At 30.8% G+C, this 144179-nt stretch overlaps 11 protein-coding genes, 1 long non-coding RNA gene and 1 pseudogene across 22 annotated transcripts in view; 6 read left to right on the top strand and 7 right to left on the bottom strand.

The window, feature by feature from the left end:
* LOC137821963 (protein disulfide-isomerase) overlaps window positions 1-541 on the bottom strand; it is a 4076-nt gene extending 3535 nt beyond the window's left edge. The window contains exon 1 of the mRNA XM_068626788.2: window positions 316-541. Coding sequence (XP_068482889.1) covers window positions 316-497 — 182 coding nt within the window. The 5' untranslated portion in view covers window positions 498-541. The remainder of the gene's footprint in view (window positions 1-315) is intronic.
* An 8127-nt stretch (window positions 542-8668) lies between these two features.
* On the bottom strand, window positions 8669-15502 carry LOC137821962 (protein disulfide-isomerase). Of its 5 annotated transcripts, none has more exons than XR_016515809.1 (10): window positions 15123-15427; window positions 12572-12602; window positions 12197-12484; window positions 11932-12120; window positions 11713-11838; window positions 10841-10978; window positions 10556-10694; window positions 10303-10420; window positions 9301-9413; window positions 8669-9112 (listed from the first exon to the last, which is right to left on the bottom strand). XR_016515809.1 is itself a non-coding variant. In XM_068626785.1 (10 exons), the coding sequence occupies exons 1-10, from the start codon at window positions 15302-15304 to the stop codon at window positions 8903-8905; spliced, it is 1515 nt and encodes a 504-aa protein (XP_068482886.1). In that variant the 5' UTR covers window positions 15305-15502; the 3' UTR covers window positions 8669-8902. The 5 variants fall into 5 exon arrangements, 3 of the variants coding, with proteins under 3 accessions (XP_068482886.1, XP_090151948.1, XP_068482887.1); XR_016515810.1 differs by lacking the exon at window positions 15123-15427 and adding an exon at window positions 13177-13363; XM_068626785.1 differs by having other exon boundaries at window positions 10575-10694; window positions 15123-15502.
* A 3057-nt stretch (window positions 15503-18559) lies between these two features.
* On the bottom strand, window positions 18560-24963 carry LOC137821330 (protein ALTERED PHOSPHATE STARVATION RESPONSE 1). 4 transcript variants are annotated; one of them, XM_090295753.1, is made up of 5 exons: window positions 23085-24963; window positions 21439-21644; window positions 20822-21045; window positions 20294-20433; window positions 19872-20009 (listed from the first exon to the last, which is right to left on the bottom strand). In XM_090295753.1, exons 1-4 carry the CDS (start codon window positions 24379-24381, stop codon window positions 20307-20309), a joined length of 1854 nt encoding a protein of 617 aa, XP_090151879.1. In that variant the 5' UTR covers window positions 24382-24963; the 3' UTR covers window positions 19872-20009; window positions 20294-20306. The 4 variants fall into 4 exon arrangements, with proteins under 4 accessions (XP_068481979.1, XP_090151880.1, XP_090151878.1 ...); XM_068625878.2 differs by lacking the exon at window positions 20294-20433 and having other exon boundaries at window positions 18560-20009; XM_090295752.1 differs by having other exon boundaries at window positions 19869-20433.
* A 25181-nt stretch (window positions 24964-50144) lies between these two features.
* On the bottom strand, window positions 50145-57134 carry LOC137820301 (putative L-ascorbate peroxidase 6, chloroplastic/mitochondrial). Of its 2 annotated transcripts, none has more exons than XM_068624296.2 (12): window positions 56651-57134; window positions 56412-56555; window positions 53236-53356; window positions 53061-53161; window positions 52891-52978; window positions 52593-52660; window positions 52415-52501; window positions 51331-51405; window positions 51131-51208; window positions 50936-51040; window positions 50702-50773; window positions 50145-50558 (listed from the first exon to the last, which is right to left on the bottom strand). In XM_068624296.2, the coding sequence occupies exons 1-12, from the start codon at window positions 56867-56869 to the stop codon at window positions 50553-50555; spliced, it is 1164 nt and encodes a 387-aa protein (XP_068480397.1). In that variant the 5' UTR covers window positions 56870-57134; the 3' UTR covers window positions 50145-50552. The 2 variants fall into 2 exon arrangements, with proteins under 2 accessions (XP_068480397.1, XP_068480396.1); XM_068624295.2 differs by having other exon boundaries at window positions 50145-50401; window positions 56651-57092.
* A 9154-nt stretch (window positions 57135-66288) lies between these two features.
* LOC137821443 (aldehyde dehydrogenase family 3 member H1) lies at window positions 66289-70745 on the top strand. The gene is made up of 10 exons (XM_068626038.1): window positions 66289-66824; window positions 67821-67889; window positions 67986-68082; window positions 68195-68401; window positions 68619-68734; window positions 68824-68928; window positions 69021-69193; window positions 69309-69399; window positions 69808-69957; window positions 70214-70745. Exons 1-10 carry the CDS (start codon window positions 66594-66596, stop codon window positions 70445-70447), a joined length of 1473 nt encoding a protein of 490 aa, XP_068482139.1. The 5' UTR covers window positions 66289-66593; the 3' UTR covers window positions 70448-70745.
* A 2256-nt stretch (window positions 70746-73001) lies between these two features.
* Window positions 73002-77429, bottom strand: LOC137822498 (uncharacterized). The gene is given in 5 exon segments (XM_068627393.2): window positions 73002-73527; window positions 73976-74433; window positions 74735-74842; window positions 74845-74908; window positions 77389-77429. Coding segments are annotated over 5 exon segments (1113 nt in total). The 3' UTR covers window positions 73002-73085.
* Window positions 77400-80380, top strand: LOC137821578 (aspartic proteinase Asp1). The gene is made up of 8 exons (XM_068626234.2): window positions 77400-77768; window positions 78404-78521; window positions 78631-78851; window positions 79055-79288; window positions 79369-79507; window positions 79608-79802; window positions 79900-79972; window positions 80075-80380. The coding sequence occupies exons 1-8, from the start codon at window positions 77593-77595 to the stop codon at window positions 80167-80169; spliced, it is 1251 nt and encodes a 416-aa protein (XP_068482335.1). The 5' UTR covers window positions 77400-77592; the 3' UTR covers window positions 80170-80380.
* Window positions 80381-83958: 3578 nt separating this feature from the next.
* Window positions 83959-89222, bottom strand: LOC137821347 (Pentatricopeptide repeat (PPR-like) superfamily protein). 2 transcript variants are annotated; one of them, XM_068625897.2, is made up of 4 exons: window positions 87526-89222; window positions 87324-87412; window positions 84671-84700; window positions 83959-84570 (listed from the first exon to the last, which is right to left on the bottom strand). In XM_068625897.2, exon 1 carries the CDS (start codon window positions 89190-89192, stop codon window positions 87696-87698), a length of 1497 nt encoding a protein of 498 aa, XP_068481998.1. In that variant the 5' UTR covers window positions 89193-89222; the 3' UTR covers window positions 83959-84570; window positions 84671-84700; window positions 87324-87412; window positions 87526-87695. The 2 variants fall into 2 exon arrangements, with proteins under 2 accessions (XP_068481998.1, XP_068481997.1); XM_068625896.2 differs by having other exon boundaries at window positions 84671-86258; window positions 87526-89214.
* On the top strand, window positions 84055-84878 carry LOC150025211 (uncharacterized; annotated as a pseudogene). The gene is made up of 2 exons (XR_016515764.1): window positions 84055-84418; window positions 84614-84878. The product of XR_016515764.1 is annotated as an uncharacterized LOC150025211 (transcript).
* Window positions 89223-92425: 3203 nt separating the features above from the next.
* On the top strand, window positions 92426-97918 carry LOC137821826 (replication factor C subunit 3). Its single transcript, XM_068626591.1, has 9 exons — window positions 92426-92685; window positions 93081-93297; window positions 94059-94138; window positions 94219-94378; window positions 95644-95725; window positions 96097-96226; window positions 96312-96375; window positions 96457-96525; window positions 97539-97918. The coding sequence occupies exons 1-9, from the start codon at window positions 92508-92510 to the stop codon at window positions 97636-97638; spliced, it is 1080 nt and encodes a 359-aa protein (XP_068482692.1). The 5' UTR covers window positions 92426-92507; the 3' UTR covers window positions 97639-97918.
* Window positions 97919-104990: 7072 nt separating this feature from the next.
* On the bottom strand, window positions 104991-107109 carry LOC137823141 (NAC domain-containing protein 2). The gene is made up of 3 exons (XM_068628284.1): window positions 106714-107109; window positions 106333-106607; window positions 104991-105839 (listed from the first exon to the last, which is right to left on the bottom strand). Exons 1-3 carry the CDS (start codon window positions 106871-106873, stop codon window positions 105411-105413), a joined length of 864 nt encoding a protein of 287 aa, XP_068484385.1. The 5' UTR covers window positions 106874-107109; the 3' UTR covers window positions 104991-105410.
* On the top strand, window positions 105722-108002 carry LOC137823142 (uncharacterized). Its single transcript, XR_011083071.2, has 2 exons — window positions 105722-105855; window positions 107529-108002. It is a non-coding gene; the product is annotated as an uncharacterized LOC137823142 (long non-coding RNA).
* A 24007-nt stretch (window positions 108003-132009) lies between these two features.
* Window positions 132010-133863, top strand: LOC137822757 (pectate lyase). The gene has a single exon (XM_068627747.2). The coding sequence runs from the start codon at window positions 132197-132199 to the stop codon at window positions 133514-133516; it is 1320 nt and encodes a 439-aa protein (XP_068483848.1). The 5' UTR covers window positions 132010-132196; the 3' UTR covers window positions 133517-133863.
* Window positions 133864-144179: the final 10316 nt, after the last annotated feature.

The raw sequence follows: 144179 nt of genomic DNA, 5'->3' as shown, positions 1-144179 counted from the left end.
GAAAAAAAAAAATATCACGTAAAAACCGCAATGCACTAATAACATAACAATCGATGTGAGTGAATCCGATTCAGAACAATAGATTCAACATGCAAATCAAACACTGTCAATTCAAATCAAAACACGGAATTAAATCCAAAACACACAAAAATAAATCAGAGTAAATTGTGGACATCAGTATAGATACAGAATCACAACAGGAAGTTAACAAAAGCGAGATGTAGAACAAAGTCAAAGCAAATGTAACAGATCAGAAGGAGTAAACATCAAGCAGAAGATAAAAATAAACAAAAATACAACAGAATCGGAACATACCATGGAGCGTAGAACTCGATAACAATGAAATCGTGCTTGCTGACAGTGTCGTGAAAGTTGGTGTGATCCAGTGTGAGCACGAATTCCTTAGTCTCAGAGGACTCCTCAGCAGAGATCTGAGACGCGATAAGAGAAAGTGCAAACACGAAGAAGAAGGAACTAATCGAAACCCTACGCGCCATTGTTCCTCTGAAAAAGAAAAAGAAGCTGTGAAAGCAATTGGGATTAAGAGACGGTCACGGGAGGGGCTTTTGTAGGAGTTAGAAATCAGACCCAGAAAAAAAAAACAGCGCATGACACGTGCGCTATGTTTCTCAGATATTTTGAACTGTGGGTACTGCTAACGAATCTCATATCCCCACGTAAGCACTCTGAATGACGTGGCAAAATCTTATTCGACAATTCTTGTCACACAACATTTGTTTTAATTTTGGTAATAGGTTTTGGTGTTTTTATTGGTATGTTCTTTTCTTTTCCTCAGTATCTCTAGTGAAACGGATTGCTCTAAAGGGCTTTAATTAAGGGATAAATGATTCTGAGGGTGCTCATAATCCCCTGTGGGTGAGGTGTATATTAAACATTTTTGGCTTAATAAATCTGATGGATTTGAATCATTCCATAGACATTTCGCTGAAAGATTGATTAATGATTAAGGAAAATAGTTTATTCTTGACTAGTGGAAACACATGGATTATAAAGAAAATATTATTAAATTTATAAAAAATATGTTCATAATATGTAATTAGAAAATAAATAAATAATTTTTATAATTAGTAATTTATTTTACTGTAAGTACTTAATTGATTTTAAAAAAATTAAAAAATTTAATAAATAAAATATATTAATAAAGATAAAATCAATAATAAATTATATACATTAAAACAAAGATTACAAAACTGTTATAAGTCATCTATACTAATAGTTATAAATAACATCATTTCCGGACTCTTTTTTTTTAGAGAAATATTACTCTATAATTACATGCATATAAACTTTACTATAACTTTATAAGCAAAACTATGTAAATATATGTATACATAAAGTCTCCATAAGAATTTACATTATTAAAAGTCATATAAAAAAATAATTATTAAATTTATAAAAAAAAATATGTTCATAATATGTAATTATAAAATAAATAAATAATTTTTATAATTAATATTTTTTTTACTGTAAGTACTTAATTGATTTAAAAAATTATAAAATTTAATAAATAAAATTAATAAAGATAAAATCAATAATAAATTATATGCATTAAAATAACGATTACAAAACTGTTATAAATCATCTATATTAATAGTTATAAATAACATTTGATTCTTCCCCATTTTTTTATAAGACAAATATTACTCTATAAATTACATGCATATAAACTTTACTATAACTTATAAGCAAAACTATGTAAACATGTATACATAAACAAGTCTCCATGAGAATTTACATTATTAAAAGTCATATCCTATAGCTCCTATAGTTATCACATTAGTTGAAAGTCTACCAACTTTCACTACTCCAAACAAACAAAACAACTCAGGTAAGTTAATATAAATAAATCATCACACCATATTTACATGTATATAAGTCAATCCAATTAGTATCCATCACCCACAAATGACCACCCAAAAAAGGACACATGTATATTAGGCATACATCATAATCATAAAAATGCATCTTAACATTAATACACCTCAGGTAAATCATTAAATAATAACTAAATTTAGAGACAAAATTATTAAATAACAATTAAATTTAGAGGCAAAAAATAATTAGTTACTATATTAACTAAATTAAATACTAATTTAGAGAATAAAAAATTATTAATATCTAGAATAGTTTCTATTATTAATAAAAATTTATAAAATAGTTTCTAAATTATTATCTAACCCTTGACTACCTAGATTTTAATTACTAATATTTTAGATATAAAGACTAATTTAGAATATAAAGTAGTAGGTAGTTAAAACCTTGCTAGCTAAGGGTTATATACAAATTTAGAAACTATTTTATAAATTTTTATTAATAAGAAAAACTACTTTAGATACCAATTAAACTTTTAATTTATAAAATGGTCTCTAATTTAGTCAAATAGTAACTATTTTTTTTTTCAAATTATTTCTATTTAATATTTTTCTTGTAGTGATGATGTACCTTATATAAATTGAACACATTTATAAAAACATCTAACATCGCACATTCCAATATATTTTCGTTTGATTGAACTCATCTTGCTTAAGGAGCTTTTTATAGTAAACAAGGGCATTAATCATCTCACTTAAGTAATATTCTTGCCACTAGAGTGAAATACAACCTAAGAGTAACATCCCCTCTAAGTTTTCTTCTCTCCAACTATTGTTGAGTTCTATGCACATATACAAGACTTTGACATCACATTCAACCCAAAAGCTTAAGACAGTGACTTTGTGTGTCTTCTTCATTATATGTTGCTCTGTTTTACTCAATGTAAGACTCAAATTCATACTTTGACTCCTAATAATCTTTCCCTCAAGTGGTGTGTCCCTTTCACATCGGTACACTCTCCCTCGAGCAGGAGAATTTTTAACAAGTTATTATAAGGTGACCCTTGCTTATCGTTGCCATAATCAGACACACGTTTGTTCGAAACTCTTGTTAAGAAGACTTTCGATACAAGGAATCAACAACATTAGATGCTTCAACCACAATGTTAGAACCATCATCTTTAATACAACCGTTGGATTCTTTCGAGAGAGTTACACCTATAAAAAAACTATGACACCACCTTTAACCTAAAATCTTAAGGTCGTGAGTTTCTAGGTCTTCTTCTTCATATGATGCTTAACTTTCTCATTTTTACTCAATGTTCGTCTCAAACTCAAACTTGGATCCTAACAATTTTTTACCAAGAGAAAATTATGAATAGAGATGTCACTTAACCCAAGTCCAATTAGGTTAAATAAGAGAGTAAGACATTGAGAAAGGAAGAGAAGAAACCCTAGGAGGTTGTCGTCAAGGAGGCTCTCGATCTTCTTCTTTTACTTTCAATCATCTTTTGGTGCATGTAATGACTACCATGTGTGACTAATTCATTTCCTTTGGAATTGGATGTGATTGTTTCAAACTCCTATGTATTGAATTGATATTTATCTATAACATTGTACTCTTATTTGATATTGTTAATTTTATTTTATGCTTAAAGCTTAAAAATTTTATTCTTAATTTAGATCTTTAGAATTGACTGAGAAGTATTTCTGATGATCTGACTTAAATGAAAATATAATCCTAGGAATAAAATTATTATATATCTAAAGCTTTATAACATATTTTCTTAATCATAAGAACTTTTGCTAAATAGTTGAGGAATCAATGTTTAGGAGATGATTATTTCATATGTGAATAATCAATATGAATGACTATTTTTGTTGCATCAATATCAATTAAATAAGAATGGTGTATGTTTTTATTTACCAAAATACAAACGAACCAGAAAGATTAATTTCAATCACAATTCAACAATCAACTTTTCATACTCATTTACTTTGTTTTTATTGCTTATGACTCGGTACACTTGTGAAATTAAATCAACAAATACTCACTAGAAAACAAAATATCCTCCTATTATCAAAAATATCACATTAAAAAAAAAGTTACTCGAGAAACTTCAAGACTTTCAAATTCCATACCATCACTCCTAACATCATTCACCTTTTCGTTTGAGCCTCCATTGTTTTAAGTGTTCTTGCCAACATTTGAGCGGCAACCACTTGCTAAAAGTATTTAAACACCTTTTCCGTTGACATGCGTTACGCATTGTCTTTAAGACACTCGTACATAGTCTTCACCACTTTTAAGAGAAAAAAAGAAACAAACTAAAACTCAGGCATAATGAAACATACTAAAAGAATCTAGACTTTTTTTGGTTTAAAACAATCAATACTCTTCTTAACATTTAAATTTGGAAAAATTTATATGATCATTTTTTTTTATCCCAAAGAGAATATAGAGACAAGGTTTTCAAATGAGAAAATATTTAAAATAAAATAAAAAGAAAACATCTAACTTTTATTTTTAGATTTTTATTCTTTATTAATTTAAAATCGATTATTAAATAATATTGGAGTATTGGTTCAAATACATGTTTACTATTTTTTTTATATGTATTCTTCAATTAGTTCAAAGTTTTCTTTCTCAATCATCTTTAATTATCTATATTTTTAAATTTTTATATGGATATCTAAAAAACATTTATCCTGTTAAGCTATATTTTTTTGTTATAATAAATTTAATATTTTTCTAACTTATAAATATAAGTTAATATTTTAATTTACTTATTAAAATTTAAGATAACTTTATGCGACATTATTAATTATTTGTTAACATAGTATTTTATATTTAAATACAATTATTATGAATTGAATTATAATATATTTTTGGAATTGAATATATTTTGAATGTAGTTTTTTTAACTATATAAAAATATTTATTTATATATTATATAAAATGTACAAATTAGAATACTAACTAGATTTTAAATTAATATTGAAAATCCTTTAAATATTGTTGGTTATTACTTTATGTGATGAATAATTTATTCCAACAGAGTGATTAAAGAAATTAATTTTAAATATTTTTTTATTTTATGTAATATGATAACCTTTACATAATATAAATCATTTATCATAACTAATTTGAAAGGCAGAATTCTTAAATCAAAATACGAGTTTATAATGAATTAAGCAGTTTTATTCTACTATACTTGGATTATATTTCTTATTGTTGGTACAGGTTCTTTATACTACTTCTTTAACAAATATTTTTCGCGAAAAAAATGTGTGTGCTGACAAGTTGGCTAATTTAATATTTATTTATAGAGAATCATTTCCTTGGGTATAATAGACTTCCATCTAGTATGCTTTTAAATTTTTTTATGAATAGGTATAGTCTACCTATGTATCACTTTTGTTAACATATGAGTTTTGATATAGTTTCCCCATATTTTTGTATTTTCTTTCTTTTTTTTAATTACTTTTTTCATGTGATGGCAAATGTTGTTACTTGAGGTGTCAGTCTAACTCAGGTGTCAAGTTGCATAATGATGCCTAACATGAAAGTTTTTATATAAAAAAAACAGTTAAAAACATTTATTTTATTTTGAATTTTGACTACATTATAATATAATTTATACTTTCAAAAATATTTATTATTTTTTTTATAAAAACATAATAATTTATCTTAAAACTAACAGTAACAGAGGAGTTAACATCGTATGGACAACATTAAAGAAAATTATTAGATACAACCAATTAATTTTTGTAGCATATTAAAAAAAAGGATAAAAAAATTTAAAATTGAGTTTTAGTTTCTTTAGAAAAAGTTACTTGCTTTGAGTCTATGCAATTTTATTCTACACCGTTTTTATGTTAATAGTTCATATAATGTGTTATAGAATGATAAAGAATAATTTAAATTGCGTATAAAAGGTAAAGAGTAGTATTTTAAAATTAAAATAATAGAATAAAAATAGGTAAAAATTTGAAAGGTTAAAATGAAACCTTAAATTTTTTATTGGACAAAAATATAGTTGAATCCGTATCAAAACAATGTAATAATAAATCAAAATAAAAACTAACAAAGTAAAACTTATTTTGATCCTTCGAAGTTCTTAAAATCATGCGAGAGATTGGTCACCTCTAAATTTTAGACTTCTCAATTTTTCTTGCTTCTAATCATAGGAAGACTTTTTTATTTATTTATTTTAATTGAACATCCTTTTAATATTTGTGTCCACACCAGATTTATCTAACATAAGCTTCTTCTATTTTTGGGTCCATGGGAATTTAAAATACAGAATGACTTTACATCTTTTTAAAGTATAAAATCATATTTATATATTATAAATTAAGACATATAACTTAAAGAATAGAAGTTATTTTATTCTCAGGTGCAAATTATATTTTTATACAAAAAATAGTTTTTAAGCCATTAACAAAACTAAAGTGGATATTACATAAAAAAAATTATAATAAATAATAAACATGCCTATTAATCTCAATTGCAAACTTTGTATTTGAACATATCATAAATCCAAATTACAAAATCCAATTCATAATTATCCAAATCCATACTAATTTTGATCCATTTAAATGGATTTATCTCAAATCCAAATTGGATTTTAAATCCAAGTCGAATTGAGTCGGTATAGACCAAAGTCAAGCCAAGTTATTTTGAGCCAAAGTCGAGCCAAGTCAACCCTGGGCAGAGTCGAGCTGAGTGGCCGATATTGAGTCGACCCGAGTCGGCCGAGATCGATATTGACCGAGCTGGCCCATGCCAATGTCTAGTCGAGTCAGTCCAGGCTCATGTCGAGTTGAGTCTTTCAGGTCCGATATCGAGTTGAGCATGCCCGGGCCAGAGCTAATGTCGAGTCGAGCGGGCCCAGGCTGATGTCGAGCCGAGCAGGTCCGACTATAGGTTGATGTCGGCCTGAGCGGGCCAAAGTCGATATTAAGTCGAGTGGGCTCGGGCCCATGTCAAGCCGAGCAGGCTCGGGCAAAAGTCAGGCCAAGCAAGATCGAGACGATGTTGAGTCGTCCGGGCCCAGGCAAATGTTGAGTCGCTCGGGCCGATATCGAATCGAGCGAGCCCGAGCTGATGTCGAGTCGAGCGGGCTCGGGCCGATGTTGAGCTGAGCGGGCCCAGGCCGATGTCGAGTCAGGGGCTCGGGCCGATGTCGAGTCAGGGGCTCGGGCCGATGTCGAGTCAGGGGCTCGGGCCGATGTCGAGTGGGCTCGAGTCGATGTCGAGTCAAGCAGGCTCGGGTAGGGATGGCAAAGCGGGGCGGGTCGTGCGGGCCGGCCCGCAGGTAAAAAATGCGGGGCGGGATGACCTTTTCAACCCGCTAACCCGCATTAGCCCGCCCCGCATTAGCCCGCAACCCGCGCGGACCAGTTGCGGGGCGGGGCGGGCTGGCCCGCAAACCCGCAAGAAAAAAATATTGACACTTAGTAGCAGCAGGGCAACCTAAACTGGGTTTAGAAGTTATCCATGACCAAACCATCAATTGAGCCAAAAGTTATCTTATTTTTATTGTATTATTTTTATGAAAAATTAATTAATTAATTGTCATTGTTTTAATATATGCAGATGACGGGGAAGATTATAATTATGAAATGTTATTGAAATGGAAGAATGCCAATAATGTTTATGTTTAATGTTTTTGAATTAATGTTTATGTTTAATGTTTTTGAATTAATGTTTTGGAAATGGAAGAATAGTGATATTTGATATTTATCTTAATGTTTTGATGTTTGACTATATTTGAAAAGGAATGAAAAAAATTAGGTTTGATAATAACAAATATATAGGTTTAATTTGACAATTTTTTAATAACAAAATGTAAAAAAATAAATATTTAATTTTTAAAAAAAAAAGAACGTGGGCTGGCCCGCAAACCTGCGGTGCGGGGCGGGTTGGGAATTCTAGCCCGCAATAACTTTGCGGGGCGGGCCAACCCGTCCCGCATTTTTGCGGGCCAAGCGCGGGGCGGGCTGGCCCGCTTTGCCATCCCTAGGCTCGGGCAAAAGTCAGGCCAAGCAAGACCGGGACGATGTCGAGTCGTCCAGGCTCAGGCCAATGTTGAGTCGCTCAGGCCGATGTCGAGTCGAGTGGGCCCGGGCCTCGACCTGGGCCAATGTCGGGCGAACTCAGACCGATGTCGAGTCGAGCGAACCCGAACCTATGTCAAGCCTAGCGGGCCCAAACCGATGTCGAGCCTAGCAGGCCCGAACCGATGTCAAGCCTAGCAGGCCCGAACCGATGTCGAGCCTAGCAGGCCCGAACCGATGTCGAGCCTAGCAGGCCCGAACCGATGTTGAGCCGAGCGAGTCCGGACCGATGTCGAGCCTAGCGGGCCCAAGCCGATGTAGAGTCGTTCGGGTCAGGACCGATGTCGAGTTGTTCGGGCTCGAGCTGATGTCAAGTCATCCGGGCCCAAGCCGATGTTGAGTTGTCTGAGTCTGGACGGATGCAGAGACGAGTTGGTCTGCGGCCAGGTTGAGTTGGCTTAGGTCTAGTTTAAACCAAGTTAGATTTAATGTAATTGACAAAGTGAATAATTAACAAAGTGAATTTAATCTAAATTTAATCCACTTTAAATGGATTTTAAAAAAATTTAAATATATTTGATCTAGTTAAATCTTTATTTGGATATGAATTGGATCTGGATTTTTCCATGCCTACCCCTATTTTTTTTATAGATAAAGAAACCTATTTTAATCTGTATTTTAAAAAAGATCAAGAATAAGAATTATACGATATTTAGATACTAGAAGAGATATTTGACTCGTGCCTCAGCAACAACTTGTAGAACAACACTAAATTCAAATCCACCAAACAAAGACTCCCATTTTCTTTTGTTAAACATACATACTTTGTTTATAAGTGAAACCGAAAACATTAAAGGCTAGCAAAGGAAGATAGAGTGGTGTCTGTTTTTATCTCCCAAGATGAACAATCCCCTTGCAGCAAAATATGCATAGCAAAGTTTTGAAGAGTTTTTTATAGCATTCCAGAAGAGTAAATGGACAACTGATGCTCTCCATATTCTTACCTTTCAAAGCTCATCTTTTAATTTTTCTTTCTCACCCTTTGCTTGTTCTTGATGAGCAGGTTTATCCCGATTCTTTTCGATGAATTCTATGATGTCTTCCTTGGTCCTATTGCCACCGTATTTTGATATCTTTCCACTTGATGACCTGAAGTACACAGTTGGATAACGTTTGGCTTCAAAGGAATCACTTGAGATATCGTTGGCAATTCCATCCTGGAAAATGACAAACAATATGCAGAATAAAACTTTAAAAAAGAGCATAAGATGATAATCTTTCATAAAAATGTATCTTAAAGTCCAGTAATACACTCCCAGCTTCAGTGACAAAGCTAACTCTAGCATAGATTGAAACAAATGTAATATCATAATAATCAAAGCTGGAAACAAGATACATTTCTTACCAGTTTTGCAATAATAACACCAGCATCACTTTGATATGAGACGGCAACTTCCTCCAATATTGGAGCCAACTGTGTGCAATAAATACACCAGGGAGAATAAAACTCCAGCAGAACTGCAAGAAGTTTGTATTAACAGTTACATTATTCTAACTCGGAATGGTAAAGGAAAAGTGATTTTATGAGAGATTCTACTTTGTGTGTAAATACTGCCATATAGAATCACAAATACATAATGTTATCAGAAGGGCATGTTACTTTGCATGTACAATTAATGCTGCTATATACGTAATCCCAGATACATAACACTATCAGAATGATTGTTTCCTGAAGAAAATAGAGGTTTAGTTATATGACCATCAGCAGTCTAATTTAGTATACAAACATCAATACAGTACACAACTTTCTCAGCGATTTAACACATCAGAAAAGATCTTTAATAGATAATGGATGCCAAGATGTAGACATTCACAAAATACTACATCACTAAGCAGTAAATGTGGCTGGCCTGGCCACAATCAACCAGCTACTTACTTACCGCCAAGAGAAATTCAATTCCAAAAAATTAGTATGATCACAAGTTGAGAGAGCATTGGCTACTTTGATGCCACATTCTATATTGCTAACATAAAATCTTTAGTCTTTTTATGAAATTAATTTCATCATTTTTTGTTAAGCTTTCTTTTAATTTCATCAAGGAAGAGAGGTTCCTTTGATTAAAAAAATCGTCTTTTCCTTTATAATTTCCTACCAATGATAATAGTAACAGGTTCACATTACACATTTATAAAGAGAACATTATTAGGTCCTAGAAATGTGGTAAAATCATATCTATCAGCTTCATGTGAAGGTTGATATTAAAAAAAAACGAGATACATTATCCAATCATCCAAATTGGACTGGAATATAATGCTTTTTCACACGCAAAGAACATTAGAAACGTGATATAAAACCTATCTCATAATCTGTGTTATAAAACCAAATAGAAACGGTAATAAAGTATACCATTCTTCCCAGAGTTCAAAACTATGTCCGAGAAACTGTCCCCAACAACCACTTTAACAGGTTCGTTGTTAGCTTCAGGAATAGGTTCAGACTTAAAATATGGTGCAATATTTCCATCCTGAAATGTTAAAAAAATGATAAAATTTTCAATTTTCAATACAAATGACAGCCTCAATGAGATAATTTCAAATTAAATAGTCCACTACAACTACAAATAAGATGACAGATTAAATCAGGCAAAAGCAAAAACTACCTAGAGAAATAAGAATAACCTTGTATGCCTTGAACCAAGTTGAAATGTGCTCAGGTTCCAAATTGGGTTTAAGAAATTTCTTCCCATCATTACGTTGTACTAAAATTAGAGGTACTTGGTCTTCCCTCACCCCAAAATACTGTGAAGACAATCCATATAAAATGTCAAATATTGATATTAAACAGAGAACAACTACAGAACGTTGCACCTTGAGTATTTTGATTTAAGATACCTTGATTTAATGCACACAAAACTGCAGAACGTTTAACATGTTTTGATACAAACCTGGAAAGAACCTTTAGTAGACTTGACATCTCCCACCAGAAAGCTTACACCTGATTGTCTATATTGCTCAGCAATTTCTCGGTATTTTGATTTGAAAGTTTCAGCACCTTCAGCAGTGAAGTTGATTAACAACATTACCTACCAATATTATAAATTTAATTGAGGTTTCTTGAACACACATCATATGATGGGGAGAAAACCAAAACAAAGGAAATAATAAACATTTTGGAACATAAAATGAGTGAAAGCAAGCACATTTAGGAAAATTGTATCACGTTCAGAATGATAGACTAATTGGGAGGACACTAACGGAAAGTGGGGCTCTCATAGAGATGCATAGAAGCCAGCAGAAAAAACCATTAGCAGAAAGCGGAATGGCTACTATTTTAATTATTACATATTATATATAATACAAACTAAGTAATTTATACCATATATAAAAATACTCAAAACAAAGAAAAAACGATATTATAGAAATTCATGATAAACAGAAGGTAAAATATTGTGAAATGGTCAAGGAAAAAAATAGCCTTATTGTGTTACTGCAAACAAATGCATTAGAGAATGAGGGAGAAATCACAATTTCATCCAAAATAAACCTAGACACCGTTCCAGTTGTAAAAATTATTTAAAAGTCTTATGTTCTAACAGCACAAAAAAGCTGCTATAGAGGTTGCAATTACAGCTATCGAAATCACTCTACTATTTGAATCCATTGCGGCCAGACCACTCAGCTCCGCTATAGTGCATTATTGGCAACATGGTGGGACTTGACAAATAGAAATACGTCTACAAATAGTATGATTATTGATTAATAACGAATTCTCTGGCTCAATATTGAAAGAACAAAATTGACTTCGATAGATACTTACCTTCGTATTGGGACTGCTGAAGAATTTAGCAATAAAAGGATGATTTCTCAGATCACTATCAAAGACAGTCACAACAGGCACACTTGATTCTTCAACGAATTTCTCTAGAGCTTCCACATGAAAATCCTGCAAGAATGAGATAGATGCTCAAGAAAAAATGAGATAGATGCTCAAGGCCAAAATAAGATTGAACAATCAATCCACAAAAATCAACACTACCTGAAAGTCAACAAAAAGTTCGTCAAATGGTTTGAATAACCTTATTACGGGCCCAGCAACTGATGATTCTCCTCTTGGAAGGTGTTTGGCATTCATAGTGTGACCAAAGTCATAGTCACCACGCAACTTTTCTGCTAACACAGTGAAGTTATCAAACTCCTCCCCAGAAAATTTCGGAAACACTCCAACCTGAACACATAGGAAATATGATTACAGACCAACTGATTTAAAATAAAGCAAAAACATGAAATGATTGGTCACTTACAATAACAACTTTGTTTTCACCAATAAATGCAGTAGCATCATCAACAGATTTAATTTCAGCAGAAGCAGGACCACTTTGTTTCTTCAAATACTCAGCAATGCCATCTGCTTCACGGGGACCTTTGTATTCTTGAACATTCTTTCCCCCATTTCTCAGTATCCGAATTGTTGGGTAAGTCCTAGCTTCAAATTCGGTTGCAAGGTCTTTGTTCTTCTCACCATCCGCATCAATTTTAGCCAAAACAACCGGAGGATCATGACTACTCAGGATAGAAGCGGCTTTTTCATACTGCAGAAACAAATATACTAGAAAATCAGCATATGCATAATCTTTACCATCAAAGGAAACCCCAAAATTAAATGTATACAAAATTACCTCCGGAGCAAGCTTCTTACTGCGCTCACACCTAGAAATAAAAAATAGAATCATATAAAAACCGAATCCATTTCTATGTAATCGATTTTGACCTAAACAAAATACAACAAAACTTCCCGCTGAAACACAACTTTTATCCAAATGATGTAACAAGAAAAACAAGAAGCAAGATACAAAAAAAAGATCAAATATACGCAGCAGATGTCTTAAAAAGAAAGTTCTAATACTATCTTAGATTTGTTGCTGCAACTGCCACTCCATTGAAATGTATTGGTATACATATCTGTTGCGATAAAGAAAACAGCACCTGACTAAACTGCAGCCTCTGATGGAGAGAAAACACACGCAAGCAAGAAGAAGAAGCAGGGAGAAGGAGAAAGGAAACAGAAGAGATATCTTTTATTAAACTGAGTGAATATGAAAGATTACACACACAAGCCTGAAAGACAAGGCTTTATATATACTGTGTAGACACGCAAACAGCCGTGCAACAAGCTATTGTTCTTGCTTGTGACACTGCAGATACACTGTATAGACAATGGTTTCTTGATCCGCCGTGTGAACAAATCTTTGAGGATCAGAAAATGTACGTATCAGTTCAATACCATGTAAGATAGGAAAACCTGCTGTTTCCACACAAGGAAATTCTCTTCATTGAGAGTTTAAGAGAGATGGCTGTGGTGAAGTGATGCAGTTGTGGTGAAGTGATGCAGTGAAAGAGCCATGTGTTGGGAAAGATCAGAGGAAGAAGAAGCAGGGAAAGCGGAAGTGGTCATGTGAGAAGAAGATTGATATCTGAGTTTATGATACAAGCAGTGCTCTGTATATATATGAAGAGATAGGCCGTATGTACATGGAGACCCTTACACATAACTGCCTGATTTTGTAGTTTTTGTTGTAACATCAACAAGATTACTTTCATCAAGTTACTAGGACTTATTTCAATGAATATTCATATTTCTATATGAATATTTAAACAAATAATGATGTTTTCTATATTTATTTATAAAGATGACAAATGAAGAAAAAATAATCATCTGTCTAAAGGTAAACCAACCTTTATGAGAAGAAAAGAAATAAAAAGAAAGATATTAAAAGTTAAATTGTTTAGATAAAGAGATATTAGTGAAAAGTTGAGAAGTGGTTTGATTTATGCGATGCAATAAATCCGGTTATATAATTAATAATATATTTAAAAATTTATAAAATAAAATCTTAAAAATAATTTAATGTAAAAAATAAATTTTAAATTAAAATGAAAAGTTATTACAAAACTTTAATGAAAAAAATTATATTTCAAACTTAAAATAGATTATTTATACATGTCAAAATTTAAATTAATTAATTTTTTTATTAATTATTTTTAATTACTTATTTGTTTTATAAAGCACATATTAACAAAATATTCATTTTATCATAATATTAATTAATATTAATTAATATTAATAATATAATTATTATTAAAATATTATCATTACAAAGGTAATTTGATTATGTAAACGTAAAATTTACAACCTAATGGATTATACATTTTAGTAAAACGTATAATCCCATTATAACATAACACAATCGAAAAATAAGATTTAATGTTACAATTTTTTGTTCATTTTTTTCGTATTTTTAATGTTTGAATGGATTAATATCAACAATTGATAATAATGATAGAACTAAAACATCTTATTAGAAGGATCAAAATACAAAAAAAAATTATAAATATAAATTATTGTTTTAAAATATGTAAGAAAATTAATATGGAAAAAAAATGATGTGATGAGTTTTGTATTGATTTATCCGAATCAGGTAAAATTAATAGAAGCGAGTTTTAAAATATGAATTAATCTCTTATAATCTCAAACTTTTCTAATCCTCTCTACGAATTAGAACAAAATAGAATGTTATGTGTATCTTTTTTTTCATGTATATGTAAATATTTACGGGAACAATTAAACTATAACATAAGTAAATGAATAAAAAATGGATATATTTTTTTTGAATTTATTAAAAATATGTTATTTACTTTTATATATGGAGGCAGGGGAAGGGAGAGATCATTTAACTTTTAAATTTTTATTTTTTTCGTCAAAATAAGTAACTTGCTTTAAAGAATGTTGGAGTGAAAACTTCCTTTTAAAAGAGAAGGCGAAAAAGTATGTCAAACACAATCCAATTTATGGAAGGCCTAGAATCAGGGAAATATGTGTTAATGCCGATCTAAGGTCTCAACTAGTTCAAAACACACACTGCATGCACAATTTTTTTTTGCATAAAAAATAACAAAATTATGATAATGCATGCAATAGTTGCAGTAGAAATTTCCTTCAAAAAAATAGCACTACAATTATTTTAGTGTATGGCTTAACTTTGTAAAAAAAACAATTAAAAGTTTATCTGGAAAATATTTAATAAAGTATTATTCTTGGTCCTTTTTTGCGAATGAAATGCAAACTGTGAAAAAGTTTTCAACTTTTTGAACGCATAACATTTTTTGGTTTCAAACACTGACAAGAACAGGTAGAATTGAAGCGCGAAGAAGAGCAGAATCGGGACATACCATGGTGCGTAGAACTGAACGACGATGAGATTATGCTTCTTGACGGTGTCGGAAAAGTTGGAGTGGTCCAATGTCAGAACGAACTCCTTAGCCTCCGATTCTTGAGCAGAGATTTGAGAAGGAAGTGTGAGAAGGAGAGAGGACACGAACACGAACGAACAAATCGTAATTTTACCCGCCATTGTCTTCTCAGAAGCAGAAAATGAAGAAGAGAGAAGATGAAGAAGAAGAAGAAGAATCTTTGAAAATTTGTTGAGCTTCACTGGGTTTTGTAACAAGAAGTCACGTGCAGTGTTGTTTTAAAAAAAAAATCTCATGTAATTTATTGAAACTACTCTCACCAGCTAGAACGCTTTATCGTACGTGGCTCAGTTATTCCTGTTTTGTCAAGTCCACACCATTTTACCTTTTAACTTATTCTTATTTTGATCTTTACCAATTTATTTATTTTTCTTAAACATTTATTTCTTGTAATAAGTTTTTTATATATAAATAAAAAGAAGCTGTGAAATCATTTGGGGTTTAGGTACTGCTAACGAATCTCGTACCCCCACGTAAGCACTCTGGATGACATGGCGAAACCTTATTCGACAATTCTTGTCACACAACATTTCTTTTAATTTTGGCAATAAGTTTTGATGCTTTTATTGGCATGTTCTTTTCTTTTCTTCAGCATCCCTTGTTCTAAAGGACTTTTCACGTGGAGGATGGAATGTCATGGATTAATTAAGGGTAAATGCTTGTGAGGTGCTCATAATCCGCTGTAGTGATGTGTTATATTAAACATTTTTGGCTTAACAAATCTGATAGTTTTGAATAATTGCTTAGCCATTTTCCTGTTAGATTGATTAAAGAAAAGAGTTATTCTTGACTAGTGGAAACACATGGATTATGAGCATGTACATCCAGTTTTTTCTTATATAACAAAAGTTAAATAAATATCTTTTATAGAAAAATATTATTAAATTGATAAAAAAATATATGTTCATGTAATTATAAATAAATAAATATTTTTCATAATTTTATAATTAGTAATTTCTGTACTGTAAGCAGTTAATTGATTTTTAAAAATATATAAAATTTAAAAATTAAAATATATTAATAAGAAAAAGATCAATAATAAACTATATAGATTTTACAGATATAATTCTTTATTAATAGATAAATAACATCATTTGATTCTTCCGGATTTTTTATTTTTATTAATAACACTGTACTAGTCAAAGACTACTCTATAATTACCTCTATAAACTTTACTATAAGCAAAATTATGTAAATATACATATACATGATTTTGGAACTTAGAAGCCTCCATAAGAATATACATTATTAAAACTCTTATGGCTTTCTATAATTATCACATTAGATGAAAGTCATTCAGAAATAACTCAACAAAAATTAATATTGTGTTTGAATTAAATAGGAAATTTGTGGGGGAGAAAAGAAAATGAATTTGTGAAGATTAAAGTTTTGGATAATGAAATATGATATATATTTTTTTCGTATGTATGAGTTAATTAAAAAATTTAAATATATCATATTTATAATTATTTGTATTTTTAATAAAAAAATTTAAATATATCATATTTATAATTATTTGTATTTTTAATAAAAAAATTTAAATATATCATATTTATAATTATTTGTATTTTTAATAAAAAAATTTAAATATATCATATTTATAATTATTTGTATTTTTAATAAAAAAATTAACAATATAATAAAAAATATTAGTGTTAAATTGAAATAAATTTATTAACTATATTAAAATTTGTGAAAATAATATTTATTATTATATACATTTGTTATTTTATATAATTATATATGTTTAGTTAATATTATAATTTTATTTTATTATTTTTATTATTTATAATTATATGTTATTAATAGTATAATTAAATACTTTTAAAATTTAAAATTTATGTAATATTTAATTTTGTATATTGTAATAAAATACCTCCACAATAATATTTTGGTAAAATGCAAGAATCCTACCTGTAATAAGCACAAATCTCTTTATTTGTGTGAATAATGAAAAAAAGTTTTCACCCTTCCTCATCCATTTCTTCACCCTCAAAACCATTTAAATAAACACAAGGAGCACCCCTTCCATATTGCACATATTTGAAAACAAACATAGTATAATTGAACTTTTTTTTCGATGAGGGTGAAAGTAGAAAAAAAAAAAAAAAAGTGAGTGAAAAATGGTGTTTTTTGAATTATTAAAAAAAAAATTATCAAATTATACACAATTATATGTCATTAATTTGATAATGATAAAATCCAGGATGACCACATAATTAGCTTATAATGTGGAGAGAAGGTCTCTATACACTTCATTTACCGTTTTTCTACCTTCTTCTTATATACCATATGGTATCAAAGCACCCATCTTGGTGTTGTGACAACCTCTCTATTTTTATCCGTTAAATAAGATATCATGTCTGGCAAAGAAGGCACAAGTGACGTGTTTAACTCGTCTATTGATTCCGCTTCTACGAAACCATAGATTTTGGATAGCGGAGCAACCGATCACATTGCACATGATTCAAAAAAAATCGCACACACTTCATCATCATTTATTCCAAATGTTAATCTGCCCATAGTCTCAACTGCGATCATCTCATCTACGGACACAATTAAATTCAATGACAATATCACTCTTAAAAATTTAAAGATGATATTTGCATTACTTCTTTTAATTTAAATCAAGATAACAGTTCACTAAATTGGTAAGTCATTCTTTTTCCACATGGTTGCGTAGGACTTGCTTAGGGGGAAAATGATTCGGTAAACAATACGCATACTTATACTACATGTTCCCTCTTCCAAACCAAGCTCGCACATCTCAAATTTCGACCGACCCTGATTTATGACACAAGCACCTCAAACATCATTTCCCGACGCGTCTATGCATCTTCATTACTACATTCATAATAGTGGTAGTATTTGTCCCAAAGTTAAACAGACAAACTACCCTTTCTTTTAAAATACGCAAATGCCCTTAAAAAAAATTACAAATAAAAATTCATTCCAAACCCCTTTTTCTATAATATGTTTTTGAATTTTTTTTTTCAAAATAAATTTTTGGATTGTGGATTTTCTTATCCAAATGGACTTTTGATTTTTATTTCCGAAACACAAAAAGTTCTTCTAGAATGTATTATTTTCAATTATGCACTTTCATTTCTGAAATAAAGGGTATTTTCAGAATTTTAAAATTGTGTTGGGTGCATAATCAAAAATATTGGGTGTAGGAAGAATTTGCATTTTTTAAACACTCCCAAACCATTGCAAGATGCATAATTCTAACTGCTTATTTAACTAACACAACTTGTCATCTCGGCCATATGACAGTAAAATAAGCAGAAATTTCCGGTTTGTTTGACAATAAAAAATGGAAATAAAAATCATTTAAAGCCTAAAAAGTAATAAAATAAAATAAAATATGAAGTCCACAAATTTAAATTTCCTTCCTATCCGATTTTGTTGGCAACCAAATAAGTTAAACTTTTTATTTGCTTACAATTCATCTGCATTGGACTCTATTTCCCTTTCCATATAGGGATTAGGGCAATTCAGTGTTGGCTGGCAATTGGGACTACGAAGTATTTACAACACTTCCCTTCACTGTCAACCCTCCTCTATCATTATTCTCCTCCATTCTATCATATTCCGCACCCAATCAACTCTTTCATCGGAGAAGGAAAGAATCAAAACTACAGAACATTATGTTTTAATTCACCAGATCATTCTTGAAACAACTACAAAATTTCCCTGCTTGCTCCTCATAAAGATCCTACTCCTTCCTAGGCATATGAAACATATACAGTCCACCTTCATGTCACAACCAATCAATCAATAAACGAATTTTTTTTCTATACAATTTTCCCCTAACTGTGTACGCACCCAGACCTTCATTGCTGAAACATGTTTCAAGCAAACGCTTTCCTACAGAATAAGACTAACTATAGCTGCAAAACTGGTGGGTTAGTTCTAAATCTTCCAGTACAACCCCTAAACTCCCCCAATAAATTCACACTAGTAAATGCAATCATGTGATTCAACAGAAAAAAAAAAAATAGTTGGAATCTCTACGAATCCCCAGCAGCATTTTGAAGCCTAACTTGTTCATGAGCTTTCACCACCTCTGAAGTGAAACTCTCTAATGTCTTAAAAATGGGAATCAAACCAGCCTGTAAACTGTTATTAGCTGCATCACGAACAAGTTTGACGGCTTCTTTATGCCTGACCCTCTCTTCATGTAATCTCTTCTTCATAGAATCTAAATCCACCTTTAGATCATCTAGTGGTGAAACACCACTATCAGAAGTGAGCTTCGATAATGCAGTCTTTCCTGAAACGTTACCATGTTCTAGGCCTCCCATTTCTGTGCGCAATGTTCTAAGTTGTTTTTCAAAGTCCTTTCTAAGATACTCAGCTTTGATTCTCTGGCGTTGCGCCTCATCTTGCCTTTCCCATAACTCATGTAGTTTTTGAGCAAATTCATGCATGGCCTCTGCCACCCCCGTTTCTGAAGTTCTAGTCATTGCTTGATGCCAATCATTGCAAATTATAAAAACTGGTGGAGCATGAAGCCGACTTGGAGAGAAAGGGGCAATACCGTCAGATGTTTCTTCAGGTTCGTTAGGAAGGCATCTCATGAGCCACTCATTCAAATTCTTGACATAAGTTTTTTGAGTCTTAACCCAAATGTTGAACTGACTGCACCAATTCAAAAGCTCCTTTTCAAGTTCTACAATGGCCTTCAGAACTTCATCTCCTTGCAGACCAACGTTAATCTTAAGAGACTGGCTTTTACTCTCCATGATAGCTTGAAACTGTTTCTGGTGGCATTTGAGCATGAATTTCCACATTCTAGTGAATCTGCTGACAAATAGGCTATTCATCAAATCAATAGCTCCATAACTTCTAACAAGAAAAATAATTCTACCATGTAAAAAAATAGAATTATCCATTCCAAAACCGAATAGGATAATGTTAATAATGATGACATAAACACGTCTTCAACCACTAACAACTGACAAGAGATAATCACAGAAGCCTATTTCTCATCAATCACTTGAAGATATAATTTGACTCATTGCCATCCCTCTATACGACTTGAGACAAAATTCTCAATGGAATGTCTGATTTGGTACATAAATTACCTTGTACCATCAATTATTGGCCTCTCTTGCATCTAGGGGCATTAATAATGACAGCACGATTTTTAAATTGCAACCTCAAGCATTCCAGAAGGGATTTCTCATTCTTAGGTGAATGAGAGAGTTGCATTGAGCCAATTGAACTGTGGTGAACAAAAACAGTTAATTGAAGCATCTAAGGAGGAGAACAGGGTTTTACTCAATTTATTTGTACATAAAAAGAAACAATTATATCAATTAGATCATTAAATGTCGTCATAATTCACAGAGATATTAAAACATGGCCAAAATTTATGTAAAACTTCACATAGTGGCTCTCGTGTGTTTAAAAACATTAACACCCCATCTTACTTACTTTAGCCCACTCTCTATAAGGGAAGAAGAGAGACCAAACACATTACCCTTTTAAACGATAACAAAACAGCCTTTTGACAGTATTTTCTTGTAAATTTTTTAAATGTTTGTGACCAGAAATTAATAAGAAATGACAGATAAAAATTAGCATAGTGAATGAGTGAAGCAATTTGATACCCATTAATCAATGCTGCAAGTTGAGGCTGCAATTCATTATCCCTCAATTTATGTATTCTTCCCATTATAGTTTCAGCGGTTCTGATGCAAATATTGATTTTTGTTTGCAACTTCCTAATTGATGCTCTAGTAGCATCAATTTTACTAGATTCAGCTCCTAGATTATCCAATGTTTTCAGTCTCTTGAACTGTTTCTCATAAATGACCCGTAACCTCTCTTCATCCTGAGAACAGGGCAAAAATATAAATACATAAGCATAATTTGAAATTAACACAGTATATTATCTACAACCACTTATCAATACAAGTATGTGGCATAATCTACAATTTATTGAATAATACAACAACAATTTATCATTAAAGATGATGCTGAATATGCATGACATTGAAAATACATATCATTGAGTAATGAAGTTTCAAATTATATCCCCTCCGATCCAACAACATGAAAGTATTAATGGGACTATTTCATAAGGGATTTAGAAGCCTTTGCCCTCAACAAGTAGGTCCATATAGCAAATCAGTAAGAAGGATATCAAACTATGAAAAGTTTAAAAAAAATTCTAATTTCATGATTCATTAAAATTGGAGTATTTTGAAACTAATCAAATACATACCTTAACTTCCTTGTACAATTTCTTCTCCCATGCGTAAAGCTTCTCCAATGTAGATGAAAGATTTTCTGGATTTGTCTTGAAGTCTTTCCCAGGTTCCCCACAGTATGTTCGTGCCAATTTCATTTCCCTAGAAGAAAATTGTATAGATGGAGGATCTGAAGGTAACCTGGAAGGTGCTACCATCTGCAAGATTCTGGAAAAGATAACTGCATAAAAACACATAACATAACAAGACATTCAGTTGACCCATGTTTCAAACTCAACATAAAAGAAGGTAAGGAGGATAAAAAACACAGATTTTAATAATAAAGCTCCACACATACGCTCACATGTATGTATGATTGCAGTAGAAAAATCATTTGAATGACTCAGTTTACTTGGACCTTCTAATCAAAATACATATGCATTTTCTTGAGGCACAAGCCTGGGAGGCTCGAGCATGGAAAATAAAACTAAAGGGTTCATAATGAAAAATCTATTCCCTTTATAATTATTCAACTTGGTTGACAGTCGATCACACAATCTGGTACCGCCTGCAGTCTGTCCATGACTTGATTATTTGTTTTAGGAGAGGAGAAAAAAAGGTGAATGGTACAGAAGAAAATGACTAAACGGAAGAAACCACAAAACACGTCTTGTAAATATAATAACACAGCATAAGAAATATTCTGCTTGGAGCTCATGCTTGCCAAATCAACAGAAGCCTGTTGCAGTAAGTTGTACAGAATACTGTTTTACAATAAACGTGCTTCCATTTAATGGAGTATTTAGCTTCTTGCCTTTTTTTCTCAATGCTATCTAATTTTATTGAGATTATGGTTTTTACATAAATACAGAAAGATCTTCACAATCAAACCAGTGTACACGGAATGATCATCAAATTGCATAACTCGTGTTTATTCTAACTAGTTAAAAGCACGCTGCCAGAGCCTAAAGAAAAAACACAATGAAAAAACATAAGACAACTCAAGCTATGTTTGGAAAGTCGGTAAAATATTTTTGCAACTTTCAATGCACAATTGTAAATTCCGATGCAAAATGAAGAAGAAATAATTTGTTGCTTTTAAAATAATAGTAAATTTGAATTCAACTGAAATCCAAACATGCTATACAGGCTGAGGAGTTTCGGACGCTCGTGCCCTACATCCTAGGATGAAAAAACAACCATACAGACAACAGCATTCATGTGGAGTCGCGGAATACTACTAGATGTCGGATTCATCCCAGCTATTTTCTAATAGAAATTATCATTGCTCAAAAGCCACAACAGGCTCCGGGTTTGTAAAGAGGATCTATATTTAGACCAGCAAAGCCAAATTATAATAAAAAAAAGGAACTAAATCTAACAAAACGTAAAGGATAAAGCAAACAAAATTAGCTTATTCTAGCTCTCACTTAATTACAAGATAATCTAAATAAAATAAAAAACCCAATTACAAAACGAAAGCCCCAAAAGGAGCAAATAAGCCAATCTACGTCATGCTTCCTTCCTCTACAGTCTACAGGTTCAGCAAAAGATGTAAAATACGCCAAATACTAACACTCACACATCACAATCTACAAGCTCCACACACAAACAAAAAATGCATGAAATAAAGGTAAGGCATAAATCTAACATTTAACAGAAAAGGATAAAACGTTTATACCTCTGAGTGCAGCAACCCTAGACCGATAAGGCGGTTTGCAAACCTCAAGCAACAATGCAACCTCTTTCCCAAAATTCGATGCCGTCACAAAGTCATCTTTAATCTCCACCACAACCTCACGCAGATCCCTGGTGCCGTGCGCCGACAAAGTGGTTAAACTACTTAGAACGGAAGAGTCACCGTCCACCGCCGTGACCGTCGCTTCATCAATCTCAAAACTCACCCCTTTCTTCGCACCATGCTCTTCGGAAACAACAGTGTCGGGACTGCTCTTAATCTCTTTCTCAACGGTACCGTTATCGCTGCCGTCATGGAACCTCACTGTCTTGGAACTCCCCTCGCTGCTACTCACCTGGTGCAACGGCACCGTTTTAGAGTTCGAAGGCCCTTCCCCGAAATCCCTTGCTCCAGCGAAACCCTTTTCCTCAGCCACCTTTTTATTCACCTTCTCCTTCGCCGGAGCCTCTCTCGGGGCTTCGTGCTGCGTTTCGTCTTCCAAATCGGGAATTCCCTCTCTCTCCCTCACCTCCTTTGAATCGGGACTGCTCGCGCTAGACCCGAACCGAGGGGGATAAACCGGGTACCCGTTCTCGAAGCTCTCGAAAACGTTGAGGAAATCCCAAGTGGAGACGCGAGGAGGAGACGGCGGCGCGGGAGGAGGACGCGGCGGAGATGACGACGGTCCCGGGGGAGGGTAGTGAGGGTAATCCCGACCCGGAAACGCGTAGAAACCATAACCGTAAGAAGGATCGGGCCATTGTCCAATTGTTGCGACGTGTCTCTCTGGTTCTTCATATACCATTGGTTTTCCGTTGGGAACAGACCTCTTCATGTAATGGGCGTATTGGTAATTTTGATAGTACCCGTAGGGAGGTGGGTCGGGTTCTGGGGAACGGAGAATGTGAGGCGGCGAAGAAGAATGAGAGTGCGAGTGAGAATGAGAATGAGGAGGAGAGGGAGAACTCAATTCGGATCCAGAAGAAAGAGGCAAGTGAGAACCCTCGGGGGAATCCGCGTGAGAGATTGAAGCAGAAGAGGATGAGAGTTTGTGATTGTTGATGCTTTTGGTTTCGGAGGGTAATGTAAGAACCGGAGAGGAAGAACCGGTGGTGGAGGTCAGGTCTTGTTCCGCGAATTGACAAAGAGCATCGCCGATTTCCCTGAGCGAATGGAAATACGCCACGTGTGCCGCTGCTAGAGCGTAGCGTTGTTCCGATGCGGCTTTTAAAAACCTCTTCCGCTCTCTGCAGAGAGCCACCGCGGGGAAGTCCTCTACCTTGGAGACGTTGCAGCCCATATCAATGACCGGAGATCGTAGACTGAGTTGCGGATGTCAACGCCGGAGAACATGCTTCAACGGCGCAGTGGTTCATGGAGACGGCGGCGCATGACGAAGAAGGTGGTGTGGTTGATGTAGTTGTGTTGTGTGTATCATTTAATAAGTGAGGGCGTGAGAAAGAGTGAATGGTGAGTGTGTGTGCATGCAAGGGGGTTAATGGGGGAAGGAGAGTAACAGAGAGTGAAGATTCCTGAGAGATTTATAATTATTAATTTTGAAAAATGGAAAAGAAAAGAGGGTGGGGAGGATGTTATGTAATAAAATAATAAGGAGAAATTGTATTGAGATTGGTGATGGTGGGGATCTGGGTTTTGTTGTTGGTGTTTGAATTTAAACAAAAATTGAGTGAGATTTATGGAAGTTTGAGAGTGCAGAAGAAGAGAAGAAGAGAAGAAGAGAAGAAGAGGGAGAAAGAGGAGACCCGCCATTGGCAACGGACCCCTTTCATCATAATACCATCTCATGCTTCTCTTTTTATTTATTTATCTTTATTTTACTATTTAATTTAACTTTAATATTTAATTTGGATGCTTTCACTGTCGCAGTAACTTGGACCAGCCTTCCTTGCACTTCTTCATTACCCATGCAATCCCACCTCAATATTCTGTCACACCCAATTTACATTTTCAATGCTTCCGCGTTATTCAATATACAATCCGCGTTACACCTATCTCTTATTTTATAATTTAAATCATTATTTTATATAAATAAATACCTTTTTTATACACTATTTTTTATAATTTTACCTTCTGAGTAACAAATGTTTCCCATATTAATTAAATATTATGGATCAAATCTGTTTTGTTTACCAACAGGGTCCATTGTTTGATCTGGAATGCCTTGCCTGATATTCATTAAAGGGAGATTAAATTGACTTAATTACAATTTCATGTAGCCACAATATTATTAATTTTTTTCTTTAAATTAATTATCTTATTTCTATTAAATAATATATACTGTATATTTTCGGACTGTCACAAAGTCCTTATATAACCGCGTGATCATTAAATATTGTAAATTATGGAGTTATTTTATCAGAAAAACTAAATATATGGTCGCCTGAATTTCACAAAATTTTATGTAAGAGATGTAAAAAAATAAATAAAAAGATTGAAATAAATTTGATTCAAATAAAATATTTTTATATTAATATATTTTAAAAATAGATTTATAACTATTTTAAAATAATTTATGTAAATAATAAATTTTAATATATGAATTGGAATTAAATAAATTTTAAATTAAAATAAATAATCACTATAAAACGTAATAAGTAAAATATTATATTAAAAAATAATAATATATTAAAATAAATTATTTTAAAATTATTAAAATTTAAATTAATTTAATTAAATTTATTTTTATTTAATAATAAAATATTATTATATATAACCAGTTATAATTTACTCGTGATTATACATATAAATATTTTTATTTTTATTTTTTAATTAAATTTCACTGAAATTTATATAAATTCACAATTGGAGTTTATTAAATAAATGATCAAATTTATAAATTTTATAATTTTAGACCATAATAAAAATTAAATAAAAACATATTACTGATTTTTTATAGTTTAATTTGCAGCTAATTTTCTGCTTGGATGAAGATTGATATATTTTCTTTATAAACCATGCAATTTGTAGTTCAAACTTTTAATATAATTTACTTCTAAAACATCAAAATATCATTTTATAAAAAAATATGTTTAGCTCCTTTAACTTCAAAAACTTACTTTTAAAAAGGTAAATTGTAATTTTTAATTAAAACACTTTAAATGTATTTTAAAAATAATTATGACTTTTATATACATTAATAATATTACTATAAAAATAATTATGTTCAATAAAAATACTTATTATATGAAAGACATAATTTCTTAAACTCAAAACAAAATTCAACCATATTTATTATATGAAAGACATATAATTAATTACCATCTTACATGACAATATTTATGTTAGTGTTTAAAAACACAAACAGAATTATATTATTATATAAAATTTATCAAATTTTTGTTATTATACTAAAAAAGTTAACAATATTTATATTGTATAAAATTCATATTTTACCCTAATAAATTAAAATTAACTTATTTATAAATTAAAATATAAATTTGTAAAGAGTCCAAAAAGCTTTTAAAATAGTTTATAAGTTAATTTCAATGTAAAAAAAAAAACTCATTTTTTTCTTCTCATATAGAATTTTATGAAAAAGTTATTCAAATACGTAATTAATATTTAAAATAATTCAATATTTAATAGGTAAAAAGTGTAAATTAGTAAGTTATTTAATGATATACCATTTTCTTAGTGTTTAATTATTTATAAAAAAATATATAATTTAATGATGATTTTACAAAATTTAATAATGGAGCCTAATTTTTATACTTTTTACAAATTTTAAAATTGAATAATGTTTTTCTTTTCAAAAAACTTAGTTAATAACGGCTTAATTTGAAAAGCATCCTCAAGTTGACGGGAAAAGTTCCAAATGAGGGAAGACTGAGAAGTAATATGTGACTTCTGCCATTAAATATTTGAATCTTTCTTAACGGGAATGAGAAGACCCAATTAGAAAAAAACAAGTTTATATTTTTATTTTGTAAAATTTTTATAAGGACAGATATAGATATTATATTATCTAACTTGTTATATAGATGTGTAATTAGTTCTTTAATGTGAAATAAATTTAAAACAAAATATTATTGTTACACAAATAACTATAACTAATTACATTGTTCTATAATTTCGGAATGTATTAAATATAATTAATTTATGTTATTATTCTTTTTTTTCTTTTTTAATCTCATTTAGCTGAAATAGTAAAAAAATACAATATATTTTTACTATCAAATTAAATAATAATTTAATTTATCTGACATCATATAATTATAACATGCATATATATTGAGACACTACAAGAAAATCATGGAATATAAATAAATTTTATAAACAAAAAATAATTAGTTGCTATAATGATTAAATTAGAGATCATTTTATAAATTAGTTTCTATTTCATGATTTTCTCGTAGTGCTACAATATCTCAGAAATGAAAGCAAATCTTCTGCAAAATACAAGAAGAATTATGGAAACTATTAACAAAATATAAACTACAATATTTTTCCAAGATCCTTAAAGAAGAAAAACTTATAAAAGGACACAAGCATCTAGGAGAAGAAAGAAAGCTTCATAGGATTTTTTTAGTTTCTTTTAATCTTTGTAATTCTTTTGTTTTGCCTCCGCATGGAAGACTAAACCATTTTGGTTGATTCCTTTGTAATTTTCCATTGAGTTCTGAGGTTCCGATCAATAAATTTTTTTATTTTTAATTATCTATAGCAGTTTTAATAGTTTAATATACTGGAAAACTAGTTTTTGTGAGAGGTTGTACTTGAACGCATGATTGAGAGTTTCTATATCTTAAACTTTGGTTTCTTAGTTAGTTCGTATTGTTCTAATTAATTTCTTGGGCGCGTGATTCAAGAGAGAGGAGATAAGCATTCTCATGGAGTATACGCATGGAACAAAGTGTGTATTGATTAAACCAGTAGACGCATGCTTTAATAGTGAGTTTCAGTTGAATCATATTGGCGCATGTTCAATCAGGTTTAGTTCTATTGGAGGATTTATAAATGATTAATCTTTAGAGAATTTGTGAAGAATGCAATGGTGAAAGAACTTGGGATCAACCGCTTTTTATTTGCTATTTTAATATTTTTTATATTTTTTGCACAACTATCAAGATTCGTGGGGAGACAATTTGGGATCATCTTACCACAATTATACTATCATCTCTCTAGTGTTAGACAGGTCTATGCGGGAATCATATTTAATTTGACTGCTAAATGACAACTATAATGCACACATGCAATTGGAACAAAAATATTAAGACATAGAGGAAAATAATAACTTACTGTGATTTAATCACCTGTGACATAAGAGACGCATTCTTATTATGTAGTTTTGCTTGGTGACAACTCAAGAAAGGTAATATGATGGTGCAAATCTTGAAGTTTAATTCAATAAACATATCTTCTAATAATATAATCAAATAAATTTTATGTTGATGCAGTGATTGATAGTTAAAAATCCAAGTATAAGTTGAAAGTTTCTCTTTGATTAAAAATGAGAAATTTAAATAACATTTAAGATGAAATAGACGCACGAGCATATAACCTTAGGCTTTGTTTAGATTGAGGAGGTGATTTGTGAGGAGGGGAGGGAGTGGATTTGTGAGGATTGAAGAGGATGTGTGAGGATATGTGAGATTGTTTGGATTGAGGGATGATAAAGTGAATTTGTGAGGATGGTTTATTGTAAGTTTACAAAATTATCCTTCTTATTAAAAAATATTTAAATAATGAATTATGATTTTTTTTTAGGTTTGAATTAATTAAATATTTTTAATATATAATATCCATAAATATTTATATTTTTAATAAAAAATTAAAAAATATAATATAAAATATTTTAGTGTTAAATTGAAATAAATTTTCTAAATACATTAAAATTTATGAAAATAATATTCATTTGTTAATTTATATAACTATATATATTGTTGATATTATAATTTTATTTTATTATTTTATTATTTATAATTATATGTTTTTATTAATAGTATAATTAAATATTTTTGAAATTATAAATAATAAATAATAAATAAATTTATGTAATATTTAATTTTATATATTAAAATAAAATGCTTGCGCAAGGGTATTTTGGTAAAATGCAATAATCCTACTAAATCCCCACAAATCTCTTCATTTTGTGAAGAAAAAAAAAAACTCTCCATCCTCTCCCCCACTCTCAAACTATGGAAACAAACACAAAAAACACTCCCTCCCTCCTCCCTCCTCCCCCCTCCCTCATGCCACTTGGAAGCAAACACACCCTTAAGATTTTGGGTTACAGGAGATTCTATGTTTTCTTATATGAGTTTACTTGTGGTTCATATGGTATTGAACATATTCCTTTAGACAAAAAAATCAATATCAATGATATGTAATATAGTTAGTCGATTAAGAGTTAGACTCTTGATTAGAATATAGTCTTTTTAATAAGTGAGTTTATATCAAACTTAACATAACAAAACCGATGAAGATTGCACCTCACTTATATATTTATAATTTGACCTTATACTAGTAGATGTGAGATATTCAACAATTTAAATGAATGAATTGAATATATATCAATGTAATTAAATATTTATGAGTGGTCTAACCAGATGTCAATGCTAGTGACACAACAACCCCAATAAACTTGATTAAGATAGACTATAATATTATATTAACAAGTGATTATATGTTTAAATAAACCTCACAAAATTGATTTGTTAGATGAGGATTGCACCTCATATATATAAGATTATATTAATAAGATGTAAATTGGTTCAATAAATTGTGAATATATATATGATTTTGATATATGTGTATATAAGAAATTTTAAATTATTATTTATTATTGTTGTGTAGTTTGTGTTGTGATTCAACTATGATAATCACAAATATATACGAAAATTAATGTTATGATATGTGAAAATTTTTATATGATGGACTGATGTAAGAAAAATATATTTTATATTATAGATTTTTTATTAAATTATGTATATAAATCTTTACGAAAAGAAAATTAAAATTGTTTAGAACATAATATATAATATTTGGGATCTTAGAGAGAGTATTAATATATATATATATATATATATAATATATATATATGGTTAAATATTTTTTTATTATTATAATACGAAATTGATTTTTTTTAATCTAAATCTTATTATTTTTGAATACTTATAGTAAAAGAAACTATTTAAATATTATAAATTATAATATAAATTATGATATTAAGATATTCCAAATTCACTTATCATTAATATAAACAATTTACTTTAAAAATTTATTTATTTTAATGAAAGAGAGAAAAAAAAATTAAATATAATAAACAACTTGATATCTATAATTAAGGTATAAAAACACTTTGTAGTGCCATCAAAATTCTATAACGGACGTAGTTTTCATATTGTCCGTAAAATGTATTCTTTTCTTACCAAAAGAAAAGTATTTAAGCTGACATTTTTACACCGGTTTTAATTTATGCAAAATTTATATAATAACATAAAATGAACATACTTATGTATAATTTTCTAATGCATATATTTCTTTCTCAACAAAAAGTATAATCATCATAGCAAATTTTATTTACATGTAACACATTATTTGTACACACTAATACTTTCGAATTGAAAGAGAGAATTTGAGATGAACGAATTCAATGTAAAAAAACACCTCTAATAGTAATTCTTTATTTAAAATATTAAAAATACTTTTAATAATAAAGAGCTCATATATTTATGGTAAATATTTATATTTTAGATAATTTTTAATGCATGAATTATAAATAATAAAATCTTATGTAGATGTTATTATATATTACATAATCTTTTGAAAGAATTTACAAGTTTTGTTCATGCTCTTATAAAATCTACATTTGTGTTTACATTTTAATGTAAATATAATTTCTATTCTTATAAATTAGGGTTTTATATAAGATCCAAAGATCTAATAGTATTTTATACTTGATCAACATATTCAATGATTTCTTTTGTTTATAATACTATTTATCTATAATATTATATTATAAATAAAATAAGAAATGTTTACGGAAGAGAATAATAACATTAATTATTGCTGCCACAGTGTCATCAACTACGCAACTACCTCTTTTATTTCATGCAATATGTTTAATAGGTTAAAGAATGCGTTAGTAACATTCACACAAGTAAGTACATAATACGTCCCAATTTCATTCTCATTTTAATATATTAGTTATTATATAAATTGCTGATAAAAATAAAATAAAACAAAAACTATATTTACATCTATTACTATTACTGATGTAATTAAGTTCGTTAATAATAAATTGTTGAATATCCCTGTAAATATGATCTTATTTATTTTTCTAGTTTTAAAAAATTATTAACTTTAATTTTTTTACATTCATATAAAAGAAAATTCAAAATTAGTTTCTGTTAAACTAAAATTAATTTATTCATAATATAAAAACTCTCTTGTCTACTTTTTTCTAATTTTTAATTTAATATTTACAATTAGCTTACTATTTAAAGTTTGTGCAATTAGTGGAGAGGGTAAATTTTGTGGCCTAATTTGATAATGGAAATTTTTTATTTCACATTATTTTTAAAAAATTTCTAATCTGACATTGTCTTACACAAATGAAGTTCACGTGGCAAATGATAGTTTTCTAAATGTGATGTAAACATTTATTCAAAATTAAATGATGTTAAATAAGAGTGTATTGATAGAAAGTGTCAACATATAATTTTCTTTATAATCACAAAGTTAAAAGCTAGATGTGAAGTGGTTATTTCGCATGAGAAGAAGGAAAATAACATCTAAATAACTAACTGAATTTTTTTTTTTAAATAAAATTTGTTATTTCAATATATTCAATAATATAACATTGTTTAAGAGTTAAAATCAAAGATAATTTAAATATTTTTTACTTTCTTAATCCATCAAAACGTTTTTTAAAAATAAAATTATGACATAATTTTAAATTACAAAATAAATAATATCTTAAATAAAATTATGACATAATTTTAAATTACAAAATAAATAATATCTCAAATTCAATAATTGATATAACAATATTTTATAAAGTGTCTTGACTTTCTTATATGTTTTTACTCATTTTAGTTTGATGATGCAATTCGTTTTTGTTAATATTAGTATTTTTAATAACTATTTAAAAGGAATTAGATGATTAAATCTTTTTATTTTTTTATAAGAATTGAATTATCTTAAAATTGAAGGAATTAATTTGTATTGCTGATAAAAAAATAAATCATTTTAACTTTAAGTTCGAACCACCTATTTACATTCAAAGTAGTCACATAATAGCAAATGACCTATACTAGAGTTTATGATAGTTGTAGCATTTTGGTTTTTAGGGTTGATGGAGAAAGATAATTTGCTTCAGTAATTGTCTTCAACAAACAAACTATCGTTGGTTCGTTGGTTGGAACTTATACCCTATAATATGAGCCCCACCTGCACGTCATTGTTGACTAGGATGGAAGAGGACCTACAATATTTGTGCAGTAACATAACTTGCTATTAATGTCTCTGTCCTCACCAAAGGTTGTCTCTTTTGGTTAGTTTTAAGAGTACCTGAAATGCATCACAAAACCACACAAGAAAACCATTTTCAACCACTTTTTTAATAAGTCAATTAACAACAATCTTATCACCCTCACCTTCCTGGTTTCTCCCTTTTTTATTTATTGAATTACTTTTTATATAATAAAGATTAAACACAATTTGTTTATTATATACTATGAGCGGATGATACCTAAATATTATATATACCAACTTATCGAATTATTGGCTTACCTAATTACACCTAAAAATAAAATCATATTTCATATTGGACATTTTCTTCCTCTTTTCTTTTATTATTTTTAAAGAGTGTGTGAGATAATCCGTGTGAAGATTGAGCTGCTATTGTAATAAAAAACAGGAACACTTTGTCGGCGTCATTGACATTGATACTAGGGATCCACCAGAGTATATGTAAGATATTATACCCACTTGTATATATATCTATCAGTGTCCAAAACAAATTCAGATATTTCAATGTTATATCCCTGTCTATAACAACTTTCATTTTTATTTATATATTTTTTCAATACTTATATGTATACCTGTATTAATTATGCATGCAGGATCGTGATAAAAAAACAGAGTCTAATTTTTTTTATGCATATAGTTATGACCTTATTTTATTCTATTATTAATATAAAATTTAATAAATTTTGTATCAAATATGTTACATTAAGTATTTCTAACATTTAATAATTAATAGAATATTTTTTACATAATTAAGTCGAAAGTTTCTAACAACCTTTCACACCTTCTGAATCTTGATACGGTATTTACAAATATATCTTGACGTTCAAATTTGTGTGAGATTAGAGTTTTGATTATCTTTTGTCATTAAGGTGTTTACTTATTTATTGTAATCGCGTTAGACTTTGATTAGAGGGTGATTAATATAGAATCAATAAAACTCAATCGTTACTTGATCATAATTTGACGGTGTTTTATCATACATTATTTGTTAAAGATGTTAATCCTTACACAATGTTGATGAGATCTAAACAACATGTGTTGAGATGTCGAGATATCGTTTATATCACGGTATATGATATACATGTCAAGATGTCAAAATGAAAAGGTATCCCGACATTCACTATTTCGGCAGAACACTAATATTAATTAAAAAAATTAATTTAAATAAATTACATTATGCATTAATAATTACAAAAATATTCATTTATATATATATATATATATAAAAGTAGTTAAAATAAATCTTTTTGACATAATTTAATATTTTTAATCGAGTGTAAATTATTTTGGAATTATTTAGATACACTGTCAAATATTTAATAATTTTTTTTCGACAATAAAAAATAAATAAATGTAAAAATATCATACAATAAAATTTATTTATTCTACGAAACCGTTTCATTAATATGATATCTATAAGCTGAATTTCATTAGGTTTATGGAAAGAGTTTTAGCATTTTAATTATAAATATCTTATTTTTTTAATATTATTTGAAATGAATTTAGTTGAAAAAATAAATTAAGAGCTTTAATATCAAGTCATCTCTAATATAGAACTCATAATATTGAATTTTATGTTACTTTTTGCGAGTTTTATTATACCACTTCATTTTAAAGATCTCATGGCTTTTTCTTTTTTCATGCAAATATTTTGTCAAAATCACATTTAATTATATGCTATTTGTTCTTTAATATAAAAATGTTTAATTATTACATTTAATATTATCATAAGTTATTAAGAATGATTATTGTTATGGAATATTAAAACTATGAGTCTTAAATTAGCATACTTTACATTTTAAAAAATTAAGATTTTAAATTTATAATCTTGAATATGATTCCTTCATTATAGATCTTTCTTGTATTATTTAAAATTGTGAGAGAGATACTGTGCTTTTAATATTATACGTGTGAAATGTTTTAATAGGTGTGTTTGTGCATGAATATTGCTATAAATCTGACCTCAATCTATATAAAATCAATTTATAATATATAATAAATAAGTATAAACTTTATCTTAAAAAAAACAGGTTAAAAGATTTTTGTTTAATACTATGGGATCCTTTAAAAAATGAGTAGTAGTACTAACTCTAAAATTAATTAGGCTAACTCTTCATATTTTAGCTTCTCAATTATATATATAATATAGTGATTGTCATATTTTTTGTATTGTACGAGCTAATATACTATTTTTCAATAATATTAAATTCCTCATAAATATTATGTGATAACTTTAAATACGAGGAGGAGTATATCAATAAATGATGTACTCTTTCTTACCATATATTTTTGTTCTACAATGACTATGAAATTTAAAGTTTTTACATATAATAAGAATAATAGTAAATACAACGCTTTTAAAATATATTTTTTTCAGTCTCAATAAATATATTGTTTTGAAGGAGAGAGGAAATAATTAATTAGAAGACAATTTAAGAAAAAAAAAGAGTATTTTACTAGAAATTTAGATTTTTATTAGAACTAAGACAGCAATCATTGTGGATGGAATGAGGTGTTTTACTTAATTTTTAAAAAAATACAAAAAAGACAAAAAAAAGAAAAGAAATGTGTTTCTCGTAATGTTTCCAACAACATGGTTTGAGTGTTCCCAGGAATGTGTGTAGAAAAGCACAACAAGGTCCAAATGAAATCCATAAACATTAACTCGAAGTTCAAGTTCCAACAATTCAAATTTCAAAGTGTGGACCTTTTGAAAATGAAAAGGAAAAGATTCGGAGATAGAATTGAATTTTTCTACGATTTGAGAAAGTTCTTCTTAATTGGTTCCTTAATTTGTCAACAGCAGAATCTAATTCTCGTGCAGTTCATTCAGAAAATGAAGCATCTCAGGGTCCCATCACTGAATATATACATGCAACTTTTTTTAATCAACAAACAAATTTATATATAAGAAACCACACAGCAATTATACAGAGGGTCCCATGCATGCATACATACATTGGACCAATGCATTTCATTATCTTTTTTCCTTTCTCACTTTGCCAGCCGAAATGGTTTTTTTTTCTTTCCTTGGCTACAAATATCTTCGTTTCTCAAACATTTATTGGGGACACATTTTCAGGATTAGGGTTTTATGTGTAACAATAATAACTTCTACCATTAAGAGCAACTTTACAATTCTCTATATTTTTATCATTTAGTTTATTAATCAACCTTTTTAATCGATTAATAAATAAATTTTCAGTTTTTTAACACTTTAACTTGTAATTTGATTTTTCTTAATGAGTTTGTATAATTTTTAAGCAGCAGTACCCTTTTGTGGTATGGTAGCTAATGGAGTTTTATCATGAAGCTTATGAAAGAAAAGAAAGCGAAACAGATAGCAAGAACATGATTGCAGAACATTTAAGAAAAAGAAAACCTTTTTACTAACCTTTTTACTATTCTCTTGTCTGGAGAACATTTAAGAAAAAAAAAACCTTTTTATTATTTTCTTATGTCTTTGGATTGAAGAGGAGATTTGTGAGGAGGGGAGAGAGAGCAGGGAGTGGATTTGTGAAGATATGTGAGATTGCTTGGATTAATGGATGATAAAATTAATTTATGATAATGGTTTATTGTAAGTTTACAAATTTATCCTTGTTATTAAAAAATATTTGAATAATAAATTATGATTTTTTTTTATAGATTTAAACGACATGTGTTAACACAAGAAGTCCAATTAGAATTGTTGAATCCTTTAGAAGGAGAAAATTACCTTTGAGATGGTGAAGCTTTTGTATACTTTGTGAGGAACTTGACGATGATGTACATGTTGAGCCTAATATTAGTTAAATAACTATGTTTACCTATTAGCCTTCTATATTCCTTTTTACCATGTATATCTATGTTATCTTCAAAGACATACTTCATATCTTTTGTTATATGATTAGGAATAGACTTGACCCTCAACATACATTCATCTGCGAGAATGTCTAAAGAATTTTTTTTCTTTAACATATATGAACCCCTTTATGTGATCAAGCAATTTCAAAGACTTCATAAATATTTAAGATGATCGATATCTTTTTTCTAGAAAGCATTATTTATAAATGTTTTAACATCATTGATATCAATTATACAATCTCTTATGTCATCCACCTATATAATATGAGTAATGAAAGAAATATTTGTTTTCTTTGTGAATAAAGAACTATCAAATTTAGATTGAATAAAATTGATAAACAATAGAAAATTAGTGAGTTTTTCAAACCATTGTTGGCTAATTTGTTTTAAGTTATATAAGAACATGGTCAAACAATATATACTTGATTAATCTTGAAAGGAGTCATACCTTGAGGTATGTTCATGTATATTTTTTTATTCAAATTTCCATGTAATTTTTTTTATCCATGTCTAATTGATTAAGATGACAGTTTTTTTTTTTTTATAGTAGTAACGACAATGACAAGACGGACTATAGTGAGCCTTGTAAGAGGATAATATGTATTCATGTAGTCAACCACTTCCAATTGTGTGTAGCCTTTTACTACTAGAAGTGTCTTTATCTCTCAATATCTCCATTGAATTTACACTTTATCTTATACACCTATACACCCATTTATATCCAATGGATGTTTTTCTATAGGTAAAATATTAAAAATCATGTATTACTTATCATGTATTACTTTTCATTAATAAGGAAGAATGAGTAGCTTCATAATAAAATTGTGTAGAAATTAAAAAAAAAAGTATATTTAAGATGATTAGGAGATAACCTTTTTATAGAATAAAACACAAACAATCAACATATTAAACATATAGTCAAATATATTAGAGTAGAAGAAAACACTACAAAAAAAAAAAAGTAATATCTACGAATTTTTATCCACTGATTTGAATCTATAGGTAAATTCAGCATTACCTACGAATATTATCCATGGACAACATTACCTACGTATATTACCCACAAATCTTAATTATCTGCTAACTTTTACCCACGGATCTCTATTACTTACCAATTATCACCTACAAATCTCTATTACCTACTAACTATTATCAAAATAATTATATACATAATATTAAAAATATTATTATAATATGAATAATTATAAAATCATAATTAATATTCATAAATAATAATAATCATAACTAATAAGTATACATATTATTAATATTATAAAATTAATAATATTAATATAATAATATAATTAGTATTATATTAATAATAAGAATAATATTATTAGTAATATTAATAGTATTAATGATATTAATAATATAACAAAATTAATAAAATTAATAATCAAAATATTATTAATAAAATTAATATTATTGATAATATTAATAATATTAACACTATTTATAATATTTAATAGTAATAATATTTAATAATATTAGTGATATTAAATATATGAATAATATTATTAATTTTTATTTTATTAATTATATTAACATTGATAATCATATAAATAAGTATAATAATAATCATAACATGACAACAAAATTTGACTTGTGTAATGGTTAAAATTATAGTGAAAACTTACTTACAAAATTAAACTCATTGACAAAATAATATATAATTCACTCATAATTTAGAAAAAAATACAATCAAATCTTAAAAAATAAATTCAAGAAAATACTCAAATTATAAAATAAATAATTAAATAATTAAGTTTCTAATTTAAATACTTGAAACTTCAACATTTAATATTCATTATTCAAAACTAATTCATTATATAAAAGTCACATTCTCACATCAAAGTTGATATTATTAATTTTTTTATAATATTTATTTATTTGTTTATGTAACCATTAATGTCGTTACAAAATATTATAAAAAAAATTATAATTATTTGTTAAATCATGATCGGATAATAGTATAAAATTTTCATCTCATGGTATATTATGATTAAGAATTTGGAAGATGCACCTCCCATAGATTAAATTATATTAACTTTCTTTGCATAAGGTAACGAAGAAGAAAGCCGAAGTCGAGAAGAGAAGCTTGGTTTGATAATGGTAAACTTTAGGTAAAACAAAACTAAAAATCTAAAATACATGGATGGAGCAAATTTGAACAGAAAGACGAAAAAAGCTTATAAATTGAGAAAGCTATTAGCTTTGTACGAAAAGTCATGAAAGGGAAAAGTAATTTTCCTTTCTTTCATTTTATTCGGCTTTGAAGAAGGTATGAAGAAAATCGTAGGCATCTTCGCTTCTTTTTCGGCTACCAAGATGCCTCTCTCTATTCTCCACCAATAAAACAAATAATCAATTTTTTTAATTTAATTCAATTACACACTAGACCGAACTTATAATTTTGGGTTGATAATGCTTTTAGACTCAAAGATAAAGGAATGGGGTGAACTTAGTGAGTTAGAGGAGTGTAAATAGAAATTGATATTCCTCCTCATTCCCTCTAAAACTTCAAAATCAATCTCTCTTTTCCTTCGTTTTGGTTATTTGTATAAAGGAGGTATATAGAACAACAATTTTGAGTATTGGCTAGGGTATATTCTTCTTCCTTTCTTCTATTTTCCATCTTTTATCTTAAAATATCTCATGCATGACTTATGGGTTGGGGTTGTATGGAAAATAAAGTTTCTAGCTTCACTTTGGAGTGTTTGATGGTTAGAGATTTTAATTTTAGGTAGACAATAAGCTTTTCTGGGGTTTTGCTTCAATTATGCTTTCCAAATTTTAGTTAGTATAAGAGGAAAAGTTTAAGGCAAGAAAAATAAACTCTAATTTATATTCTAATTTTGGTTTTAAACGACATGTTTTCCAAATTTTAGTTAGTATAAGAGGAAAGTTTAAGGCAAGGAAAATAAACTTTAATTTAGATTCTAATTTTGATTTTAAACGATGCATGTAATAAATATGTGGATCAAATTAACATTTTGTCAAGATTTTAAGAAAGTTTTGTTTTAAAATTGGAGTTAAAGCTCAATTTTAGTTCTTGAATTAAGTTTAGATTCTAGTTGGCAAATGATATTCGATGTTGTGAGAATGTTGTACTATTAGGGCATTTGAAATGTTGGAATAAGTGGTTTGATTTAGATATGTTTAAACTCTAATTAATGATGTAGTTAATTATAATTCTTACTTTGAAGTTGATATTGGCAAGTGTAATTATCTTGTGACTTGGATTTCAATGCAAGTTCTTAAACTTCTGATCTCTCTCCATGTAGTAATTAATAGTTGTTTTATTATTATGTTTTTCATGGAATAGTAATTTAAGTTATGATAACATGTGCAAAAAGTTTATGAGCATATTTGGAATTTTTCATGGAGTAGTAATTTTAGTTCTGATGTGCAAAAAGTTTATGAGCATATTTGTAAACATAATTTTAGTTTTAGTTTGAGACAAAGTAACATTCTTAAAATTTAGTTTCTGAAATCGATAACTTGGTAAAAATTTTAGGTTTTTTTAAGTGACACATTTGCATTCTTTGTTTAAATAATGATTTTTTGATTGAGTAAGGAATTTTTTAAGAGAAATTGATTATTTTTAATAAGTTTTCACTCAAAGAGGATCCACTTAAGAGAAATTAGCTTTAGTATATTTATTTTCACTCTTAATTATGTGATAGTCCATTTGGGAGAAATTGTTTAAATCTTATTCTTGTTAAAATTTCAGAAGAATCTTGCTCACGCAACTTTTCATTTGAATGATATCCTAACAAGAGATATTGAGTTTTTTTATAAGGAATGTGATTCAAATGAAGAAATATCACTTAATAATATTACCATGTTATATAAATAATATTTTATCTTGATTTTAGTTAGTTTTAAAAGTGGTGCAAGTTAATTTGATCGTTAAATACACTTTGATAGATATGACAATTTTTAATCATAAATTTTCAAACTTAATATATTATTTTTTAAATCATCAATCTTATGACTATTGACTTTTTTTAATGTTTTCAATATACAATGAATATATATATTACATATTTATTAAATTTGAGTATGTTTTATCATATTTATTATGTTTTAGATTGTATATATATTTTTTTATATAAGTTCACTTATCCATTTATTTGAGATCGTTATTTAACTTTAGTGTTTAAGTTTGATATAAATATATATGAAATTGCAAGTATAGATTCGTACGAAAGGAATAATAACTTTAATAGATTTTGGTTTATAAATGATTTGAATATATATATATATATATATATATAATTATTTGTTTTATGTAATTTAAAGTAATAATAATGAGATTAGTAAAATTTGTTTCCTTGCTATTAACTATGTCTCGAATGTTACAAAAATTACTAATGTGCATAAAATTTAATATAATTTCTTTTTATCTTTTTAATAGACATTAAGAGACGTAAATTTTTTAATTTTAAATTAAAATTTGGAATGAAAAAAAAATAAAAATTTGAAATTTAAACAAAAAATTTAAATTAAAAAAACTAATAATATATAAAGAGAATTCCATATAAAATATATATTAATTAAAAATTATTATAAATTTATAATATAATAATATTTATATAAAAAATATTTAAAAGATACAGATACATGAGAACAATTGTGTTTCTCCTAATATATAAAGAAAGTTGAAAAAAAAAATAAGAATGTAAAATATTAGAAACATAAAAAAAAAGGAAAACTGATTTAAATGAAGATAGAAGACAGAAGATATGTGTGAAAGTTACAAAATTAAGATAATCGATTATATTTTAATGTAATTAATTAATTGTTTGATATAATAGATTATTATTAATATTTTATTAATAATTATATTTTAAACGTAATAATTAGTTAATTAAAATAATTTAAATTTTGATATTTATTTTTCTATTGAGATATAATATTTATTTATGAACATTGTATATTATCTTATTTTTAATTTTTTTTGTTTTTATATTTTAATATATTTTCATTTTTGGAATTTAATTTAATTTATGAAAACTTTATATTTTAATTTAAAATTTATTTTAACTTTAGTTTGTATTTTTAAGAAGTAAATTTTAGATTAAATTATTTTTAAAATAAATTTACAAATTATTTTTTAAATATATTAATATACAGTTAGTATATTACTTCAATCAAATCATCTAAAATATTTCTCTTCCTTTTCTTTCACTTTTCACCTTCCTTCAATCTAAACAACTTCAGTTTGTACTCTCTTTCTCATCCTTTTTATTTTTTTTATTTTTTTTATTTCCACTCTAATTCAAATAAAGTAGTCCAAAACCTTTTTTTACTTTCAATAAAGATTAAAAATACATTTAATACATAAAATTTAGGAAAAAGAGAATAAATATGTCATTGAAGTTACTTTGAATAATATTTTATTAGAAAAACAAAAATAATCATTAAGGACGGAAAAAATAAAAGAACATGACTTGAAAACACAATTTTTTTTTCAAAAAATAAAAAACTTCAAAGTATGATTTTTTTAAAAAAAATAAATAAAAAGATAAAAAACATGGTTGAAAGCTTGATTTTAAAAAATAAAAAAATGTATTAAAGATGTGCTTCGAAAGAAAAAAAAAATAAAAAAATTAAAGTAATGCTTTCATACACTATTTATCCATATTGTAAAAATTTACCAATTTTAATAAAATAAGATAGGAATTACACCATTTTTTATAAAAGAAAAAACTTAATCAATACCCTAATTATTATAGTCAATAAAGCCGCATACAAATTTGGCCCAAGGAGATTGTTGTCATAAGATCTCTTTTCACCATTTTTATTTTTATTCAATTTTAGAGAATATTCTTTTAACATTTTAAGAATAAGATATTTTGTCATCATTTAGGTTTTTCGGTCTAATATTTTATACATTTCTCTTTGTTCCTTTTTGTCGTCGTTTTGAAATAAGAGATTTTGAACATTTAATTATGTTTGTCTTTAGGTTTTGTAATTCGGGAGTGATTTTCAAGGAAAATATTTATTTTTTCTTTTTTAGTGGGAGAATAATAATAAATAGGTGTAAATAAAGTTGTCCACATTTATAAGAAAAAATTGCAATTTATCAATCTTATTTGATCTAGGAGGTAAAATATTTTAAGACTTTTAGAATTTGTGAAAATAATTTATATTTTTTATCCAAAATGTTATCACTACATTTTTGAATTAGTTTTTAAGAAATAATTGTAATACATCAATCACGTATTAATATAATAATAAAATATTATATAATTAAAATTATTATATTTTTTAATATTCATCTTTCTATATAAATTAAAGTAGCTATATATAGATATATTGAGAAGTTTTATTTTCGAAGTACTTTTAAGATTTTTTAATCTTTTATCTCCTTTACTAATTTATCTTCTCTAATTGTAAATTGAGTTTTAATAAAATTTTAAATAAATTAACAGTAGTTAAAAATAATGCCATATTGTTATAGAAATTATAACTATAATTTACAGTTTTAAAAATTTTATGTGTTACAAATTTTAAATATAATACAATTTACACGCTAAAAATATTTTTTATTTTAAATTTTAAAATAGTATAATTTATAAAGTAAACAAATTATTTACTATAAATTTATAAAATAAACCGTTGAAAAAAAATTATAAGTTTTTTTTATCAGCAAATAAAAATAATAAATAAAAGTATTTAGGTTCAATCCTTATAATTTTTTTTACTAAATATTGTTCATAAAAAAACAAATCTCACTACATATATCTTCCATGACCTACATTATCTAAATTTTCACAATTCTAATAAATAAAATAGATTCAATAAAACATAATAAGGGACATAAATACAAACTAAAACTATATAAAAAATGCATCCGTTAAATCAAAGAAAAAAAAAATCTAAAGTCACGTATTGATTAACTATTTAACTATTGATTTACTTAAACATATATTCTCTTCTATCTCACATCCACTATTAACTTTCTGGTCTGCTCTAAAGAAATTAATCTTCCATCATGACTACTATTACAAGTATATTTGATTTCAGAATAATAAGATTTTCTCTTTTTTCATGTCATATTTAGTATTTAATATGTTTTATTTAGTTGACAACTTAAGATTCTTTATATGTTAAAAATTCACCAAAATACATTTCCATAATAAAAAGTTGTTTATTAATTTGTATTAATACTTTTAAATTTTATTCAATCAGTTTTTATTTAGAATAATTATAATTTTTTTCAAACACTTTTTAATAACCCTTTTACAAGAATTTTAAAATTTTAAAATATGAAATGTGCTTATTTATTTAATAATATATTTTTTATAAAATAGATAAAGTTAGTAAAAAAGTGTAATAAGAAAATATAACATTATCGGTTTGCTCTTGTCTCTTTGAATCTTCTATTAGTAGGGCTCGTAATCATGAAAGACTTGAGACTGTTTAAGAAAATTACCACAAGGTAATTTATGAAGATAGTAATAAAACAGCAAATCATGAATTCTTTAACTATTTATTACAATAATATTGTGATTAATCATACCGTGCTTAACTTTTGAGGAGTCTGTTTATTACAGGATAATCTTTGGAACACTTTAATTACTCAATTATTTTTTCTATTGGTATAATTTTCCATTTGTATATATGCTCTGTTTTAATTCCAATAATTTTAGATGGCAGATAAATTAAAAAAAAAGAACATATTAAAACATAAAGACTCTGATAATACAAGAACTAAACGAGTAATGAAACTTTAATATTATATTTAATGTAATATAATGTCTTGTTTTGTTTTGTTATCTCAAACTGATTATACTTTTACAGGCTAAGTCAACATTTCAAATCTCAAAAGATATACTAATGGTGTGTGAAAATTGACATTATAAAGTCATACACAGAAATGAATCAATACCATTAAAAACGACGAATAAATCAACAGAAAGTTGTGTAATTCCTGCACATGCTTGGCAATGTTGTTGAAGTCTATCTTGGACATTTACTACTTTCAAAAGTTTGGTTTTTAAAACTTTGAATCACCTTGGAGAAAAGAAAAACAAATACATGTACAAGTACAACCTTGGACATTGAGACCAGCAAAGCATTACACGCGTTCACAATGGAAAAGAGTGAACAAATTCCCACTTGATTTTAGGGAGAAATGTAAATTTGTTTGGAGTAGTGAGAGGCCATAAAAGAAGAAGAAAAAGAAAATAGAAAAAAAAAATTTCAGCAAGCCACTTTATTTTTTGGTCCAGTGGCCGTGTGACCACTTTGAAGGTTTTGGGAAGTTTTGACGCCACAAAAGTGGGAAAGGATAATGAACTTTACACTTTCATTGATCACTAAAATGGTGAGGGAGATGTGAAAGAGAATCTTCATAATTTACTGGAACAAAAAGCTTACCAAATGTGATTCATCTACGAGAGTGATAATCAACACAAGAACCCACATGTTCCTAATTGGGAAACAGACCCATTTTTCGCAGCTTTTCACTCTGACTATCAAAGCAAGTTGCAAACGACTTCACATCCAACACCAGTCAGCTTTCCTACTTTGACCAACCAGTTTGTTTCACACAGAAAGTGATATTTCATATAAATGTTCATGCTTTCATTTATTTACGCAGTTATTTCATTAGTGATACCATCTCATATAATGCTGGTAAAGAACGTTATCAAAAGTTTTGGTAGACGAGTGGTTCTAAAAGACAAAAAAAATAAAATTATTTGAAATTCAAAATAATAATATTTATTTTATTTTTTAATTTAAAATCTTAATATTATTATTATATTATTAAAGTTGATTGTTAAGTGGGTGCCTTTTTTTATGGTCATGAAAATATTCTTTCTGTTTCGTAAAGAGTTAAAGTTTTTAGAACAGATTATTAAGCTTATCTGTATTACGATTTTGTCACTGTACAATTAAGAAACAGACATTTTTTATCATCTACTCGGATATTAAAAATTTAAATATTGAGTTTGTAAAACGAGACATATTTACTTTATTTTCTTTTTTGGTAATATAGTAATCTCCATACACAAATTATGAGTATAACAAGCTTAATAACATTTTACATTTTTTTTCAAATTTAATTTGTTGCGCTACATAATTTAGTTTCAGTAAAATTAGTTTATTAATATGTAACATTTTTCAAATATAAATTATTATTATTATCATAAACATATTATTAATTTAAATTAAAATAATAAATTGTTTTAAATTGTAATAATTACTATCAATTTTAATTTCAAATATTTTTTGGTAAATATGCCTACTTAACCTAAGCCTCTTCTATTGACACCAACGACAATTTCATCCTCATCTCCATAGTTTTACTTCCTACTTCCTGTACCTCCATAAGTCTTTCAATTCCAAAATTACCTTTGAACAAAAACTAAGATTTGTTTTTTATTTTATTTTAGAATGTTATAATTAATAAATCTTTCTGACTCTAAAATTCCGACTACAAAAATAAATAGCAATACAATTATTCATATTTTACAACTAATCTAGTTGGACCCTTGTAATAAAAATGGGCTACCTACGAGTCATTAACAAACAAGTCAAATTTTTAACTCGCACAACTTGAATTTTATGATTAATCAATGAATTGCATAAAAATTAGTTACGACTGAGTACTTGCGCCACCACCTTGAATTATCTTAAAACAAATATATTTTCCTAAGTGAACTCATTCATTCAAAATGAGACTACACAGAACAAGAAAATAACTAAAAGAATGGTGAAACGTAATTACCTACTCCTTATAAGCTGCAGAATACGAATAAATTTTATAAAAAGAGGAAGGAGATGAGGGAAGGAGTCAAAGTCTGTTCAACCAAAATGAATGTCAAAATTAAAATAATACTAAATTAAAAAAAAAAATTGTCAATGTTGTTAGTGCGTGGCTGCCGAAATCCTTGCGCACCCTCTTTTTCCTGCGTGTTTTGTTTTGCCATACTTGGATGAAGTTGAATTCAAACTAAAGAAAAAGTTATTTCTTTTTCCTGTTCAACTTCCTCATGACTCAAGAAAGTGACTAGTGCTTTAAGATAACAGCTAACTACACCAGGATGAAGTTACACACAACATTTGGAAAATTGGTTCCTGTCAACATTTTTTCCCAGGGATGGTTCAATATTTGAAGCAATGAAATTTTTTTTTATTGATTTCAGATACATTTGAATCGATGAAACAAAATGAACCAGAGGGAAGAGAAAAGAGACTTTCTATGGTAACTCTCAGACACAGAGAACTCTCCCTAAAAGTAACCCTTCATCTTCCTTTTTTTCTCCTTCCAAATATACATTCAAAGATAAAACTAGCAAGACTAAGGAATATCATTTTACATTGAATGTATTAAAAAATTGGCTAAAGCTATGAATAGTTTTATCAACAGCCGTGTCATGACACACCTCAGACGTGGATTGCAGAAGCAACAATTAGTTGCTTTTTACACAATTTGACCAGAACACATTGTCAAACATTGATAACTATTTAAAATCCAAATACGCAGCAAATCTATTTACTAAAAGAAAAATATTGAATACTGTTTGATTTGAAGAATTTAAATGCATTTACTTTTTCATCCAATAGCTTTTTATAAAGTATAGAGAGGAATAATAGAGAAATATTGTAAAAAAATTTAACATTACTTGTTGCAATTTGCAAAAGCCACATCCAGTCCAACCAATTAACTGCACTGTCCTACAACAGATAACAGCTAATACAAAGAGGTCCAGGTACTGGGAAAAGAAAAAAGTGCTAGCAAATTAGTAGTATTCTTTATTTACACTATTATTAGGTGAAACTTAGATCTTACTAAATAATGTCAGTCTATTTCACACTAATTAACATTCAACGGGCTTTGTTTTTTATTTTGCTATTCTTAGATGATTTTCACCTGATAATAATGGTGAAAATGTGTGAAAGAGCATGTATCTAAACATGAAATTGACGAGTGAGTTGCAGAGGATTTTTTCCATGGTCAGAAAATATTACTGGATGGATTTTCAGAGAATTCTACAGAATTTTGGAATGATATACTGAAATTGAAAATGAAAATGTTAGCTAAAAAAGAATTCAAAGAAGAGAATTATTGAAAATTATGAGGTCATGGGCCGAGCCGAATCATGTGACAAAACGGTCTTAATGCCGATTTCTGGAGTTAATGAACAAAATCCAATTTACTTCTCATAGAGAGGAGAGAGTGTTAATTACGGAGATTGAATAAATATGCGGGATTGTAATTAATTTGAAAATATGACTCAAAACAAGACCAAATATAAGAAGAAGGGGAGAGAACACTATTGTATATAAGGGAAAAAAGATGGTCTGATCAAGGTAGAACAACAACTCGGCTGGAAACCACTGTTTCTGGCTAAACTGAATGCTCTAGTTGAAAGACATCCCTCTTGGCTAGAACATTTTGACGCCTACCATAGGGCAGATAAATCTATCCTGTGCCATTTTTAGAAATGTAAGTGATAGGAAGTACGATGACACAAAAGAAAGGGGAGACAATACATCAAATCTTGTACATGCAAACCCTCGTGTTTGAGTTATATACTCTTGTTTCTTATAGATTTTTTATATCTTGTTTTTATAAAGTTTTTAACGTGACAAGATGAAAATAATTATCATGTGTTTATCATATGTGCGGTTGATATTTTCAGTGAAACCATATGGCATTTGTGAAGAAGTAGGAAGGAAAGCATGTCGTTTGGCCGTGGCCAAGTACCAAGAACAGAAAATTTGGCTAATTTTTCAATTTTAGTTTATTAGGCACTATTTTATGTTTGTTGTGTTTCATTGTTTCTTTTTTATTTTATATGTTTTTACTTTTTTAATAGTAGTCCCTCCTGTTTTAAAATAATATCCAATTGGGGATGGTTGACAAATGGAAATTGCAAAAACCAACCAAATAATTTTAATTAATTTAAATTTTCTTAAATTAGGATGTTTATGTTTCTGGTGATAGACCCTATCGGGTTCAAGAAGTTGTTGGAAAAGGAGCATATTGCTTGAAAACTTTAGATGGAGGTCGTATACCGAGAACATGGAATATAACTAACCTTAGTTTTTATTATGGTTGAAATTGTTAATTAGTTTCAAAACTTGTTATTACAGTTTGTTTATAAGTTGTAATCAATGAGTGTTTCCGAAGAATTAAATGAAGAATTACAGTGTATTTTTAATTTCATATGTATTTATTGTGTTAAAGTTATCAATTACATATTAGAAGAAAAACCATGCAAAAGTCTTAACTTGGTATGGTGTTGACCTCGTTCGGTCTAATTTATTGAAGGTCACGTACAGGTTTTAACTTGACATGAAGAAAAAACCATGCACAAGTCTTAACTTGGTATGGTGTTGACCCTGTTCGGTCCAATTTATTGAAGGTCGCGTATAAGTCTTAACTTGACATGAAGAAAAAACCATGCACTAGTCTTAACTTGGTATGTGGTGTCGACCTTGTTCGGTCCAATTTATTGAAGACCACGTACAGGTTGTACCTTGACGTGAAGAAAAACCATGCACAAGTCTTAACTTAGTATGGTACCGATCTCATTCAGTCCAATTTATTGAAGACCACGTACATGTATTAACTTGACGTGAATCTTAACTTGGTATGGTGCCGACCTTGTTCGGTCCAATTTATTAAAGGTCACGTACAAGTTTTAATTTAACGTGAAGAAAAACCATGCACAAGTCTTAACTTGGTATGGTGTCGACCTCGCTTGGTCCAATTTATTGAAGACCATGTACAAGTCTTAACTTGATGTGAAGGAAAACCATGCACAAGTCTTAACTTGGCATGGTGTCGAGCACTTGCTCGGTCCAGTTTATGAGTTTTAAAATTAACATTCATTGCAAGTGAAGGAAATGTCATCATCAGAAAATAAAAACCATGCACAAGTCTTAACTTGGCATGGTGTCGAGCTTTTGCTTCATCCAAACGAGTTTTAAATTAATACATACATTGCAGGTGAGGTCATGGGCCGAGCCCAATCATGTGGTGAAACTATCTTAATGTCGATTTCTACCGTTAATGTTTATGAACTTATTAGTCTCATTGGCTTACGCCTGAGACTAGGGGGCTATGAGGTCATGGACCGAGTCCAATCATGTGGCTAAATAGTCTTAATGTCAATCTCTAGAATTAATGAAAAATATCTCATTTACTTCTCATAAACAGGAGAGAACGTTAATTATAGAGATTGACTAGATATGCGGGATTGTAATTAATTTGGGAGTATAACTCAAAACAAGACTAGATACAAGGACAATGGGGGGGAGAACTCTACTGTATACAAGGGAAAGAAGATGACCTGATCAAGGTAGAACAACAACTCAACTGGAAACCACTGTTTCTGACTAAACTAAATGCTCTAGTTGAAAGACATCCCCTCTTGGTTAGAACAGAAATAAAGAATTTTCCCATTCCAACCCACCTCTCTAATGTTCTGTCAGCAAAAAGGCAGGAAGAGATAAAAAAAATAGGATAATTCATGTGCTGAGCAGAAAGAGATAAAAAAATAGGATAATTCATTTGCTGAGCAGAAAAGAGATAATTTATAAAAACTGACAAGTCATGAGGTACCAAATACCGATATGCTAGATTCTACCACCTCGTTTTACCCACCCAGAAATTTTTTATAACTCCTCCAATCCCAAACCAAGTCATGATTATATGATTTATTGCCGCAATTATATACTGTTTTCAAGTGCTTATTTTTGGTCAATCAAGAAAATACTTGCTACCATTGTTTTAAAAATTAGAACAAGTGTGTAAATACCAATGCAATTATAGCAAAAATCAGTAGAACAAAATCCAACTAGTTTCCGAGAAGTGATGTCAAAAGTGCCAAAACTGCAATAATAATCATGATGTTTAGAAAATAGTTCGACTGTAGAGGCTTATCTGGGCTTCCACCAACGGCCTCATATTCAGCCCGTATCTTCTGCTTCATTGCTTCAGATAGCTCTCTCTGCAATTCAAATAGGAACACTATTGAATTTTATTCCTGTCTTCTTCATTTAAAACTTCCATATTTTACATGTGATATATCACATGATTTGAAAATAGCTTCATCTTGTATTACAAAAAGATACTTGCACAAGAAAACATGACACTTGTTTTTATTCCTGCACCAAACCAGGAAAAGTAAAACAATGAACAATAAGCAAAATATACATCCTATGCAAGTCTTCCATAGAAAGCTATCCAATATATTTTCTCAATATAAACAAAATGAATAGTAAGATTTGATATGTGCAAAGATAAGAACCTTTCCAGTGGAGTATTTGGCTGCTACAAACTTCTCTGCCTTTGGATTTGGAGAATCATCTATCACAATGCCCTGATAAAGAGATACCAAAGAAAACTTCTTACTTGGTAAATAGGTTAACTGTCTCGTTATATTTACTTGAATATACAGACATGAAAGGTAACGAAGTTAAGTCCACAAGAACTGATATCTTAATTTGTAAAGCACAGTAACAGTAATTCAAATTGAACAGACCTCTGGAGGATCAAATTTGGCTCCAAGGTTGCTAAGTTTTGCATGGGCTTCAGCATAATCTTTAAAGAATGCTTCCTGATCTTCAGCATATTTCTCAGCATATACCTGAATATTTCATAAATTATTTGTTGTTTTGGTATGTCACAAATTTTGAATTGAATTGTAATAACCACGAAATAAACCTCCAGAGCTTACCTTGAAGGATGGGTCTTCAAATAGAGCAGCATCAGTTGGCAATACCAATAGATCTTCATCCTTTTTTTCTTTAATGTCCTTGATGTAACCACAGTCACAAAAAACAAAAGGGTAAATTCTCCGTACTCCTCCCTCCTCTAACACTCCCCCTGATAGAGAACCGAACCCCCTCCCTGGAAAAATAAAAATATATTTCTGACCTTGAAGTAAGAGTTGTCAAATTTCAACCATTGCACTGTCCAGGATTGTCCTCCAGGTGCTCCTGGCCCATCTTTCTGTAGAGTGAGAAATACATGTGAATTTCCTGCTGTTTTATTGTGTATAACTGAAAACTAGTTGATTATCATTTATCAGTAATACCACAAAAGCTAAAATTCTAGAGATGTTGCATCAATAACGTCTTCTACTCCAAAACAGAGTGATTGATTTAAAAACCCTTGATATGTACTTGCAATGTGCTTTGAATCCCCTTTCATCAGGGATTCATTTCAAAGCGCAACAGATAAACAAGTAATTGTTCCTATAGCAGGCCAACAAAGACTTAAGCCACAAATTTAGAGCAAGTCCAAAACTTTTATGTGTAAAGTAGGAACCACAATCAATATTTAAATCACAAACTTAAATTGGGTCTGTCTGTCTTTGCGCTAAAAGAAGTAATTGTAAAAAAATAAAAGAAAAAAATATAAGAAAAGTGCTTATTTTGAGAAGCAACAGTAGCTTCTTACGAAAAGCAGTTTTCTGCTTTTGCTTTTTTAAATAAATTTACCCAAACATGTAAAAATTGCCAAAAAGGGATTATTTAAATAAAAAAAATACTTCTTTTTCTAAAAATGGTTTAAACAAACAGACCTACTATTAAAAAAGTCCCAAGGTGAGTCATCTGTGGAACTTGGAATCCTTGCAGAAACACTACTGAATGTTTGGAAATGGGGGAAATCGCATTAAGAAATAAATTCAGTAAATTGACATGAATCTGGAGTATTCAAATTTGCGGCACACATTATCTTTTCATCAATCATGAAAATATTACAGTCAATTAAGTGACTAGAAGCTGTTATATGGGAATTAAGTTATGAAATGAAAGAGAGCAGTCAAATAGTGGCCATCTTCTACGAATCAAAAAGTTTTAACATAAAACATATATCCAATACTTCTGATTATTTCCTTCAGCTTAAGGTGCTCAAGGGATACCAGTATCAAATGTTAAAATTAAAATTTGAAAATATGGTTTCAACTTGCACAAAATCATTCTTATAACTTGTGGGCAGAAGGAAGAGAATATACTGTATATTTACTCTCAGGCTTTCCCCAACCACTACGATCTGGTCTAGACCGCCCCAGTGTGTGTGCACCAGATAATGCAACAATTTCCTGCAAAAACACCAATTTAAAAGTCAAAATCTGACATATGACCGGAATCCAATTTACAACCTTAATCCTTATGGAACAAAAAGAAAATTACCTTGTCATTCAAACCCATTCGGTAGAAAACTTGACGCAAATGATCAGCAGGTGAAGGGGGCCCAGCATCTAAATACATATAATAAATAACCACAGAAAACAATTTACTAAATAACCTCACATTTCTTGCAACTTCAAATGATAAAACAGTTTATTAATAGGCATCTTATAAATGAATAGCTATCAGTTTCTCTCACTTTTTGTTTTCCCAAATTAATAGTAGATTACGTAATCCAGGTCCTACAGCGAACAATGCAAAGAGATAACAATTAAGCTACCACGGGATGTATGGTTATTACCAGGAAGCCTCCCTTCTTCGGGGCATTGTTCAGGTTTAGATACATCCACTCTTCCATATTTCATAGGGAGCTTTGGGCCTCCAGCTTCCTGAAATTAAAAAAAATGAGATAAATGAATATATTCAAATAAGCAATAGTCAGTCTTAAAGCCAAAATAGAACTGAGACAACCTCCACAGCTGTGGCACCAGCCAACTGAAATAAGTCTGCATATGTCACACCAGAGTATTTCTCTTTGATTGGCTGAAGAAGTTTCAATGCATTTACAAGTCCTGATATGGCAGTTCATCAGGCATGTTACCCATAAGCATAATTCGGAAATAATCAATATTCAATTAATCATTACCAGCATTGGCTGCATGTTTCAGCTCAATTTCAAATCTTAAGCTACCATTTGCTCCACCTCTTTGTGGCCATTCCTCAATATTCTTATTATAAGTACCAGCATCATGCCATCCCAAACGAATCTATCACATTGAAGTTTATGTATGTAAATTATTGAAATAAAAAAAAATCTCATCAATGAAACAAACAAAAATTATATGACAAATTCAAGTCCCATCTATGGTACAAACTAAAATTGCATGACAAAGGTCCAAGTTTATACAGCAGATATATATCATCAACCCACAGTATAGTATGGTTCATCAGAGTTCAACATCTTGACTAACATAGTCACTGTAAAGTCTATTCACTATCCTGGACAAGTTTAGTTTAGAAGTCAGAATTGATAAGTTAACAGCCTCTTTACAAATAATTGATATGGTTGGTCCAGCAAAAGTAGAAGACAACAACCTGACCAGATTACAAGCCAGTTTTAAGAGGTTGAGTTAAACTTAAATTCCACTAGTTTAAGATGGTAGAAGAGTCATTCATTCAGAGTCTATCATAGCAAGGTGTTGGGCCTTGTGTCACCCACTATTAGGTTCCCCCAGTCCCATGCTCGAGATGTCCAATTCTCGGTGTGAGGTGTGTTGAAGAGCACACATTGACTAAAGATAAGTCCAAATTATAGCATATAAGTAAGTGCAAACCTCACCTTACAAACTAGCTTTATGAGATTGAGTTAAGCCTACATTCCACTACTTTAAGATAACCCATAGGAAGCCAAAACGTTGCAAAGACTGTTTAATTAGAAACTATAAATCATTTCCTTAAGGATGTTCCAGATCAGCAGTTAGGATTTTATACTTTGAAATATGCAAGGAAGAAAGAGGCAAGGTGTCTTCAGATCATAAGTATAAGGGAAATGCTGTAGTCATCTGTTTTATTATGAATGAAATTGGGAACCAGAAAGGTTAATTAACATCATTTTAAGACTTAATTGTAACTTTTGCTCCAATGCAGGAGTCTTGTAAGACCCCACTTTAACAATATTTTTCTTTAACTTCTTGGAGATGCTTTTAAGATAAAATAAAATAATTATTATTATGACCAAGGGTCTTATTATGACCATTGCTTCAATGGAAGAATCTTATACGATTTAAATTTTAAACTTATGACCTTGCAATGGAGATACCCTAATAGTTGTTAAACAAGATATAAATATATTTTTTAATGATGTTATAAATTTTATAAGTTTGACTTTTCATGTAGGTCAACATGTTTAATAATTAAGAAAAAAATCCGATTTTTAATACATTATAACCAATATAATATAATAAAAACCCTAATAAAATTAGGATTTGTATTTAGTAGTTAGTATCTTACGATTCACGATACATATTGTACGAAACGATACGGTTTCACCCTCCCACGATACGAATCGTGTGAAGAATCTTTTTCGTCCCTGAATCTTAGCTGTATCATGCGATTCACACAAAGAATCGCTGAATCCCGAAACGAAACGATTCTGTATTGTGTGAATCAGTGTGGATTTTAAAACATGAGTAAATAAAAATAGACATAATTTGTTTAATAACATGTATGCACCATAGAGGTTGTTTTGGTGAAATTGTGTGGTATATATATATATATATAATTTATTGTATCTTGCATGTATACATATCTTATATATTTAAGTATATATTAAATTTTTTAATGTTTATGAATCTTACGATTCACGATACGAAACGATTTATAATATCAGCTTTCCGATACACTACTTGTATCTCGATTCTACTACCATTTAATAGACCGATCTACTAGGCCTAAAAAAACTAAAATGACTTGAGGAATGACCTTTTTAACCAAATAAATTTTAATAATATACTACACTTGACCTGCTTTCTGAAACATCTAATCCGGACTTGATGTAGGTTAGGCTATAAGCCCTTGCCAATTAGCCTTACCTATTTCCACCTAGATTTATAGTCAGAATCTTGCATCCACAACTGAATGGGTGCCAATCTAAATGGAAGAGGTTTCGCATCACCAAGTTTGTAGAGCATCATAAACAATTCTGGATCAAGCAACAGAGGACTAGGAGTGCTAATCATATCTTCAAGGTAGCAACTCAAAGCTCAATGATACAAACAAAACTCTAGATCTCGAAATAACAATGTAAGAGCCTATGTGGTTCATCTCTACATTGATAGATGGGAGTGCTTGATGAAAATAACACTTGCAATCATTATGTTTCAAGATGAAAAAAAAATTATAAATGCCTTCACCAAAAAAAGAGAGTATGAAGTCCATGAGCAGAAGTAAACTTGAGAAAAAGTAAAAAACAAAAGAAAAACAAAATAAAATCAGTTGCACTGCAAATTGGTGAATGATTATTTAACGTTACTTGCACAAGTAGAGCATGGCTATCTTGTGGTAAAATACGACTAAAAACACGAACACGGTAACTTCTTGAAGTGTTGTTATAAGCACTGTAACTAAGGATTTATCTGTGATATGCCATGCAACAGAAACCTCTCGTACACGAGACTACAGAACTAGCAAGAGCAGAAAAGAAAATCCAAGATTAATTATAGAAGACCCAAACCTGACCGACGCGTAACAGAAAAAGAGGAGTAACATTATGAAATAGGACAAGTTCGCAAGGCACAGTGGTGATATGGGTGCAAGACAAGGAAAACAAGTATCCCGTTTAAATAAAACTTATGATAAAAACTTGGAAATGCTAGAAGAAATCTGCAGTAGTTTAAACTGAGTCGTGCATACAAAGTCCAAAGGAAGTTCAATCTCATGTCTGAAATCTATTGGCGAGCCTCTAGTTTCCCATTTTGAAGATAGAAGGAATTTGCTGGTTTAGTTCTCATTTCCCACTTTGAAGCTATAAGGAATTTGCTAGCCGAGTGAACTAGACAATGTGGGAATTTTTACTTTTAGAATATAGTACAAAAAACAACAACATATCTAAGAATAACATTCTCATCAAACAAATAGGTATTTGAAAACGCTGCAAAATCCAATGACGATGCAATTCAAGAAAATAAAGCTCACATGCTTCTTTACTTTTAACATTAAAATAAAATGAATTAAGAAACCGCTACTAATTCAAATGCAATACAACAGTCAGCGGATAGGGATCGTTAAAACGAAAAAACAATAAAAGTAAGAATCGAACATTACCAGAATAGGATGACAGAACTTGGACCTGAGAAGCTCCTTGATATCTTCTCTAGCGTTCTTCAACTGATCAGGATCAGACGCGAAGGACTTCGGCGCCGACACCGTTCCGTATCCTCCACTCGAAACGCGAACCTCCGCTCTCCTCTGAAAAAGCAAACATAGCGTGCGGTTCTTAAAGACGATCTCAAATTCAAGAAACAATCAGAAGCGCAGTAATCAAAGAGAGAACGAAGCCAAACCTGATTGAGAAACAGGTGCGAAATGCGAGGAGAGGAGCGCAAGCATTGAAGCGAGGGAGAAGAGGAAGAGAGGGAAAAGAAGGAGCGAGAAGAGGAAGAGAGTGAGACGGAGGGAATGATGCGAGCGGAGGCGGCGCCGCTGAAAAGAGCCATTGTGGTTGGAGTGCGTTGAGATGGTAAAGGCAGTGACGAAGGAGTGAGGAACGCACGCTCTGCCATTCAGTTGGGTCGCGCTTTAATTAATATTTATATTGATTTTTATTTTTTGTTTATTTGGTTGCCTCTCCTCTCGTTTCGGATGATGATGTGCCAGATGCTACCCTTGTGACTGAGTTACGACTATAGTATAGTAACCTGCGATTGGAAAATAATGAATGATGTGCTTCTTTAAGTCCTATATATAACTCGCAATTCCACCTACTGCCCCCATCTAATCCCCAAGAGGCAAATCGGTTTACGTACCCACCTTCCCATCTAAGGTGCTAAAGGCTGAGCAGTGGAAAAGGGATAATTTGTACTGAATAATCAAATTCATTAGTATTCTCTCAACTTTTTCTCTCTTTCCTTTCCAATTAGTCTCTAAACATTAATTAAAAGATTAAATATTTATTACTTATTCGTTAATATAGTTTCGTGTGAAATTAGTTTTTTTTAATCAAAACTTTAAATTTTCTTAAAATTTTAAAAAAAAACTATTGAAATAACTCATTTTTTAAAAAAAATTATAATATTATAAGAAAAATCGCTTTCAAAACTTCATTTATTATGTAAAAAAAAATATTCGTAAAAGTTTATTTTAATAATTTTTTTATTATAAATATTTTTAAATTTTTTAGAATAAAAATAAAACTATAAATAAAAATCATATTTAATCCTTAATTAAATATATTAATATAAAAGTTAAATTGTTAAATATTCAAAAGAAATTGAAATTCCATCATATTGATAATTATTTAAAAGAGTAATATATAAGATACTAAATTGTTAATTTAATGAATGATTTTTGTTGAGTTTTATTTTTATTTTCAGCATGCGCTCAAAAATAGTTTTACATGTATATTCATATGCTTATAAATAATAATAAAGCTTTCTTTTTATTATTATGAAGATATTATAATATTATAAGATAATTCACTTTAAAATTTTATTTGAAACTTTATTTATTATGTAAAAAAAACTATTCATAAGAATTTTCTTATTACAAATATTTTTAAAATTTAGAATAAGAATAAAAATCTATTTCTCTTTAAAATTACAAATAAAAATCATATTTAATCCTTAATTAAATATATTTATATAAAAGTCAAATTGTTGAATATTAAAAAAAAAATTGTAATTCCATCATATTGATGATTATTTAAGAGAGTAATATATAAGATACTAAATTGTTAATTTAAAGCATATTTTTTTAGAGTTTTAATTTTATTTTCATCATGCACTCAAAAATAGTTTTACATATGAATTCATATGCTTATAAATAATAATAAAACCTTTTTACAAACAAAACATTTATAAGAAAACCAATTTGTTTAGTTTTTAAATTTCACTGATTATCAATTAATCTTTTAAATTTTACATTAAAATAAGATTTTTAATTTACAAACACTCATGATTAATGTAGATAAAACTTTACAAATCATTAATCTTCGATGATTAAAAAATTAATAATACCAGTAAAAAATATATTTAAAAAAGCAAATGAAAAATAAAACGTGACAATGATGATTAGATAATAAACAATGAATGTTTTCTGGTGTATTGTATCAATGCATGAGTGATTTGAAAAGATTAAAAACAATATAAATAATAATAGTAATTATAAAAGTAAATTATATATACACTAAACATATATATCATTTTACTAATAGTGATAGAAATCGAAGTTTAGAAAATGGTAAATAAATAACTAATGTTTTAGTCCATCTATGATATAGGATAGATGTTTACTTTATATTTTTAAAATTTAAAATCAGTTTTATTTGATATTTACAGTGAAAATTTGAAATTATTAACAAATCTTTTGGTCCAACTTTTACTAAAACACGAAACAAAACTTACTCGTGTGAAAGGAATCTTATGAAGGCAATTCTGATCTAGGTAGCTGAAAATAAAATATTTGTTTTAGAGCTTTAAGGGAACTTTGTTTTTAACTAAACAACTATAGTGGGATGTGTGTGTAAACATGTACTTTTAGTCAAAGATCCCTAAATCCTTTTCGTTATCTCCAAGAAATGCCAATGTTTAAGTGCACATTAAAATTAAAGAAATGAAAGAAATCCTAAATATTTAATTTACAAAAAAATGAGTATAATTTTATTAAAAGATATAAGAAAGTAATTACTATTTATTAAAAAAATACGATGAAGGTGAGTATGTGTTTAAATTTATAAAGGATGTCATTTAAATTTATGTTATTGAAAATATATAAAATAATTAATATTTAAACTTATATTTTTAGACTTATGATTTATCTTTTTATCAATCAGAATAACTTTTTTTAATATTTGAGAATATTTAGGATGTTTTTTTTTTATTTCTACATTTTTCTCCTCGTACTTAATTATTAAATTATTTTTTGAACCTTTTAAAAACCTTAAGGAAATAGACTACTTTCACAATTTTTCTTTCTTACTTGGTAAGTAGTTGTTTGTGATGTCGTTGGGTTCGAAAAAGAAGTAAGACTGTTTTATTTTTTTGAATGGGCCATAATGGCACGGGAATTCTTTCGGATTGACCATTTCGGAATACCAAATTGGAATAGGTGATCCAGAATTTATCCGAAATATGTTGTTCATAATAAAATCGAATTTACAAATTTGGTATGAGGTTATGTGTAATTTTTGTGTTGACCTAGGTTGTCCAAATAATTGGTTGTGTTGTTTCTTATATGATGATAATGAATAATTAATCAAATGGTTCATCTTTATTCATTTTCAAGAAACAATAAATGTTATTGTTAAAGCATATGATTTTTCCTTTACTGCACAATTTTTGTGTTGTACTAGTGAGAGTCATACGTCTAATGTCACGTCTTAGTTTTCATTACTGGGCCGAACGAGGTAAAAACCCACATTCATAGGGCCGACCGACAGCACAAGTTCAATTACGCTCAATCAAGATCAACGAAGCTAATTCGCGATTAAGAGGTAGGTAATGCAACCCTAGACGCGATCCAACTCCTTAACATGTCCTAATAAGGAAAGCTCATCACAGGTAATATAAATAGTACATATTCAAAAAAAATAAAGTACACCATCATATACCGTGCTCTGAGAACCGAGTACAGAACGTCTTTGCTGACTTGAGCATTTTGCAGATACCCTCCGAGTCTGAATTACAAGAAGACCAATAACCGATGCTAGGAAGGAAGAGTGAGGAGTTTGCAAGGGAGTTGAAGGACAATACGACCGATAGAAGGAGATAAAAGAATTCTCTCAATAGTTCTCTAGGCCTCAACCCCCATACGAGAACATGTTTCAAGCAAAGCAGAGATGTCAAGCCCCAGCATGACCTTCACACTTCCCTCAAGCATCCACAACCTCCATGCAATAGATTTTACCATTACAAACCACCAACAAACTATTTGTTCTTATTTCCATAGTTGATCACGAAACCAATTCAATTTTAATGGCCAAAATTCTAATAACTAAACGAATTTGATTTTTTTTTAAATCTGATTTATTTATTTAATTAAAATGAATTGCAAACATAAGCAAGAAAAACCTCATATGTATACCAGTGTAAAGGGTTTTGCTTGGGAATCATTATATGAAAAAAAAAATATTCACCAATCTGTAAGTCAAAAAATACATTTCGGATAGGTCATTCTTGAATGCTTCTTTAACATAAAATGTTGGCTTACAGATGACCGACCACCCAAGTCCAAAAACTTCAACTTAAATCTCAGAAACGTGATCGCACTATCTCTACTTACATTCTTGCTATCAAACAAGTCTTGGACTCTCTCGTTGCCATTGGTTCTCCCATCTTATCGGAGGACCATATCGATGCCATTCTTGACGGTCTGCCTGAGGAATATGACAGTTTCATCACCTCGCGGCTCGATCCATATACGGTACATGGATGTTGAATCTCTTCTTTTGGCTTAAGAAGATTGTTTTGATAAACATAAGTTTCTTGATTCATCTTCTGCACAAGCCAACATTACCTATACAAATTGGGTTCCTTCGTCAACTTCTAAGCATTCTTCTCGCAGCGAACGTCTCCCATTCCGACTGCCTTACAATTCCAAACGTCAAAACTTCTCTCGTCCTCCTCAACCAAATTCTTGGCGGGCCTCTGTTCCTGTTTCAAATCAGCACCAGTGATCCTCTATGGTACCCGGACACTAGAGCTACCCATCATATCATGCATGACTTTACTGTTTTCAACAAGAAACAAAATTACATTGGCCATGATACTGTTCAACTTGGTAATGGTTCAGATATGCCCATTCATAATGTTGGTTCTACTTCTCTTTTTAATGCTTCTTCTAATAATTTTTTCTCTTAGTAATCTTTTACATGTTCCATCTGTTAATCTTTCCTAATCATTGTTATGTAAAAAATCAGGTTACAAAGCATATTATTCTTCAAGGAAGGATTCGTGATGGTTTTGATGTTTTTCTATCTTTACAACACTTTTTATATCCTTCTCTTAATGCTACTTCCTATAATTCCATTGTAAATAATTATGAACTTTGGCATAAACGTCTTGCTCATGCTTCATCTAGAACAGTGCATCTGGTTATGCGTTTAAACAATGCTAATTGTAATACTGGTGTTTCCTTTTGTGATTCTTGTGCACGGGCTAAGGCTCATCAACTTCCGTTTACATCTTCACACACCACTTATACTGGACATCTACAACTTGTTTTTGTTGATATCTGGGGCCCTACTCGTGTTGCTTCCACTAATGGTTCCATGTACTATGTTGTTTTTGTTGATGCTTTCTCAAAATATACCTGGCTATATCTCGTTTCCCACAAATCTCAAGCCACTTCAGTGTTTTTACAGTTTAAAGTTCTTGCAGAAAACCAAACTGGCTATTCTTTAAAAGCTCTTCAAACTGATAATGCAAAGAAATTTTTATCTTTAACCAAAGTTTTAAACACGTACGGTATCTTTCACAGACTCACTTGCCCTCAAACACACGAGCAAAATGGTTCGAACGCAAACATCGCCACATAGTTGATGTTGGCTTAGCTTTTCTTGTTGTCGCCTCTCTTCCTCTCAAGTTATGGGTGAAGCGTTCTCTTCTGTTGTTTTTATTATAAACATCTTACCCACCGCTATTTTACACAATCTTAGTCCATATGATTTTTTTTTCTCGCAAACCAAATTATGCTTTCTAAAGATTTTTGGATGTGGATGTGGTTGTTACCCTCTGTTTCGCCCATATAATAAACATAAATTTGATTTTCAATCCTCGCTATGCTTGTTTCTTGGTTATGATTCTCATCGCAAAGGCTATCTTTGTTTAACTGAGTCTGGTAAATTTATTGTTTCATGTTATGTTCTTTTTAATGAGTTTATTTTTTCTTATTCTATGCCTAATAATTCTTTTCAGCTTTCTGATAATATACGTGTTGAGCCTCCTACTTCCCCATCCCTTCTTACTGTTGTTTCTCTTCCTCCCACAACAACTCCTCCCGACAATCCTACTGAGTCGTCGCCTCTGTTGTCTACTGCTACTTCATATCTATCTACTGTTACTCCATCTCTGTCTACTGCTACTCCATCTTCGTCTACTACATCTACGTCTTCATCTCCTTCTTCAACACCAGAGGTTGCTCTTGATTTTAATGTTCATCCTATGGTCACACTCGTGCTAAAAATGGTATGTATAAACCCAAAGTGTTTTAGTCTTCTGTTCATGTTGACTCTTTTGAACCCTCCACACACAGACACGCCATGTTTCACCCTCACTGGCTCTAAGCGATGAAAGATGAATATGATGCTCTTATGCAAAAGAGTACTTGGACCTTGACCCCTCTACCTCTTGCTGCTAATGTTGTCGGGTACAAATGGGTTTTCAAAAAGAAGTATAATGCAAATGGTTATTAAACCTACTACTATTTGGTTAATTCTCACCATTGCTTTATCTTCCTCTTGGCCTATTGATCAGATAGATATAAAAAATGATTTTCTTCAAGGTGTTTTGGATTCTCCCGTCTATATGCAACAACCTCCTGGGTTTACAAGTTCTGATACATCACTTGTCTATTGTCTCAACAAGGCAATTTATGGTCTCAAGCAAGCTCCCCGCTCCTAGTTTCAGAAACTCTCCACTCTTGTCCGCATGGGTTTCTCATCATCAAAAAGTGATATCTCTCTGTTTACCCGTTTTACTACTACTGACACTCTGTTTCTTCTAATATATGTTGATGATATTCTTGTCACTGGCAACTCCAAAAATCTAGTGCAGGATTTCATTCAACGTCTTAGTTATGTTTTTGCTTTAAAGGACCTTGGTCCACTTCATTATTTCCTAGGAGTTGAAGTTACGTGGCTTCCTGATAACACTCATCATCTTTCATAGTATAAATACATATGTGATCTCCTCAGGCGTACACACATGCTTGAGTCTAAACCGCAGCCAACTCCAATGGTTTCCTCCCTACGTCTCACCGTCGATGACTCTGTCTCAGTAGCTAATCTCACTCTCTATCGTTTTGTTGTTGGAGCTCTTTAATACGTTACTCTCACCAGACCTGAACTCACCTCTCTATTAACAATGTGTGCCAATACACGCACAATCCAAACTCACACATTGGAAGGTTGTTAAACGTATCCTTCGCTACCTTGCAGGTACTGAAACACAAGGTTTACGTCTTTATTCTTCTTCAAGCTATTTTGTTGTTGGTTTTAGCGATTCGAATTGGGCCACTGATCTGGACGACCGCAAATCCACCTCCAGTTACTGCATATATGTTGGTCGCAATCTCATTTCCTGGTCATCCAAGAAACAGAAGGTGGTCTCCCGTAGTAGCACTGAGGTTGAATATAGAAGTGTTGCAGCAGCTCTTGCTAACATCATCTAGCTCAAGTCTCTCATGCAAGAACTTCGCCTCACCACGACAACATCGCGACTGTACTCTGATAACATGGGCGTTGTTCAACTTACAACAAATCTCATCATACATTCACATTCCAAACATTTTGAGTTGGACCTACATTTTGTTCGGGACCATGTGCAAGATAAACGTTTTTTGCTTCTTCACTTACCAGCCCAGTTTCAAGTAGCATATATACTCACAAAACTTGTTTCTGGCTCTTCATTTCATATTTTCAAACATAAACTTTGGGTTCTTAATTTACCTACACTAAGTTTAAGGGGAATTGTTAACGACTCTCTTACTTAACTCCTTTTATGTTTCCTCTTCTCCATTCTGTTACTACATATCACTATTAATATCTTATATATAATGCATTCAATATGAATATAGTACTTTTCATTCTCGTCCTTATCTTTTCTCTCTCCTCTCATTCTCTTTCCTTACCATTTTAAAGATAAAAACTAAAAACCAGAAACTACTTCAAATGGAAAATTTATCAATATTATAGCTATTTTTCTTCGTCACTTTGTTAAGATTCTTGTAGTAATGTGTGCCCTTTTAGAGGCTATGCAAGTTGTCATACTCTCTTTGCTCATATAACATGCTCAATGCATTTTACTATAAATTTGCTTTGATCCCAATACATGTTTGGTGATGAATGATATTTGAAATTTTGAGATGCTAATCTAATTAAAATATTAAAATTTCATACCAATATCTAACGCAATTTTAACATTTTATTAAATTTGGTTTCTTAATTTCTGTGCATTTAAAGTGGTTTAAAATCGTTCTTCCTTCCCTTCTCCATTTTGCATCATAGTCGCACCCATTTTCATCAACAACAAATAATAACATAAAATAACATCCCAACAACAAACAAACAAAAAATATCATTTTCAAATAAACAAAAAGAAAGCATTTATATTTTTCAGAACAAAACTATTTCTTCAACCAGATAGATTAAACGACATTTTATGCTAAGGTTGCATGTTTAAAGATTTTTTTTTCAGAAGAAAAAGAATAAAGAAAGGGTAACATAGTACAATTTAGTCTTTAATAAAAGGTGATGATATATTAACATCATGGAAGTAAAAACAAACATTTCACATATTAGTAAATTGATTTTTTATATATTTTATATATTTTAATTTTTTTAATTTAAAATATTATCGTATTATTATAAACATGTATGTTTTTCACTGTAGACATAGTTAAATAAAGTTTTCTCTTTAATAAATCTCAAACTGATGTCAAATGGAGTTGTTGATATTTAAGGCACAGTGAATGAGTTTGGTTACGATGTTTCCTTGTGTTGAAAGTCAAATTTCGGAAATAGTCAATTTCATTTCACCGCACAAAACAGGAAGGAAATCAATCTTGCTAGCGTTATAGAAATTGAAGCAACATTTTTTCATTACTTCTCAACAAATAATTTTTTTTTTCACTAAAGAAGTTACCCTTTATTTAAAAATGTGAATAGGTTAAGTCAAAGACAACATAGATTTACTATTTATTCGTTTTAGGAAATGCTACTAATCAACTTTTTGAAAGAAAAAATTATGAGTTGGGGATAAGGTTTGTAAACTTTCTCAGTTTTAGAAAATTAAACAAAGATAAGTCGACGATGTGAATTTGTGGTGTCTCTTCCCACTTCTATAAAGAAAAATAAAATAATAGTGACTCTTCTAAAGAACAAAATATATGGTATGATTAATCAAAAAAATTCTTTCAAGATATCATTATGATTTGAAATATGAAAGAGAAATATGATTTAACCCGATGGGCAAAATCTCCATGCAACTCCATATCTTCTTCTATGCACTTCTAAGTTTTTTAATTCTAACAATCCTTTTTTCTGATAAAAAGTGTGATGTTTTTTTTATTTTATTTTAAATAATGATGGTGATGGTAATTATTTGTAGTAAGATGATGAAGATGAAATAAATTTTAAAAAGTATTTTTATTAATAATGGTTGTGTTTTCGATTAATTATTTTCTTCAAGTCATAATTTTTTTTAAAAACAATCTAAAAAATATATAAATAAAGTACAAAATAAATAAAAAATTATTCTTTTAAATTACGATTGAAGAAAAATGAGAATGTTGTAGTGGAAAAAAAGTATGCGACTTAAATAGAAATATAAATATGAAACTATGGGTTATTTAAATTTTTTTAAAATATTAAAATAAACTTCTCAGAATTGATCAAGGAGAAATTAGGGAGGCGGAGGAAGAATTTGTGTAATTATGTTATATTGAAAACAAAATAAAAGTTCTGTAGTGAAGCGTTGTCGGCACACGGTCTGCGGAGTGACTTTATTTTTATGCACCTCTATGAGTTCTTTCAACATCCTATATTTATAAAATATTAAAACTATTCTGTATTTTTTTAATTCTTTTCATTTTAAAAATACCTTCGATATTATTATCTGAAATAAATAAATAAAAAGTATTCTGAAGATATTTTCGGATTTAAAAATATTTTTCAAATTTATAATAAAATTATATTCATTAATTTTTTTATAGAAATTAAAATATACATTTTAAAGGTTAAACGTTCTTTTCCACCGTTAAAAAAATTAAGGTGCTGCTCGAAGAAAAAGTTGAGGAAAAGTCCAAACGCGCGTCCATTCCTACTGACACAGTTTGAACGTAGTTTGGACGGTAGCCTCACACCGCCAAGCCACCGTTTAATGAATGCTATCATGACATGATATGACAATTGGGTTGCATCGTTATTCATCACATCATATCAATCTTCTCTTTAGCTACAGTTGTGATTTCGATCATTCATTAACTAAACTCACATTCTTAAACACACTATATAGTTCTCTTCTCTCTTGTTTCTAAATATCATTTGTATCTTCTTGGTTGGAGAAAACAATAATGTCGGACAAGGATTCGCAGACACAGGGGAAGGTGTTTGACGCAGAAACGGCGTCGTCGCTGGTGAAGGAGTTGAGGAAGAACTTTGGTTCGGGAAGGACGCGAAGTTATGAGTGGAGAGTGTCGCAGGTGAAGGCTCTCTTGAAAGCGATGGTTGATAACGAAGACCAAATCGTCGATGCTCTTCGTTCAGACCTAGCCAAGCCTTCACTCGAAACCCTCGTATACGAGGTATGTTTGGCCCCTTACTCTCTTGCATGGAGAATATTTCCTTCTTTTTCTTTTCTTTTTCACTGTAAATCAAATATTTTACTTCAATACTCGCCGGACTTTCGAAATAATTTTGTAGCTATTTTTATAATCATTTTATTTTTTATCATGAAATATATTTTTGGCCCTTTTTGTCATTATTTTAATTTTTTATTACTTTGACATTCCTTCTTAATTTTAGGAGGTGGTATTTAAGATTCTAAAGGATTTAGCTATAGATCAACCTTTTATAGGCTATATACTTTTGTGTAAAATTTTAGAGGATTAATATAATCACAATTTTAATATTTGAAGGATTAATTTAATTATTCTTTTAATGTTTAAAGATTTGTGATGAAAGTTTGGATACAATCGATTATCTAATTATATTATTAATATATTTTGATATTTTACAAAATATTTTAATTTATTATTTTAATTATGATTTTGTATTAATATTTATAATTTTTTATAATTTAAAATTTATTTTAACTATAATTTATATTTTTAAAATTTATTTCTTTATATTAATTTTTTATAAATTTTCATGCTAATTTTCACTAAATTTCCCAACATCCATTCGAAATAAGAAATTCGCAAATAAAGATTTTAACACTCGTTAATTCAAAAGAGAATACTAATAGACTGTTATGTAGAGAAATCTAACACCAATAAATTACAACATCATCTCTCTGACACAAAATTTTAGTCTAAAGTCGAATCTCCACTGAATCTTTGCTAGAAGAATCTATGATCATTAAGAGGTATAAAGGAAAATTTCTTTAAAAGTAGGAACATTAAAATAGTGTACCGAAACGTAGGAGGCAAAGATATTGTTAGTAAAGAGAAATAGACGGATGGAAACAACTTCTAAATGCTCTGTTAGAACACTTACATTACATAGGGATGAATACAAGTATAAAATGGCTTTAAATATCATATTTTCTTTCAACTCTTAAGATGTTGTCTGTCTTGCAGATTGGTTTGCTTAAAAGCTCTAGTGAAGTAATACTGAAGGAATTGAAGCATTGGATGACGCCAGAAAAGGTTGAATTCATCACAATTAATTTCCTCACCTTGAGAAGGCAATTGATCAATAATGATAATTGTATAATCAGATGGATGTTCATCCATTTATTTCAGGTCAAAACATCAATCAAAACTTTTCCTTCTTCAGCTGAAATAGTACCAGAACCACTGGGTGTTGTGTTAGTCATCTCTCCATGGAACTATCCAATTTGTATGTTAATATTGAAGTTTTATATTTTTCTAATCAGCTGACATTTTCAGCCTTGTCTTCTTTTAAAATCTACAATAAGTTAATTTTTACCTATCTCTGTCTATAATTCCAGTGTTGACCCTTGAACCAGTAGTTGGAGCTATAGCAGCTGGTAATGCTGTGGTTCTAAAGCCATCAGAAATTGCTCCAGCCACATCATCACTACTAGCGAAATTGATAGAGAAGTATATGGATCACTCGTTTGTAAGAGTTGTCGAGGGGGCAGTTGATGAAACAACTGCACTACTGGAGCAAAAGTGGGACAAAATTTTCTACACAGGTTTCTCTTCGTTTCAATCATTCCACTTTTCTTTATAGTTGGTCTGCTTTTATGAATATATATATATATATATACACGCAACACGTTCAACTTTGAAATCCCTCCTCAGGATCTAATAAATGCATAATTTGTACAGAAAATAGCAGGAGAATTAAATGAATTGTCTCATTCTGGTTATGTACGTATTTTCTATCATAAGTAGTTCCTGGATTGTTAGGTAATGGAAGAGTTGGAAGAATAGTGATGACTGCTGCTGCAAAACACCTTACACCAGTTTTGCTGGAGCTTGGAGGAAAATCTCCCGTTGTCGTTGATTCAAATATCAACTTGCAGGTATTACTATTCCCTAAGCCTCTTGTTTCCCAATTACTTGCTATTACCTTAACCTCTTCCAATCTCATTCTTGACTTACTTGTTAATAGGTAGCAGCTAGACGAATAATTTCTGGCAAGTGGGGATTGAACAGTGGACAAACGTGCATTTCTCCCGATTACGTTATAACAACAAAAGACTATGCTCCTACGTTGGTATGAAATTTCTTTCCCCCTTGTGTAATTTCCAAGTGGAGCTCTTAACCCATGTTTTTGTTTATTTATTATTTGATGCCTCCTATTTCTAGGTGGATACCCTGAAGACTGAATTGCAGGAGTGTTACGGTAAGAATCCGTTGGAATCAGAAGATTTGTCTCGAATTGTGAGTTCCAACCACTTTGCTCGCTTGTCAAAGCTCTTGAATGACGATAAGGTTTCTGGCAAGATTGTTTATGGAGGTGAAAAGGATGAAAATAAATTGTAAGTTCCCTTAATCTGTTTTTAATTAAATTTGACTTCCCTAACTAGGTAAATTTTTGTATTAAAGAAATGCTAGGTTTTTGACATTGGTGTTTTCGTTGTCCCAAAATTGCAGAAGGATTGCTCCCACTATTCTATTGGATGTTCCGCGAGATTCTCTGATAATGGGTGAGGAGATATTCGGGCCATTGCTTCCCATCATCACGGTATGAATAAAGTAACATAAAGAACCGTTTAAATGATATTTTGAACTTCAAATTTCATCTGTGTTCTTTGATTGCTTTTCCAAAAGTCTAAAATGAACAATACTCACATAGTTTTATAAAATGTTTTCATCTGCAAGAGTAACTGACATGTGCTTCTTCTGCTGTGATAAGAGTCACAAACAAGTCTGAAATTTGTGAAGTAACTACTCACTTGGAAAACTAGTAATAAGATATACTGGCGAAAACTTCAATTCATTAAATATTACGTAGAGACTAGTCTTTTTGTGGAAATTTACAAAAGTCATAAGCTAAAAGCAACAGACAAATATAGATTATGTTTTAAAAAATTCTCAAGTTTTGAAGTAAAAGAAAGATTAACTTCCATACGTTTTTTGTTGCGCGGAACAGGTCAATAAACTTGAAGAAAGTCTAGATGTAATCAACTCAGGAGAGAAGCCCCTCGCTGCATATGTATTTACAACCGACGAGAAGTTCAAGGAGCTGTTCGTAAGGAATGTTTCCGCTGGAGGGTTGCTTGTCAATGATACTACCCTACATGTAATATTTGTTCTTACAAAAATTTCCATGAAAATGCATGAATTTGCTTCTGCCTCTAATTGTGATTCTAATCACTGAACAAGGTCTTAATCTGCTTCAAGTTTTGGATTGTTGACAGCTTGTTGCTGTGAAATCATATTTTTCCTAGCATACTTTTAAACTTGAATGGATATAGCCTTGTTATTCGACATTCCTTAGTTTCTGTTTTGTATTATCAATTTAAAATATGAACATTTTTTATGTTTTCATGGTGTAGCTTTTGGTTGATACTTTGCCATTTGGGGGAGTTGGAGAGAGTGGAATGGGTGCATACCATGGCAAGTTCTCCTTTGATGCTTTTACACACAAAAAGGCTGTTCTTTATCGCAGTTTTGCGGGTGATTCGTCGGCAAGGTACCCACCATACACAGATACAAAGCAAAGATTGATGAAAGCTCTGGTTGCTGGTACCGTCCTTGGCATAATTCGTGCTCTTTTGGGATGGTCCTAAGCTTATTTTGTTGCAAAACTCGTTGTTGTTGATGTCTTTTTCGTTTAGAGTTTTTGTACTTAATCATGCTGTGCAGTTTTATTGTTATTTAAAGAAACCAATAAGCTACTTGAGCTTGAAAAGGCAAAATAGTCGCTACCACTCTTCTTCGTGATTGTGTTAGACGTCTTGTGATGGTTTTCACACCAGTATATGTTAGGGCTTTTCCAAAACATTTTTATTTAGGTTTTGGACTCTGTTTTGTAATAATATTCTCTTTTCGGTTTTCAAATAACAAAAAGTTCAAATCTTTCTCTTACATGGTGTGTGCTTCGTTTTTTTTTCTCTGCATGCTATTCCATGCTTCCCACTGGAGTTCTTTCTTTCCTCCTCCTTTAGGAGTCTTTTCTCTCTTTTCTTCTCTTTCGCGAAACTCCTAACTTTTGATGGGCTACCATCTTCAAGATGGTATCAGAATAAGTTACGGCATGCTCTGCTTCTGTTGCTTCTCTTCTTGTTCCTTATTCTTTCTTGATTATCTTTTTCAAGAATTAATGGAGTCAACAATTTCTACAATTAATCAATGTCTAAATCCTGAAGAATTGATCAATGTCTTTGTGTCTTTTGATTATCTTTTTCAAGAATTAATGGAGTCCCTAATATTTGCATTTGCATCCTGGAGACAAATTCAGGACTAATTCTTGTTTCTCCATTCCTCAATGAAACCAACTACCACCTCAATACCTCAATGAAACCAACTACCACACTTGGAGCAGAAATATGAAGTGAACTCTTTTGTCCAAGAACAAATTATACTTTATTGAAGTGGGAGCAGAAATATGAAGTGAACTCTTTTGTCCAAGAACAAATTATACTTTATTGAAGTAGAAATATGAAGTGGACTCTTTTGTCCAAGAACAAATTATAGTTTATTGGAGTAGAAATATGAAGTGGACTCTTTTGTCCAAGAACAAATTATAGTTTATTGATGGGAGTATTTCTAATTCAGGTAATAATGAAAGATGTAATGTTATGGGTCTTTCATGGATTAGGCGGGCTCTAACACCTCAAATTAAATTTGAGAGCGTTGTCTAGGTTGATGTTTTTAAAAGTCTTTTGGGTTGGGAAGACTTGAAAGAAAGTTTTGGGTTGAGAAGACTTGAAAGAAAGATTTTCAAAAGAGATCATTTTCATATCTCAGATTCACTTCTTGAAGAAGTGCATTCTATCAAAGGAATGTTACACAATTTTGTACTGATATGAAAATCCTTTGGAAAGAACTTTATACAATTTTTTGGTCTAATCCTTTCTTGTAAACACTTTAGACATTTACTTCATCGTGAAATGGAATTTTGCTTTTTTAAAATGAACACTTACATACAAACTCACTTTTCATAAAATAAAAAGGATAAATTGAATCAACTAGATATAAACAAGAGAAGGGAGTCGATATCAAGACACAAAGTTCTATTGGTTAAGCCAATATGTTCTACATCCACACGCAACATCAAAATTTCTACAACGACTAAAACGTATAAAATTTGTGAATGACACAAAAAGCCCTCTCATAAATTATTCTCCTGTAGAAGAAAAAATCCTTCAATTGAAGAAGGAAACCTCATTTGTTGACTTTCTAAAAAATTGAAAAGCTTTTAATGATTTCCTTACTGTTTCTTTCCCATGTACTGATATGTGGGATCTTATAATATTGATCCACATCAAAGTCTAAATCAGTTACAAGATTGATTAGCTATTCATATAAGAACAAAATATCACTTCCCATGAGATATACCCACAGCTAACATTTCCAATCCTGATATATATCCTCTTTCCATAAGATATGATCATACCTAACAGTAAACTGTATAAAATGATACAACAGAAGTTCTTAGAGAATAAGGCATGCCCACGCCTAATATAGCAATGCATCGTTCTTCCCTTTATGTAGTTTCTCATAAAAATACCCTCAAACTCTTCTGGTGTGATCATGGGCATATATATAGTCATGAGATCTGGGTGCTACTGATGTATCTTTTACTAGTTAACAAAAACCATAGCATATGCTACGGACACTTCATCAAATTGACCCTTTGAAAATATTACTCAGAGTTACTTAAATTATTTTCCTTTTAGAGGGGTGTATTATTATTATTGAATTTGAATGAGTTTGCGTTTTTCCTTTCTTCAGATACTGTGGTATTAAACCCGTAGGTTTGAAACATAGTTACCAAAAAGAATGATAGCTGTACCTAAGATGCTGAGAAAAGCCTAGAAGGGGATTTTGCAGATACCATTCTCAGAAAATTTGTACATTTGCAAACAAAATAGCTCTCACAAGGAGTTGGTTTCAGTAGAGTGATTAGTAAAGTCAATTTCCAATAGATAATTTTCGATCTGTATACTCTGCCATGATGTTTATTCTTCCAAGATTACGATACAAGTATTTTTTTAACATTATATGTACTGGATTTTCCATCCTAAGTTTTGAATTCCACCAACTATAAAGCCTTGTTTTGCTTTTGGGACTTATGATAATAGTGCCCCCAAAGCCTTAGAAATTTAATTCCATTCATTAAATGAGAAAAAAAAGGATTGAATGAAAGAAAAAAGTAATCGCAGATAACTCTCGAGCATCTAAAAACTAAAAATGCTATGACAATCAAGAATCCTGTAAAATACGAACAACCTCTGATCTTTGACTACTTGTGAGATGTGTTGGAAACTGAACTTGAAATGTAATACTCAAGTTTCCTCTCTTTCCTTGTTCTCTGGAGATTGGCATGCCTTGATCAGGGACGATCTTTTCATGGCCAGGGTGTATGATGTTGTCAAGTTTCAGATTCATGTGCCCTCCACCCAACAGTGGAATTAATATTGTACACCCAGAAAGTGCTTGTACTAAGGGAATTTTTACACTCAATTCCAAATCATCACCGTCTCTTCTAAATAACTCGTGTCTCTTCTCGGAGATGATAAATATTATATCTTCTCTGTATGCCCCTGGTCTCTCATTCCCTTTTCCTTCAAATTTAATCTCTGTTCCTTTCTTCCAACCAGGTTGCACATTTATCGTTAGCAATTCTTCCTCTTGAAATATTCCCCTATATACAACATATACCAATCATATTCGTTAAGCTTTTGCCAAAGAAATACACAGTCCATGAAATCCTGAACTTGCAAAGTTATTACTGACATAAATATTACTCCAACAATGATTCATGAAGCAAATAACATTAAACACAGATGGTGCATATAAATAGACAAACACTTGTAAGTATGATGAACCATTTTGTTAGGATAAACTCATAGTGTTTATACTAATAATTCAAACTTCCTGAGACGAAGTAAATACAAGAACGAATCTAATAACTGGCATTTATATTTTGTTAGTATATGGATGTTAGTGGGCTCCAACTTTAAATCTGTTAGTAATACATTCTCAAAGTTTACCCAGCTAACATGCTTGCAAAAAGTAACATTTATTTAAAAAGTGTGAAAATTAGAAAGAAAGGAGCAAAGAAGGGTGTGGTGAATGAGATGGATACTAACCCTGTATCTGTGAGGACATCCCTGGTGATCATGATGTTTTTCTTGCAACCATAGCACAAGTCTTCCAGAGTGCATTCCAGTTTTTTCTCAATTGGTGGGGGTTTTTGCATCCCAGATGAATTGGAATACATGATTGGATTGTTGCTCCTGGTGCTGGCATTCCTTGAGTTCAGATAAGGAGGCATTCTTAAACTGCCGCTTCTGTTCAATGAAACAGAAGGAGAAGGTGAAGACATAAAATCACAGTTCTTGGTCGATGTCTGGTTAGTCTTTCTGCTTGCATTTCGAGACGCAGAATTCATGCAAGGAAAGCAGGAACTATCTGAGCTTCTATGCCTACACAAAAAACATCCTCTTGGACTACTCATTGGATGATCACCCTCATTGCTCCTCAAATCATCGCCCTTGAATCTGAAGCACCCAATTCCATTCGTGACTTTGCCATCTTCAACAGGATTCTGGTGAAAGAAATGCCAGGCGAAAACTTTTATAAATTATTAGATTCTCTTTACGTACCTACGTGCATGTGTTCATGCATTCTAACAATTCCTATGTATGGAAAAAAAAACCATGCATTCGAAAACTATCTTAACCACGTTTTTGTTAACAGGTTAATCGTGATTTTCTGTACCAGGTAATCATAAATGTAACGGCCCAGTAGTCAAAACATTTAACTGTCTTGAGTTTTAACTTTTTGATGAACAGAATTAGAAAGTTTTCCATGAAGAAAATGACAGGGTTTCAAGATTCTGTATATACCTGTTTTTTTGGGTTGTGGCCTCGTGGTTTCTTGCTACCACGAAACCATCTTTTGATAATTGATTTGTATAATTTGCAAAGGTCACGAATAGAGTTGGTGCGAAAGACGCAGGTAACACCCACCATGAGAGAAAAAATAGAGAGGGGAAGATAAGATACAACAACAGTCCCAATCTCAACAGGCGAATGCATGGTAAACCATATTTGGTTTTTCAACTGAGTCTTTTATTAGCACCATTTCTGTTCAAGGGAAACCGAGTGATATTAATATTTATTTTAAAGTGAAATACAAATATATTAGTATATTATTAAAATGAGTTTTTTTAGAGTTTCAAAAATATTATATTTTTTGAACACCTCTAGAACATAGGTCTTACAATGATGTAAGTTTATTTCACAATTCTTTTATTCTTTTATGTTATTGTACTTTTATTCAAACTAAACTAACATTTTTTCTATCAATATGACAGCTTAGAGCAGACTGAACAACCTACTATCAAGTTGAGTTTTCTTAAAATGTTGAATAACAAATTTTTGCTCGAATATAAGGATTATCACCAATCATGTTATTTTCAATTCTCCACAAGTTTCTCTCACTTACATCACTTTTTCATCACAACTAAATATGATTTTTGGTTGATGAAATATATTTAACACTTTCATAATGATTATAATTGTATTTCATCTAGTGTCAATGCATTGTTATTTATTCACATAAGTTTAATAATTCACTTGAGGACAATCAACATGAACACAGTGATGATAGTGTGGTATCATCACTTCCCTGATACCAAACATGGGTTATAAAGACAACCTTAAAGATAGAGATAAAAATTACCATGTGACACAACGTCTCATAGATAATATATTTCAGTTTATGTAATAACAACAATATTATGGTTCACATCTATTTTTAGTGTAAATTATTTTACTTAATTTAATATTTTTTTCTTATTTTAATCTATTTACTCCTACTTGTTTTTACTCAATAAAATAATATAATACCACAATATACATATATTAGTTAATTTTACAACAAAATTTATTAAATAATTTTTAACATAATTCATTAAAACATTATAAAAAATTTAATGCTAAATAATGTATTATTAACACACTATTAACAAAACAAACCAGTATTTATTACATCATTTCTTTACTTTATATATCGTTACACACATTTAAAACAAATTATTACTTAATTTAATTTATTAAATTATATAATTACTTTTAAAAAAATTGTGTGGTGACATGATTTTATTATTAAATAAAAATAACTTAAGTCATTATAATCATGACTTTAATTTTTTTTATTTGGCATTAAAATTGTATCACCTTTTGCAACTTTAATTAAATGTGTTTTATTATCTTTATAATTGAGCACTGCACCTAATGGAAATTTATTTACAAATCAATTATGAGATCAGTCTTACACTAAGTTAATCAAGTGTTCACTAACATAGAGCTTAATTACAATGATAACACTTTCCGATAAAACAAAATATATGTTTGCAAATATAGAAATTTTTTAACTCATTTATAATAACATTAATAGTTTATAACGAGTTTAATGAAGTACATTATTAATTTTTATAAAGTCATTCAATCCATAATTATTTTTAAACATCTTTTAAGATAAATTATATAAAAATTAATAAAATTATTATGTATAGGTATTTGTAATCAAATAATCATGACCATGTTAAAATATATTTTAGTAAAATTACTACTGCATGATTTATTTTTTATGCATGTATAATCTAGCATAATCTTAATTGGAACAGTTGTGATTATAATTTATCCTTTAAAGTAAATTATTATTTTTAAATTAAAAATAACTAAAATAAAACTCAAACATCTAATGCTAGAAGTGATGAAAATTGTTAGGTATTCTTAGGAAAGAGAACAAGTAATTTTACATAATATTGTTATTTGAATTAGATAATGAATATTGAACGTATTTATATATTATTATTTGAATTTTTCATCATAACTAAACTAATATAACTTTATGTCTAGATTTTGTTTGAATGAAGGTGGGAGTGGAAAGTAGAATTATTTGAATGTAGGAAAAGTGATCAATTTAAGTGATAAGTCATATGAAAAATTTGATTAATGGGATGACATAAAAAAAAAGTTAAAAATATAAATTATAATTAAAACAAATTTTAAATTAAACAAATTGTAAATATTAATAAAAAATATATATTTAAAATAATAAATTAAAATATTTTTATAAAATATCAAAACAAATTAATAATATAATTATTAAAATATTAATAAATGATTATACATTATTTATAATCGATTATCTAAATATATATTTGTGTGATTTACATTTTTCAATACATAGATTTCTACACTTTCTCTATTCTTTATCTCCTCGCAAACAATAAATCATTAAATCCTAATAGACTGTTAATTTACTTGTTCAATGATGAAAATGGTTAAATTTTCTTATAATAATATTTATATTTTTTACTTTATTTTGAAGTATGCCAACTTTATTTTTTTAATATACTTTTCATAACCTTTACCTAATCACAAAAAATTAAAAACTATTTAAGGAAATATGTTGCTAATTAGAATATTGGTTTTTGATTTTTATAATTACTCACAATTTTTATAAGGCTCGATATATTTTTTGTAGCAACCTTAAAAAGTCATAGTAATGACGTAAGACGAGAGATTCCATTTGCGCGTGTTTTATCTCTCTCTTACTCTTTCTCTCTCTCTCTCTCTGCAGACACGGTTTAGTACTCACGTTAGAGGAGAGTGCTCTCTCATTCAATTTCATCTCTATCTTCTCAGCACAATTCTCAATTCTGATTTCGAGTTTTCAGCCCCTTCTTCTGAACATGGATGTGAAAATTAGGAGAATTTCACTCTTTTTGCTTCTTTCTTCCATTTTCTTAACCTCTTTCTCAGAAACCGATCAGGTTCTCAACTCCAAGAAGCCAACACCTTCAACCTCTGTCCACTCCCCTGCTTCCTCTTTCGCTTTTCAGATTAAAGGAAATGTTTATCCAATTGGGTATGTTATGTTATCTTACTGTATATTAATTATATTATGTATCCTCTGACTTGTTCAACAAACTTCTTCTAAAAGTCCTATACCAACTCTCATTCTTTCTTATTCTCCAATATTTTATTTTTGGGTTATTATTCTTTTAAGAACTTACTAGTTTTTCTGATACTCGAAAATTATTGAAAAGTTCTTCTGTTCTGGGAACTTGCGCAATACACATCCACATCGGATAATTACAGTGATTACTCGGAAATCAATTTTTTTTGTTTTAAAGTCTAATTTACTACACTTTCAAGGGTCTTATTTTTCTGGGCTTGGATTTCTTTTGGATAGTTTTCAACTTGTACTTGTTTCGTCATTTTTATTTATGTATATTACCCCCTATTATATCTTTGAATGCTCCGCTCAACCAATTGACTACTAGTCCTTCTAATTTCTTAGGAAGTTTCAGAACCATCCATGTTTATATCGAATTAATCCGATTTTCATCGAGTGATCCTACAAAAAAAAGTAGTTCGACAGACCCCTTTGTGTAATTTGTTTCATCTGATAATTGCTTTCAGCAGTGTTCTTATGACAAAAAGTAAAGAAACATGATGGTTGGTTTTGAAAATGTAAATGAATGAATTATTTGCATGCAGGTATTACACGGTGAACCTTGCCATTGGTAATCCCCCTAAGCTTTATGATCTTGACATTGACACAGGAAGTGATCTCACTTGGCTTCAGTGTGATGCACCATGTAAAGGGTGCACTATAGTGAGTTTTACTTGAGTTGAGAACGTTCTCAAGTACTTTTATACTAATTACTAACCAGACATGTTGTAATGAAGGATTATATTCATCTCCTTAATTGCTGATTTTTCAGCCTCACAATCGACTTTATAAACCCCGCGGAAACCTGGTGAAATGTGTGGATCCCTTGTGTACTGGAGTCCAGTCAGCACCTCCCTGTGCTGTAACAAATGAGCAATGTGACTATGAGGTTGAGTATGCAGACCAAGGATCATCTCTGGGTGTGTTAGTCCGAGATTATGTTCCAGTTAAATTTACTAATGGATCTTTAGCACGCCCTATTCTGGGCTTCGGGTGAGTGTTTTCTCTCAATCTATTTCACAGTTGTCGGTTAACTAATTTCAAATTGTTCATTCATAATGCTGAAATATTTGTAAGGCTTCATTGTTTTTTTATTCAATAGGACAACATCTGTCTTCGGTCTCTTAGAAACTAATGTCTCTTTAGGACATTCATTTATAAAAATGTATCAAGGTTTTTTGTGTGTTTTATGCTAGGTGTGGATATGATCAAACGCATCCTGGTCATAATCCCCCACCTATCACAGCAGGTGTTCTTGGCCTTGGAAATGGCAGAGCAAGCATTGTATCCCAGCTTCATTCTCTTGGCATGATTCGCAATGTAGTAGGCCACTGCTTAAGTGGGAGAGGAGGAGGTTTTTTATTCTTTGGAGATCAGTTTATTCCCCAATCTGGAGTTGTTTGGACACCCATATTGCAAAGTTCCTCAGTGTAAGTGCTAAACGACATTTATCTGTTTCCTTGTGAGATATTACTAGTCATGAGAACTTACACACACTCTTTTGTCTCAGACAACACTATAAAACAGGTCCAGCAGACCTGCTTTTCGATGGAAAGCCTACTTCTGTGAAAGGTCTAGAACTTGTGTTCGATAGTGGGAGCTCCTACACATACTTCAATTCCCGAGCTCATAGAGCTCTTGTTGATCTGGTGAGATATGGAACCAAAAGAGCCTTATTGTATTGGCTGGCTTATTGTGTGAAATTAATAATCCTGACATTCAATTAGTAATCCTTGATCTGTGATTCAGATAACTAATGATATAAAGGGGAAGTCGTTGACTAGAGCAACTGCGGATCCATCTCTCCCAATTTGTTGGAAGGGTCCAAAGCCTTTCAAATCCTTACATGATGTCACCAGAAATTTTAAGCCACTGGTACTCAGCTTCACAAAATCAAAGAACTCGCAGCTGCAAGTACCACCAGAAGCTTATCTAATTGTCACTGTGAGCACCTTTTAAGACTATCATGACTTACATGTCTCTTTCTCCTTAATGAAAGGAACAAAAGAAATCATGTGTCTAACATGCTACCCTTTTCTAGAAACATGGCAATGTCTGCTTGGGGATTTTAGATGGCACTGAAGTAGGAATGGGAAATATCAACATAATTGGAGGTAAGCATATGAAATACCATAGAAATATAAAATATAAGAGAAATCTTATTTTTCTTTCTCTTTTTAGTTTGATTGTAACACATTTGCTTTTGCTCTTAACAGATATATCTTTACAGGATAAGATTGTGATTTATGACAACGAGAAACAGCAGATTGGATGGGCATCTGCTAAGTGTGATGGACCTTCCAAGTCATAAATCAGTCTATTGTGATTTTTCTTTAGCTGGGACTGTCCACAGGACTTTCTCATTTGGAAATCTCAGCAAACAGGTGCCCTGCAACTTTTGTTATAGAGTGTGAACCAGTTAGTTGTTAGCAAGGAATGTTAGAATGCAAAATGGTTGGGATGGCATATACAATCCCATATATATGGCACAACATAATCTATACAAATTTTCATTTTTAACATGTTACTATTTTTTTTGGTTCGATTCGAACTATAATTCTCTGTTATAAGATACAATACGCATTTACAAAATGTATGCACACAAAATTGTGTATAAGGATATTAATACAGAGGTTGAATCTAACATAAACTGTAAAAAATGAACCGAAAAGCAAAATTAAACAAATCAAAATGTAAAAAATGTTAATTTGATTGAATGGAATTTACTATGTAATATAATATGGTCTAAATTAAAATTTAATTGGTAAAATAAACATCTCACATATTTTTATGTAATATATTCATAAATTTATTTTATTTTTAGTAAATTAAGTTTAAAAAAACAAATTTGGTCAATAAACTTGAAATCTTAAAATTGTCATTTTCTCACTCAAATTTTTAAATTGGCATATAAATTGTTTTAAACATTTTCCTCGAGCTTATTTATATGCGTTAGCAATATTCGGCTAGCTAATAAAAAGATTTTACCAACGAAAACGCCAAACTTCTGCAAAAATCTTTCAAATTTTATGAATTTTTTTACTTATAAACATTTAAAGTTGTAACATCAAAATGTTTAGATAAAAAATGATAATTTAAATGTTTTAGACAGAAGAATAAAGAATAAAGAAGACAAATTTGCTTGCTTTTAAAAATAAAGTAATTGACTTAAAAAATTGAAAAGTAAAATTTGGCATCGTCGAAATTAAAGTGTTTCGTACGGAAATAGTACAATAAGTAAAACAACGAGATATTTCTGAATTTTCTTTCTTGTGAATCTAACTGTACTATTGGACCTGACTTCGGACATCGACACATGTGGAGCAGGTTAGCTCAGTGGTCTGGTTGCGATAGTGGGCCACGTGAGTGGACCCCAGAGATGCGTGTGTTGAACGCAGATATGAAAGGCCTAGTCAACGAGTAAGTTCCTGCATGGGGTGTGTATAGTACATTTGGGTCTAGCACAAATAAATATTTCATGAAGACGTCAAGGCCCAAGAGCGCTAGGGTTTTCACGGAAAGTTGCATGCATGATACGTGAAGAATTAGGACACCTACATAACAGATGGGCCCCGCAACACTGGTACATGAGTTGGTACCTGGCGGCCATACTACTAAGATTGTGTGCACTCTAAATAGGAAGATTGTGTGCGGTTGTTGGGCTAAGATTGTGCAACAACGTAACCAAATGTCCTCCTAGTAAACCTAATTTCACTAGAGATAAAGCTTTGGTGAGAGAGGGATTGAGACAATTAGTTAACCAAAAAACAGTTTATAAAAGGGAGTTGAGATCCCTAGTAAAAGTACATTGTTTCTAAGACTGAAACTACTATCTTATTTACTCATTATTTCTTAGTCTAGTACTGACTTGATCACGGAGTGCAATCAACAGGTAGGGCTCCCTCTATTTCAACAGAGCCGCTTTCCAACAACAACAAGAAGCACAGAATCCACCAGAAATAGGAGGAGCCACCGCTTGCCTTTGAAGTCAACTGGCGACCAGGTCAATTGGCAAGAACACTAACCATTCATGATTTGAAAATCAGTTAATTGCTTGGAACACGTTTGATTCATAATAAAAAAAATTAACAGGAAATTTTACCATTGTTTAAAAATTCAAATTGTTTTTATTTTGAACATTTTATTTTATAAAACAGTTTAAATAAATAATTTAGTTACCATCAAATATAAAAATACGAAACATATAAATTACTATTTTAATCCTAGAAACATTCAAACCAACCTTGATGAAAAATAAAACATCAATCCAGGAATAACTATGATATTGATAAAAAAAATATAAAGTAACATGAGTTGAAATGTAATTTTCTAATGGTTGAGAAATATTTATGAACTACATTGTAATAGATATTGGTAAAAAAATTCTCAAAAATTTGTTGATGTTGATAAAAAAAAGTTAACTTATGTTAATTGATAGATAACACTTACCTATATAGATTTTTTATTTTTATTTTTTTTTATCAGCACTTACCTATATAGATAAAAAGAAATGACTTTAATAATAATAAAAAAAGTAATCATGATTCACTCTAATAAGGTTGTGTTTGGATTTGAGAGAGAATTTAAAGGAGTGGATTTGTAGTGATTTGAGATAAAAGTGTAAAGAAAGTGAGGTTATTTGGATTAGGGTTTAGGGTTTGGATTTGAGAGAGAATTTAAAGGAGTGGATTTGTAGTGATTTGAGATAAAAGTGTAAAGAAAGTGAAGTTATTTGAATTAGGGTATATTATAGTGCATTTGTGAGGAAAGTTTATTGAAGTGTCGGAGTGATAAAATTTATTTTTTTTAAAATATGTAAAATGTAAGTTTACAAATTTAATCTTTCTTTAAAAAGAATTTAAATAATAAAATATAAGATATTTTTGTGCTAATTTTAATTAATTAAAATTTTATAATTACATATAAAAAATATTTTCTTAAAATCAAATCATATCAAAATTAAATTTATTATTATTATTATTATTTAATAAATTATTTTAATTATTATTAAGTATTAATTTATTTTTATTTTTATAATTTTATTTACTATTATTATTTATTATTTAATCATTATTTCTATTTTAAATTTTAAAAATTAAGGGTAATTTAGACACCTCCAATCGGGGGGGCAACTGAGTGAAAACAAACCAGAAATATGTGCATTTCAATCCTAGTCAACACGGTTCACTCCAATGTAAACAAAGCATAAAATAAATAGATGACATTGCACAACGACGAAATCAATAGCATAAAAAAAATTAGGGTATAATTACTAACAATTATTATTATTAAATAAGACACATTAATTAATATATCGAATACATCGCAAGAAATACTTTTTATTAGGGGTTGTAAAACTTTTATCTATATTGATGGGTGACACTTAAAACAAGATATGATAGCCAATTATCGTTAGTAGTTATAAGAAAATGGTATATAAATTTTTTTTACCATCTTATATATTATTTTTATGATACAAGTTTCATGCCGAGCAAATTCAATAATTGTCAAAGATAATAATAAAAGTGACGCATTTTGCCCATAAAAATGACTATTAATTTTACAGAATCAATCAATCACATTGCATCACATTGCATCTGATTCACAATTTTTTACACACACTTCATCATCAATGATTCCAAATGTAATCTGTCCACCACTCAACTGCGACCATCTCATCTACGGACATTATTAATATCACTCTCAAAGATGTTCTTTATATTCCTTCTTTTAATTAAATCTCATATCCATTAGTAAGATTTATTATATCGTTCTTTTATTAAATAAGATACATTAATTACTATTTTGAATACATTGCAAGAAAAATCTTTTAAATGGTTGTAAAACTTTTATCTGTCTTGATGGGTGACACTTGAAAACAAAATATGGTAGCCAATTATTGATGGTAGTAGAAATAGATTCAAATGACCATGATTCCTTACATTTGCAATTGTGAAAAAATGAGAGCAAAAAACTTAGAGATGGTTACTTAGATTATTATTAGAGGATATTGGTAACATCCAAAACAACCATTGGGGGTATATTTTATCAACGAAAGGTACAAAATTTCTGACTCTACAATTATTGATGATTGTGATTATAATTACTAAAAAATAATGCATTAATGACTATTTAATTATTTGTCTAAGACATCTTTATAGCAATGTAAAGAAAAACAATTGGAAGAGGAGTACTCGTACGAGATCTGATTATGACAAGTGCAAAAGCAACCTACTACTAAGCATGAGATGCAAAAATGGAAGAACTGAAAAAGGTAAATGGGTAAGCAATCGGTAAGTTCAATTTCCTGTAAATGTTGGTGCCAACATGCTTTTAGTTTCTACCCTATGTGTGATGCCCTTGAGAACAACCTGTCAGATTCCTTTAACAGTACAATATTGTTAGCTAGAGATAAACCAATAATCACAATGCTGGAGTGGATTAAGGCATATTTAATGAGTAGATTTGCAACTTTGAGGAAACATTATCTAAATATTTTGGTAATGTAATGTCAAAGCCAAACAAAAGGCTAGATAGGGAAGTTGATAAAATGGAGATTAGTTAGCTATTCGGTTTGGATATGATAAGTTTGAAGCTACTCAGGGTTTATACCATGGAAAAATTTGTAGCTGACCTCAAGGATTATATACTTGGACATGTATACCTTGCACAGTCGTTGTTGTTGTTGCAATTAATTATTAGTTAGAGTCGTCTGAAAAATTAAGTACATAGATATTATAAGAGAGATGCATAAATTTCTCCCATAAATGGACAACAGTTGTGGCAAGAAACAAATGCACAAGAAATCATACCTCTAATATACAAGACATCTCCAGGAACGCCTAGAAAATTGAGGGAGGAAGTTGATGAAAATGTAAGTCATTCAAAAATTAGTAGAAAAATGCTATCACGAAGTGTAGCACATGTCAGTAATATGGTCATTGTAGTAGAGATTGCAGAAAGTCACATGGAAATGGGACCAAAAAGACTATACAGATAATAAAGTCCTTACAATTATAATAATGTTAAGTTTTTTTACAATATTACATGTTAATTTCTACTATATGAGGGAAAACGAAGAACCAAAAAATAAAACTGGAAAGAGGAGTAAGAGTAAAAGTTTTCTACCTCTGAAATGATAAACTAAACCACATCCACACCTGTTCAACCAACACTGAAAAGGAAGTCCAGATCAACCAAGTCTAACACTGATAGAGGAGCAAAGAGAGGAGGGAAAAGAACTCAAACTAGTATGGAGTCCCAAATTTTAGGCTCTCAAGCGAGTTCAAGCGAGTCTCAAAAGAACATGTGAAAATTTATTGGGAATTGTAATGTTTATTTGGAGTCATGGGGCTACATTACCACTTTGAACTTTTGGATTTGGCGTTAGCTAGTCAATGTTATTTTGAGATTTTTTTCATGTACTTTTGTAGTGTTGTATTCAAGGTTCCACTTTGTATTACTATTTCCATTTTACTTATTCAAATGTATCACCTAATACAATAACAATTTAACAATGATTTCATTAACTTGTCCTGAAAACATAATATCTTAAAAGGAGAAAACAAGTACTGAAAACATTAACTTTTCCAATACAATTTTATTCAACATAATATTTCAAAGCAAGGCTCTTGCACTTAAAAGGGAAAACATTACATACTACATAATTGTAAATGCCTAAGAGACAACCAAAAAACACATTCATTTTCTCAAATTTCACTCTACCACTAATTTCTGGTTCAACTTAGTTTTCTTCTTAACAAATTCCTCTATCATTTGTTCACTAACAAAAGCAACTTGTTTGCTTCCGGGTTTGGTTCAATTTTAGATTCAAGTCCACAACTAATTGAAAGTAGTTACAATGAAAATGAGTCTACAATCAAAACAACAAACAATTAACAAAAATCATTTCAAGGAAAATTATATGAATTAAATCCAATTGTAACATTAAATTTTCTTACTCCCTTGTTTCTACATCTCTAAAACATTATTCGTTTATTCTTCAATGTGCTTGCTTTTAGAGCAACAACCCTTGGTCCTAAATGTGAAAATGAAGATAATGTTGCTACAGATTTCAATCCACAACTCCTTTGCATAGACCAAGATGAAAATACTAGGATTTCATTGCACAAGCATAACTTAACAAATTTGATGACAGTTTGAAAAGGCATATGAGATTTTGGAAGAGATGAACCTTTTCGAAACCGAAAAAAAGGAGAACAATAATAGCTGAAAAGATTAAAACTTGTGGGTTTGTGTGTGCATAAGAGACAATGTTTTCACTAATTGTAAAGGAGAAAAACCATAATAATAGTCAACAGAAATATGAATGGTCACGGTGTAAAGGAGATAACCATTTATCTACTCAGAGGAGGAGAAGAAGGGGAAGGACATGAAAACCTAGAGCACAATAATAAAACAATATTTAGAATCATAATATTTCAAAAGTAAAATGCACAAAACGCACAAACAACACACAATCCACATGGAAGTTATATTATAGTCCATTGTGAAACTCCATTTGTCACATGAGAAACACTTTTAATGTCGTTTGCTAGTGAGAATATTTTACATGACTTAAATAAAGTGCAGGGACGAAAAAGATCTATATGTTAGTTCACGAAATACAATTTTTGAAAATAGTTCACAGAAAAAATAAAATTTAACCTTATATTATATATAAAAAAAATACATGACATTTTAATTTCACAAATAAATTATGTATGATAAGTTTAATTATATTGGATTGTATTATATTCTAAAATTTCAATTCATTCAAAATTCATTGTATTTTATTTTGATTTGTTTCATAATTGTTTTTCCGACCATTTTTTACAATCTGCATTAGATATGAATATCCTTAAAATTATTTTGTGTATTCATTCTCCTCTGCGAATGCCATGCAGAGCAAACAGAAATAAAACAACTGCATAAGTTGAAAAAAGCTCTATCAAGAGTCTCAACTTAAAAAAATTACATTAGACTGATTTATGACTTGGAAAGTATATCAAAATATGCAGAGACCCATCCAATCTGATGTTTCTCGATGTCACAAATCACTATCTTATCTTATAAAAAAATATTTGTTAAGAGCAAAAGAAGATGCATTGCATCAAACTAAAATGAGAAGTAAAAAATATGATTTCCTTATACTTCATTATTTTTATTTGTATTTAATATCCCTAGTCAACTGCTTTCCCTTTATATCGTTAGTTATCTGAATCACAGATCAAGTGTGGCTAATAACCCAAATTCTGTAGCAACTACACAGCATGAGCATAACATATAATGGTTGTAATACAATCTGAATCTCAAGGTAATAACATAAACAATATTTCTCAAGCTATATCACCATCTTGTTTCAACTATTTGCATGATACATTACACGTCATTTTTCATCCAATAAACAAATTTCAAATCTACGTGAAATTGTAACCAAGGTAATTTGATGCAATGTAAGCATACCTCATATGTAGCTCTAGCCTTGATCAACCCCTCAACAAGCATCTTTGGCTTCCAATCAGAATCTTGTGCACTATCGTATTAGCTTCCATCTGGTTCAGAAAAGCTTCATAAGTCAACATCGCTCAGCAATTACAATAAGAGGCATTTATCGAGCAAGACCCAGAAGCAATATACCAGTTAGCCTAACTAAACAGTAACATACCAAATTTCTTGCAGCACAAGGATAACAGACTCCTGAACAACAGTTATGCTGATCATCAACTGTGCGACCCACATATCAGAGTACCATTTTTTTGTTGGACTTACTTCAGTCCAACATTGGTCCCTCCAATAATCATGACACTTCCAAAATTCCTTACAGCAACTGCCACACTATCCAGTCATAAGCCGTGCCAATCTGATCCTCTTCCTAAGCTTCCTCTCTTCATTAGTAAACCCAATACTCCGGAGGCCATCAAGAACAGCCCGCTGAGTGGCCCTCAACACCTGGTACCCACATTTCAAACACGAAACCAGCACCTTCGAGGCAGAAAGGAAGCTCCCCGCCTTGCAAAGGTTGTGCACCAATATAGTATAAGTAAACGAATCCTTCACCTCCATCATCTCAAACAACTTCAAAGCATGATCGATATGTCCAGCCTTCCCCAAGCCATCAAGCATACAATTAAACGCAACCAAATTATATCCAAACCCTAATGTATTCATATAATTCAAGTGCCTCTGAGCACCATCAAAATCACCAGCCTTACACAATCCATCAACAATAATAGTATGCGTGTACTGATCACACTCCAAGCCCTCCTCCTCAATCTCATCCAACAATTTCAATGCATCCTCCAACCTCCCCTGCCTGCAATAAAGGTTAATCAAAGTGTTATACGACACGAGATCCGGCCGAATGCCGGAACTCACCATGACTTCAATTATCTCCTCCGCCTCGCGCATCCGGCCAGTCTTGATCATCGCCGCGATAACCGTGCAATACGCGAATCCGTCAAACGTGAACCCTAAATTCCTCATCTCCGACAAAATCTCCAACCCTTGCTCGAAATAACCGCACCGGAAGCAGCACTTCATGACGGTGGTGTAAGTAATCGCATTCGGTTCGTAACCGGATTCCCCAAACTCCTTGAGCACCTTCCGCGCGTCCTTCAACCGCTTGGCCTTGCAAAGGCCGTTGATAAGCGCGTTGTAGGTCAAAACCTGAGGCACGAAACCGTGCCTCTGTAAGTTCCTGAATAGGCTCAAGGCGTGGGAGACGTAGCCGTTCTTGCAGAGACCGTTGATCATGACGTTGTAAGTAGTGGCGTGAACCTCGCCGCGGATAACGGATTCTTTGAAAACGCGATTGGCCTCGTAGGGCTTTCCGAGCTTGAACAGACAGTGCATTAGGATGTTGTGGCTCCACGCGTCGGGGGTTACCCCACTCGCCATCATTTCCTCGAACAGGTCGATGGACTTGGAGAGCAGACATTTTCTGACGGCGCCGGAGACTAACGAATTGTACGAAACGACGTCGGGGGGAATCCCTGCTTCGCGCATTCGCGCAAGGACGGAATAAGCGACATCGATGGAGGCGAAACGACAGTAGGCATCAATTAGGGTGTTGTATGTGACCGCGTCAGGTAGCACGCCGATTCTTATGCCGTCGGTTATTACGGATTCGGCTTTGGATATTTGCTTCTTTTTGCACAACAAAGATATGGTTATGTTGAGGAGCTTGGTTGATAGTTTCGACCTCGGTGGAGACCGAAACGGCATCGTTTTTTTATCTCCTGGACGGAACTGAGAGTGGTTCCGTTTGAGAAGACGAAAGAGAGATTGAGAGTAGTGAGTGTGGGTGCGTTGGTTAGTAAGACCCGGAAGCATGATTCGGAACAGAGAAAGTACCCCAGGAAGAAGAAGAAGAAGAAGAGGGAACTTGGGGGGAATTTGGGACGCTTAAATTGGGCCGGTTAAAGTAGTTTTCAAAGTGCCAAATACACCTCCTTTATTACTATGTGTACACTTTCTTTCTTTGTTTTGCTAAACTATACTTTTAGTTTAAAAAAAAAATTATTTCCAATTTTGGAAAGCGATTTTGAAGATTTTTTTATTAACTCGGTACATTCTTTTATATAAAAGTTATGAAATCAGATGTATTTCATACAAAATAAATCTCAAAAACAACCAAACTGTATATTATATTTAAATTTTCTTATTTCACGTTAGACTTTTTTTTTCACACAAATTTCGTATTTTTTAAACTACTTTTAGTTTGGATATGTTTTGAGTTATGTAATTTATATTGGTAAATCTAATTATACGAGTTTCATATCTTCAAGGTAAAAATAAAATGAATATGTATCTCAAATTACAATAATTATTGAATTTCGTACTAATCCCAACAATGTCGATGCTATCAAAACTATGGACATACGACCAGAGAATGTGAAAGAGTTTGAGATACATCAAATATCTCATTCAATTTGGGACATTGACTTGTTTTTATGGAAAGTGATTACATAGATCATGATAAAGACAAATTAGAAGTTGAAGATCAAAGACAATGTGGAGAATGAGGTAACCAATAAAAATAATGGATTTAAAAAAAACAACTCTTTATAAAAACAAGTCTAATAGTATGACAAACTTTAAAATTGTATTATCTTGGTGATTTCACCAAAAGAGGTTGTATAAGCTTGACGAAAAAGCATTATAATATTACATTAATGGAATCATATCCCAATTACCTCCATAAATGATAATTTTAATGATAACAATATTGCACAACATGATTTAATTTTAATTATGATCACGGTAGGGATGGCAAATTGTGGAGTGTGAAAAATCCATATGGTTTGAGGTAGCTCATTTACTACTTAACTTCGTCAAGCTTTTTCCAAAGTCCTTGCTTGAGTTTGCACGAGAAAGGATACATATGAGAGGATATATAAACTTTCTTACTACTTTTGACACTAATAAAAAAGGTCGACAAATTATTATTTATTATATACTTGAAAATATTTTCATGTTTAAAAAGTTATATTAATCCATGTGATTAGTAGTTTCATTGTAGGAATGAGCCATGAGATAACCATTTAATTGCATGTGTTTTATAAGTTGTACATGTTCCGTAATTTTTTTTTTCAAGTTATATTACTTCACTTTCTCTCTATATATAGAGAGATTACTTCACCCGACTCTCCAAGGATAGATTAGACGAGCTAATATTAGACAAATTATTATTTCCTAACTTACTATGTTATTTCATTGAAAGTTATATTCAAAGTTGAGTTTTTTAAAAAGTTTTATTGAACATATTACTAATATAAGCTTCTACTCATATATGTACCAATCTATAAGTTGTATGAAGCATCTACTGGTTTATGCATTTTCTACAGGAAGCTTATCATACTTCATTCACTAAACTTGAACTACAAAAAACAAATTTTAACTTCAGTAAACAATAACAATAGATGTTTTAAGACACTAGACAATAATACTAATAATTATGTTTTACATTAAATAAATGCTTGAAACAAATTTAAAAGTGACTGAAATACATTAAAAATATTAAAATGGTAGGAAACTAAAATAGTTTATTAGATGATGATCTCTGTTCTCATTTTGTTTCTCATTTTTTTCCACTGTTTTTCTTATATCGAAAGTGTAACATGTATCCTTTAATTATAGGGTATGTTGTAATCATTACTTGTGGTTCCCTTGGAATGATTTAGTTTGGAATTCAATCATATTCAAATTGCTAGTTTTAGTGAAATGCGAGGTGACACATATAAGAATTGAGGTGGAATGATGAATTTATGAGGGATGAGACTCACTTTTTAAGTTTACCTTATGTGAAACATTAAAAGACATTTTCTTTCTTAAACTTATCTCCCCTTTAAAAGGATAAGTCATTTTTCCATTTAGCTTTACTTAATAAATTGTCTAATACATTATGACTTACCGTTTAGTGTTTCCTTGATCATCTAATGCTTTATTGAAATTGTCACCACTTTATTGACCTTTTACTATGTTTGATTGTCTAGTATAAGATTTACCATCTAGGTTTGACCTTTAAATTCAAGTTGATCGTATAATCAAAGTTTGATTGTGCAATTTTGGGAGTTAATTTGTATTTTTTTATTTTTTGAATGAGATTCATTAAATAATCCATTATTTGTTAGAACTATATAAGTTTGTGACAAAGACAAATAAAATATATAGATGTTCTTAATAGAAATTTGTACAATCATAAAACATACTAGATGATGAGAGTGTCTAATATGTTATTACTATTGTTGTTCTAAAATATTATAAATTTGTAGATGTTACAATATGAATATGCATGATATCTACATATGAATTGAGATGGTAAACTGGACATTGGCCTATGGATCAACTCAAGGTTCACTCCCCATTGAATTGAAATTTTCACTTGTTAACTTATTTTGTCCCGCCTTATTTAACATGTCATATTAACAGACTTGTTCGCCAACATATTATTTTACAAATTTAAAACTAAAATAAAAAATAATTTAAAAAATTAAATATTTTTGTATTATATTATTTAAACGATACAAATATGCTATTAAGACCTATAAACTAAGTTTCAATTATTAATTATAATAAAAATTTAATATAGAAAATAATAATTATTTTAATTTATATGGTTAGAAATATTAACTAATCAATTAAAAAACTTAAAAATATTTATAAATTAAATGTGCTTATAATACACACGTGTATATATATATAAATAAAAAATAATTGATTGACAATTTGATCCGTTAATCCATAAGAGTCAAGATTTTCAACGTATTTTAAGTCCCACACCGTTACACTTCCGTAGGTTATGAGAAATCCGAGAAAAAACACCCATTTTAATACTTTTTAACCCTTATTTATTATATATATATCTTTCACAATTATAGTGCACATATGATTAACATGATCTGAGATGGTGAATTTGTTGAAAATGTACATTATTAATTTGTAATTTTTGAAAGGTTGTTTTACTTTTTATATTAATTTAATAAAATACCAAGATAATATATTAAAATTAAAAGTAAGAAAAAAAAGAAGAAATACCCATTTTTTTGAGTGTGAATTCCCTAGAATGAGTGAATATGTATTTGGCGCCACAAAGCAGCAGTCACTATTGTCACTTCTGAGGAAGAGTTTAGAATCATTGGCCTATCAATGACGACCCATCCCATGGAAATCGACAGCGACGGCGATGACCACACACACTCCGCCGGCGAATGTGTCATAGGTTCCGAAGACCTTCCCGCTTTCGACAAGGCCATTCCGTGGGTTGAAAAATACCGCCCTCAGTCCCTCGACGACGTGGCCGCTCACCGTGACATTGTTGATACCAGTAAGACTCCCTCCCTCTCTCTCTCTACCTTTTTATCTCTAGGGTTTATGGTTCAAGTTGTTCGTCAGAAGCTCAATATTGGAATTTTCACTGTTACAATTTAGGTTATTTTTCTTATTTTGATCCGAGTTTTTTCCCCAACGGTCCTTATCTTAGGGTTTTAGGGATATGGAAGTGGTGGAAGTGTAGTAGTTTGATTGTGCAACCTGGTTGGCGAGGGAACGACATATCTTGTTTTTATCTTTTTAGTGTTTCATATTTAACTTGGTTTAGTGAAAATTAGGAAATTAAAAGGAACGTGTAATTGTACACTTGTAATATACTTTCTTGGATCTAATGTTTGTTGGTGTTTGGTTGATTGGTCATTGTTCTTTGTCTGTTAATTTGCTGTGTAGTTGATAAGCTGACCACAGAGAACCGATTGCCGCATCTTTTATTGTATGGCCCTCCTGGAACGGGCAAAACATCAACCATTCTCGCTGTGGCACGCAAACTATATGGTTCACGCTTCCGCAATATGATTTTGGAACTCAATGCATCAGATGACAGAGGAATTGATGTCGTGCGACAGCAGATTCAAGATTTTGCTAGCACTCAGAGCTTATCATTTGGGTTGTCTGCTCTGTCCTTTATTCCCTTACTTGTACACATCTTATTACTGCATACATGTGTTTACTGTCTCACGACTAGAAAAATTGTTTTCTGCAGTTTGTGTTGTTGGTTGGTCTGATTTCAAGTTGGCTGTTAAATTGATATTCCTTCAAGTTACTTTGTTTTCATGTGGTGATGGCTTTAGTTAGAAATATAGTTAACTAAGTTGAACTTGAAATCTTCAGAAATTTATAGTTTGATTATGCTCCCTGTGTTTCCTGTTCCGTGTTAATCATTTTCAGGATTCTGCATAGTGTATTTAGTCCACTGGTCAATTCAGAGGTTGTAGTGTTCTCCTTTGTTATAGTTGTTTGTTTGGCCCTATATCTCCTGCAAATTTATTTCTCTAACAATTGTAGTTTAGGTGCTAAAATTTGCTCCCACTCTTCTCATTATTATTTTCTATCCTGCAAGGTGCTGCTAATCTTCCAATATTTTATTGAAATATGCATTGCAGATTTTGACTCATACCTTTTTAACATAAATCCCTCACTGAGTGGTGTATAACTAGGGTAGTTATATTGCATACAATTTCTATTCATGATGCAGATATTACCACATAAAACATTATAGGCAATACAAGGACATTTATAGGCAATACTTTTGTGTTCATTTTAATTTTCAGTTGTGATGGTTCGGACATTTCCTTTTTGTTTATTGTTCTAGAAGTGGACTGAATCTGCAAGTTTGCGTTAACTGACTATCTAAAACTCTCTGTTCAGTGTTAAGTACTCTGTAAAACTGGTATTGTTAGATGAAGCAGATGCCATGACAAAGGATGCCCAATTTGCATTACGTAGAGGTGTGCACTAATTTTTATAATCTAATGCAGCATCAATGTAGTTTCATGAGTTATAGTGCTCTTATCTCCTTTTCATGCAGTGATCGAGAAATATACAAAAAGCACCAGGTTTGCTCTTATCTGTAATCATGTAAACAAGATTATTCCTGCACTTCAATCTAGATGCACTCGGTTTCGGTTTGCCCCTCTTGACGCCGTCCATGTCACTGAAAGAATGAAACATGTTATTAAGGCTGAAGGGTATGCTTCCTGTTCTATGTTATCTATTGTATGTGGTAGCTGGTGTCATGGACTACTTTTTTTTTTTTTTCTCACATCATCTGGAATCTTTTTATGACAATTTCTGTTGAATTATATAATTATATTCTCTAGGCTAGTTGGACACTTGTGCGTATTGAGTGCCAACATAATGATCATGAAGCAGATGAAGCTTTCATTGCTTATCATGGGAGCTTGAATTTAGTTTGTTCATATTTTAACATTTTTCAATAGTTTATCTTCTGAAAGCTGGTGATTGATAGTATTTCATGTGCTTAGTAAAATTCTGTTTCTTTCGGATATCAGTTTGTTCAGAGGGAAAGGGGCTGGGAGGGGTGAAAATGCACTTCCCATCTTTTCCTGACTCTATGGCTTATTCATTGATCTGCATTCAGTTTAGTATAGAAGGTTATTGTATATGTTTTTATTTGACTGTAGTGATTACCCTATTTGAAACATTTTCTTCTCTAAGAGGGTTGCATCTTTCTTTTTCTTCAGTTTTTTAGGTAAAAGGTCTGATTGTTCCAAACAGAAATTTGTAATCCTAAATGCAATATATAGTGAAATTAGCTTGAACTTTTATTTCATATAAAAAATGATGGTCGTATGTGTTAATGTTAGTTTTGATGCCTAGATTCATTTGTATATGTATATGTATAATGAAATACTCATCAAAAGGGATATTATACAGTCTAGTGAGTGAGTACTGATAATTGAATCATAGGCACGGTCAAAGAGAAATAAAGAGCCCATACAAGTCCTACAGTTTTAAACTTAGTGAGACCTTACTTGTGTGTGTATCTTTCTGTAACTGTTTGTATTCAGTTCAACTGCAAGTGTTCAAATTCTGGAATCACTTCAATTCTTTTTAGTTAATTAGCATTGTTAAATTGTTTAACGCAAACTATACTTCAATTTAGATTTTTAGGTTGTTTAGGAATCCTGAAATAAGTTTTTGTACGAAAAATTATGCTACAAATGCAGTAAAAACTCACCATTGGAATTTTATACTAACTTTGAATGAGTAAATGAAATTATAAGGTGCTAATTTCTGTGCAACTTGGTTGTACACGCTAATCTCCAAACCTTGTTATTGGTCCACTGCGTTTATAATTTTGTTATAAACATTTGTAATGTTGTGATTCAATTTTTGACTTAATAACTTAAAATATGATGTTTGGCATTTTGTAATTTGACTAGGCTTGATGTTCAAGATGATGATGTTTGGCATTTTGTAATTTGACCAGGCTTGATGTTCAAGATGATGGCTTAGTAGCTCTTGTTCGGCTTAGCAATGGTGATATGAGAAAGGCTTTGAATATTCTTCAGGTAAATATCCTTCAATTTTCTTACATACAAATCTATCTCAGCTAGCCCTTTTATTTTGATGTTTATTTTTCTTTTTCAAGTTAAGGATTAATTGTATAGATTATGTAGAACCAAACTCCATTTTGGTAATGAGTGTGTATACAGAAAAGTAATTTTCTCATTTATTTGTCTTATTTTCTTTAGATCCAAATGCTGGTTAGCATTCTTAAATTTTGGCTAACATGATTTTCTTCGTTCATCTTCTTCCCAAGTGTCAAGGAAAAGTACCAGCTTATGATTTTTAATCATGGGAAAAGTGTTATGAATTATTGCATCTTGAGTTTTTTTAACAATGGATTGCAAATTGCAATCTGTTTTTAATATTTGTGCAGTCAACACATATGGCTACTCAGCAGATAACAGAAGAAGCTATTTACCTGTGCACTGGAAATCCATTGCCCAAAGACATAGAGCAGATATCTTACTGGCTTCTAAACGAACAATATACAGATAGCTTTAAAAGTACCGAGTGACTTGTTAGCCTTTATTATTGTGTTTAATATTTATAAGCAATTTATGATTTTTGTTTGGTGATAATTTTAATTAGGAATAGAAGAAATGAAGACCAGGAAAGGGTTGGCCCTGGTTGATATTATCAGAGAAGTGATAATGTGAGTCTTGCGCATCATACTGATTGTCCAACATCCTGGCAACAATTTTTCCATCCTATTTTCACTTTATTGTTTTTGCAGGTTTGTTTTTAAGATTAAGATGCCTTCAGCTGTTCGAGTACAATTGATGAATGATTTGGCAGACATAGAGTATGTATTTCTTCTCTACTAACATGCTATTGTCCTTGTGCCTTGCCTGATGAACAGATGTTAGTTACATTAAACATATCTCTAACGTTGTAAAAAATGTATCTTCAACTATTTGAAAGGCCTTTAAATATGATTTAGGCCAGGTCAAGTTTTCATACTTAGGAAAAAGGCCAGGCCAAGCTGTGCTTTAAAACTCCTATAATAGGTAACGAGTTTGTCTAAAGGCCGACATTTTGCGAAAAGGAATTGCTTTATTTAGGTGAAGTCTAACTTGGTCTAACCCATTTCCGACTCTAATTGCGCAAGGGGTTGTGAACAACCATAGTAACGAAAGGAGAAAAAAATAATTTGGCTAAGTTTATTTAACGTGCATAAAAGAACAAATTTTTTGATCTCTTTTTTCCCATATCTTGGGCACTCGGATATTAGACTCTTTTAATAGTTAACAGAACTTAAGCTTCAGACTTTATATACGAGGAATGTTAATAGTAAAAAATGTCTTGCTTGTAGTCTTATTATATTACGCACATCTCAGAATTGCAGAAAATAAGAAGAGCTTCTTATATTTGTACCCTATGCGTTATGATGCTTTAGCCACATGCTACACTCCAAAATGCTTTTGTCATCTTCGTGCTGCTTGGCTCTTGTTAGGTAGCATCAGATCAATATATTATGGATGTCTAATAATTTATGGAAAGAGGAGTAGTAATACAATTTTTTTCCACACAATCTCATTTATTGGCTGAAATTTATTGCTTTGAAGAGATATGGTCCCTTCTATCCCTGCCCCCGGTCTCCCTACCCATTTTATTCTTTTTCCTCCCATTGTATTTTGCAATTTCCTCACTTTCCAGTGATTGTGGTTACCTAAAATGATAAAAAGTGTAAAGTATAATACGAAAGTTTAATAATCAGTAATAGGCCAAAGGGAAATAAGCTTGTATCTTCCTTCTGGTGTTTTTGGAATTATATTAGCTCTTCTGACAATGGGAATGAAATTTCATCTCTTCCAGGTACAGATTAAGTTTTGGGTGCAACGATAAGCTTCAGCTTGGATCGGTCATTGCTTCTTTTACACGTGCTAGATCCGCACTGGTTGCAGCTGCTACATAGCCTACTTCCTAATCCGGTCTACTGGGTGAGATTGCTTTCACATACTGTTGCTTGGCTTGTTTGATTTCCGTAGCATTGTTCACTGTTGAGAATGGGATTATGAGGATCTTAATTTATGTAAAGTGGTTTTCATCATAGGACATCTAGTCTGTTTTAAAGTTTACTTCCGTCATATTGCTATTCTAGACGACACCATTAGGATTGAAAAATTAGATAAATTAGCTGTTTTGACATCAATACAACGAAAACCCTTGGAATGTATGAAATTTTGCTTTGAAAATTGGAGGATTTATGAACCTTTTTTGGGGGATGGATGTTCCGACACGAATAGAAAATTGCACATCTTTTTACGTATTCCTGGGTTAAAAGTACTATACAACAGGACCCAGAAGTCGAAAACAACCCATTATTTCTGGGGCTTCTGTTTCTTTCAACCCAATTTGTTCAAAATGATGAATTTGCCCTTTTTATTTTATATCAACCATGACAATGGAGTTGTTTGACTTGGGATGATAACGGAGTGGGTATGTTGACTATCTCATTTCCTTTCTGTAAGTAAAAATCTATTCTTATCTCCACCATCACACCTAATAGGTATGGACTTTTTTTGCATCATCTCCATTCTCATCGGATAATCCCTTATGTATTTGTCTACTTATTGTACTTATTGTTCTAAATATTAATTAAATAATTTTTTATAAAAAATATTATACTCTCAAATATTCAATATCAAAAGAATATATACATTATTTTTTCTTTAATTTCAAGTTTCAAGAAAGAAATTATAATTGTTTAAATATCAAATAAAAATTTGACAAAGGTCAAATAACTATAAAAAAGAGTAAAAATATCATTCATTTAAAACCTAAAAATAAATTACAAAACAAATGAACAAAGAAAAGTTAATATAAATTTTGTTAGGTTACTTAATAAATTAAAGATGTTTTAGTAATTTAAAATAGAGATGAATATGAGAACATGAGTGTGGGATGTGATGGATACCTATATATATATATACCCAATTTTAAAGATTGGATATTAATTATATCTGTACTCAGTTAATGGAGGGATTTTTTTTTTTTTAAAATTGGAATGAGTTTAGACAATACTTGTCGGGACGACTTCATTGGTCATCCATATATTGGACTTTAGTTCATTAAATTTTTCTTAGATGGTACAATTATGAAGTTTTTCCGAGTGAGTAAACTAAAATAGTAACTTGAGTTTTAGTGTTTAGGTAGTAATTTGAGTTTTAGTGTTGCTAAATGTTGTACGTTATGAAAGCTAAATATAACAATTTTTGAAATGTATGATATGATAAAATATCTACATAGAAGAATTTTGGATTATATAATTTAGATTAATACTTTTCAAGTCATGTAATTGAGAATCTTATTTTTGGAATACGAATTTTGAATTTGATAATTTGGAATACTATTTTGCATTTTTAGTTTTGAAATATATTGAAAAAGAAAGTTTCATATCATCATTATCTATTGAATGTGGTTCATTTTTATTTTTTCAATCCATGTTCCAATTTTGGATGGAGTGTGTTTCCAATTTTAATCACCCGGATTTTTTTTCGATTACCAATTTTGGATGTTTCACTCATGTAACAACTTTGCCCTCCTTTAGAAACAAATTTATTCATTGTGTCATTCCAGTTGATTATCCCATAGCCAACAAATGATAAAAATTTTACAATCTAGAGACTAAACAATTTTTTATTTATAAGAACATGCTTTCTCATGAAACAATTTTCCTTTCAAGAAATTGACTTCTTCTAAAGATATTTCCTCCTTTATTGGTGATATGATCATTCTTTTGTTCATTATTACTCATCAATCTAATGAGCTCCACAATGCATATGAAACATAGTGTTGATGTATTTGAAACCTCAAGTCAAAGATAATCTCTAGTGTATCTCTAGTGTATAATTTTATTTATTTATTTATTTGTATGATTATTTATTCACTAGCACTTCACACCCTTATGCCATTCAAAAGTTTTATTCTTGAAACTATCTCAATTCAAAATACAAAACCTTTATCTACCAAAATTTCACTACATATGAGCCTCAATTTTATCATTAAGTAGATTCTTAACCTGAATGAAGAAATGTTATGGCTTAATAAATCAAGACTCTAGAAGATAACGACACTCAACTTTTAGTTCCTTTACCTAAAAGCAAAACACTACATAGGATTCAAGACTTTTCAAATTGAAAGACAATATTGATGGTCAATTGACATACGATACTCTACCTATTTCCCTTCCTTGATACCCACTAAGTATATGAAAAAATAATACTTGCAATTTTTTTTTATACTCGCGAGTATCCATGGATATTTGTAGATATTTCTTTATTCTTTTATTTTTAAATAAAATAATTTAAAAAATATTTAAAATATAAATTAGATAAAAATTAATTTTAAAATATAATTTAAATAAAATTATATAATACAATATTAGTGCAAATAAATTTGATCCTTTTAAAAAGCAAAATTAAATAAGTTGCACTACAAAGTATAAGTTTTAAAAAATCAATCTTTTTAAAAACTTCAATTTCATAGGTATAAATAAAAATATAAAATGAAATTATAAAAAATTCTTCAATGATTAATATTTTTCTCTCTAATAACTTTATTTTGATCATTGATTTTTTTTATAAAATATTTAAATAAAATTTACTAACAATATTAAGTAGGTAGTGAGGATACTCATACCTATCTCTCAATAAGTGGGTAGTTATAATTCTTGATAGACATTTTCTTCATGCTTGCTTCTTGATTTTTCTTGAATTTTTTATGGAAGATGTATGAAGCTTTCGGAAATGTGGAGGAAGAAAAGTTAGGATCATGACTATTTTGAGTAGAGAAGTGGAAGTAGCCTTCTGACACATTAGACCAATTTACTAAGAAAGATTTTAAGGAAGATTAAGAGTAAGATAACCTAGAGAAAGCTTAGACAAGTGTTTTGACTACAATTTCACAACATAACACTTATTTAATTTCAAGTTGAATTATATATAATTTATCCACTTATTTATAGTGTAACGAGTTCAACAAATTGAAGTCAAAATTTGAAAAATTAAGAAATAAACTCTCAAATGAGGAGATGTAATGTGGACTTATATCTTTCATGTGTAGCTCACGTCTTTCATATCAAATCCTCTCCATTCACGAGCTTCCATGTGCTCCTTGCCAAGGTGGATCTGCTCCTGCCATATTCTAAACGATCTAGGTTATATTGGGCTCAAAGAAGCCCAATTGAAACCCTAATTAGATGTTCCTAACCCTAACTAGTCTTATTCAACTATTAAAAAAAATCTATTATATACAAATTTGGAAGGATGGTTTGGAAGTCTTCATCCTCCTTATTTTGTGGGTGTTTATGGTTGGGCGGTATCCATCATCCCCTACCTCTTGGGAGGATATGTCCTCAGATCTATAGTCATCACCAGCTAAGTTAATGTATGAAGAATCTATTGATCATACATTTAAGTGTAGTCTATCACTTATTACAAGTTGAAGTCTATTTTTGGTTAAAGTCTCTTTTCCCACCTAACACTAAATTTAATCTTTTAGCATATGAAAATTTAGCATACCAAAAAATAGATCACTTAATTTTGTATTTTTCTTTGGTGATTCTTTTATTTCTTGAATGTTTGTCAAATAAGATATTATGTGAAAGTTTTCAGTAGTATATCTTGATTTTTCAATTGACACAACTATGCTCTTCCAGCATAATAAATCTCTTTCATTTTATTTTTAACCACCCTCACCATTAAAAATCTAAACATATAAATATTTATTATTTTATTTATGAACTTGTCCAAAAATAATTCTTCAATTTTACTCATCTCAGAATTGAATATCAAATAATTAATAGATTAACCAAGATCCTTTCTACTATTATCTTGAATCATTTTGATGGATAACTGCATAATCATAAGCATTTATTCTCCAAATTAAATAAATATTATATATAATTCATTATTCTATTTATTTTATTATTTAAATGGGTTCCATTTATTAGTAAGTTGCTATTCTATATAATTGCAAACTTACATAATTGGAAAATTAGTGAAATAATGATTATATAATATAATTACTTGATTGTAATGTAATGATTTACATTCCTTTAAGTAAAATAAAGGGGTTTAAAGAATTAAAGTGTGGATCCAACAAAATAAAATTTAGCATAGCATTTGAGACGTTGAATACAAAATTCAGCGTGCACAATCCATTGTTAATGCTATAATCACGAAGAAGTGATTAAATAATTGAATTGGGATGGTGACGGAGAAAAGAAAAATATTCAAGATTAGTATATATTATTTTCTAAATTTAAAACTTCTTATTTATAATTATTCGTTTTATTTAACTATGAATTGAGTAGATGGTATCTATTTTTCCTTTATTCCTTAATTTGATCGATTGTTTAACTAATATACCGAGTGGTGATACTCTTAAGTTTTGGACCATATTTAGATTTTAATTAAAATTAAATGATCAATAAAAACTTGTTTGATTATAGGAATGTCACATTGGTACCTAAAATACCATTCAGACCACAGTTCCAAAACTCAAAATGTTAGTATAAAGGTTGTCTCGCGGGGTAATAAAATACCTAACAAAACACTTCTGTTATACTAAACATATCATTTGTCCACTGAATAGGTTTAATGTAAGATTGCTTGCTTCTCCATCACTCACTCTTCAACTTGTTTAAGGGGTTGGTCAATTTCCACTAGCTTACACCATTTTTTTTAGTTAGATAATTAACTATTGCAAGGGCTTTATATGTTCAGATGCTGTTTCTGGTGGATAAGAATTAAAAATAATGTTCTAAAGGGTTGAAAAAACAAAATTATGGATTAAAAAATTGATTTCTTCCTGTTTGGACTAAGAATGTCCTTCTCATTGATCAAATTTGATTTTCGGTTATTTGAATGTCCATAGTCTCCGTTTAATTGTCGGTCTGAGTTGAAATTTTAGATATGTAAAAAAAAAACACTTTTCATGGTGATTGAGTGTAATAAATAATAATAAATATATCTTGATAGGATATTTGTTGGAGATTCTATATCAACTAAAGATTAGAGTTTTTCATTGTATATAAGTGGGTGCAAACCTCAACTTCATGAGCCGATTTTATGGAATTGAGTTAGGATTAAAATTCACTTTATAATAATATTGATTTAAAGAGACGAAAATTAGGTGTTCATGCTTATTATGGACCTTAGATTAATATGATTTTCATAGTTAATTCCCATATTACTTTGACACTAATTTTCCTCTTATTTTATCTTTAGATATCAAGATATTTTTATTAAGTATTTGAGATATATTTATTTGAACAGTTAGGTACCTCAGATATCTCGGATAGTAGAAAATATAATCTCATACCATTCAATTCAGACACTGAAAATGCTCATTATTAGTTTTACATATCAAAGCATAGGAAGAAAACTACAAGTTAATAAATTGTGATTGAAATACGCACGTTAACATTTCTGTATACAAAATACTGCCATCTAATAGTCCGCAGTATGAAAATATTAATTCAGTCAAATGCGCACACATCCTCAGTAATTGTGGTAGTTGATATATACATTTTTGTTATAATTTAACAACGCGATAATAGCGTAATACAACGTCAATAACACAAGGTCAAATGAATTAACTAGTCTTTTTCAATGTTAATTGAGTCTCTGTTTTTAATTGTAGCTCATTCAGCGCACTCTATAATAATATCCATTCACTGCTTAAACAAATTGTATTGGTTCGGTTAGAACCTCAATATCATAATTTGGAAGTCAGAATCACATTCATATTTTATATAGTCCAAGTTGGAAAAACTTATTTAGAATTATCTAATTGTTTTAACACTTTTTTTGGTATTTGAAAGAGTTTATAAATTAATTTTCAGCTTATTTCAACAAACTTTGCGTGCTAGCTTGTGAAAATAATTTATTTTATTTTTTTCTATAATTATAGAAACAACTTGTGTACAAGTATTTATATTCATAGAAACATCTTTAATTAAGACTCGATCGAGTTGATAATCCCTTCTCCCACAGTCATAACCCATACTGTGTTCGGCCGTGGTTTGTTTGTATTCAAATTTCATTCCACCGTATTGGAAACAATGGGCTTACAGAGCCCAATTTTCCTTAAATTATGGGTCAATCTAGTTATAGATTGTCAAATTCTCCCTCCACCCCCATATTTTTCTTCAACATCTCCGTATTAATTATAAAAAGTCAATTTTAATTTTTTAAAGTTATTCTAAATAAAAGTATAATTTTAAATTTTTAAATAATCTCCATTGTACCTCCAATCCTTATATCTCATATCCAGTTGTATACATTCTTTTCTGTCGTAACAGTTCTATTTTTTTTCCAACCACAACAGTTTGAGATAGTTCCACAAGTGAAGATTTTTTATTTGATTTTTGTACTTTATTTTTGCATTTTTTTGATTTTTTTTAATTTTGTACCTTCTAGAAAAATAACTAAACTAATAATAAAAATAAACATATTTTTTAAAATATTTTTCTATTGTATTTGATTCAAATTTTTTTATTATTTAAAGAGAAATAATTTATTCATTATTAACTTATATTTTTATGATATAAATTAATGTAAATAATTTAATATTTTTATTTAACTTTTTTAGTATTTAAAAATAATCAAACATATTTTTCTAAAGTAAAAAGGAATCAATTTAAATGTGATATCTAATAAATTTCGGTTTTTATAAAATTTTTATTTAAGATATTTTTAATTTTTTAGTATTTTTATTTATATATTTTTTGCTATTAAGAGAAAATTAATGTAAATTTGATATTTTATTAATTTTAATTTAACAAATAAGGTATGGAGATTTTAGAGGATTTGACTTATTTGATATGATTTAAGAGAGAAGTCTTCATTCCAGAAAGGAGTAAAATATGGCCACCTTACGTAAAATTTGTTAATATTACTCTCTAACTAGAATTGACATTTCAGTAATCATCAGTTTGAGCGCAGTGACATAAATGAAGAGACTGAAACGCAATATTTTTAATTAAAAATTAAATTAACAATTAATACTTCGAAGAGCATATCTAAGTTTTTGCATTTAAAAATTGAAATGATTTATGTAACTTCAACACTTGTGGTTGGTAAGGATAATGCACGCTCTGTTGACCTTAAATTAATAGAAGGTTGATTTTTCTGATGAAAGAGAGTTGTGTGGAAAAATGAGAAATAAATGTCACACCTTAGCCTTCATATAAAAACTACGAGTCCCACCACACATGGATTGGTTCATCTTGAAGTTAAAACTTGAGATTGCGACCAAATATGAAATAGTAATAATAACATATATATGATTAAAGAAATATAAATTAGAAGGTGGGAATTGAGGTTTCACATTTGGTGTTTTGGTGAGAGGAGCTTGTATCACATGAAGACAACCTGTAGTGTACCTATCTATGTTCTACAAGAGCTGTACACATGCTACTACTAGGGACAACTCCATCATGCGCCGTTCGATTGTCTTCATCGCATACCAACATACCCAACCCCAACGCTGGACCCAACACATGCCCTCCAAACTTTTTTTACATTTTTCTCAGCCCAAAGCCTCCGGTAATCAATAATCGTGTGCGTGATCGCACAGGCACACTCATGGACCTTCAGTCTCGTGCTGCCGTGCAATGCGAATGCGTGGTGCTGTGTGTGGCCGTGGGCGACGTAGGAATCTGTTGTGGGGGTGTGAAAATCAAAAGGGCTTTGGCCAGTACATGAACATGTCCTGAAGCGGCGACATCTGAATGTTGTTGTTGTTATTGCTCGAGAATTGGCTGAAGCCGTTGCTCAGACTGGTATCCATGTAATACGGAAACTCCAGGCTCTTCTCCCACTCGTTCCACTTTGGCTCGCTCTGCACCTCGCTCGCGAATTCCGGCGAAACCACCTGCTCCGAACAGCTCGAGTCCGTGTGCAGCTTCGGGATTGAATCCGACGGGTCGAAGTACATGTAATCCGTCATCGCCGGCGGAAGACCTCCTCCGCCTTTCAGAATCTCCGGCTTCTTCTCTTCGATCTCCGGCGATTCGATTTTCCGGCTCACAACTACGTCGGTGCTCGGTTGTAATTTCTCGATCGTGCCCTTCTTGTTGTAAATACGGCACAGCACCCAATCATCCAACTGCAGAAGGAAAACGGTTAGATTAATTTTTCATGATTTATTTATTAATTAAAATGAATGTAAATTTAATTGTTGAATGGGATGATGCATGTGAGAGAGTTAAGAAAGGGATAATTTCTATAAAGGGAAAGGGATAATTGGGATTTGGAGAAGATTTTTTTTTTTTACGGCAATTATTGTTTGATTAGGGTAGGGGGTTTAGTTGGTTTGGATGTGATGTTAAGTTTTGGGCCCAAATAAATCAGCCCACAGCAGATACGGGGGTAAGTCTTCAACTAGTGAAGGTTCCGCGTGGTTGTGATCACATGATAAAGGTGGGATAACATGTTAGGACCATACATTTTGCATGGTTTCCAGCAAAATCATGGACTTATCCGGGAGAATTATTATTATCATTATCATCCTCAGCTTCATGAAAAGCCAGTGGGACCCTCCAAGGGCTAAACTCGTAATTTAATAAAATTACTCTTGAACTAGGAAGCGATGTATATACCCTTAGGCTGTTCTTTTTGCGAACGGAGCGATCTACATCAGCCAGACGATACTCGTGCATGATCCAATTGCTTTTGTCCCCTTTCGGAGCTTTCCCAGCGTAAAACACCAACGCTTTCTTTATCCCAACCGCTTTCGGCTGACCAATTGGCTTATCCGCCCCGGTTGCCTTCCAGTAACCGCTTCCCGCCGCCCGGTTCGGCCTCGAACCGTTCGGGTACTTCCGGTCCCGCGGTGAAAAGAAGTACCACTCCTTCTCTCCGTAAGAAGCCAATCCTGGAAATTAAAAAGTTGCATTTCAAATGATAATAGTTAGTTGATTTAAAAATTATATATATATATAAAAAAACTGGATTGAAATGAAGAAGACTGCATTAATTACCGGGAAGGTCCCAAGGGTCGTATTTGTAGAGGTCGATTTCGGCGATGATGGGAACGGCGATGGGCTGCGAGGCGCATTTGCGGCAGAGATAGTGCATCACGAGCTCCTCGTCAGTTGGATGGAATCTGAAGCCTGGGGGCAGTTGAAGCTCTGATGCCATGTTTTTGCTCTAAGAATATTATTTCTACCCTGAGATTGATCTCTGGTTCTCCCTATATCCCTCCCTACTTCAAGACTAAGACCAACTATGGTGGCGGCGCTTGAAACTTATTTCATAAGGGAGAGGTGTTTATTTATAGGCGATTTGGGAACACGTGGCGGCAGGAGCCAGCAGTTTCTAGAACACACATGGGCGATAATGTTTAGGCAGTGGGCCTTTGATTTTCCATCTACTTTTTTTTTTCTACTTTTTTTCTTTTTATTATATTCTATTACATAAGACCTTTGTCCTTTTTTATTTCTTACCATATGCATTACGTGGTTGCCTCATGGAGCAGAGCGTGGGAAAGAAAGGAATTAGGAAGAAAAGGCATTTATTTTTGTCTTTAATTATACATGCCATTATTTGTTTAATCTAATTTCAAATCAATGCTCCATCGTTAGGTGAGGTGACAATTTTAAAATTCAAATCTAATATTACATAAGTTAACAGTTAAGGTTAAGGTGAAAAGGGCCGTCATTATCTACTTATATTTTTAAAAAGTTGTGAAATGTGTATTTCTTTTTATTTTGTACTGTGTTCTGATTCCTTTTACATTTCCTTTTATTTTCTGGTGTTCCTTTTATACTTTATTTAATGTCTATTTCAATGGCAGTTTTTTTTAAATAAAGAAGGTGGGTGATGGGTAAGCGGACACGTGTCGTGCTATCAACTGTGGTGCGCGCGTGTCGAGAGCCCACACGTGGTGATTTTGTCACTGCTTACGACACTGGTTTTGGAGCGAAGTGTGGGCTAGTCGGTTGGGGCCCACGGCGTCGATGGTGTTGCATGGAATCGGCGCGTTAATTTGACTTTTGCTGCAGAAATCGGACAGTGGATGAAGGGACACGTGTGTCACATATGTGTATTCACGTTGGATCATCATCTCGCGTGATTTATGATTTGGAGCTTTGTAGCTTTTCTTCTACGACATATGGCCCCACCTCACCGCGTAATCTCTAGCACCTCTTCCATATTCCTATTATTTTCTAATTTTTTCCTCCTTTATCTTTCAGTTTTCACCTCCTAAAACTTTTAGGTTGTTTTCCAAGAAAAATATTCAAATTTCAACCAAATTTTAGCATATAAATTTTAAATTCATTATGTATATATAATCAAATATTTTATATGTAGTATTAATTCCAACTGACTTAGTAAATAGTGAACAAAACAACTTGTTTAGTTGCTAGAAAATATTTATGAGGTAATAATAAGTGAATTGTTAAGTTTAATAAACTTTGTATTATATATTTTTTTAAATAACTTTGATATTATATTATAAATTTAATTTTATATTGTTAATTTATAAAATAAAATTTATATTTATTTATAATTATGAAATGTTTTTTTTACGTGGAATGTATAACAATCTAAATGAAGTGTTTTAAATAATTTATTCAATTTTTATTTTTTTTAAGTTTTTATGTTAAATATAACTATGCAACTTGACATTTCAGTTAGACTGACACCTCAAGTAACAATAATCTTCAATCATCACATAAAAAATATTATTAAAAAAAATACAAAAATATGGAAAAACTATACCAAAACTCATATTTTAATAAAAACGATACATAGATAGATTATACTTATTCATAAATATTTATAAGAACATACTACATGAAAGTTTATTATACCAATGATATGATTCTCTATGAATAAATTTATTTATTTATTTTTTGGATTCATTAAATAATTTATTACTCGTTTATAATTAACCTATTTTAATAAATTTTTTAAGAAGGCCTATTTTAATACTTTTGTTAATGATGTTTATCATGATAAAAATGTATGAATTGAATAAAATATATTATTAAAGTTTTAACATGAATTCTTATGTGATACGAGGTTACTAAACACGTATTTAAGTAAGTTGCTATAGTTTATTCAATTAGTTTATTTGTGGTACTTTTTAAAACGACACAATTCATGTTGTATATGATACATGTCTCGATAATTTTTTGAAACTTGTGCATAATCAACATTTTGTATTTTAATATATGTTTTAATAGACTGAAGATATATTGTTATGCATCAAATCATAATTGGACTTTTCTTTATTTGGGTCATAATTGGGTATACATAATATGGCAGGCTTTATTAAGGTTGGATTCGTCTTAGTCTATAATTTGAGGAAGGAATTTAAAAGGTCATGCAAGAAATCAGAGGGACCGCGGATAAGACTATATTGCTATGTTAGACGAAAGTGCACTTGAAATTATAGGTTGATGATAATGATGTTAAGCTTCTTTTGCATAAGAATGGGTTTATGCCCAACTATTAGAGATGCATACTTTAATTACAGTCCTCTACGAGTATTAAATGGTGTTAGAAATTTAGAAAATATATAAATGAAATAAATCTCATCTTATAGATTATTTTTATTAGAATGAAATAAACTTAAAGTTATTTTTTAATATATTATCAAAATTTATTCTATGAAAACTTTACATCAATTAAAAATAAATTAGATTATAATATTTAAATGAGATAAAATTTATTTTATAACCAATTTTATAAGGACGTGTCAATCTAGTGAGAGTATGATGATTTTTTAATTTCTTTGTAAGATAAGGCATCTAACTCTTATGTATATTAAGGTAGTTGATTTTGAAAATTTACATAATGAATCAGAATTGTTATTTAAAGCTCGTAAATTAAACCACGACGCCAAAGAGTTACCAAATCTTAATTGTTAGTGCGTACATATACACTATTTGTTTTTTAATTTTGCTTTTGTGAAATCTTTGATAATTAAGAAAATATTACTTAATAGAATGAATGAATTCGCGTTTTAAAGGTTGAGAATATTAACTATTGTGTTGATCATTATTAAGATAAAGATAATAAACTGAATGAATGAAAGATCTGCCAAAAGTCAAATTGATATTCCATTAAGAATAAATTGGAGAAATATAAAAAGTCATAGTGGGTCAAGTTAATTGCATCATGTTTTATTTGTCAATTGCAATATCATAAAATACATATCTTATTTGCATTCGCATAAGGAATGAAACTATAACATGTATAACATTACGTGATTCTTTGCTGAGTGTCAATGAGTTTAGGGTTTAGTGTTTAAGATTGATTGAAAATGGATGGATACGCTTCATTGAAATGAACAGATGGACTCATTCATCAAGATTATACAAACTGAAATTAATAATCCATTTTATTACGGGATAAGTTGACAAATTGCGAACTGATTCATAATTTTTTAATAATTTTTTAATTTTAAATCTATTTACTTAATTGTAGTAGTTAGTATCACTTTTTTTACATTAGAATTGTAAAAAAATTAAATCAAAATTTAATATTCTAATTAAAAAAGTTTAATATCTAAAATAAATATCAACAATAATTTAATAAATCAAAATGATGTATAAATAAATTAATATAAATAAAATTTTATATAAAACATGTACTATTACGGATCTTAATTTCAAAAACATGATTTTCTTTTTAAAAGTACAAAAATAAAAAATAACAGAATGACAGTCTCGATTAGTGTCATTCTCGATTAGTGAGTTAAACAGATCAACGAAAAAAAAATTGGTTAATTAAAAAGTTCACTCGAGCATTTAAATGAGGGGAAATCGGATTCCTTTTACAATCATTATTTCTTTATGGTAATACAACTTTAATTTTATTAGCGAAAATTGTATAATAGTGTTGAATTCTATTTGAAAGGATATACAATATGGAAGTTTTTAAGGTTAAACTAAAACCTTTTTTCAGTATACACATTCTATAATATATATCTGAAAAACTACACAATCTTTCTCTTACACTGGTATGATAAATAAATAAGCATATATATATATATACATATGTATATATATTGACATTTTATTATCTAACACGACATTATTGTATTTATTAAGTGTCAAATCTTACATTAGGTTGATCTTAGCATGCAATAATGATTGAACAAAATTCTTTTACATGTTTGGACTCGGTTTTTTCAAGATGATTTAAGGATAATATATTGATATATTATAATGTCATATGTTAGTTGAGATTAAAAAAACAAAAGCAAGTCAAAGTACAAAATGCAGGTAAGCTATAAATATTACTTTTTTTTTAAGCTTAAATCACTTTGAAAAAATATCACAAACAGAAAGCTCCAAATCATTAAATTTTAAAAAGCTCCAAATCCTTAATTTTAAGAATTTGTTTTTTTATTACGAGAACATGGGTTATATTTTTTTTTTAAAGTTCACCTGCTATGAATTAAAATAACCAATACTTTGAAGAATTTACTTGTTCCATTATGGTTGCTGTTTTTATAAAAATCATTTTGATCATATATATCTATAATAATATTTTTTTTAACATGAAATTTGTTAAAATAATATTATTTGGATCAATAGGATGCTTAGACATTTAAAACTGAAATTTTTATAATCATCTTTAACTTTAGTCTTGGATGATATCCAAAGTTAATTTGTAATTAAGAGTTAATTTGTAATTAAGAGCTAAGAATATAAGAGCTAATTATGCAAATGGTCCAATTCTATACAAGCATTTATAAATTATTTTACGACAAAAGGAAAACTTCAATCAAAATCCTATAATGACTCATTCCTACTCTTTCCCACGTGTGATAATGTTAAATTTATGTAGAATTAAATGCTCAGACAGGTTTGATTTGATCTTTGACATTGAACATTGAATGTTGAAACTTGATTACAAGTTTGGTCAAAGTAGACAATAGCAGAGGAAGTTACCTAGCAACTACCCTAGTCGAAGGCTTTATTATTTTCCGTTCTTATTTTTAGGAAAACTTTTATTTTGATACTACAAATATTAAAAACCACACATTTAACAATCTTTATAGTAATATAATAATATTTTAAATTAACAAATAAAATAAAAATAAGAAAGATGTTAATTAAATAGAATGTTAGGTGTATGTTTTTATTTTAGATGGTGTGAATGTATCCGCATCTTTAATTTTATGGATAAATATTTCTCGTCCAACATTTAGTGTATTTTTATTTCATTAATCATATTTTTGTTTTTGGTTGAAAGTAGAAAAATAGAAAAACAAGTTTGAAAAAAATAAAGAAAGACGATAATCTTTTACTAATATGGTCAACTTTTACAAATTAATTATTAAAATTGATAAATTTTTTAAAAAATATTAAAATTGATAAGTTATTAATTTTCACTACAAGAAAATTATAAAATAAAAATCAATTGTAGAGACAAAAAATAGTTAGTTGCTATAGTGACCAAATTAGAGATATTTTAGAGACAAAAAAAATTTTAGTTTCTAAATTAGTTCTATTATTATTAAATAGTTTATAAATTGGTATCTAATTAACTACCAAAGTTTTAACTACCAATTATTTAGATTCTAAATTTGGTATCAAAAACTTTGGTATAGTTAATTAGATACCAATTTAGAAACCATTTAACAATAATAGAAACGGTTCTCGAACGGGTGTTGGGGCCTAGAGAATGATTGCTCTACTTCTCCCTTCGGTCGGTCGTTGTCACTCTCAGCTTCCTACTTCGTCTTCCTCCTCTCGGTCGTTTGGTCTCACAGGATGGGATGGTACCTGCAAAAGACACTCCGACGATCAAGTCAGTCAAGGGGTCGACACTTTGTTGTCAGAGTACTAAATAATGACGTACCTGATTCTTGGAATCTGTGCTATTTATATTACCTTAATGGGCCTTCGTTGGTGGGCCGAATTAGGATGTTGGTTCATGTTTAGGATTGTGATAAACAACTCTTAATTATGGATTAACCCTACTGACTTAGTCAACCCATGACTCGTCGTCATGGGTCGGTCGGCCACGTGTCATAACGTGACATTCTTATCGTGGTCGAGTGGTTCGAGTTCCTGGTCGACTCATTAAGTCATTCGGTCGTACCAGTACAAAAACTAATTTAGAAACCAAAATTATTTTTAATTTCTAAAATGATCTCTAATTTAGCCACTATAGCAACTAATTATTTTTTTGTCTCTAAAATTGGTTTCTATTTCATGATTTTCTTGTAGTTTAATAATTGTTGGAGATTCTACATCGATATTAACCGTGCAAACCTCATCTCATAAATCAGTTTTATAAAATTGAATTAGATTTAAAATATTTACTTTTTAATATGATACCATAGTCATTTAAAGTCTATACTAGTGAGAGTTTATTGTATTTATCATATTACTTGTAATTGGATTGTTAGAAGAAACATTCATGATATATAATCTCACACACAAATTGAAAGATATATTATGATATTATTATAAAAATTATTATATTTCATAATGAATACAAAATCTGATGTTATAAATAAATTTTATAATATTGAATCATATTTAAAATTTATTTCTTAATGATAATTATATTGTGAAATTACATAATATCAATAAAAGAATCCAAAAAACCGATAAGCATTGATGTGACGTGAGACTTAGGGTAGTTAGGTAAATTAGTGGTTGTGAGTGGATGTATATGAAAGTCATGCCGTTTGGTTCATTCATTTTCGGTGTTCGGTGCTTTGTAGTTTACATGCCTCTTCCATCCCTCCCTCACTCTACAGTGCATGTTTTTTCTGTGCAAATCCATGCTACCAATGGTTCATGCTCATTGCTCCATGGTCCACACTCTAGGTTCACATTTCACTAAATTTCAATACACCCACAACAACAATAAATTATTCTAGTTTTTAATATGCCGTTTTGACTTTTCTATATTAAAATTAACATACTCCACTTTTAAAATAATTGTTTTAATCCAACCATCTAAATTAAAACTTTCCTAGTTAGAATATTAATGTTCACTCATACATTATATTATCACAAGAATAAAGAAATAATAATACAAATGCATAGAAAACAATATTACAATAATCATAGTCACATTGAATATAAAAAATATGAGTACCCTGTAAATTAGAGTGTTAGAGAGTATAATGTGGAAGTCATAATCAATATCTTAATGGTAAATGTCATAAATTGCCCGGTTGAATTAAAATTATTAATTTTATAAAATTAAGACAGGATGTTTTCATTATGAGAAATTAAAATTATAAATTGAATTTTTTAAATGACCAAATGTATATTAAGTTCACTAACATAGTTCTCATACTATAACAAATTTTAATGTTAGGCTATTATCATTTTAACTTTTGTTAATATTTAATAACCAAGAATTATTTAAAATCAGAACTTCTAGACTTGATTAAATATTAAGTTTGTTCGTTAATTAGCTGCAACTAGTTTCATGTCATTTTTCAAACAAAATATAACTTATCTTGATAATAAGTTATATGACCAATTAAAAATTAAGAGAGATATTCAATAAAATTAGTTTGAATCTTAGGTAAAAAATAAGGAAATATTTGTATGTGATATTTGAAATTGGTTGAGAAAAATTTAAACTTTAAGAATTAGATAATATTAATTAAGATTCACATAATAACATAACTAACAAAGAAAGGAAAATTCCAGATCCTTTAGCTAAAAACTCTAGGAAACAAAATGAGGTATTTTTGGCTAGAATATTTTGAATCTAATAAGATTTTAATCATCGTTACAGTTGTAATATACACATGAGGTTTGTACACCTCATTACGACTCTAATCGAGATTTTAATCCTCAATATAGTTGCGACATGCATGCAGCCTTTGCACACCCCATTACCGTTCTAATATGTATTTTAATCCTCATTACGCTGGGACATGGATGTCAGGTTTGTACACTCCATTACGACTCTAATAGAAATTTTAATCCTCATTATGATTGAGACATGCACATAACATTTTTACACCCCAATACGAATTTAATTGAGATTTTAATCTTTATTACAACCAAGACATGCACATAGCGTTTATGCACCCCATGACGATACTAATAGGGGTTGTAATCTTGAATACGGCTGAGACATGCACGCGAGGTTTTGTACACCTCATTGCGGCTTTGAACCGGGACATACACATGGGGGTTGTACACTTATTATGAGTTTAATTAGATTTTAATCCTCATTACGACAGAGACATGCATACAAGGTTTATACACTTCATTACTTTGTGTCGAGGCATGCACGCATGGTTTGTACACCCTATTATGCCTCTAATCAATATTTTAATTCCTATTACGACTTTAAAGATCATTAGAGTTTTAAGTTAGGATAAAAGTTAGGACATACATGCGAGATTTTTATGCTTCTTTTTTAGAATTCCATCACAAAATCTTCAACTACACACATCATAGTTGATAAAGAGGTGTTACTTAATCACACTATTTTTAAATTGTGACAAGTTATAAATTATGTCTCCGTTAATAACCTATAACTTAGGATTTAATATTTCAAATTGTGATAAGTTATGTCTTGCTTAATAACCTACAACTTAAACGATAACATTTCAAATGATAAGTTATAAGAAATTATTTGATTAATTATCTTATTTACGACTTGAGCTTTTTATTAGCATCAATCTCAAATTATTTATTTTTTTATTCAAAAACTTTAATAATATAAACTAAAACACCATAACATGAAAGTACACTAGTAAACAAGATTTAATTAAAGAGAGCCAATTACAAAGATAAAAACAAAATAATTAGAGTCTTCAATCTTCTTCCACAATCGCGACATTAATGACAACCTTTCTTGAATCCCCAGATGAAAAGTAAGTCGAGGGAGTGATCACTCTAGCTTGCTCCATCGCCATCGCCATCGCCGCTTGAAATCCCCCATCAAAGATCTTAGCACTACAAAAAAATCATGAAATAGAAACCAATTTTAGAAACAAAAAATAATTAGTTGCTACAGTGACTAAATTAGAGACCATTTTAGGGAATAAATAAATTTTTGGTTTCTAAATTAGTTTCTATTATTGTTAAATTGTTTCTAAATTGGTATCTAATTAGCAACCAAGGTTTTTGCTACCAAATTTAGAATCTAAATAATTGGTAGTTAAAACATTGGTAGCTAATTGGATACCAATTTAGAAGCTATTTAACAATAATAAAAACTAATTTAGAAACCAAATTTTTTTAGTTTCTAAAATGGTCTCTAATTTCGTTACTATTGCAACTAATTATTTTGGTCTCTAAAAATTAGTTTCTATTTGATGATTTTCTTGTAGTGTAGGCACTTCTACTTCTAACTTTAGAGTGCTCTTGCTTTCAAGCCATTTCTTTTACTTTTCTTCCCAATCTTGGGTGGTGTGATTGGAAATCAAAGACTCTTTATCATCTTGTGTTTGGGCTTCCTCTTAGCTAGGTCATATGTGGCTCTCCATGCGTCTTTTATCTTGATCATTTCGGCCTAGAGGCACTCCACTTCTTGTTCGTTCTGTGAGTGTGTAAGTTTCTTTTTGCTGAAGTGAGACGCTATGACCTTTATTTCATTCATGTAAGTCTTATTAATATAGTTTTGTAAACTCCTACTTAGATCTGCGACCAAATATTTACTCAATTTTACCAAATATGTCTCCAAAATATTATAGACCTCGATCCTAGATCCTAATATGTTTTTAGCTAAAATATTTTAACTTATTATATTAATCTATTTTATCATTTTAAAATAATTGTTATCTTTCTATTTCTCATTTAGAATAAACTAGTTAGTTATTAGCAATGTTTTTTTTTTTAACTTAAGTAGTTTTTAAAGCTTAACTCGTTCAAAACCTTTCAAAGGGTTATTATTATTAGTGCAATGATTTTTTAGAAGTTAATTTATTATAGAGTGAAAATATACTTTCAAAATATTGTAATGTTTTTCTTAAAAAAAACCATTATAATGATTTTAGACTAATCTTGTACATATCTTCTATACATTCATCGTGTCTTCTTTCGTTTATCCATTATTCACTAACTGTAAATATATTACTAGTAAAAACAAAATAATACAAATGTATAAAATGTTTCAATATCCAAATATCTATTTTCCACAGCTGTCCGCAGTATAGTTTGAATTTGTGATTTTGATTTGTGGTCCACGGAATTTAATTTAACATCATCTAAAGAAGTAGCTGACACTACAATGACTTCTCAGTCAAACACATTGAATGCGTTTTTTTCCATTGCTATATATTTTAACTTCATTTCACACTAAATCAAAATAAACTAAGGCAATTTGTAATTTTTTTATAAATTTTATAAAATTTAAATATGATTTTTGTTAACTTATGCACTAGTACAATATTATAATTCTTAAATACCTCTTATCAAATCTTTAAAATATACTACTTATTTAAATAATGTTTCTATTATAATTAATGTTCACTAGTACAAAATATGAATTCAACAACTTCGTATAAACTTCGTATAAAGACAGTTCGTAAATAACATTCGTTGTAAAAGAGACAGTAACATTTGAGTAGTTTTTTGCAAAATTTTTCTGTTTTTAACGATGATTCCCGCCTGATCTATCGTTATATGTATGTTTTTGTGTAAACTGCGACGGTTCCTTATTGAACCATCGTTATATATGCTTTTGGGATTTTTTTCGTGCAGGCTCTTCATTCTCATTCTCTCCACTCACTTCATCTTCTTCCTCTCACTCCCTTCACCTTTCTCATTCTCACTTATTCTCTCACTCTCTTCACCTACACATTCGCCTTCATCGCACATCCCACCTCCCCATCAGTCACAACCCCATCACACCACGTCCTCTCCCTCAAACTCGCCATCCTTGTGCTGCACCAACGCTACTTCGTCAAGCGCTCTCAAACCCGCCATCCCTGCGCCGCCCCAGTGTTGTTCTGTCAAGCGCTCTCAAACCCGTTGCCCCTGCACCGTGTGACCAACCCTAGGGTTGTCCCTTCCTCCTCCTTCCTCCCTCCTCCTTTCCTAGTATAAATTAGAGATTTATCAAATCATTATGATTATATTACATTCACAAATTTATTACTCATACATTACATTACATAATATTATGTGTGTGTTATAACATGAAATCTTATTATTCCAGTGCCTATTCTGGATATAACATGTTGAGTAGAAGGAGAAATGCAAGTGTAAATACAAAGAAACTCACTTGGATGCTCCTTAAGGTAACCATGTATAACACTTTATAATGACATAATTTTTTTTGATATATTTATAGAACTTTTTGTTGACTTTCATATTTAAATTATAATATTACATGTATTATTATTCTTGAAATTTGATAGATTATGCAGGATTAAAGTATATATATAAATAAAAATATTTTAAAAAATTACTTATAATGACGATTATAGTTAGGAACCGTCTTTAGAAAGCATTTATAATGACAATTTTCCAATAGAACCATTGTAATAAGTGTATTTTATTAAAAAAATTATTGTTTATTTAGTAGAATAACGACAATTTTTAACACATGTCGTTAATTTGGTTTTATAATGACGGTTCTAGAACTTTCGTTATAAATATTTGTTTTATAACGACACATACAATAACGATAGTTCAAGAATCGTCTTTATATAACCTTTTTAACTGTCGTTAATGAGCTTTTCTGTACTAGTGGATTAAAGAAAAATGTTTTTAACAAGATTATTTAGCAGAGATTAATATAACCATAGGAATTGATTTAATTAATGGAGGATTTTTTAAACCTTCGTTAAATTCTAAATGTTATTATAAAACTTAAGCAAAATAACAAGGATTTTTTTAACCTTAGTTAAATTTTAAAGGTTTTATTAACCTTAGCGAAATAACAAAGATTTTTAAACCTTCGTTAAATTCCAAAGGTTTATTTTAAAATCTCTGCAAAATAACGAAGATTCTTTTAACTTTCGTTAAATTTCAAAGGTTTATTCTAAAACTTCAACAAAATAACAAAGATTTTTTTAACTTTCAAAAAGTTCCAGATTTCTATTCTACAATCTCAGCAAATTAAGAGAAATCTTTTTAATCTTTGTTAAGTTTCAAAGGTTTATTCTAAAATCTCAACAAAATAACGAAGATTTTTTTAACCTTCGTTAAATTTCAAAGATTTATTTTAGAACCTCAATAAAACACTCTAGATTTTCAAACGTCAATAAATAAATATAACTAAATCTATTTATAAATAAATAAATAAAAACTATATAGTTTTAATATATTTTATAAACAAATTTTCTTAAGGAAAGTGTAACGTTACATTACAAATAAGTTTTCTGCAAAATAATCTTGGATAATATGTATTTCAACCATTAATCTTGGATAACAAGTATTTTAACAATATTTGCATATTTCTTATGATTGATGGTAGTTGGCTTATATAATTTATAGTTTTTTTTGTTACGAGCTCATACTTCAAAAAGCTTGACTTATCTTATTTTAACTTTTGATGTACGTATATTTTATGTGCAATTTTAGTTTTAGTTATAATTATTAATATTTAATTTTTATAATTTTGAAATATTTTAAATTAAGACCTTTATTTTAAATGCATATAATAATTAATTATCTGTGAAAGTGAGAAATAATAAAGTTAATTTCTCCTTGCAATATGTTATTGCAATCTTTGAAGTCCTCGTAGTGAAGAACATACATGCCTTTGAAGTCCTCGTAGCCAAGAACACATATATGACAGATAATGCAATTATTTCGGATTGATAAAGCAGTTATAAACACTAGTTGTTGTCGAGTTAGATAACAGTGGCTTGTGACCCAACTTGGGGTAGTAAGGTGATGTAAGAAACAATATTGGAGTAAGAAGTTAGTGCCTTATTTAGTGTTTCTTCTCCTTAGATTTAATAGACATAAGTGTGGTTGAATTGTGATTCCTTGTTAGGCTTCCGTCGGCGACTATTGAGTCTGTGTCAGAGAGCAATGTATCTACGGTGGAAGAGAGAAGTTAAGAGGATCGTTAGAGATGTGAAAATTGGGGTTGAAGGTTATTTTAGACTACAAGTCATTTTATGGAATTTTTGAAACTCATGATATTTTACGAAGGTTCTTAAACCATGGTATTGAATAGAGGTTTTGAAACCTATGGTATTTTATGGAGGTTTTTAAACACATGGTATATAACAGAGATTTTTAAACAATGGTATATAACAGAGATTTTTAAATCCATGGTATTTTATAGAGGTTTTGAAACCCATGATATTTTACAGAAGTTCTTAAACCCATGATATTTAACTGGGCTCCCGAGGGATAGTTTAGCGGGAGAAGTTACAATCCTAGGTAAATGACGTAATAGAAGTTTTAACACTGGATAATGTAAAAATAAATTTCCATTAAAACCAATTTTTCTTGTAGTGTCTATCTTATTTTCAATTTTTATTATATTTGATTTTTTTTATTAAATTCTTAACCACTCTGTCTATTTTCCATAACAAGCTTGTTTCTCTGATTTATCTTCGAATACAGTCACCGTAACTTTTTTAAACATTATCAATAATTTAAAAACAAATTATATTAACTATATTAAAAAAATAAAGTTGTAATGAAATATTTTATCTTTATTTAAATGACATTCACTATTTTAATTATTAACTTCAAAAAATATTTAAGATAATAAAAAAATTTCAAAGAATGATTGCTAATTAGAGTTTTTAAAATCTAAAGGTAGTAACTATTTTTTTTTTATTTAATTAAATATTAATTTAGAAATTATTTATTAATAAAAAAATTATTTTAAATATCAATAATATGTTTAATTTTTAAAATAATAATTAATTAATATAATAATTAATTATTAATTATTTTTTAAGTGAAATGGGATAGAATTTTGTTGATAACATCTTAATTTTCCATTAACAAATTTGGATATTTAATGATTAAATAGTTTTAATATAGGAAGGAGATAAACTTGTATTAATGAACTGTCAGCTTTGTAAGTGAACCTGATGTAGTTGTCTTTCAAAAGCAGAATATCCATTTCTTGAGGGATAAGAAAAAAATATTCACACACTCAGTCTCTTTCCACTACTAATAAAAAAATAATATCTATTTTTTACTATTTTATCTTCTTATGTTATTCTCAATCAGTGATTGTCCACGTGTACATAAATTATACTGTAAATAATTAAATAATAATATTCCCAAATTTCCAGTATAGCTAACAGAAGATAATTTGATATATTTTTTTATAGAAAAAAATTGAAATAAACTTTCTGATTAATGGTACGTGATATTGGATGATTAAGTCGTGATCGCCATTAAGTCCCCGACATATTCCCACACGATTTCAACGCAAATAAACAATTAATGAAAATGACAATCTTAAACAACACTAAAAACACAAAACACGAAGCATAGCCAAAACAGAATAAGGTGGTTCAGGGGTGGGGTTGGGAGTTGGTAATTTAGTTCTACTTATGTGGAGGCAAATGTTTATGCCAAAATTAATTTTCCGTTTTACAGTAAATGCTTTCTCACCTTCACAATTAGTGGGGGAATATCTTTAACCTCTTTGTGTTCTAAGGATACACCTTGGAATTACCCTCATCTCAACATTATTATTAAATTAAGTTATCTTATTCTGCATTTCACCATGTCTCTGAGTAGTTTTCTGGGCAACGCAAAATACAATTATATATAACTTTATTGTTGGAGTGTTTTACTTATAGAAACTATGTAAGTACATTTTATAATTTAGACTCAGGAATAATTTAATCATAATAAATAAATTTGTAAAGTTATATATGATTTCATCATCTTTCATATAAAATCACCAACACTTCCTAATATAACTTTTTATCTTAATTTGATGTGGGTTTTTACATTTATAACAATTGGATATTTCAATTTGATAAAATATTAAGACATTTTATAAATAAATCATCTTATAAGTCAATTTTATAATATTGAGTTAGATTTAAAGTTCATCCCTTAAAATGATATTAGAACAATTTAGAGTATATCTTAGTGAGAGTTTGTTGGTCTCATCAAGTTCCCCGCTATTAAACCACTTTCAGACCATCCATAAATATATAGTCTCATTGAGTTGGAGAATTTGGGTGTGAGGGAGGTAATTCACTTCTTAATATGATATAGAGTTATTTAGAGTCTATTTTACCAAGAGTTTGTTAGCCTTATCAGACCATTTACAATTGGACCGCTATCGGACAATCCATAAATATATGCATGAGTTGGAGAATCCAAGTGTCATGACTGTGTGTTAGAAACCTCACATCTACTAAAAATTACAACATTTTATAGTTGTACTGTCTCGGATTAAATGTAAAACTTCCTAGTTTTAGTGGTGATAGTGATCCCAATGTATACTTAGGATGGGAGGCTAAGGTGGACCAAATTTTTGATGTAAATGGGGTTAGGGATGAGCATAGGGTTAAGTTAGCTTCTTTAGAATTTTTGGACTATGCCATGCAATGGTGGCATCAATACCTCATGGACATTGACCTACACAAGAGGCCGCCCGTGGTCTCTTGGAACGATTTGAAAGCATGTTTACGCGCTAGATTCGTACCCCCACACTTTAGGAAAGACCTTATGTTGAAACTCCAACGGTTTCATCAAGGCGCGCTAAGTGTGGATGATTACTTTAAACAACTAGACACGCTTTTAATTCGAGTTAATATGGATGAGAGTGAGGAGGCTAAGATAGCTAGGTTTGTGAGTGGACTTCGAAGGGATATTCAAGACGTGGTAGAGTTACAAGAATATTCTTCTTTGGAAAATGTGGTGCACCTTGCTAGCAAAATTGAAAATCAACTTGCAAGGAAAAATGCTTTCAAAAATTCTTCTAAAGATAACTACTACCACTCTTCTTGGAAAAATAAAAACTCTTTTTCAAACATCCCTTCTAAGGACTCTACTTTCAAACCTAGAGAGTCTAAGCCTTCCACTTCCAATGCTAGGCCTAAATCACCACAAAAATCGTCTAGTAAGAAGTGTTTTAAATGTTTAAGCTATGGACATATTGCTTCTAATTGCCCTACTAAACGAACTATGTATATGCATGATGGGGTAGATAGTAGTGAGCATGGGTCCGAATCTTCTAGACATTCCTCACCTTCTAGATCCCCAAGTGAGAGTGAAAGTGAAAGCCCACATGAGGGTGACCTATTAGTAATAAGGCGCATGCTTGGACAAGTGTTAAAACCTTTTGATGAAACTCAAAGAGAAAATATTTTTCATTCAAGGTGTCTTATTAATGATAGAGTTTGCTCTTTGATTGTGGATGGGGGGAGTTGTGCAAATGTGGCAAGCACAAGAGTGGTAGACAAACTTGGATTGCCTACCATCTCTCATGCCAAGCCCTACAAGTTACAATGGTTGAGTGAGGTGGGTGAGATAGTGGTGAACAAACAAGTCCTCATTACATTTTCCATTGGCAAATATAAAGATGAGGTCTTGTGTGATGTTGTTCCAATGGAAGCTACTCATATCCTTTTAGGTAGGCCATGGCAATTTGATAGAAAAATTTTTCATGATGGCTTTACCAACAAAATTTCTTTTAACTTCCATGGACACAAAGTCATTCTCAAGTCTCTCTCTCCAAAGGAGGTACATGAGGACCAAGTCAAAATGAGAGAAAAGAGAGAGAAAGAAAAAGAAATTAAAAATTCCAAGAGAAGCCTTCTCATATCTTCCCAACAAGTTCAAAAGGTAATAGTTACTCACAAGCCTATTTTTTTAGCTATTCCTAGACCTATTGAATATGAGTCGGCTAAGGATAGTCCCACATGTTTGGACCATTTGGTAAAGGAATATGAAGATGTGTTTCAAGATCCTCCTAAAGGCTTACCACCTCTAAGAGGGATTGAACACCAAATAGACTTCATGCCCGGGGTTTCTTTACCAAATCGCCCTGCATATAGGACCAATCCCCAAGAGACCAAAGAAATTCAAAGACAAGTTGAGGATTTATTAGCTAAGGGGTGGGTACAAGATAGCATGAGCCCATGTGCTATGCCTGTCATACTTGTCCCTAAAAAGGATGGGACATGGAGGATGTGTACGGATTGTCGCGCTATAAATAACATCACCATCAAATATAGGCATCCCATTCCTAGGTTAGATGACTTGTTGGATGAATTACATGGGTCTAAAATATTTTCCAAAATTGATCTTAAGAGTGGTTACAATCAAATTCGAATTAAACATGGTGATGAATGGAAAACCGCTTTTAAGACCAAATTTGGTTTATATGAGTGGTTGGTCATGCCTTTTGGCTTGACTAATGCTCCTAGTACCTTCATGCGACTCATGCATCATGTTTTAAGAGCATTCATTGGCAAGTTTGTTGTGGTTTACTTTGATGATATTCTTATATATAGCTTGTCCTTAGAAGATCATGAGTCACATGTTAGACAAGTTCTAGAAACCCTTAGGAAGGAGAAGTTGTATGCTAACCATGCTAAATGTTTCTTTGCATTAGATCATATAGACTTCCTAGGGTTTGTGGTTAGTCATAAAGGGGTGCATGTAGATCAAACAAAAGTTGCAGCAATTCAACATTGGCCTACACCCACCAATGTCAACGAAGTACGAAGCTTTCATGGCCTTGCTAGTTTTTATAGGCGGTTTGTGAAAGACTTTAGTACAATTGCCGCACCTTTAAATGCCATAGTAAAGAAGGATGTGGTTTTTAAGTGGGGACAAGAGCAAGAAAACGCTTTTCAAACTTTGAAGGATAAATTAACTAAAGCCCCCATTCTAGCCCTTCCTAACTTTGCTAAGACATTTGAAATAGAGTGTGATGCCTCTAATATAGGCATTGGGGCCGTCCTCCTTCAAGAAGGACACCCCATCGCTTATTTTAGTGAGAAACTCAAAGGGAGTCATCTCAATTACTCCACTTATGATAAAGAACTTTATGCTCTTGTTAGAGCTTTGCAAAATTGGCAACATTATCTTTTTCCAAAGGAATTTGTGATTCATAGTGATCATGAGTCCCTTAAATATTTGAAAAGCCAAAGCAAGCTTAATAAGAGACATGCTAAGTGGGTGGAGTTTATTGAGCAATTTCCTTATGTGATCAAACATAAACAAGGTAAAATTAATGTAGTGGCCGATGCTCTTTCACGAAGATATACCTTGTTAAATGTTTTAAATGTTCAATATTTAGGTTTTGATCACATAAAGGAACTTTATCATGATGACTTAGATTTCTCTCTAATCTATCAAGAGTGTTCCAAGGGAGGTCATAAAGACTTTTTCTTACATAATGGTTTTCTTTTCAAAGGAAAAAGACTTTGTGTTCCCCAAGGATCTATTAGACAATCTCTTGTTAGAGAGGCTCATGAGGGTGGGCTTATGGGACATTTTGGGGTAGCTAAGACCTTAGAAACATTGCATGAACATTTCTTTTGGCCTCACATGCGCAAATCCGTACATACCTTCTGTGATAGATGTATAGCATGTAGGAAGGCTAAATCTAAGGTCCAACCCCATGGTTTATATACCCCTCTTCCTATCCCTACAATGCCTTGGGTTGATATTTCTATGGATTTTATCTTAGGACTACCCAAGACATCGAAGGGTAAGGATTCCATCTTTGTGGTAGTGGACCGTTTTTCTAAAATGGCTCATTTTATTCCATGCCACAAAGTGGATGATGCATGCCATATTGCAAATCTTTTCTTCAAGGAAGTTGTTCGTTTGCATGGACTTCCTAGAAGTATAGTATCTGATAGGGATTCTAAGTTCTTAAGTCACTTTTGGCGGACCTTATGGGGGAAACTTGGCACCAAACTTCTGTTTTCTACTACCTGCCACCCCCAAACTGATGGTCAAACCGAAGTGGTTAATAGAACTTTGGGTCAATTATTAAGATGCTTTATTTCCGGGAATCCAAGGGCTTGGGAGGATTTACTACCTCATGTTGAATTTGCCTATAATAGAGTAGTGAATTCCACCACTAACCATTCTCCTTTTGAGATTGTTTATGGGTTTAATCCCCTCACACCTCTAGATCTTCTTCCCATTCCTGTCCTTGATGAGGTTCTATGCAAAGACGGTTTTGAAAAGGCATCTTTTGTTAAAGATTTGCATAACCGCATCAAGTTACAAATTGAGAAGAAAGTTGGTAAGTATGCTGACACTGCCAACCAAAGGAGAAAGGCATTAATCTTTGAGCTCGGTGATTGGGTTTGGCTTCATTTGAGAAAGGATAGATTTCCTTCTCTAAGGAAGTCCAAACTTATGCCTCGTGGTGATGGCCCTTTCCAAGTCATCAAGAGGATTAATGATAATGCCTATGAGTTAGATATGCCCTCTACTTATCTTGGTAGTAATTCTTTCAATGTTACTGATCTCACTCCTTTTGCTGCAGGTTTCCCAAATTCGTGGACGAATTCTCTCCAACCCGGGGAGCATGATGGAAACCAAGTAGAGGATGCTCTAGGCCATGAAGCCCAAGCCCAACAAGGGGCCCAAGCCCAACGAATTACTAGGAGCATGGCAAGAGCTTTGGGACAAGAGTATAATAAAATGGCTCTTCTTATTTCTTTTATAGAATAGGGGTGTGAATGTAATAAAAAGGTGTAAGTAGTAAGGGAGTCTAGTGGGGAGTGTAGATAGGAGCCTAGGGGGTGCCAAACCGAATTTCATTGCATTTGTGTGCCATTTAGCTTGCATTTTCAGCACCTCTAGGCTATAAATAAAGGTGCTTAGCTTGTACAATTCAGATTGGAATTTTATAGTAGAGAGACTATACTCAATTTGGGAGAGAATTTGTGAGTTTTGAGTCTTCCTCTTCTTTGCCTTATCTTGTGAGCTATGGTGAGCTTCAAGTGGTGGCACTCCATCACTTATCTTGGTTCAAGGTTCCAAGTGGCGTGATTGGCTTCTTCTAATTCTCAAAATCCAGCAAGCATCTTATTCTATAAGTGTTCTTCTTCCCTTTTCTTCAATTTTCCATTCGGTAGTTTTGATTCCTAGAGTTTACTTCTTTTTCTACCGTTTATTTTGTGTTTCCAGCATTGTGTTCTTAATTCTGTTTTGGTTCAGTAGCTATCATTTAAATTCTGTCCAGTTTTAATTCTTGTTCTTCTTTCCTTTTGTTTTGATTCAATTTGACAATACATGGACTTCAATATGAGTCTTGGTTGGTGCTTAGTTTTGGTGAGTTCTTGAATTTAGAACATTGATCCAATTCTAAAGTAGAGTGCCTTTTAAATCCAGCTCAAGTTGTTCCTAAGAATGTCAAGAATCATGTGTTCTTGTAGTTACATTCACATCAGTGTTAGAAACCTCACATCTACTAAAAATTACAACATTTTATAGTTGTACTGTCTCGGATTTGATCGGACATTCATTGATCAAGTCCAAGTCAGATGTATTATATTTCGGCCTAACCATGATGAAATAAAATTAACCATGATTTTTTAGACTATTATTATAAACCCCACCCACATAATTATGTTGGTACAATAATATTAATTTAGATAAATATATTATGGGAATCAATCTTTATAATATCTCGACCTCTTTAAATGCTCTAATTTACCTGCACAATGTCCCTTATTATATTGTATAAATACTCTGATTTACTGATTTACTTATGCAATATCCCTTATTATATTACATAAATGCTCCCGATTATATTACAAAACTTCAATTTATATACATGATATTCATATTTTATGAAAAGAGAAAAGATACTATAATATCCCACATTAAAACTTGGAGAAACCAATGTCAAAGATTCAAGCCCATGAAAACTTATAAATAGATGATCACTCACAGAAAGTATCTGTACTCAAATTTTAGCACTATATTCACTATATACACAAAATTTGATGCTCTTACCGACTGGAACATCAAAGTATTATCTACAGGTAAAACCCTCTCATTCCTTTAAGGCCGAATCAATGGAACTTGAAGGGAAACCACTTGAAACCCACCCGGATTCTGACCGATCTCATCTCAACGAGAACAATAGTATATAAGTGAATGTCAACCTAATCTTAGAAGTTAATTTTATAAAATTAAATTAAACTTAAAATTGATTTCTTATTATGAATAATTTGTATGAAAGCATACTTTGAATTTTATTACAAGCATTGGAACATAATTAGGTTGAGTCTACATTATGGGTTGGCTTGACCTTTCAAAATAGACTCCTTTGCATTTATAGGCCTACCACTTCCCTTACTTTTTGAAGATTCTTAAAGTAATAATAGTATAACTTTTTATTTTCCTTCAGAAAAGGGCACCGATGAAACAGAGGACAGAGCAAGCTCTGTCTCGTGAGAATGATGGTGCAGTAAAACATTAACAGATATGGTCTACATGAAATGAACACATTTTTTTTCTTTGTTTCTACTCACTCACACTCACATACACACCTTTCATATTCAATGAGAAACTTGTTGTGGGTCATACCAGGGGCGGCAAAACTTTGGACTTTTATTTTGGACTGTTCATAAAACAACGCATTTTTTTAAAGGATGTCATGAAAAACCTCATTCTTCTTACACTTGTTTTACTTTACCAATTTCCATCCATCACTATCAATCCACTTACAAATATTATGCCCATAATCTCCAATCACTACTTAATAACTTCATTCTCGCTATTTACAATTATGTAAGATACTTCTCCTTACCAAATTATTTTACAATATTTATTGGTTTCATCGCTTAATACAAGGAATCTCCTTCATATAAAATGTATTTACCATTTTCAAAGGTTAACAGCGATAAATTTATCGAGTTTTATAATAAATATCTTAAAAGAATATCAACCATTTGTTATACAATAATAAGGAAAAGTTGTTTACAGCGTTAGTATGCACCGCTTTATCTCATCAAAATGTATTTTTTTTTCTTGTTAAATATTTTCAAATATGTATCCAGAGTATAGATGATGTTAAAAAATATATTTTACATTTATGGTAGATATTATTTAATCTTTTATACAGAGGATTCCATTGGTGTTTTTAAACTTTTGAATGAATTAAGGTTCAATACTAGCTTTCCTTATTATGCTCAATTTTAAATATTTATTTCTATATACTAAAATAGTTCATGTAATTTTAAATATCTTTAAGTTTTTCCCTTTAGATAATGTGTTTCGATTATTAGAAATGGAGAATTGATTTCGAGACATTTACAAAGTAATCACTGCTTACACTAATAAAGTGGAGACCCCTCACGCCGATAATGACAACTTATGCGTGTGATAACATATTATGGGTGGTCGATAACGACCCGATAGCAGGTGACCTAATAAGTCCAACAACATTTGTTAGGATAGACTAAAAAATGACCCTGATACCATAATACAAAGTGGACTTTAAACCTAACTCAACCTCATAAAACCGGTTCATGAGATTAAGGTTTGCACTCACTTATATACAAGAAAATGTCTTAATGGTTTGCACTCACTTATATACAAGAAAATGTCTTAATCTCTATGGATCTCCAACACACTTATTCAATACATATGGATAACTTTGTTAATTGATGATTTAGTTGTATGGATTAAATTAAATTATTTTGTAATTATTTCTTATCTTTAGGTTGAAAGTCAGAAAATAAATAATATTTTTATAATTTTTGGACGTGATCTTAGAGAGGGGAGAATGACTACGAGGGTAAACATATGCAGTATTAAGATAACCTTTGAAGCAATGATGTTTTTTATTTTACAGTTTTGAAGTGTAAAAAGGATTAGTTGCTTCCAACTAAATGTGTTTGTCTATTTATTTGTTTATCTTTTGAAGTAGATTGTTGTGTGGCTAACACCTAGAATGCACTGAATAACAGTGTGATATATCTTCAAAACCCTTTTGCTAGTTGCAGGCTCCACAGACTCCAAAGGAACAGAGAACCCTCCTTCCACATGTTCCATCAAAATGCACATTATTACTTAATAATGGAAAATCATTACTTTTTTTTAATTTAATATTGTAATTTTTTAGTTTACATGTAAGTCATACATTATTAGTGATTTTAAATAAGATTAATTTATATAATATAAGTGAGACATTCTCTACTTAAAAACTATTTTTTATAATGATTAATTAAATTTAAGTTACTTTCTAATATGATATTAAAATCTATTTTAACAAATTTTATTGAGTCTCTGAAATCATTACAAATATGCAATTCTATGCTTAAAATATACATATTTAGCTGTGAGATGTTTGTTGAAAATTTATCATGGACTAACATTAATTTAAAATATATAAGTAGGATTCTTATAAAAAGAAATGATTTTTTAAGATAGTACGAAGCATTTATTATATGTTATTAATAAAAAAATAGCCTAAAAAATTAAAAATAATAAATAAAGTCACATATATTAATGTTATTAGACCATTTTATAAAACGAGTAGTAGTGTGTATCATAACTCTAGCTGTAATGGTGAGGTTAACTAACAAATTATTAAAGGTAGAAAATTAAGTTACCCAAAAATAATAATAACGAAAAAAAGAAGTTAAGTGGAATAAAATAAAAATATATCTATTTAGGAAAGATTAAAATAGTGACAAGTCAAATTTATAAATATTAAACCTTTGAACATTACAAAATACCAGTTAGAGTAGAAGAACTAAGTCTATGACAAATAATGGTGTTAATTTATACTATTTTGGCTTATTAATTAAGACTATGTCAACACATTTTCAGATTATGTTAACTTGAATTAATTTAATTAGAAGTTAAAATTTTATTAGTTTAGGTACGCTTTCAACAACTTAAACTTGTAATAAATTAGATGTGTGAACGGTCCAGATTCTTCTAATCTATTTGGATTAGGTCATTATTCTGTAATAAATTTTTGGATTAGGTTGGACCAAATAAATTCAACGACCAATTGAGCAATGTTTCTTCCTCCTGTCAAAAATTTTCCTGCACCACGTAAATTTTCAAAAAGACTATTTTAGTCTCTCTTTTTTTAAATGATTCTGAATTATTTTTTCTATTTCTGAATTTAGATATCAATTTAGAAACTATTTTATAACTTTTTATTAATAATAAAAATTACTTTGCATACCAATAATTTTTTAGTTCTTGAATTAGTATTTAATTTAGTTAATATAATGATTAATTAATTTTAGCCTCTAAATTTAATTGTTTTTTATTAATTTTCTTGTAATGTTATAATAGTAAAATAAGTATTAATATGGGGTGAAAGAATAAGTGACGGAGGTGCAAGAAGGAGTCACCGTCCTTTTTGAGGCATATACAGTGAATGGACGTCTATTTCTTTCTGCACTACCACAGCTTTGTGCACACCTACGACTTAGTTAAAAGACCAACGTACCCCTTGCTGTTGCAATCCCTTTCTTCCACCATTGTTACTCTCTTGGTCTTTGTTTTATGTGCTATGTCATTAGTAAAATTAAGAAATAAAATATTTTAGATTATAAAATTTGGAAGTTATTTTTTTTCAAATGATAATTTAGGATTATATAATTTAGATATTTTTTTATGAAAAATTAACTTTCGGAATGTGTAGTCCAAATATTTTCTCATGAAAAAATATTTAGATTGGACAATATAAAAGTTATTTTTTTTTTATAATTTCAAAGTAAAAATACTTCTCCATCATACAATTATACAATTAGAATGTAAAAAAATACTTTCGGATTGTACAATTCATAAATAAAAAATTATAAATTACACCATTTAAAAGTTATTTTTAACTTCTAAATTATCCTATTTAAAAAAGTTAATGAAAAATGACTTTTTGAGAATTTCACATGTTATTTTTTCATAAACAAGGAAAATGAAAATGTTCATATCTACAAGAATGCAGTAGAAAATTATGCAGGTGAAAAAAAAATAAAAATTCCCTGAATGCACTTATAGTCAATAAATATTATAAAAAATTTAGTACAATTTCACATAATTCATCTAGCGCAATGAGCTTTTACAAAAGGATTTGTTGAACAAGTTTCTTCCAAAGTATTTGTGAGATAGAAAAGTAAATAAATAAATTTATCAAAAAGTGAAAATTAATTTATATATAAGTTAATTTTAAAATTTTGTATATAATAATTTTAATTGGTGTACAAACTAGTTTTACCTTTTTAGAATTATTTTTTATTCTATTTTCTATTTTAAGTAGTTTATGAAGAAGTTGGTAAAACACATCGAAATAGCAAATGAAGAAGAAAAAGAGCTAAGGAATAGCAAAGAAAGCATAATATAGGCAAAATTTGGTTCTTAAAAATAGAAAAAGACAAACGTATGGACACATAATTAGTGTTTTGAAAAAGTAGAGTAATACTAATTTGGTGATCGCCAAAACTATCAACGTACTAAAATTAGTTCCTAGAGATAGTTTAAATTGATGAGGGATTATGTTGTGTTCCAAGTGGTAGAGGCTTGCCAAGGTCTTTGTTGATTCTTTAATCCCTAGACCTTGGACAACCTCGCCACACAAAAAAAAGGCAAAGAAAAATCCTAAGCATTGGTGTTGGGAGGAACAATGGCCGGAAGTGCATCAAAGGTTGTGTTCTCCCTGTTGGTGACTTTGGCCATTACCATCCCATGCCTGGAGGCTGGCATTGCTGAATTTGATGACTTTCTCAAAGCTCAATCTGAGAAAGCTCACAAAATCGCTCTTGAGTCCTATGTACCAACACCCGAGTTCGTCGCCAGTGAACTGAATTACCACGTCCATCTTTCAATGCTGAACAGCACAAGGAGGGGATTGAAGGCAGGGAACAATGACGCCGGAGCGCCTTGTGACAGCAGCAACCCCATTGACAACTGCTGGAGGTGCAACAAAGACTGGGCCAATGACAGGTACAGGCTAGCCAAATGCGGAAAAGGGTTCGGAAGACGTGCAGTCGGAGGCCTCGGTGGACCCATCTATGTGGTCACTGATAATTCCGATGAGGACATGGTTAACCCCAAAGAAGGAACCCTCCGATATGGTGTCACTCAAAAGGGTCCATTGTGGATCACCTTCGCACGCAGCATGATCATCACTCTTCAACAGGAGCTGTTGATTTCCTCCGACAAGACCATCGATGGTCGTGGCGCCAACGTTCAGATCAGGGATGGTGCTGGCCTCACTATGCAATTCGTGAACAACGTTATCATCCACGGGATTCGCGTGAAGAACATTGTGTCTAAGGAGGGTGGCATGATCAGGGACTCTTACAACCACGTTGGACTGAGAACCAGGAGTGATGGTGATGCCATCTCCGTTTTCGGTGCCTCCAACATCTGGATCGATCATGTTTCCCTCTCTAACTCTGATGACGGACTTATCGATGTCATCCAAGGCTCCACTGCCATCACCATCTCTAACTGCCACATGACCAGACATAACGACGTGATGCTGTTTGGTGCTACTGATACCTATTCTGGAGACAAGATCATGCAGATTACAGTGGCATTCAACCACTTCGGGCAGGGACTGATCCAGAGGATGCCAAGGTGCAGAATGGGATTCTTTCACGTTCTGAACAACGATTACACTCACTGGATGATGTACGCAATAGGAGGAAGCGCAGCACCAACCATTCTGAGCCAGGGAAACCGATTCATTGCCCCGAACAACGACGCTGCAAAGGAGATAACGCACAGGGTCGATGCAGAACCAGAAGTGTGGAAGAACTGGCAGTGGCAATCAGACATGGACCTATTGATGAATGGTGCCACGTTCAACACTTCAGGGTCACCAATAACGACGCAATACAAGAAGGGTCTCCTAATGAAGCCAAGAGACGGCACTCACGTCAGCAGGCTTACACGGCATGCTGGTGCCCTCAACTGCTTTGTTGGGTTGCCTTGCTAGGGACTATATATATATATATATATATACACACACACACAGAAACATAATGGTGTGCGTATTCAATTTTTCTTTGTTCTTGTATTCTTTCTGTTTCAAATCTAACACACATGCATAGAAGACGACTTGAGTCTTCTTTGTTTGGCCTTCTAAGAGAATAAGTTTGAACAAGAGGAAAATACTGGTTCCTCTAGTTAGAAGTTATAGGAATCAGAACAAGATATTTTTGGCTAGACCATTTTGTCTCTAATCGAGATTTTAATCCTCATTATAGTTAGGACATGCACACCAGATTTGTACACCTCAATACAACTCTAATCGGGATTCTAATCATCATTACGACCACAACATTCATGCATGATTTGTACACTCCATTACGACTCTAATATGAATTTTAATCCTCATTATGTCGGGACATGCATGCGGTGTTTGTACACCTCATTACGACTTTAATTAGAGTTTTAATCCTTATTACGATGTGCACCCCATTATGATTTTAATTGGGATTTTAATCGTTATTACAACCGGGACATGCATGTAGCGTTTGTGCAGCCCATGATGACTCTGATTGAGGATTTTAATCCTCATTACGATTGGGACATGCACGTGAGATTTGTGCAACCTTATTATGTCTTTGAGTCAGGACATGCATGCGGAGTTTGTATGCCCATTACATATCTAATGGAAATTTTAATCCTCATTACGGTTGGAACATGCACATGAGGTTTTCATACCTCATTACAACTTTGAGTCGAGGAATGTATTCGGAGTTTGTATGTCCCATTATGAATCTAATTAGGATTTTAACCTGTATTACAACTTTAAGCCTCATTACAGTTTTAAGTTCGGTACAATGCAGGTAAGGTTTATACACCCTTTTTAAAAATTCCATCACAAAATCTTCAACTAGCACACATTATACATTGATAAAAAGGTACTTAATTAAACTATTTCTAAATTGTGATAATTTATAAATTATATCTTGTTAATAACCTATAACTTAGGCTTAAAATATTAATATTTCAAATTGTGATAAATTATGTTAATAACCTACAATTTAAACTTCAATGTTTCGATTGATAAGTTATAAAAAAACGATTTGGTTAAGTATCTTATATGAAAGTACGATAGTAAATTATATGTAATTAAATAGAGCAAAGTACAAAGATAAAAACAGAATAATTAGAGTCTTCAATGTTCTTCCATAATCACAATGTTGATAACAACCTTCCTTGAATCCCTTGTTGAGAAATCAACTAAGGGAGCGCCGCTTGAAATTCCCATAAAAGGCTCTAGTCACTTCTACCGTCAGAGGATGAAGTTAGGATAAACAAATTCAACCAATTTCAATAAAGGTTGTTCAATATTTTCAATTAAAAGCTCTTTTGATATTTCAATAGTTGTTTCACTAACTTTATTTAAGTACATATCTCCATCTTCAATCTGAAGGATCCAATCAACAAACTCTTTGATTTTTGTTGCTGTTTGGAGTGATTTCTCAATGCTTAATCTCATATTCTCTATAAATTTCAAGACTTTGCAATGTTTTCATAATTCAGAGTAGTTTATTGTTGCCATGAAAATGTCATATCTTGATACATTTTGACAACAAGCAACATCTGTCTAAAATTTCCTCCCAATACAATGACTTTACCACCAAAAGCTTTATGATTTTCACCCTCATAACATCCCTTATGCTTTGTTTGGATTGTCGGGTAGTTGAGGGTGTGAGGGAGTGGAAGTGTAAGGATTTGAGAAGAAAGTGTGAAAAAAGTTGAGTGTGTTTGGATTGGGGTATGTTAGGGTAGATGTGTGAGGAAAATTTATTGAGATACGTGAATGATGTGATAGTTGTAAGAGTATTTTAATTTATTTTTAATGGTTTAAATTGTAAGATTACAAATTTACCCTTGTGTATAAAAAAATATGAAATAAATAATTATTAATTTTGTGCATATTTTAGTTAACTAAAATAATTAAAAGTTTCAATTATAAATAAAAATAATTTAAAATTCAAATAAATAATTAAATAAAATATAAATTTAATTTTATTAATTGAATTTACTTTTATTAGTTAAATTAATGTATTTAGATAATTTTATTATATATGATTCTTTAAGTTACGTTATATATGTATATTATATATGTATATGTATTATTAATCATGATTTCCATTACTATTATTAACAAAAATAATATATTTTAAAAAGTAAATGTGTATTTAGAACATATGATGACATTAAGTAGTTGCAAAAATATATAAAGTCAATATGATGACATTAAGTAGTTGCAAAAATATATAAAGTCATTACATTTGATCTTGAGGGAGATAAAAACATGTTAATTTCTTTGTAATTTTGAAATCATGTAAAACTTAAGAACATAATAATGTTAATTAGAAAAGAAAACACATCTCCACTAATAACATTTTAATCCTTCTTATGAAGGCCTTTAAATGTGTTTCTAGAAGGCATATCTTATTTCGTTGTCTGACAATGATTGCATCTCTTTCATCGACAATGTCTTTAATGCACCATTTGAAATTTTTTTAGCATAGAACAATGTCACTTCTAATCTGTTTTGAAGAAAAGAATAAAATTTAACAATGAATAAGTTTAAAATAGCATTTTTAAGTTTACATCAAACCTAATTGAATAAATTTTACCTTGTACTTGGGACAACCCCAAAATCGTTTTCCGACATTTTTTTTTCCAATTGTTGTTGTTCTCAGAACAACAAACTGTCCACAATCACAAATAGGAGCAACAAAGGCACTTGTGTTCCCAGCAACATGGGGAAAAGTACCACGTGTTTTCACACCACAACCGGTACAACTAGAGGATGATATGGTGTCATGCGCAGACATTGAAGGCCACCTAATCAATGCTTTTGATTCTCCAATTTAGTTGATGAACCCCAAATTTGATTTATGCATGATAGAAATCAAATGTTAAAGAATGTGCATTAAAAACAATATCATTCTCTAAATAACTACCATGAAAACTACCATTAAAGCTTAATATTAAATAACAATTTCTCAATGTTCAACATGAAAAAATAGAAATAAAAATAAGAATGAAAATAACATAATGATAAGACAATCAATGGCTTGATGACGTTGAATGTCATTCAGAGTATCCTCAATTCGCTCCATCCTTTGATCAACCCTATCAAAACGGGTATTCACGTTCCTTATACTTTCTTGTATGTCTTGCATCCTCATCCAAATTTGGGTTAACAATTTGTTTTGATTGGGGATTGCGAGCTCAGGTTGACCGCCTTGAACATCGTCTTTTGCCAATTGAAGGTCTTCATCATCTTCTTCGTTTTCCTGGTTAGGCCTACCAAGCTGCGATATGCCATTGACCTGGAATATATTTAATTTCGTCATACTCTTTTTCCCAAAGTAATGATTCCATCCTAACATTATTGTTGTCTCATTTGACAAGTCGAAGCAATACACCTGCATGATCCGTGTTATCAAAATTGCATACGACAAAGGCATGTTGTTATCCCGACATTTCATCATGTGTTGCATGATGTAATGAGGCCAATTAATCATTATATTATTTTTTATGCACCATAACATGAAAATATATTCATTCAATTATTCTGCGAAGTTGCTCCCACGAGAGCACAACATGTGCACCCATGTGTAATGTAATACTCGGTCATTCATTTTTAGACTACCGACATTTCTGACATTTTGACCTTGATCATCTTGACAAATCATGGACGATAATGCTAGTGCTCGATCAATATGTACTCCCTCATGGATATCCCAGGGGTTAACTTAACACCATCATACCTGAGATTTGCTTCATCCAATCCATTTGATTAATGTGTATTCGCTTTGAGCAGATCTCAATAGAAAGGTCACCAATAGATGTGATCTTTAGATTTGTGTAAAATACTCAGACCAAGTCCTCATAATACAGAGGTTTCATTCCAAGGAAAGGCTGTAAACCTTGGAAATTTAGAAGGATTTGGAATTGAAACCCCGATGTAGCAAAAAATGGAGAATGCATACCATTTTTTCAAATACCATCATTTGACGTTTTATACCAAAGTATCTTGGATAATCAAGAACTTCTTTAATCCCCATTCCTTGGGTAGGAGGAACGACATGATCTTTTGCTGGAACTTTACCCTTACGAGTTTTGTGGCGTTTATGGGATGATGATGCATGTATAATGCAATTATAACCTTGTATAAAAAGAATGAAATGTTCATGACATAAAAAATGAAACTCAATTTTAAGTAAACGAAAGTAATGAAAATATCACAAACAGAATAGTAGAAGTTATCAAACACAATAGTACAACTTAATAAACAAAATATTACATTACTAATGAAAATACAATACTATAAGTCTTCAACCAGAATACTAAAAGTTCTAATCATAATTATCCAATAACAAACATACACAGACAAATTACACAACAAGTAAAATGAAATAAAAGGACAACATGTAAGTGAAAGACATGAAGGTAACGCAAAGGCAGAGATATGAAATCAACGCCTAGTTATAAATGCAAACAACATTGTCATGTGACGCTCATATGGCATCCCAAATAGTTACTTAATTCTGACTGGATGCACATAAAAACTCGTAGCATTGATCCATGACCTGTTCATCTTGGATGTTAAGCTCCACCAGCATTGCTCAAATATCAGACTCAGAGTATTGGTACGATGCATGACAATGATGATGGTGTACATTCTCAACATATAAGTCGTTTCTTCGTCTAATTTCCACAAATATATTTGTTCTGCGGTTGCTTGTGCACGAGCAATATCAACCAACTCAGAGGCATTCTAATTTCCATACTTCATTGAAAAAACACACAGTTGAACATTTGTATTCAACAAAGCAAAATGTTCATCAATTCCTTCCATGGTGGACCCTTTTCTTTTTTATCCTTGAGATGAGGATGTGCCCGCAGAGCCCACAGAAGGCATAAAAGGAGTGTTTAAAGGGAGTGTCAAAAGGAGTGTCACTTGATTGAATATGAGAAGTAGGTGACCGTGGGACGTAGTCATCTACCTCTTCAAAGTTGGGTTGCTGAAATTACAGATGTCAGGAGGTGAATTGATGTCGCAGGTTGTCCTCATCCGACTCCCAGTGGCTCTTTCATTAGACCACAACTCCTCAATGAGGTTATAATGGCGAATGGGATTGACACGCCATTTCGCCACAAATGGTTTCGCCTACCTAGATGTCACATATCAGTACAATACAAGGTGCAATCAAATGTATTTGTTCTAAAAAATACTTATGATGGTACCTTGATCAAGTCATTCCAAACTTCTTCATCCGCTTCAAAATGTTTGGTGGTTTGGTTCCATGCGAAACCACTCAAACCATCAAACAAATCATGTACTTCTCTCCACCTGTCCTTGAGGCTTTTTTGACGATTTTTAACATGATTTTTATTAATAGTCGATAATCCAACCTCGTGTAGAGTCATAACAATGTTAGTATATCCTTGAGTCATCCAACTACTGTCAATTCTGGATCCTCAACGTACCTCTTCAATCATTGCATTTAGAAGAATTAAGTCCATCTTCGTCGTCCACTTAGTGAACTCTCGATAACCACCTGATGAATCTGGAGCAACATTCTTTCTGCGATCCATCTAATTAACTTAAATAAAGTTAAGACGACAAACATTGGAACAAAAGAAAGAGAAAAAATATATTATATTTCATCAAATTAATTGTTTACATAATCTTGCCACATTTCGTTTACTATAGTGTCCCTAATATGAGAACCTAGTGATGTGATTCAACTAGCCATATAGAGAAAGGTTCTTGACCTTCTTAGGAATCACCTTGAGTTGGACATTATAGAGGCACTTTTCTTAGAGTTGGATCATTGTTCTAAGACAAGAACTCACCAAAAATTAGTACCAAATCCCAAACTCATTTGGATGTTCCAATTATAGTCAAATTGAACCGAATAAGGTGGAAGAAAAAGCAATTGCACCGAACATATTACTTAAGGAATGAATTGAACCGAACAAATGAGCTAGAAAAACAAAGGAACAAGATGAATGGACAAAATTATAAAACTGCCGAACCAAAAACTCATAAAAACAGCAAGAACACCAAACCAAAACTCAAGAACACAAGCTAACAAAAACAATAGAAAGAGGAGAAAGGAAGGAGAGAAGAATTGCTCATGAAGATGGAAGGATGTTGGATGATCTCGCCACTAGAAGTGTGGAATGCTCCTAGATGAGAGTGCTGCCGCCACTTGAGGACTCCATGGATCCATCAAGATAAGACTAGAGAAGAAGGCTCAAAAGCTCTCCAATGATCACTCAAAATTTGAGTAGAGTTTTCTTAGAATAATTCCAATCTGAATTTTACAAAGAGAGCACCTCTATTTATAGCCTAAGGTGCTGAAAAACAAAGCTAAGAGAATTCAAAATCCCCTCCTAAACCTATTCAAAACCGGCGCCTAAACCATGCATGAGGAAGGTGTGACTCTTTCCTTCACTTTGACACCTCCTATTCTACTCCTACACCTATCTACCAATACACCCCCCCTAAGACTCCTAACTAAAGACTAAAAGATGCTTTAACAATAGAGGTTTCTAATCTTTCCCTCTAAGCACCTTTCTAAACAATATTTATTTAAAACTTGGCCTTGCCCTTCATGGGATGGTCTTTGGGCTTTTGTGGGCTTTGGCCTTCTTGGGCTTGGGCTTGGGCTTTATCTTTTGCAAAGATTAACAAGAAATACTTTAAATGTGAAGGCGAATGATCTTGTTCTTCATTATAAAAAGCCACCTTTAGTTGATTCTTATCATACTCCCCGAGTTGGAGAGAATTCGCCCACGAATTCTGAATCCCTGCATATAACAAAGTCAGTTTACTTTTACAATCAAAAGTGTAAGAAAAAAGAATGCATGACTTAGCAGATGGAACCAAAGGGATTGCAGAAAAGGAGGTCCTACAAATCGACCAAGTTGGAAAAATGTGTTTGGGAATGATGATATTTTTGGGAAAAAGACCTCTTAAATGGTGAAACCCATTAGGAGGTATGAAAAAATCATCCCTAACATATTTTAACCAAGGTGGTGTTGAAATAGGAACCTTGGGTAATGAAAAAGATAAAGAAGAAGAAGACCTTGGAGGGTCCATTTGAGGTATAGCACGAGTCAACATGATGGATTTAGAGGAGAAAATAGTGTGACTCAGTGTAGTACTTACTTCTTTTTCTTTCTCATTTTCTCTTTTAGTTTTCATTTTTATTTGGTCCTCATGAACCTCTTTGGGAGATAGGGGTTTTAATATAACCTTGCGCCCTAGGAAGGAAAAAGACATTGTATTGGATAGGCCATCATGTAAAACATGTCTGTCATATTGCCAAGGCCTTCCTAAAAGAAGATGAGAAGCTTCCATGGGCACAACATCACATAAAACCTCATCTTTATACTTTCCTATGGCAAAGTTAATGAGGACTTGTTTATTCACCATGATTTCACCTACTTCACTAAGCCATTGTAATTTGTAGGGCTTGGTATGAGAGATAGTGGGTAAGGCTAACTTCTCCACAACTCTTGTACTAGCCACATTAGTGCAACTTCCCCCATCAATAATCAAGGAACATAACTTGTTGTTGATAAGACATCGGGTGTGAAAAATATTTTCTCTTTGAGTATCATTCGAAGATTTTTGGATTGTGCCCAACATACGTCTTACCATCAATAAGTCACCTTCACAAGGACTTTCACTCTCATTTTCACTTGATGGTCTAGAAGGTGAAGAATGCCTAGGTGAATTGGAATCATGCTCACTAACTACAATGCCTTCATGCATGTACATACTACGTTTGGAAGGACAATTTGCAACAATATGACCATAAACCATACATTTAAAGCATTTAGTATTAGACGTTCTAATGGGAGATTTAGGCCTAGAAGTAGATGGCTTAGATTCCTTGGGTTTGAAAGAAGAATCTTTGGAAGGATGTTTAGAAAAAGAAGTTTTGTTTCTCCACGACTTGGAGTAGTATCCATCATTGGAAGCATTTTTAAAAGAGTTTTTCTTAGCAAGTTGGGCTTCCACCTTCATTGCAAGATGAACTAAAGAGCCCAATGATGAATACTCTTGTAACTCAACAATGTCTTGAATATCCTTCCTAAGACCACTCACAAACCTAGCAATCATGGCTTCTTCACTTTCTTCTAATTCAATTTTAAGCACAAGCGTCTCAAGCTCCTTATAATATTCATCCACATTTAGCGTGCCTTGTTGAAACCGTTGGAGTCTCAACATGAGGTCTTTCCTAAAATGTGGGGGCACAAACCTAGCGCGCATATGATCCTTCAAAGAGTTCCAAGAGTCCACGGGAGGACCCTTGTGATAGATAATGTCCTTTACAATTCCATTCCACCATTTCATGGCATAATCACTAAACTCTAGGGTGGCTAGCTTGAGCTTATGCTCATCTTGGATCTCATGGATCTCAAAAATTTGTTCACACTTAGCCTCCCAATCTAAATATACATTTGGATCACTAGAACCATTAAAACAAGGTAGCTTGACCGAAGGAAGCTTGGACTTTGCATCATGATAGAAGCCATTGCCGTAGTGAATTCTTTCCCCTTGGTGATGATGTCTTTGTCCATGGACTTGGGGTGAAGGTCTCCTTCTCCTATGCTCATCTTCACGGCCAAAATCATTTGAAGAGGCTCTTGAAGATGGTCTATGAGAATGATGTCCATCATGGATAGAAGGAGATGGTCTAGCTTGTTGGACCTCCATCTTTTGCATTTTCTCCTCCAACCGTCTAATTGTTCTTTGAGCTTCATGTAATTCACCAAGGATTGAAGCTTTGGAAGGAGAATTCTGCTTGTAGGATGCATCACTTGAAAATCCAGCCATTTGTAAAAAACAGCAAACACACAAAAACAACAAACAAGTTAAAAATTAGCAAAACCAGTGAGCTTGGCAATGAAACTGCCGAAGTGAAATGAGGTAGAAAAAGAGGTCACTCTCAAAGAAATAATGTTCTTGCACCAATCTGATCTTGAGGCCTTGGAATCCTCAAATGAAAGATGTCAAAGCAAGCACACCAATCTCAAAAGCAACCACCACAAAACCAATGAAACAATAAAGACAAACAAGAAAAGGTATAAGCAAGGAAAGGTAATTTGCAAAAGGAAAACTATATGTAAGACAAACTCAAAGAGTAAGAATGAAAGACAATCAAGAAAATAAAGAACTCAATGAGAAAAGTAGACACACAAAAGAATACTTAAGGAAAAGCTCTAGAGTAGATGAAGAAAACAAAAAATTAGCTATTGGAATTTTTTTTTTTAATGCAAACTGTGCTTGATATTCACTGATTTAACTGGAATGATGTAGAGCGAACTGGATTATGAAATTTAAACCACAGAAACTTCAAGATGTTAACTCAATAATGGCACTGGAATCAATTAAAAACAGTAAGCCAATTAATTGAGATAAATTTTTTAAAATCGCTGACAGATTACCGTATTCTTTTTGGCAGAATTGTACACTTTTTTTATTTTATTTATCATTTTTTGTGTACTTTGAATTTTTGAATGATTCTTTTTTCTACTCTTTTCTAACACTTTGAATATCACAAATCCAGAATTTCAGAATTTTCCAGTGAGTAAATCAATTGCAATAAGGAAAACAGTAAGCATTTTTTTTCAGAAACAGAGGAATCCTAATAGGAACAAAAAACAGAATTATGAACTAGCAAAGACATAATGGAAAATGATGTATTGGAACTTGTATAGGTCTAGAATACAAGTATGAACTCAATTCTAAAAACAAAAATGCACAAAGGATCAATATCAATTCAGAAAAATTATATGACACCAAAGCAAGAAACAATCAAAGCAATAAAAGTACTACAAGAAGTAATGACAATTATGGAATAACATGACTAAGACAAAACTTGACATGATTACAAAATTAAAAGACATATCACAAGATGTATCAACAAGTGAAAGGAAGCTTAAGGTCAGCTCTAGGAAGGTGAATGCCATTCCAAAAGAGCAGCCATACTCATATGAACAATGAGTGCCATAAACCTTTTCACAAACACTTGGTGTAACAAAAGAAAAACAGCAAGAATACTCAAGTAAAAATCTAAAATAGAAACTTAAATTGCAAGAAAATAAAAATAAAAATTAAAGAGCTCTTGAAATTAAAGTGCACACAACTCAAGAATTAAACAAGAAGAACCTAAGACTCATGATACCACATGATGTGATTCCACTAGCCATATAGAGAAAGGTTCTTGACCTTCTTAGGAATCACCTTGAGTTGGACATTATAGAGGCACTTTTCTTAGAGTTGGATCATTGTTCTAAGACAAGAACTCACCAAAAACTAGTACCAAATCCCAAACTCATTTGGATGTTCCTATTATAGTCAAATTGAACTGAATAAGGTGGAAGAAAAAGCAATTGCACCGAACATATTACTTAAGGAATGAATTGAACCGAACAAATGAGCTAGAAAAACAAAGGAACAAGATGAATGGACAGAATTATAAAACTGCCGAACCAAAAACTCATAAAAACAGCAAGAACACCAAACCAAAACTCAAGAACACAAGCTAACAAAAACAATAGAAAGAGGAGAAAGGAAGGAGAGAAGAATTGCTCATGAAGAT

The sequence above is a fragment of the Phaseolus vulgaris genome, chromosome 9 (genome assembly GCF_051622355.1).
Source record: "Phaseolus vulgaris cultivar YP4 chromosome 9, ASM5162235v1, whole genome shotgun sequence".
Classification (NCBI taxonomy): domain Eukaryota; kingdom Viridiplantae; phylum Streptophyta; class Magnoliopsida; order Fabales; family Fabaceae; genus Phaseolus; species Phaseolus vulgaris.
The sequence above is the reverse complement of the archived record's forward strand: the minus strand, read 5'-3'. Positions and strand labels throughout refer to the sequence as shown.

What these genes read in the sequence shown, in the direction of transcription:
- LOC137821962 (XM_068626785.1), bottom strand. Translation starts at nt 15,304, where the DNA reads ATGGCGGGTAAAATTACGATTTGTTCGTTCGTGTTCGTGTCCTCTCTC. An exon ending in CTTGGTTCAAGGCATACAAG is followed by an intron (nt 10,421 to 10,574) that starts GTTATTCTTATT and finishes TTAACATTTCAG; the next exon opens with GATGGAAATATTGCACCATA. An exon ending in TTTGAACTCTGGGAAGAATG is followed by an intron (nt 9,414 to 10,302) that starts GTATACTTTATT and finishes AACTTCTTGCAG; the next exon opens with TTCTGCTGGAGTTTTATTCT.
- LOC137821330 (XM_068625878.2), bottom strand. Translation starts at nt 24,381, where the DNA reads ATGGGCTGCAACGTCTCCAAGGTAGAGGACTTCCCCGCGGTGGCTCTC. An exon ending in AATTGTACAAGGAAGTTAAG is followed by an intron (nt 21,046 to 21,438) that starts GTATGTATTTGA and finishes CCCTGTTCTCAG; the next exon opens with GATGAAGAGAGGTTACGGGT. An exon ending in CTTGCAGCATTGATTAATGG is followed by an intron (nt 20,010 to 20,821) that starts GTATCAAATTGC and finishes ATTTGTCAGCAG; the next exon opens with ATTCACTAGAATGTGGAAAT.
- LOC137820301 (XM_068624295.2), bottom strand. Translation starts at nt 56,869, where the DNA reads ATGGCAGAGCGTGCGTTCCTCACTCCTTCGTCACTGCCTTTACCATCT. An exon ending in GAAACATGCAGCCAATGCTG is followed by an intron (nt 53,162 to 53,235) that starts GTAATGATTAAT and finishes CTGCCATATCAG; the next exon opens with GACTTGTAAATGCATTGAAA. An exon ending in CCAAATACTCCACTGGAAAG is followed by an intron (nt 50,402 to 50,701) that starts GTTCTTATCTTT and finishes TTTGAATTGCAG; the next exon opens with AGAGAGCTATCTGAAGCAAT.
- LOC137821443 (XM_068626038.1), top strand. Translation starts at nt 66,594, where the DNA reads ATGTCGGACAAGGATTCGCAGACACAGGGGAAGGTGTTTGACGCAGAA. An exon ending in ATTGGATGACGCCAGAAAAG is followed by an intron (nt 67,890 to 67,985) that starts GTTGAATTCATC and finishes CATTTATTTCAG; the next exon opens with GTCAAAACATCAATCAAAAC. An exon ending in TCAATGATACTACCCTACAT is followed by an intron (nt 69,958 to 70,213) that starts GTAATATTTGTT and finishes TTCATGGTGTAG; the next exon opens with CTTTTGGTTGATACTTTGCC.
- LOC137821578 (XM_068626234.2), top strand. Translation starts at nt 77,593, where the DNA reads ATGGATGTGAAAATTAGGAGAATTTCACTCTTTTTGCTTCTTTCTTCC. An exon ending in CATGTAAAGGGTGCACTATA is followed by an intron (nt 78,522 to 78,630) that starts GTGAGTTTTACT and finishes CTGATTTTTCAG; the next exon opens with CCTCACAATCGACTTTATAA. An exon ending in ATAGAGCTCTTGTTGATCTG is followed by an intron (nt 79,508 to 79,607) that starts GTGAGATATGGA and finishes TCTGTGATTCAG; the next exon opens with ATAACTAATGATATAAAGGG.
- LOC137821347 (XM_068625897.2), bottom strand. Translation starts at nt 89,192, where the DNA reads ATGCTTCCGGGTCTTACTAACCAACGCACCCACACTCACTACTCTCAA.
- LOC137821826 (XM_068626591.1), top strand. Translation starts at nt 92,508, where the DNA reads ATGACGACCCATCCCATGGAAATCGACAGCGACGGCGATGACCACACA. An exon ending in CCGTGACATTGTTGATACCA is followed by an intron (nt 92,686 to 93,080) that starts GTAAGACTCCCT and finishes TTTGCTGTGTAG; the next exon opens with TTGATAAGCTGACCACAGAG. An exon ending in CATGTTATTAAGGCTGAAGG is followed by an intron (nt 94,379 to 95,643) that starts GTATGCTTCCTG and finishes TAATTTGACCAG; the next exon opens with GCTTGATGTTCAAGATGATG.
- LOC137823141 (XM_068628284.1), bottom strand. Translation starts at nt 106,873, where the DNA reads ATGGCATCAGAGCTTCAACTGCCCCCAGGCTTCAGATTCCATCCAACT. An exon ending in CGACCCTTGGGACCTTCCCG is followed by an intron (nt 106,608 to 106,713) that starts GTAATTAATGCA and finishes TTTAATTTCCAG; the next exon opens with GATTGGCTTCTTACGGAGAG. An exon ending in GCAAAAAGAACAGCCTAAGG is followed by an intron (nt 105,840 to 106,332) that starts GTATATACATCG and finishes TTCCTTCTGCAG; the next exon opens with TTGGATGATTGGGTGCTGTG.
- LOC137822757 (XM_068627747.2), top strand. Translation starts at nt 132,197, where the DNA reads ATGGCCGGAAGTGCATCAAAGGTTGTGTTCTCCCTGTTGGTGACTTTG.